General features: G+C 36.3%; 3 protein-coding genes across 3 annotated transcripts; 1 reads left to right on the top strand and 2 right to left on the bottom strand.

The window, feature by feature from the left end:
* Nucleotides 1-1237: 1237 nt before the first annotated feature.
* LOC103217370 (large ribosomal subunit protein eL21-like) lies at nucleotides 1238-1734 on the bottom strand. The gene has a single exon (XM_038000722.2). It carries the CDS (start codon nucleotides 1718-1720, stop codon nucleotides 1238-1240), a length of 483 nt encoding a protein of 160 aa, XP_037856650.1. The 5' UTR covers nucleotides 1721-1734.
* Nucleotides 1735-33259: 31525 nt separating this feature from the next.
* On the bottom strand, nucleotides 33260-33930 carry LOC103217369 (thymosin beta-4-like). Its single transcript, XM_073020269.1, is given in 2 exon segments — nucleotides 33260-33679; nucleotides 33681-33930. Coding segments are annotated over 2 exon segments (171 nt in total). The 5' UTR covers nucleotides 33722-33930; the 3' UTR covers nucleotides 33260-33549.
* Nucleotides 33931-48632: 14702 nt separating this feature from the next.
* On the top strand, nucleotides 48633-126598 carry LNPK (lunapark, ER junction formation factor). The gene is made up of 13 exons (XM_007965421.3): nucleotides 48633-48780; nucleotides 54949-55037; nucleotides 57382-57423; nucleotides 58180-58367; nucleotides 70039-70097; nucleotides 79095-79135; nucleotides 85455-85538; nucleotides 85621-85672; nucleotides 108024-108236; nucleotides 116058-116163; nucleotides 117349-117419; nucleotides 118148-118318; nucleotides 125508-126598. The coding sequence occupies exons 2-13, from the start codon at nucleotides 55011-55013 to the stop codon at nucleotides 125738-125740; spliced, it is 1287 nt and encodes a 428-aa protein (XP_007963612.3). The 5' UTR covers nucleotides 48633-48780; nucleotides 54949-55010; the 3' UTR covers nucleotides 125741-126598.
* The last annotated feature ends 17581 nt before the right edge of the window (nucleotides 126599-144179 follow it).

The following is a 144179-nucleotide window of genomic DNA, read 5'->3' as shown; positions in this document are numbered from 1 at the left end:
TTGGAAGTGTGAGACCAGCCTGACCAAAATGAAGCAACCCTGTCTCTACTAAAAATACAAAATTAGCCAGGCGTGGTGGCACTTGCCTGTAATCCCAGCTACTCGGGAGGTTGAGGCAGGAGAATTGCTTGAACCCAAGAGGTGGAGGCTGTGGTGAGCTGAGATCACGCCATTGCACTCCAGACTGGGCTCAAAAAAAAGAAAAGTAAAGAAAAAAAAAACTCAGTTGTTTGAATAGCAGTGACAACAATAATTAATGCTGCTACAACTTTGAATTAATAAGGCTTCTTTTCTCCTGTGGTATTAAAGTATTTTCATCTATAAAAGTCTTCACTATGGCATTTTTGCACATTTAAGAGATCCTTAATTCTCTCCTTCCATCCATCCTTCCTTCCTTCCTTCCTTCCTTCCTTCCTTCCTTCCTTCCTTCCTTCCTTCCTTCCTTCTTTCTCTTCTTTCTCTCTTTCTTTCTCTTTCTTTCTTTCTCTTCCTTTCTTTCTTTCTTTCTTTCTTTCTTTCTTTCTTTCTTTCTTTCTTTCTTTCTTTCTTTCTTTCTTTCTTTCTTTCTCTTTTTCTCTCTCTCTCTCTTTCTTTTCTTTTCTTTTCTTTTGAGACAGAGTTTTCCTCTTGTTGCCCAGGCTGGAGTTCAATGGCGCAATCTTGGCTCACTGCAATCTTCGCCTCCTGGGTTCAAGCAACTCTCCTGCCTCAGCCTTCTGAGTAGCTGGGATTACAGGTGCCCACCACCACGCCTGGCTAATTTTTTGTATTTTTAGTAGAGATAGGGTTTCACCATGTTGGTCAGGCTGGTCTTGAACTCCTGAACTCATGTGATCCACCTACCTCGGCCCCCCAAAGTGCTGGGATTACAGGCATGAGCCACTGCGCTCGGCCTTGTTATGTTTTTCTTTCTTTTTCTTTTTTCTGTTTTTAGAGATGGAGTCTTGCTCTGTCTCCTGGGCTGGAGTGCAGTAGCACAGTCATAGCCCACTGCAGGCTTGAACTACTGAGCTCTAGTGATACTCTCACCTTGGCCTCCCAAGTAGCTGGACTACAGGTGCATGCCACCATGTCTAGCTCAAGATCTCTAACTATGATATAGAGATGATTACTTGATTTTTAAAATCACTTAGCCAGTCCACTTTATAATGATGGGTTGAAGCAGGAACCCTGAGTTTCAATCTCTTTTTTTTTTTTTTTCAGCCCAGAGGTCTTTTATTATTATTGTTAACACCTATTATGCCATGAAGTCATAGGGAATAGGTTCCAGCAGCTCAGGCTCCTTCCCATTGGTTCTCACAAAGTGTGTTTCTCTGGGTGGAGCAGGCTGGCGCTTCAGTTGAACCCAGGTACCTTTCTCTTTGGCTTCTTTCTTTTTCTGATCATTTTCCTTCACGCGTTTCAGGAAGCTATCTCGGCTCTTAGAGTGCTTTATATGCTCAATACGCACATTAATTCTCTTGGCAAGAATCTTGCCCTTAACTTTTTTGTTTACAACAATGCCAACAGCATGCTGGGTAACATTGTAGACTCTTCCAGTTTTGCCATGGTAACACTTGTGGGGCATTCCTTTTTGAACAGTACCCATTCCCTTGATGTCTACGATATCACCTTTCTTATAGATTTGCATATACGTGGCCAAAGGAACAACTCCATGTTTTCTAAAAGGCCTAGAGAACATATATCGGGTGCCTCTCCTTTTTCCCTTTGTGTTCATCATTTTGGTGAATTACTGGAAGAGTGGTTCCGGCTGAAAGGGAGTTTCAGTCTTGGCTCTGCCATTAACTGGCTGAGTGGCTTTTCTTTGAGAATGGGCTAGATATCCTCTAACTTCTCTTTCAGCTCTGAAACTGTACAAAAAGATGATGAATTTGATTAAGCATTAGGATGTTATAAAAATGAGTACAGAGTGATTTGTTACCTAGAAATATTCCCATATGTCATTTATTCACTGGGACAGAGAAAGAACTTCAGTTTAATGGCAATTATTATAATGGGATTGAATAATAGCATCAGCAAACACACAGTTATTATGGGAGCTAAAGGAGTTCTGAAGAAATGTCTTAAGGAACATTGACACAGAAGGTAAGAAGGTGAGAAATAGAGCAGTTTACAGGTTTCCCAGGTGCAAAAGAACAAAAAATATGGTTTCTGGCTGAATAAATGTCTTATTCTAAGAGTGGTGTATATCAACGAGATCTGTAAACAGAGTCTAAAACCATAAACAAATTACGCAGCAATGAGGATAGTGCAGTGAGGGGAGTGGTGGTGATGGTGGTGAGGAGAGACAACTCCTACCATCGGCATTGTGTGCCTGTCATATACCAAGCACAGGGCCAATTGTTTTTCATAGTGAACTCATTTGCTTCTCACAGGGAGCCACACACTAGGTATTACTGTTTTCTTCTGTCTCATATATATATATATATATATATATATATATATATATATATATTTTTTTTTTTTTTTTTTTGAGACACAGTCTCGCTCAGTTGCCCAGGCTGGAGTGCAGTGTTGCAATCTCGACTCACTGCAACCAAGCTCCTAGGTTCAAGCTCTTCTTCTGAATCAGCCTCCCGAGTAGCTGAGATTAGAGGTGTACACCACCATGCTCAGCTAATTTTTTATATATTTAGTAGAGACGGCATCTCACCATGTTGGCCAGCCTGGTCTCGATCTCCTGACCTCAAGTGACCCACCTGCCTCGGCCTCCCAAAGTGTTGGGATTACAGGCGTGAGCCACCATGGCTGGCCCTTCCCTCTCATTTTAAAGATGGGGAAACTGATGCTCAACATTCTACTCATGGTCCCACAGCTAAAGGCTGGGGAGACATCAACGCTCATGTTTTTTTCCTACACAAGCAGGCTTCAATAAGCCAAGAAATCATATATATGGGAGAATAGTGTTTGAGAAGGATCCTTCTGAAACATTGATTATCTCAATCTTGCCTTATTGTTGTCATACAATTTATTTCTACATATGTTTTGACCCTTAAAGTACTATTTTTTCTTCAGATAGTCAGATAGTGCTATTTTTCCCTCAGGCAGCTGATTATGTTTTAAAGTGATTAAAAGTAAATTAAGGCCAGGCACAGGGGTTCACACCTGTAATTCTAGCACTTTTGGAGGCCGAGGCAGGTGGATTGCTTGAGCCCAGGAGTTTGAGACCAGCCTGGGCAACATGGTGAAACCTTACCTCTACCAAAAAATACATATCCATATGAAAATTAGCTGCATGTGGTGGCACACGCCTGTAGTCCCAGCTACTTGAGGGGCTGAGGTGGGAGGATCATCTGAGGCTGAGAGGCTGAAGCCTCAGGAAACTGTGATTGTGCCATTGCACTCCAGCCTGGGCAACAGGGTGAGATGCTGTCTCAAAAAAACAAAAGAAAAAAAGTAAAATTTTAAAAATTAGCTTTATTTTTATAATTTCTGGAGCTCTTTATTTCTTCATGTATGCAGATCTCTATCTAATATCATACTCCTGCCCATAGAAATTCTTTTAACATTTCTTTTAGTGCAGATCTGTTGGAAAATCCTCTCAGCCTTTTTTTTTTTTCCCCCAAAAGTCTATTATTTCATCTTCAGTTTTGCAAGATCTTTTGCAGGGTATAGAATTCTAGGATGACCGGTATTTTTTCTTTCAGTACTTTAAGATGTTGCTTCATTGTTTTGGCTTATGTAGTTTCCAATGAGAAGTATATTGTAAGAAATATGTTGTCTTTGTTTTTCTGTCTGCATTGTTTTTTCCTCTGCCTTCAAAATTTTCTCTTTATCTTACCTTTTCAGTAGTTTGACTTTCATGTCATTGATATTTATTTGATTTATTTTCCTCTTTGGGGCACTTAGAGTTTTTTTGGATGTGTGGTTTGTTTTCTTGTTTTCTTTCATGATGATGATGATTATTTTTTAAATGGAGTCTCACTCTGTCACCCAGGCTGGAGTGCAATGGCACAGTCTTGGCTCACTGCAACCTCTGCCTTCTGGATTCAAAAAATGCTCATGCCTCAGCCTCTTGAGCAGCGGGGATTACAGATGCGTGCCACCACACCTGGCTAATTTTTGTATTTTTTAGTAGAGACAGGGTTTCACCATGTCGGCCAGGCTGGTCTCAAGCTCCTGAGACCAGGAGCTCCTGGTCCAAGCTGCTGGGTAAAACCCTGTCTCTATTAAAAATACAAAAAAATTATCCAGGCATGGTGGTGCATGTCTGTAGTCCCAGCTACTCAGGGAGGCCAAGGCAGGAGAATTGCTTGAACCCAGGAGGTGGAGGCTGCAGTGAGCCAAGATCGCTCCAGTGCACTCCAGCCTGGGTGACACAGCCAGACTCTGTCTCAAAAAAATAAAATATTATACATAGTTATTTTAAAGTACCAGCCTAGTAATTCCAACACCTGAGTCATCTCTGAATTTAGATTTTAATTAATTATTGCTTTATCACTTGACAATATGTCTTTTTTCTTGCTTTCTTTGTTGTTTAATGTATTGGTCTGTTTTCATGCTGCTGCTAAACACATACCCGAGACTAGGCAATTTACCAAAGAAAGGGGTTTAATGGACTTACGGTTTCAGGTAGCTGGGGAGACCTCACAATATGGCAGAAGGTGAAAGGCACACCTCACGTGGCAGCAGACAAGAGAAGAGAGCTTGTGCAGTGAAACTCTCTTTTTTAAAACCATCAGATCTTGTGAGACTTATTCACTATCACAAGAACAGCCTGGGAAAGACCCACCCCCATGATTCAATTATCTCCTACCTGGTCCCTCCCACAACACACGGGAATTATGGGAGCTACAAGATGAGATTTGGTTGGGGACACAGAGCCAAACCATATCATTTAATTTTTGATTTAATGGCAGATATGTGTAGAACAGTAGAGACTGAGGCAAAGAGTATGTAAGTCCAGCGATAAGCACACTTCTTCTTTTTGTCAGCATGTTAGTGTGGTAGAATTAGTCAATTAAGTCAGCCATTGAGCTGGTTTTGCCATGTTGCTGCTATCTCTGTCTTCAGTGCACAACAGATTCAAATGCCTCTGGCAGGGGATGGCTATTTCCTTGTGTTTGATGTTAGGCCTGGGGTGCTGGAGAGATGCTCATGTTTGTGGTTCACTTTCAGTTGTCAACTGTTCCTGAATATCTGTACCACGGAGGGGAGGGCTCCCTCTGTGCTCTTGTCCCTCCCCTGCTAGTAGACAGCCATTTACACCAATTTAGTGCTAGGTTCATTGTAGGACCAGGGAGATCTTGGTTTTCCTGATCCATCTGCAGTCTTCAGCAGGGCCTGAGTGCCTGGGCCTGAGGGATGGAGCCTCTTCAGTATTCCTCCTGATGGATGCCCCTCTCAAAGAAGTCAGACATCTGTGCTGAGTCTTGGGCAGGGGAGAGTTTCCAGCTTCTCCCTATTTGGAGCAGACCCTTGCTTTGTATTACTGCAATATCCCAGGCCCAAGAGGTTTTTATACCTCTCCCAGGGCCAAGGGGCTTTTGTTTCTATTCTTTCCCTGGAAGTAGTTGATTTTTCTTTTCTTTTCTTCTTTGAGACAGGGTGTCACTCTGTCCACCAGGCTGGAGTGCAGTGGCATGCTTACAGCTCAATGAAGCCTTTACCTCCCCGGGCTCAGGTGATACTCCCACCTCAGCCTCCTGAGTAGCTGGGGCTACAGGCATGTACCTCCATGCCTGGCTGATTTTTATATTTTTTATAGATACACGGTTTTGCCATATTGCCCAGGCTGGTCTTGAAACCCTGGGATCAAGCAATCTGCAACCTTGGCCTCCCAAAGTACTGAGATTACAGGCATGAACTATGACACCTGGCCAGAAGCAGTGGATCTTTGCCTGGATTCTTGGTATGACAAGCTCTGCTACTGCTCTCCTCCCCTTAAGCTGCTGACAGCTTTTATATTGTTAAGAGAGAAGGTTCTGGGGAGGTGGACTCTGTTTCATACCACACCCCCCTGCAGCTGGTCTTACCTGTATGACTGAGTCTCCAAGGGGGCTCTGCCCTATCTCCAACTTTTCCTCCCAATCTATTTTGTGGTCACTGGGTGCATAAGAGCTTGGGAATAAATGCAAAGTTCCTTGTAGAGGCCCAGGGTTCCCATTTATTCTAAATTGATACACTAGCCCACATCTAGTCTTTAGGAATTTGTTAAAAATGTTGCTCCTTTTTTTCTAATCTACCTTAAATGGTAGTTACCTCTTCCTTCTGTGCTGTGACAAAGGTAAAAATTTAAGTGTTCCTTTTTTTCCTCAAAGAAGTTTGTCAGTCTTTGGAATTTAGTTCATACAGTTGCCTTTATCCTCAGGGTCTCTAATGGGTTAAAGAAAAATTATGATTTTGTAAATTATCCATTTTTTTCTTGTTAGGATGGGAGCGATGTTATCTTGAAACTTTCTAGATCCTAAATAGAAGCGGAGCTCTAGATGATATTTAAAAAATTTTTTTATTATAGAAATTTTCAAACTTTCAAAAAAGTAGAGAGAAAAGTAAGTACTCACCACGCAGCTTCTGCAAGAATTTATTATTGACATTCTTTCATGCCAATACATACAGATCCACTTCATTCTTTTTAGCAGAGGTATAGTATTGTACAGTCTCAAAATACTTCAGCTTATATAACCATTCCCATACTAATGGCTATTTAGGTTGTCTTCAACCAATAATAATATTGTACCAAACATTTTTTGTACATATTTCCTTGTGCTGTAGTGTGAGTTTTTATTCTGGATGGGTTACTAGAAGTGGACTTAATGGGTTATATATATTTTACATTTTGATAGATAATATCAAATTGTCCTTCCAAAAGTCTTTACCAAGTATATTCCCACTAACATTGTATGAATGGCACCAAAAATCTTAATGTAACCTAAAAAGCTGAAGCTGCCAACTCTAAAGAAAAACGATAAAGTAGTTAGGTTTCCAGTTTGATTCACTGAAAGATATTCTCATTACAAAAGTCTATTTGCCATTTCAAAAAAGCATTTCATAGAAGGAAGTAAACATTGGTTTTTGGTTCTTTCAGTCCCATATTTATAGCTGAAGCTATTTGCTCTCAAGTGCAATTCATCAATATTTAGGGCTTAACCACGTGAACAACATTTCTGGTTTCTATTAGCTGTATATTCTTGTACATCAGTGACTTTAGTAATGGCTCTGATGACTGGTGTCACAAGCAATGAGTGCCTTAGGCATTAAATAAAAAGTTGCTGAATGACAATCTATAGCTTCCAAGTTAAAAGAAAAAACCAGAAAAACATCAAACACATTTGCTTAAGTCCTCATTCTTCTGATTATTATAAATTCTAGCATCTCATAAGTATTTTTTCATTCAATATATACTTATATTTAGTTCCTACAACATACTCATGTATGCTGCTATTTACTACAGATTTTAAAAAGTACACATGGATCCTTTTCCATATAACTTAACTACATGCAAGTTGAGCGTTCCTAATTTGAAAATCTGAAATCCAAAATGCTCCAAAACCTGAAACTTTGTGAGCACCAACATGACACCACAAGAGGAAAATTCTACATCTGACCTTATCTGAGGGGTTGCAGTCAAAACACAGGCACACAACACACAATTTATTCCAGGTCCTCAAGGGAAAAATAAAATTACCTTTAGGCTATGTGTACAGGGTTCATATGAAACATAAATACATTTTGTGTTTAGACTTGGGTCCCATCCCCAAGATACCTCTTTATGTATATGCAAATATGCCAAAACCCCCACAAAAATTGAAATCCAAAACATTTCTGGTCCCAAGTATTTTAGATGAGGGATACTGAATTTGTATATACATATCTATATATCTATGTATAGCTATCTGTTCACCTATCTATTTAGAGGAATCTGTTTATTCATCTAACAATTAAACCATTTATTTGTTCAGTAAACATTTGTCTCTAATGTTTACTCTGTTGTAGTAATGCTGTGGGAACTCAAGTTGAATTAAAAATGGTTCCTGTCCTCAATAAAGGAAAAATCTAGTGAAGAAATAGATAATGTTCACATCCTACTGGGGGTTTAGCGAAGGCTTTCTAGGAGATGTGGCATTATAGATGTTTGAAGGGTATGTCAATAGATGCCCTAGAAGGAAGTTCATTCCAGGCTGAGAAAATGTGCTAGGCAAAGGCGTGGGAGTGCGGAAGTGCATTGGAGAACAGGTAGGGGGCATGTTGAGTCAGCATACAGCCGATGCTGAAATTGAAATTGGAAAAAAACTGGCTAGAGTCAGTAAGGAGAAGTGGGCATCTTATAGGGTAAAGGCTATTTGGGGAAGGGCTTGTAGAAAAGGAGGAAGTACTTAAATAGGATTTTGAAGGATGAGTAGGATTTGATAGGCAGGTTGGAGGTAGAAAAAAAATACCAGAGGCAGAGAGACCAACACGGAGCACAGTATTCTTAGGGGATCAAAGGAGTGAATTCATATGGAGGATAAGTGAGTGGTATCCAACATTGTGTTATATTCTTTCCTGTCTGGGGTTTTCACATAACCCATAATGTTTCACATAGCATTTCCTCTGCCTAGAATCCCCTTTGCCAGTAACAGTTAAAATACTTTGGTTGCTATTAACAGAAAAGCAAGCTGGAAAGATCACGGATGGTTCAGGCTTCTGTTCATAATGCCATCAGGATTCTGGTTCACTGTGGTGATCCTGATTCTGCCCTCCCTGCTGGCTTTATTTTCAAGCTGGCCTTTCTTCGGATAGAGAGATAGCTGCTGCTGGCTCCTGGGCTGCATGTCCTAGCTCACATTCAAGAAGGGGAGGCAACTTTTCCTCCATCTTCAGACAAAAGTCCTGAGTCTCAGTTTGATTATCCAAATTTGGGTCACACTCCCCTTCTTCCCCCCAAAAACCAACTACTGTGACTTGTGAAGACTGTCATGTGCTGATTGGCTCTGGCCAGTTCATCTTTGAACCAATCACCATGGCAAGGAGATTAGATTGGACCAGTCAGGGCCCAATGCTTGAATGAGGGCAGATCTATACCAAGTCAAACCTACCTATGTAAGGAAAGTCTATGGTGAGGGATAGGGAGGGAAGCAATCCCAGTCTACTCTGTTGATCCACTTGCGTGCCTAGTCAACTCATTCTTTCTTTAGTTTTCACCTTAGAGATCAGATATGCAGAATGGATTTCCCTGATCTCCCAAACTGAGTCAGAATCTTCCTGTTCTAGCTCTTGGCACGCTATAGTCTTCCTTCATAATACTTACTGCCTTTAAACTACGGTAGTTTTCCCTTATTCCAGGGAGATGTTTTCCAAGACCCTCAGTGGATGCCTGAACCAGGAGATAGTACTGAACCCTATATGTACTGTTTTTTCCTATACGTGCATACCTGTGATAAAGTTTAACTTATAAATTAGGCACAGGAAGAGATTAACAATAATTAACAATAAAATAAAGCAATTATAACCATATACTGTAATAAAAGTTATATGAATCTTTCTTTTCTCTTTCTCTGAAAATATTTTATTATCCTGTACTCATCTGTTTTCAGACCACGTCTTACCATGGGTAACAGAAACTGTGGAAAAGAAAGTGAAACCAGGGATCAAGAGGACTACTGTATACACTTATTTGTGTGATTATTTGTTAAAAGTCTGGTTCCTTCACTAGACTTTAAGCTACATGAAAGCAGGGACCATGACTTTTTCTCAGCACAGATCCCTAACTGGTACATAAAAGACACTCTATAAAAATGGGCTGGGTGCGGTGCTCATGCCTGTAATTCCAGTACTTTGGGAGGTCTAGGTGGGTGCATTGATTGAGCCCAGGAGTTCAAGACCAGCCTGGGCAAAATGGTGAAACTCAGTCTTTCCAAAAAAAAAAAAAAAAAAAAAAATTAGCCAGGGGTGGTGGTGCATGCCTGTGGTCCCAGGTACTTGTGAGGGAGGGGTGGGAGGATCACCTGAGTCTAGGAAGGTTGAGGCTGCAATGAGCCGTGATTGCACCATTGTACTCCCCCCGGGCTGCTGCCCAGTGAGACTTTTTTCTTCAAAAAAGAAAAAAATTTTGTGTGTGAAATGAATGAAAAAATTAGTGTCTTCTCTTCAATGATGAAAAATCTTATTTGATCAGCTTCAAAACTGGCATGGTACCGGAGAGGAAGAATATAAAAGTGAATACTAAGCACAAAGCTATATTGCAATGTGACCAAAAACTAAATATTATGCACAACAGAAAGATACTCCAGGAATTACATAGATTAAAAAACTCAGTTATTGTTAGTGACACTGTCAAATGCCAGTTCTGCATTCAAAAATCTTGTGATTTGTAATAATATTCATTCCCACTCTCTTTTGTTATCAAGGTTATGTTTCTTAGCAGTGCAAATCTTAAATGCACTTACATAGTCAGGACTGTTTTACTTTTCTTATAATAAACTGCATCAGAAATGTACAATCTCGGAACTAAGGCTATAAAGAGGTTTTTATCTGGGCTAAAGAAATGATTATAAGCCAGTGGAACTGCTGTCATTCAAAATATGCATTTTGACTCCTGCTGTTTTAAATTTTATTTTCATATTAATTTTTGGTAGTTTTCAAATAGAGGAGTCTAGGAAAAATCAAGTTTCAACATTCTGAAATATTTACATCATCAAATGTAGATTTACTCCCTCCCACCAAATCTTAGCATTCTGGTCAAAGATGTTTGGTAATTCCACGTATAGAGCATCAATTAAATTTCATCAAATTATTTGAATATCTGTACTGTAATTACTTTGTATTCTTTCAGTGGAAAAAAGTCTCATTTTTTGATTGGTTGTGAATAAACAATGAAGTGTTTTTGTGACCACTAATTACTGATTTTGTCACTTTTTCATAAAAGCATATTTTTGTGCTATTGTGCAGAAACAACCATATTATCATATGTTTAGATTTCAATTGAAATATGTGAAGAAGGCCGGGCACAGTGGCTCATACCCATAATCCCAGCACTTTGGTAGGCCACCTTTATCACCTGAGGTCAGGAGTTCAGGACCAGCATGGCCAACATGGTGAAACTCCATCTGTACTAAAAATACAAAATTAGCCAGGTGTGGTAGCACATGCCTGTAATTCCAGCAACTTGGAGGACTCAGGCAGGCAAATCGCTTGAACCTGGGAGGTGTTGGTTACAGTGAGCCAAGATCGCACCACTGCACTCCATCCTGGGCAAGAGAGTGAGACCCTGTCTTTAAAAAAAAAAAAAAAAAAAAAAGTGAAGAAATTTATATTTAGTTTGACATCATCTTATAGTCTTTTATGTGTTCTTATATTATTTTGTGTTTACAGAGACTGAAATTTTCAATTCAGTAGTAGTGATGTATAAAGATTGGAGTGATATGATATTTGTTCCATAGGGAATCCATTATCAGCTTTGGCATGGTAAATGTGGGCTAATGTGTTTAATATAGCTTCTCTGTTAGTCAGTCTTTGGGTATAGTCACTCATTAGAGAAAATAATCAATCCACAGGGACCCTTTCTCCTCCTGATCCTCACCCATTTTTTTGTCCTTAGTATTGATTGAAAATTATATAAATCCTATTATATGAAGACATAAAGACAATATATACAATTAAAGAAATAAAAGTCTTGGGCCCTACTTGACAACAAGACATTTTTTTTTCAGATTAAGCAAGACACAGGTAAAGCAGTGAGATGAATTTTTGGGTGACTTAAGGATTTGCTGGCCTTTCTTTTGGTGAGTCACATTTACATCTCAGTCTTATTTTGCTTTGCTCATGGAAGATATGTTTGCAAAAATATGTTTCTCATTGCAGATATGTTTGAAACCATTACCCCCTTCACAAAACCAAAGCAAAAAACTGGCTGTTTCTGAAAACTGAAGTTTCTGACTGTTTCTCAAACCTAAGGTGAATTTTTAATAACCCATTAAGAGAACCAACTTACCCTAGTGAGATAAACTGACATTAGGACATCTGTGTTCCAGTCCTACCTTAATAGTAACTTTGGATGCCTGTCCAACATTTCTGTGCCTCAGTTTCTTCATCCATAAGACGCTTTGTAGTAGGTGTTCAATGCTTGTTGAATGAATGAATGAAATAATAATAAGCAACATTTACTAAGTGCTAATCACATACTGGGCACTTTGCATGTATTATCTCATTTAAGCCTTATGAAGCAGATGCTGTTATTAACTCTAATTGATAGAGGAGAAAGTTGAGCTTAAATTAACATTCCCAAAGTCACCAGCCAGCAGTGTGTGAATTTTGAACCCAGACTGCCTAAATCCAGTGCCAGTCTTCTTATGCATGCTATGTCTAAGTCCTCCCTCTGGCTCCAGGAAGAGAAAGTCAGCTAAAGGCAACTATCAGCACTCCAGCTATCTTTTGCCCGGTGAATTTGTGTCTGTGTTTTGTCATGTCACACCATGTGAAAAAGTAACTCAGCGGGGCTGGAATCTCTTTCTATGCACTGTCGGTAATTTTGGATGCAGGAAAACTACTTTACCTTTCGTGTTTTGAAGAGTGCATAACTAACGTCCTTCTAAACCAAAGAGACAAAGTAATTGACTTCAAAATATGTCCTGCCCTTTGACCTCTGTGGGGGTAAATGAGGGGCATTGAACTATTACTGTCATCTTACTCAGAAATCTAAATATAACATGCTTAAAGAGAAATAACACCTGGTGAAACAAATGGCCAATGGATGCTTCATACTCAAATGGCAGTGGTTGGAGGTTTGAAGGAGGAGGCCCCAGTATAGTTTATTGAAGCCACAGACGGTATCCTAATTAATATTTGGAAAGTGTATGCCTGGGCAGTGAGGCTGAGTTCATATAACTCTGAAACCTTCATTTCATCTTGAAAACACTCAATGCCACATAGTGACCTAGTTGTGTGGAGTTTGAGATGAGATTCTACGTTCTTCCTTATGGTTTAGAAATACATTCCATATTTTGGAATCATATTGAAATGTGATTTATATAGTGAGCACATTTTAGGGCATAAACTGAATATTTCAGAAAGCTGAAGCTAACTGAGAGCGACTCTAGTTACATTGTGAGTGTCAAGGGTATGCAGAGACAGAGCTAACCTTGTGAATCTTGAACAAAATTGGAGATGCTACTGCACTTGTGAAAGGCCAAGGGGAGTGCCCAACCTATAAGGTCAGGCATGAACAGATAACATAACTGAACAAGTTTATACCTTCACCAATTTGTTTTTCAAATATCCTTTTTAAATGCAGTTGGGACAAGAGGAGGAGAACAGAGAAGCAACCCTGGAAAGTGGCTGGGATAGACAGAGGAAATGTGATTGCTGAGTGTTTTCCCACCCCAAACAACATATCTAAAAGTGATTAATGCCTAATAAACTCTCATAAGTACTTGTCAGGGCCTGGCATAGTGGCTTATGCCTATAATCCCAGCACTTTGGGAGGCCAAAGTGGGAGAATTGCTTGAGCTCAGGAATTCGAGACCAGCCTAGGCAACATAAGGAGACCCCATCTCTACCAAAAAAAAAAAAAAAAAAAAAAAATCAGTCAACTGTGATAGTGCATGCCTGCAGTCCCAGCTACTCAGGAGGCTGAGGTGGGAGGATCACCTGAGTCTGGGGAGGCTGAGGCTGCAGTGAGCCATGATCACACCACTGCACTCCAGCTTGGGCAACAGAGCAAGACCCTGTCTCAAAAAAAAAAAAAGGGAAGTACTTATCAAAACACATAAGAAATTGTTAACTCTTCTCCTACCCTTAAAAAAGCCATATTAAGACTGTGATGCATGCCAACAGGCAGTAAAATACCATCTCTGTTAATTTTGGAAACTTACCATGTGTCATAATAACACAATAGAATGCTATTTTAATGTCTGTCTTAACATGTCCTGTGGTGTTTGAGTGTGAATGACACAGTATCTTTTTGGTTTAACTCTGCATTTTTTTTTTTTTGCTTCCTTTGGTTTCTGTCAAAACAAAAATATTCTAATGTTGTTGCATAAAAATATAAATACATTAATAGTAAATAATAGAACAATTTAATATGCTTGAAATATTATTAAAACTCAAAGCAAAGCATCCTTAAAATATTTTTACAACTATCAATTAGAAGTTCTAAAAGTAGTTTTCTATGTAATAATTTATGTTCTAAATTACATTTAGGGAGAGAGGTTTTAACGTGGCTGTTCAAATCGTATACATCACTTATTTAAATAAGTAAATGTAAAAAATAGAGAGCAATAGTTCTGAAGAAATTAGTAAAATTAGTATTGTTAACTCAGAAAACTGAGTACCATAAATGTTCATTATACATTTATCATATCTTAGCATAATTACTTGTATTTCCTTGTATGAAATATCTAAATAACTACCCTTTAATCATTTGAAATACATTTATATGCATTTAAGATACTATGTTCATAGAATCAAAATCAATTAAATGTCTAAATATTTGATTATATATAATTTGTTTATTAGAAAAATTGAAAAAATGATAAAATTATTTAGTCCACATTAAGCCAATATTAATACTAATTCACTCAACAATGAGGACAAACAGAAGTCTTCCTTATAAAGCCACACGGGGAAAGATTGTCTTTCATTTTCCCATAGTCCGTTTTATACTTAAAGGAAACCCCTCTTTCTAAATAATTAAGGATAATAAAATATTATGATTACTTTGACATTCTGGGTAATGAAAAAATTGTCACACATAAGAAACTTTTAGATCTGGATCAAAAATTTCAAGGAAATACAATGTAACAAGATGGCTTTAAGACTAAATCAAACAATTGGACTGCTTTGTGGTTCAGAGGGCACTTTCAGCTTGCAGGTTCTTAGGACTATCAATAGGAACATAAATTATCCTTGTCTGTGACTACAAAACATTCTGTTATTTGGGTCTGGTAGACAGGAGCTTAGGTATTTGCTTCAGTTCTCCTCTTGACTCCATGTATGTGGTACTTTCAGTGATATGATTTTCAGAACTTCTCTTGACGGTCTTTTGTAGTACAGTAGACACCCCCTGTGTTAGATATTTTCTTCAGAACTAAAAATCATGGTAATGTGATATTTGTTAATTTACTTATTTAATATGTTATTAACTAATACTATATACATTAAATCAGAAGTAAAAGTTTCTGTGTATCTATCCATGTATCTATCTGTCTGTCTTGGTATCAGGTCAATCAATGTGAGATTACATTTATAAGATACATGACTGAATAGTGCTTCAGTGTTAGAAACCAAGTTTACTTGGAAGATCAGTGAGGGGCATACATCCTTTTAAACTTTTCAATTTTTGAAACTATGTACCCGTATTACTGTTCCAAAAAAGAAAACAAAATAACTAACATCTTACTAAGCTAGAATGGGGGCAATAATATTCTGTTAGTTTTACCACATACGGTAAGATGCCTTATTTTAAAATGTATCTTGAAGAGTCAGAATTATAATATTACCCAATTCTCTCTCATTGCCTTTTTCTGGTAATGCTATTTGACTTTCAGCTACTATAACTTGACTATTTGTTATAAATATAACAAATCACCCATCTTATAAGAACATTATGATTAAGGTTAGGGAATCCTGAAACACATTCTTTAATGTTTTGGGAAAACACATAACATGTTAGAAAAATCCTTATTATGTGGGACTTAAGAAAATGTACTTAGGGGCCAGTTTCACAGTGGTCCTCTTAAAGAAGTTGACATTTCCCATATTGGAATGTGTAGAAAACAGGTGCATGGCTGCAGGGAAGTTTATTTTCCCATCCAACCTAATAAAACCACATATATCCACTTATGTTTTATTCATGAGAAAGCACTGGAAATGTATATTATTGTTTATTTTAACTCAGAATAGTTTAAGACAAAATATAGAACCAATTATCCTGTGTTTCAGTGGAATTATAAAGGCAGAATGATATTAGCTACTTGATTTTTGTGCCAGAAGTTGAGATTTGTAAACTGGTGACATCTCAATTTTTTGAACTGGCTGCCAGGCAGCCTTAGTAATGGCAGTCACATAATTCTTATTTGGCTATGTCTTCAAATTTATTAGTGGTTTTTAATGAAAATGTTTTATTGACTTCACTGATGAGATGATTTTGTAAGATAACTTCCCTCATCCTCCTTAGAGAGTCTTGTTTGGGTCTGAATGTTTAGCCGAGTATATCATAGCAATGGTTTATTTTTATTTAATGCTTACCATGTGCAAAACATTTTACATGAGTTATGTCATTTGATCCTTACAAAATCCTTATAATGTAGGTATTAATATTATTTGTATTTTACCGGTAAGAAAACTGAGACTCAGAGAAGTGAAGAAACTTGCCCAAGGACCTGTTCATAAATGTCAGAAGTGGGATTGATTCAGGTCTGTCTGACTCGAAAATTTGACCTGTTTTTACCATGCCATTGTCAGACTGCAGACCTTACTTTTATAATTGATTAGTCAGACAATATTTTGTTAAAAATACAATAGGCCGGGCACGGTGGCTCATGCCTGTAATCCCAGCACTTTGGGAGGCCGAGATGGGCGGATCACGAGGTCAGGAGATCCCACCCTGGCTAACACGGTGAAACCTCATCTCTACTAAAAATACAAAAATTAGCTGGGCGTGGTGGTGGGCGCCTGTAGTCCCAGCTACACGGGAGGCTGAGGCAGGAGAATGGCATGAACCCAAGAGGCGGAGCTTGCAGTGAGTGGAGATCACGCCACTGCACTCCAGCCTGGGCGACAGAGCCAGACTCTGTCTCAAAAAAACAAAACAAAACAAAACAATAATTTATTACAAATTAAGCACCTCTAAAGGCTTTAACATATCACCCTTAATTCATAGCATTACCTAATAGATCACTTCTGGAGGTTAGTGTTGTTCCTGCTCATTATTAAGTTTTATTATCTATAGTTTTTATTTTTATTTATTTATTTATTTATTTATTTATTTATTTATTTATTTACTTTTTGAGATGGAGTCCTACTGTCACCTAGGCTGGAGTGCAGTGGCGTGATCTTGGCTCACTGCAGCCTCTGCCTCCCGGGTTCAAGCAATTCTCCTGCCTCAGCCTCCTGAGTAGCTAGGATTACAGGCATCTGCCACCACGCCTGGCTAATTTTTATATTTTTAGTTGAGATGGGGTTTCACTATGTTGATCAGGCTGGTCTTGAACTCCTGACCTCAGGTGACCCACCTGCCTCAGCCTCCCAAAGTGCTGGGATTACAGGCATGAGCCACTGCACCTGGCCTCTTTTTATATTTTTATAGTTTTATTATCTATAGTTCTTTTTCTATTTTTATAGATTGGACTGTAATCTGTACCTAAACTATATAGTGATATTCCAGATCTGTAAAAATGACTTACATGATAAAGTGTGTCTCATTTGTAGTTTCTTGCTGCATTTTGTGAGAGCCATTGTCTTTATATCTTTTTTTTTGTTTGTTTGGAGACAGGGTCTCACTCTGTCACCCAGGCTGGAGTGCAGTGGTGCAATCTTGGCTCACTGCAATCTCCACCTCTCAGGTTCAAGCGATTCTCCTGCCTCAGCCTCTGGATTAGCTGGGATTACAGGTGTGCGACACCACGCCCGGGTAATTTTTGTATTTTTAGTGGAGACAGGGTTTGTGCTATGTTGCCCAGGCTCACCTGGAACTCTTGACCTCAAGTGATCCGCCAACCTGGCCTCCCGAAGTGCTGGGATTACAGTTGTGAGCCACTGGGCCAGGCCCCCAATTTCATCTTTATGTTTTTCTGTGGGGACGGGGGGAATGGAATGCCAGGAAATGCTTCTGTCTATAAGATACTTCTCATTTGAGAAGAATTAAAATCTGAGTTTGTTTTCACAATAAAGTGATCAGCAATGTAGAGAAACTGCTTCCGCTGGAGGAAGTAAATGAAGACAGTAAAACACTAGCTAAGGTTTATGGCCATCATAATTTGCTCTATTCTACATGCCCTGGACACTTCCATTTACATTTTCTGCTGCTTTATTTTCTACTTATTCATCTGTTGCTTTGTCACTGCTGTGTAGTTTCATGTATTCCTTTTTGTCATCTCAACTGTTTTATAGTCCTTCCAGAGCAGGACGCCATCTTCAAGTTTCGTTTTGTTCAAATATGATCCTGAAGATTTCAGTATTATGAGGAAATCAGCACTCTATTAATGTTAACTGAAAGAATATTGAAATAATCATTCCTGTGCAAAGAGAAGAATTAACACAACTAATTAAAAAATAACATATTTTTAAGTCAAAGTAACAAGATAAAATACTTTTTAAATTCTAAAACCATGATGTGCTGTAAAATGTGTCCCTCCTCAAGAGAGAAAAAAAAAAACACAAAATAATTAAGCTATCAACAAACTCAGTGTTTCATGAATAAAATAATAAGAAATAAAAATATTTATTAAATTTTGTAAATATAAAGTCTCAGGCTGTGGGTAATAAGTATTTCATGAGCATCAGATTCATTTTTAGAGTGGAAATGAAGAGTACAGACATCTTATCGTCTTCGTCCTGTGGCACAGAGCATCACAGTGGCTTCCTGAGTTGTTAGAGTATTGGTTTGTGGGTGTGTTACTCGGGCTATTAGTCCTTCATTAGCAACCCAAGAACACTGATTTTACTATGCAGTTTGTTTGTACGTATTAGACTTATTTGTGATTATTTACAAACTATTTTTGAATCATTATTTGACTCTGAAAAATCCGGGCTAAACTTTTTTACTTGAGAGGAAACTAAGTCATTGAAAGAGTGAGTGAGGCCTGGTGCGGTGGCTCACGCCTGTAATTCCAGCACTTTGGGAGGCCGAGGCGGGTGGATCACTTGAACCCAGGAGTTAGAGACCAGCCTGACCAACATGACAAAACCCCGTCTCTACTAAAAGTACAAAAATTAGCCAAGCATGGTAGCTTGCCTCTGTAGTCCCAGCTACTTGGGAGACCAAGGTGAGAGGATTACTTGAGCCTGGGAGGTTGAGGTTGCAGTGAGCCGAGATTGTGCCACTACACTCCAGCCTGGACAACAGGACGAGACCCTGTCTAAAAGAAAAGAAAGAGTGGGTGACTTGCCTAAATCGTAGAACTGGGAGCAGAACTCTATCAGGTACAAGCTTATGTATCTCTTATTCTTTTATTATTTATATGCATTATGCTTGTAAAACATCTTCTAATATTAATTTACAATGACTGAAAATTATCCAAGTAAGGCAAGTGTGGTGGTGCATGCCTGTAGTCCCAGCTACTCAAGAGGCTGAGGCCAGAGCATTGCTTAAGCTGAGGAGTTCAAGGTCAGCCTAGGCAATATAGTGAGATCCCCATCTCTAAAACATAATTTTTAAAAAAAAATTTTCCAAGTAGGAAGAAATTTGGCATTAGTACTAGATAGAAACAATTCAGGATAGAATTTCCACATGGCAGACAGATTTAAAAAATATTAACAACTGAAGGGAATTATTGTAAACAATATTTAATGGTTACTCAATATTTCCTAAAGTACAGATATAGCCTACTCTGATTTTAACAGTGAAGCTTACAAAAGGAAGTGGTGATGAATTTCTCTATAGAGGAAAGAAGATTCTGAATAGGTTGGTATTCATTTTTTTCACTGAAGAAAGAAGACGAAGTAACCTGGTTGCAGGAATTTTACTTGCTCATTGAAAATATGGACATAATTATGATAATAAGATCATCATAAACATCCTTGGTCTCCTTTTTTTCCTGGAAGAGAAAATGATTCCTTACCTTAAACAATCTCTCTAGAACTTCCAGTAGCTCTTTTTCTCTGTTTAAATCTCACTGTTTCCCTCCCTGATCTTGGTTTTGGGATGCAAGATAAATTCCAGATGAAGCTAGCAATAACATACTTCTCAAGACCACAGAAAAGATGCATGGGTTCTATTGGTGGGTGTTTGATTTATAATTTAGATGTAGTTTTCTGTTTTGGAGGATGACTGAAGTATAGTCTTCCGAAAAGGGCCCAGAATATTCTTGGCTCTTAGAGTAGCCTCCCACCCCATACCCCACCAAAGTACTTGCTGAGTTTCCTGAAGCTGGGATAGCAATTAGGACCATAAAAATGAAGTTCATTAATGAAAACTAATTGAAAATTAATTCACCATGACTCCAGGGAAGAACTTGCATTTAAAATGTGTTGTTAGTGAGCGAGTCTCTAATCATCAGAGCATGGCAAAATACTTCAGAATGACACACAGGTTAATGAGGTGGTGAAGCATCAGAAGAACAAAGTCTTGTACTATTAAAATAGCCACCAGGCTTAAAACTGCTATCCTGCCCCTCCCTTCTGGCTTCCCTTTCTGCCTCATTCTACCTTCCTATTTTATTATCACTAGACAGAGCAGATGCCACTTTAGTATCCCTTCCCTCAGTAAATCCTTCCCAGAGAAGAAATTCTGCAATGAATCTCCAAGTTTTTATTCCTAAATAGAAAGGAACTTTGCAAATGCCAATTTATCTACTCTCCAAATCTTGAGGAATCTGTTTTTTTATCTTTTAAACTTTTTATTATGGAAAATTTTAAACATATGCAAAACAGAATGCTATAGTGAAACACTTTCACCTCACTTCAACAGTTACCTACCAGGAAAACCTATTTTAACTCATATTTTAGTAAGAACAAATATTTAGACTTGTAATATTTTCACAAGATAGATATTGTATCATGACCAGTTTGCTTTTCTTCTTTCTCATTCATCTAAAAAAATGTATTAAAGTTACTGTACATGCAAGATGGAATATAAGAGGGATGGGACCTTTATTTTTTTAAAGTTTCACCTGTATCCCTTCTGAGAAACCATCTAGGATCCTTTTGAAGCCTCATTATGTGCAGAGAGCTTCTAATAGTATGTTTAGATGAATGGATTTAAAAACTTTTATCATTATAATTTTATTGTGTCTTTGGTCATTTCAAGCATAATTATTCTCTATAGAAATATCCATTTTCATTTTGCTTGTCATACAATTCCTAGTTATATCTGATATTACAAATATTGGTAAGGTGGTATGTGAAAGAATCTAATGAATCTCTACTTTTCCTCTTTATAGTATTATTTAATAGTTTTGAAAATAAGGAATTAAGGGAACAATTTTGATGACAAATACTTTTTCTCCATTTGGTTTCTACCAGAATCAATTTATATTTCCTTTATCATCAGTTCTTTTAGCAAATCTCATCCTTCAATTCTTCCAAAATTCACTATTCAGGAATACCATCTTCAATCTCAACTGAAAGAAGATAGTGAATAGATTATCTTTATGATTATCTTTTAGAAAGTTTTTAAAAAGCTATTAAACATTATCAGGCTGTTCTGGAAATCTGTTCTACCTTCTTTCAAGGTGTAGAATTTAGACATACTTTCATTGTAGAGCAAGCCTCTTTGAAAATCCCTTCTCTCTTCATGTACTCCAATGTATATATGAGTTTCTCTCTCCAGTTCTTGTAAGTCATTTCAGAACAATTCTGCTTCAACATTTTTTAAAAAAAGTTCTCTTTTTAAGGAGTTTCTCACATATTACTCTGATTTTTTTTTTCAGCTGAATTGTTGTATAAATATATACTTAGGGTATTTCTGTAATCTTACAATGTTTTGAGACATTTTAAAATGAAAAAAGAAAACCTCACAGAGTAAAAAGTTAAACAGCTGAAGAAAACACCTAGCACTCTCAGGTGAGTGAGAGATTCGTGTTCAGTTCTAAGTGTATATTTAGAAAATTAAGTCGCTAAAAAATGTTTTTGTGTAATTCAATTTTTAAAATAAGATTTGATGTAATACTAGCATCCATAACCTTACCAGTACTGGAGCCAATTTCAGAGGAGTAATAGAGACACGAAAAAGACACATGAATTACTTTAATTTTGAGTATGTCTATTAAATTTACCTGACATATTTGGTCAGATTTTCCCTCCCTTGACTGAATTTCTTTTGCACGTACAGTTACTACTGATTTTAAGAAATATTACACAGTCTATTTTGTTTTCCTCCCTTGTCCTGCTCTGGGCTATACAAGTATACCATACTTAGTAAAAAGAACAACATGATGAGTTAACAGGAATTGGGAAACAGGAAAGGAGGTAGGCTGTTTAACTGAAGAGATCCATTATGAAAGAGAAGTTCAGAATTTAGTTCAAGCAGCAGCATATAAAGTTGTCTTCTCCTTTACAGATATACGAGCATACATGCAGCACGTGTGGCATCTGAGCATTACCGAATGAAATACATGGACACAACATTTCTTGAATCTCTGCATGAGTTTTTATTTTCTAGAAGTTACACTCATTTTCTGTGCATCAAAGTCTTTGGCATTTGCCATTACTGGACATTTTAGGACATGAGCAAAATACATGAATGACAGATTCAAAGAAAATATGACTGTTTTTCCTTTATTATTAACAACCATTCAATTAAATATCTCTAATTTTTATTTTTAGATAACTTACAATGGAACTTATAGTTGAGACTTGATCTTGTAAAACTTTTTTTAACTGTTAAAAAAAAAAAAGAATCCTTGGCTTAATTTAAGTTTGAGCATTTCAAAGCTGGTATTTGCAAACTCAGAAAAAAAGAGCTTTTCATTAATCCATGATTTTGGAAACAGTTACTTTAACCCGCAACCACATACAAATAGAAAAAATCCTAATGGGACTATTTTCTTACTAAGCCTGTAACAGTTTACATTCACCTAATGGCCTCGGGTTATGAGCAAACTACTCAATTAGAGAATTTAGGCTGGTTGCCCACATATTTTAGAGCAAATTATCCCTTCACAAATGCAGAACCCCCTATATAAAACGCCTAACCAGTATTTCCTGTAAAAAAATACTATTCCCTAAATTCCCACCTTGAACCTACTAAGAATTTCTCTTTTTGCTAGGGCAAAGATTTTATGGAAATATTTGTTTTTATATCACATACCTTACTGTTGGTCTTCCTGCTGGCTTGTGTTTTGACCTTCAAGCAGCTAAGAAATTATAACCAAAACACTTCTAATAAGATATTTCTTTTTAAAGTACTTTTGCTAAGTACTTAACCTGAGAACCTTAAGTTGGAAGGTGTAGAATCCTGCAAATTCTTTGATAACAGATCTTCTGCTTGGGGGGTTAAATGAATTTCATGGTTATCCTTAACACTTACTATTTCTTCTTAGGCCTCTTTCATTTAAAAGGGGGTCAGTGCTTCCAATCTATAAACACCCATTAAAAGTTCTCCACCCTTTTATACTTGGCTGCTGGTCTTAATTGTCTGCAGATGGGTGGATCACTGCATTTTTATTTCAAAGGTAGAGATTTGCAAAATGTAAACGAGCCTATTAAAAGTTCTAAATCAAGAGTCTCAACATCCATTAAAAGGATCCATGTGTAAATAAGGACAGAACTCAATTGAAAAGTGTCTTTTTGTAACAAAAAATTTTCACTAACATCTAAGAAAAGTGTATGTCATCATCTATGCATTACAAATGTATTCAACACAAACAGTGCTTTGCTAGAGGGCTATTTAAAAATTTCATGAAACTTTGAACTAAGAAAAAAATGTGTTTGCAAAACATTATTGTTTTATTTTATAACAGTCGATAGATAAGAGATGCAATGTAATTATCCTACATTATAAATTTTCATTGGGTTGAAAAGGAACAAAAGCTTTTGTTATATTTTACACAGCGGAATAAAAATTCAATACAATATAGACCTATAGTACTGACAAAAATATTTCATTGTATTTAACATAACATCTTACAATGTGATTATTTTCAGTTTACCTACTGAATTATTATTTTCTATGTTAGTCAAATTTCTTTTAAAAAAATGAACTGCAATTCACAGTATTGCTTGTGACTAAGAACTGAACCCCAGGCTAGCTGTTCTTGGCACTGTGGTGTTCTGGTTTATCTTGCCTAAGGCACTGACAGTTTATCTCAGATTCTACAGTTTCTTCCATTCTTCTTCCACTAGCTTTTCCCCTCAGTCTCGCTTTTCATTAGCCCACCCTGATGGTTGACCACTTCTAATCCATAAATTAAGCAGACAGAAAGCACACAAAGGTGTGCTTCTTTTATCTTTGAAAATCAAACCCATCACAAAATTTAATTTGATTTTCTTGGGTCTAAAATAAAATATTCCAAGGAGCAAAAAAATACTGCTAGAATCCCTGCTCTTAAAAACCAGCCTTATATACTCACCTTGCAGTGGAGGATACAAGGGAATTGCTTTGGCTTTATTCACTTTGGCTTTGAGCCCCATAATCTGTGCCCAGTAGTCAAATCAAGGTTTGAACATCTGACAGCTGTATTTCCCTCATCCTTTCTCTAAATGCAATGCAGAATTAATTTAATTTTAGGGGAATGGTGTTTCCCCCTACACTCCAGTTTTAATACACAGATTATAGTGACAATATTTAAAAGCTGTTTTGATCTTTGAGATTGTATTTTCTTTCATTTTTTACTTAACTTTTCTGAGTGTGACGAAAAGGGAAGCAGAAGTTGGAAATCTAAATAGAAACAAAAAAACAATTTCAGCTATTCTCCTTGAGCTTGCAAAAATGCATTTACAAGCTCTCAACAAAATTTTACTTTTAAAAGCCATTTTAATATTTGTTATCTTTTACCAAGTAAAATAAGCTGATGCTTTTACATGTGGATCTTATTATGTGAATAGCCGTCTAAGCCTGCTATTGAACATAATCATATGAATTACGAACTGTGACTTTATTTCTTTTATAATCTTTGTAGTTCTTGCCATTACTTTTACGTGTCTATGTCTGGCATTATGTAGCTTTGAAACTAGGCCAAAAATATTTATTGTCGTATATCTGGAGTTCTCATACTTTGTGGGTGAGTTTGGTTTCCAAGCTGGGCAAAACTTATTAGCAGATACAGTTTTTGGCATTCATTTGAAAAAAAATTTTAAGTAATTTTAGTACCCCCTGACGTATAACCTTTTGCACTCCTTGAAATGTGTATGGAGTTGAAATTTCAATGCTTGAGCTATCTCTTTTTCCAATTTTAAGTAATTCTTCATTTATAAAGTACAAAAAATGGAACAAAAAACAACAAAAAGAAAAAGAAAAAAATGAAATAAAAGAATGAATTTCACTGCAAACTGGAATATTTCGAAATATTCACATGGATGGTTTAGATAAAATATTTCTCTGACGTGCAAATCCCAGAGAACTGAGACAGGGTACCATTGATACAGTGCAGTGCTAGTAATTTGTGGTTGTATGAAGTAACAATAATGATGAAAAGCAAAATATGTATGCATAATTCTTTTACTAATCTCTTTGCAGCTTTACTATTTTTTTTTTTTTTTTTTTTTTTTTGACACAGTGTCTTGTTCTGTCTCCCAGGCTGGAGTGCAGGGGCACAAACATGGCTCACTGTAGCCTCAACCTCCAGGGCTCAAGCAATCCTCCTGCCTTAGCCTCTTGTTAGCTGGAACCACAGGCGTGTGCACGATGCTTGGCTAATTTTTTAATTTTTTGTATTTTGATTTTTTTGTAGAGACAGGATCTTACTTTGTTGCCCAGGCTGGTCTCAAACTCCTGGGCTCAAGTGATCCTCCCATCCTCCCACCTTAGCCTCCCAAAGTGCTGGGGTTATAGGTATGAGCCACCAAACCTGGCCTAAATTCTAGTAAGAAGAGTGATGAAGATATTCATTTCCTGCCATTGGTTTATATACCAGACTCCATCACTATATCGTTGTTCATTATGGTTCAGGCATAGCATAGTACTCTTCATGTAGTTCATTCCTAGTATACTTTTGTGTACATAGGGTAATAGGTTACATAGAGTAACCTATTAGCACTATTTAAGATGGTATTAAGGTATTGTTAAACTGTTAAATGTTATTTTCTAAAAGAAGGTAACATGACTGTCACACAAATATAAAACTAGGACATATCAAAAATCCTTTTTAATGCATAATTAATGAGGGAACCAGTAAGATGTTATAAGTAATTAAAAAAAGAATTCAAAGAACCACATACATAGGGACAATAAGGAATGCTGAAAATTGATGCAAAATTGATCTATCCAGATAGCAATAATCAATTGCATTATACTAGATAAAATCATTCGCATTTCTATGGACAAGAGTTATTTGTATTATCCATTTTCTATAATTTACAGAGTAGTAAGTAATAATACTTATACCACATACTTGGTAAAGATTATTTTGAGAATTAATATATTTTTTTATGTTTAGATATTCATTAATTTTTCTCAGCCAACAAATTCTTTCTGAATACCTACTATGTGTCAGGCACTGTATGTGCTGCTGGTGATCAAAAACAGCCCTCATAGATCTACAGTTTAGTGAGGGAGACAGACACTAATAAATGATCATAAAAATAAATGCACAATTTTAACTGTGATTGGAGCCACAAAAAAGTCTACAGAGCTCTGAGAGAGTAAAATTTGAAAAAGGCAATCTCAATGCAAGTTAATTTTACTTTGAGTAGCATACATATTTCCCGATGTGTGTGTTCATCAAAGGTGAGACTTTAAATTGGAAACCTATTTTAAAAAAATCTCTTACTGAATCAATTACTCATATAAACCAAATGATTCTGCAGCACAAAAATGAGTCTAATATTTACATATTTCAATCCTACTGTAAAAAATATGTAACATAAAACTCTACATTAATTTATTAGTTAGGATCATAGAAGGGAATCACAGTTGGTTAAAATTAGTAAAGTCAAAATTAAATCAGCTAATCTTTTGCCAATTACTCAACTCCCAGACTTCATTATGGTTATGCTGCCAATACCCTTGTGCAAAACAGTTATGCGGGATATATTTGCATCCTTCAGTGTTCTAGTTTTCAGAATCCATAATGTCGTGTGTGTGTGTGTGTGTGTGTGTTTTAAGAGAGGGCCTCTCTGTCACCCAGGCTGGAGTGCAGTGGCTCCATCTCAGCTCACTGCAACCTCCGTCTTCCAGGCTCAAGCAGTCCTCCCACCTCAGCCTCCCAAGTAGCTGGGACTACAGGCATGCACTACCATGCCCAGCTATTTTTTTGTATTTTTAGTAGAGAAGGGGTTTCACCATGCTGTGCAGGCTGGTCTTGAACTCCTGGACTCAAGCAGTCTGCCTGCCTCAGCCTCCCAAAGTGCTGGGATTACAGGCATGAGCCATCAAGCCTGATGTTCTGTGTTCTGTAGTGCTCTGAGTCCATGCTGGGTTATACTATGCAGAATATTACTGAGGACTTTTGTTGCCCATATACTCCATTCACTTAACTTCATTCTCATCATTGTCAAATATCCAATTGGAAGATACTACATTTATGAAGCCTAATTTGATAACATGAAAAGCAGTCACATTCACTTAAAAAAACAAAACAAAACAAAAAAAACCCACAACAGTACAAACCATAAATTTATCGTGTCTTCACGACACTACAATGAAAACTCCTATCCCAGAGAAGGGTCTTTCAGAGACCGGGAACCAAATGAGTCGTCCAGATGAGTTGCTCATTTGCCATTTTCCTAGGCAGCTGGGTTATTCTCGAATTTCTCAGGCTTCCAGTTCTCCTGTGTGTAGATGAGATAAAACACTGCAAATGGTGGCTTCACGCAAAGGAAAGGCACCTGAGTATTAATGCGCAGCCTGTTGGGGATGCCCTTGCTGAAGTAGTGTGGGGAGGCTGGTGCCTGAGGGCCACGAGCTGTAGGTAACTGCATCTTGCATCCGCCTCAGATTTCCAAACTCGTGGCCCATTGTTGCGGTGGTGCTCACTCTCCACAGCTGCAGATCCACTGCATTCACTTTTTGAGCAGGTTGTAGATAACCACATTGCAAAAGGTAAGTTTGTGTATGTGAATTGACCCTTGCAAAACAATTAAAACACATATTTTAGAGTTTTCTTTTTTCCATAGTAGTGGCAACACATATGAGCTAAGTTGTGGCAGGACGAGCTGTAGACAAAACCCCTCAGACACTAGGTTAAGAAGGAAGTGGTTTTATTTGGCCGGGAGCTTTGGCAGACTTGTGTCTCAAGAACCAAGCTCTCCAAATAAAGAGTTCCTGGCCTTTTTTAAGGGCTTACAACTCTAAGGGGTCCACATGACAGGGTCATGATAGATTGAGCAAGCATGGGGTACGTGACTAGGTGAGGGTGGTGAGCAAGGCAAGTATTTCTCCATACTATTGTCTATGATCTATAGGTAGCACAAGCGATTAGGGTAGGGGTTTATCTTTTTTTGTTTAGATGGAGTCTCACTCTGTCGCCCAGGCTGGAGTGCAGTGGCACCATCTTGGCTCACTGCAAGCTCCTCCTCCCGGGTTCACACCATTCTCCTGCCTCAGCCTCCCGAGTAGCTGGGACTATAGGTGCCCACCGGGTAGGGGTTAATCTTTAGCCTACAGGCCTGGCCAGTTGTGCCAATCAGTCTGTTATTTTTCAGTTTCTATTTCCTCCTTTCCTTTGGAGACAGGAGACAATAAGAGAAATGGCCTCCTTCCTTATAAGTCATTCAACTTGTCCAAATACTCCTTTTGATAATATGTGGGAAGCCACTAAAAATGATCCAGCACCTTCTATCACACTTTAACCCTTTATCCTGTGCCTTAGATTGGGTTTCCTAGAAGCAGACCCTTAGATGAGGATTCATGTGTGATTTATCAGGAAAGTACTCCTGGGAGAAACCAATAAGGGAATGTGGAAAGCAGGACAGGACAGAGAAGACAGTCAAGCAAGGATAGGTCTCAGGCTAACCCCCTAGAGGGCTGCTTCAGCCTGTGTCTGAAGGGGAGCTCCGAAAGGTAAGTTATGCCTATATTGTCCTGACTGGAGGGCAAGGGATCTGGTCTTTCATAGTTCTGTGCCAACCAGTCCACTTGGGGGCAATGTGGCATGGGGGAAAGTAAATTCCCAGGCATGTTCTGGTGTTGGCCAAGTGGGATCCAGTGTCTTCTGTAAAACAGTCTGGGGTTTGCTGTTGGAAACAGAAACATACAAATAGGTAAAAAGGGATCTTAAGATACTGGGGAGAAATATTGACAGTGTTTGCAACCCTCTGTCTGTTCCCCCTAAATACATTCTCTACTTCCTGGGCATGTGGTTAGATTACATGCATTTCCCAGCCTCCTTGCCAAGTGTGGCCATGAAATTGTGTTCTTTCTAGTGGAATGGGGTGGTAGTGATGTGTGCCACCTCTGAATCTAGGGTAGCCTCATCCATTCTTTCTCCTCCCTGCTGGCTAGAACTCGGGGTGAATCAGCTTATAGTATAGAGCTTATGATAATGATCTTAGGCATGGTAATGCAGCATAATAGAAGGACTGGAGTCCACAAATGACTCCATAGAGCAGTTTTTTGATGATCCAGAACATTTACCTTGGACTGTTAAGTAAGAAAAACAAACTTCTTTTTCAAACAACTGCATTATTTTTGGGTCTCTATCATAGCAGCCTAGCATTTTTCTAGTTAATACAAGATATTTTATTCTTATCAGAACATTATATGGTATTGTAGATCAAATTTTATAGTTTTTATTATTTCTCCTACTAGCATATATACTATGTGGGAGCAAGAGATTTGCCTATCCTTTTCAACATACTCAATAAGTACTTGTATTGTTCTACCTAACCCTATAATAATTAAAAATAAAACACATTACAATTTAAGAAGTTACTATAATGCCACATTAGAAGTGATATATAACAAATGGAAAGAGTTTAATTAAAATTAACCCAAACGATTAAGGAGATAATATACTGATGTGTTAAAAATGGAGAGGAGATAAATTATATATTCTTGAAAAAACAAGGCCGAAGGGCACCATGGTAACTGTTTTTGTGTATTGGCAAGGTGATTATAAAGAGGTTGCTGTTCAACCATTTTCCATGTCTGCAGAGGAAAAACTAGCAGGAAAGAGCTTAAACCAACCTGACAGTAATAGTGATTAAACATTAGAAAAGGCTCCAGAGTAATATTGTAGAATCTCTGTCCCTGGTGAATTTTAAGGACAAACCATCTGTCTTAGACATTTCAGGCAGATCCCTTGCAGGAAGAAAGAGGTCTGGATTAAATGACTCCTTAAGCTAGCTCCCTTTCAATTCCAGGAGCCTGTGCCACTATACAGGGCATCTGGCAGTGACATCTTTCACTCCATTAACTAGCCTGACTGTGGCATCTCTTATCAGTACCTTGAGAGAGTTATTTCTCTGGATGAGGCTGGTAGAGAGGAGAGTAGGGAGTAGGACTAACCTCCCAAAATAATGATATTAAAAAGTATATTTTGCACCTAGAACTCTAAGATACTATGTAATTTCTACACGCTCAACACACGTTAACTGGAAAAGTCTTAAGACTTTAGTGCATTTCAATTGCTATGTTTTATTTAGTAAGATTAACTGCTATAGCAATGATGAAAAGACAGTAATTTAATGTCAACAGTGAAATTCCACAGAACAAAAAAATTAGCATTGATATTCATTTATAGTATTTATTTACATTGGTGTTGCAATACTAGTAGCAATGTAATAATGCTATTTATGAATACTGTATTAAAATTTATACTATTACTATATTACTCAAAAATAATCATGTCCAAATATCCCTAAAGACAACCTTTTATTAGATGAATGATTTCCTAAGTCTTAGAAATTTATTTTTTTATTACTGAATACTATCACAGCTATTGTTTTAAAGGTCAACATTTTTTGATTGGTATATAACTATATATATATATTGCATTTTGACATGTTGTGAAAAACAATTATGGATTTACATATTTTGGGGAATTCCAACTTTATTTTATTATTTATTTATTTATTTTGAGACAGAGTCTTGCTATGTCACTTAGGTTGGAGAGCAGTGGCACAATCTTGGCTCACTGAACCTCTGCCACCTGGGTTCAAGAGATTCTCCTGCCCCAGCCTCCCAAGTAGCTGGGATTATAGGCATGTGCCACCATGCTCGGCTAATTTTTATACATTTTTAGTACAGACGGGGTTTTGCCATGCTGGCCAGACTGGTCTCAACCTCTTGACCTCAAATGATCTGCCCGCTTTGTCAACTTTATTAATAAATAACTTTAGTGATGCTTTACATGTTTGTTACCAGACCAAAGATAAATTTTTGAATTCTTCCAGAAAAGATAAAAAAAACTCTGCTTTTATATTCTAAGATGGTGCAGTGTTTTGTTTATCTATTTATTAATGATAGATTCTAAAAATTACAACTCAGTAGGAGGTTTTCTTTTTTATTGAGGGAGAATAATCTAGTCAGACTTAGAAGGAAATCACTGACTACTCTTTAAGTAATGAATCTTGATGGTAAATATTGCTCTAAAACATATAAAGTGATGATCAGCCTCATTCATAATTAGAAAAGTACAAGTTAAAACTATAATGAGACACTATTTTTTAAATCTATCAATTGTTAAAAATAAAAATTTTAATCATATACTGTGTCGTCCATGATAGGAAAAGACGTACATTCCTGGTGGGAATGTAATTTAGTACAACCTCTATGGAGGGCAATTTGGTGAGATCTACTAAAATTTTAATTGCATACATCCTTTAACCCAGAAATCTTCCTTCTAGAAATTCTTTGCTACAGATGTACATTGATACGCAAAGAAATGGCATGTGCACAGGTTATACACTGCTGCATTGTTTGTAATAGCAAAAGACCAGAAACAACCTAAATGTCTATCAACAGAGAACAGTTAAAGAATGCTACATCCTTTCAATTGAATATAATGTAGCCATTAAAGTGAATGAAAATAATTATTAAGATATATGGAGAATAGTGTATAGAATGAGCTACTCTCTGTGTTAACAAACAAAGAAATATATACATGTATGCAAAAAATATATCTGAAAGGCTACTCAAGAACTGGTAACACTGGTTGCCTCCAGGGAAGGGAATAATGAGTCTTGAGGATGAGGTGGGATAAAAACTTAATTTTCATTCTGTACCCTTTTGCAACTTTTGAATTTTGTGTCCTGCGTATATTACCCGTTCAGAAAAAAGCCAATTAAAGAAGGGAAATATTGTCAATTGAATAACAACTAATTTACTCTCGTTTGAGGATTATTTACATTTAATATAAAATTATCTTCAATTTCAAAGTATAGAATTAAGACAATTCTGAAATTTTAGACTCTGTTCACACTTTCCATGTGAGTTTATTGTGGGTTATAATTATTTAAAGTAAGAAAACACACTTCAAAACATTAAAATATTGCCCTACAGAAATATTGTAAATTACATTATTTTCTCCTTCACCTTTACAGTATGAGGTCCCTGAAGCCAGAAACCCTGTACCCTGTCACCCAGAAGGATAGAAGAGGAAAAAACTACTTTAAAAAGTATTATTTTGGGCTAGATCCGGTGACTCATGCCTGTAATCCCAGCACTTTGGGAGGCCGAGGTGGGCAGGTCACTTGAGGTCAGGAGTTCAAGACCAGCCTGACCAACATGGCCAAACCCCGTCTCTACTAAAAATAAAAAAATTAGCCGGGCGTGGTGGTAGGCACCTGTAATCCCAGCTACCTGGGAGGCTGAAGCAGGAGAATTCTTGAACTCCTGGGAGGTGGAAGTTGCAGTGAGCCGAGATCGTGCCACCGTACTCCAGCCTGGGTGACACAGTAATACTCTGTCTCAAAGAAATAAAAAATAATAAAACTAAAAATTAAAAATAAAAGTCAACATGCCCAGGATAAATCTAAAATTGACAAATAATGAATTAGAAAAATGTGACCATTTTTCAATGGAAAAGATAATCAACATGTGCTAACCTTGAGATGCCCCAGATGATGGAATTATCAACAACTTTAAAGCAGCTGGTATAACTGTGCTCCATGAAATAAAGGTAAACAACCTTGAAGTGAATGAAAAGTTCTCAACAGAAAAATAGAAAAATGTTTAAAGGGTTTATAACTGTTTTTTTATTTTTTATTTTTTTGTTTGTTTTTATTGAGATGGAGTCTCACTCTGTTGCCCAGGTTGGCATGCAGTAGTGTCATCTCAGCTCACTGCAACCTCTGCCTCCCGGGTTCAAGTGATTCTCCTCCTCAGCCTCCCGAGTAGCTGGGATTACAAGTGTGAGCCACCACGCCCAGCTAATTTTTATATTTTTAGTGGAGGTGGTGTTTCACCATGATGGCCAGGCTGGTCTCGAACTCCTGACCTCAAGTGATGCACCCGTTTCAGCCTCCCAAAGTGTTAGGATTACAGGCATGAACCACTACGTCCAGCCTAAAACTGTTTATTTTTAAATAAAATTTGTTTATTCTAATAAATAAAATCATTTGAACAAGAAAAATGGCACTCGAATTAAACTTCATTTAAACTGCATTTGAGAGCCTGCAAGACACTTTGGGGCAGCTTGGTTTTACTCTAGATTACCTGTCTTCCTACTCTTCTTCTTCCTTCACCAGCATGCAAGTTATCTTCTTTCCTTGCCAACCAGACAAGCAGATGGGAGAGGCAGGTGTGGCCTTCATTGTCAGCAGTTTTCTATTGTTTGATGTGAAAAGGCCAGCATAGTACTTTAAAGGTTGATCCAACCTCTTTGCATCTTACAAAATTAAACAGCTAAAATAAATAAAATAAGAAGGCAATTCTCATTGAATGTACAGTGCATATTGGTGGCACATGCCTCCACAAGATTTGTCTGCCTGCTTCTTCTGTTCTATCATTTCTTTGGAAGGCAGTGGATTTTTCTCTTACAATTCTGCCTTCTTCTATTTTGACATCAAATTTCTTGATCTCAGCCATGTCAGGTTTGTCAGACATGATATGTCTGACATATTATGTGTCATATGTATATCTGTCATGGAGGAAGTGGAGTGAGGCCCAGAGTGAGCAGAATCTAGTTTGTGCAGTGGCCACCACCTAGCTAGAAATTATTTTTAAAAAACCTGAATGAAAATTTTAGACCTAAAAAATAGCATACTCAAAAATTCACTGGATGGGCTCAATAGCAAACTGCAGATGACAGAGGAAGAGTTGGTGACCTTGAAGATAGATAATAGCATCTAATGTGAGAAACACATTATAGATTGAAAAATCAATAAGCAAATCCTCAGGGACCTGTGGGACAATATCAAAAGGCATATATAAACTATACCTCAATAAAACTGTAAAAAAGGGCCAGGCATGGTGGCTCATGCCTATAATCCCAGCACTTTGGGAGGCCAAGGCGGTTGGATCATGAGGTCAGGAGTTCGAGACCATCCTGGCTAACACGGTGAAACCCCATCTCTACTACAAATACAAAAAATTAGCCAGGCATGGTGGCGGGCGCCTGTAGTCACAGCTACTTGGGAGGCTGAGGCAGGAGAATGGGTGAACCTGGGAGGCCTGCAGTGCTTAGCTTGCAGTGAGCCGAGATTGTGCACTGCACTCCAGCCTGGGCAACAGAGCAAGACTCCATCTCAAAAAACAAAAACAAAAAGCAAAAACAAAAACAAAAAAACAGTAAAAAAGTACATATTATAAGACTGTATAAAAAAGGATGAACTAGATACTGTTTACAAGAAACCCACTTTAAGTATAAAGATATAGGATAGGTTTAAAGTAAAAGTATGAATAAAGATATACCATGCAATCACTAATCAAAACAAAGCTGGAGTAGCTATATTAATGTTAGGCAAAAGTCTTTACAATAAAGAATACTATCAGGAATATAAAGAAACGTCACATGATGATAAATAGTGAATTCACCAAGAAGATATAACAATAGTAAATGTGTTTATACCTAACAACAGAGCTTCAAAATACATAAAGCAAAACATGTTAGCAATAAATTTACAATTACACATGAAGACTTTAACATCCCCCTCCTAGTAACTGATAGAAGTTGACAGAATGTTACAAGGATATGAAAGACTGGAACAATACTTTTGAAATCAACTATATTTAATTTACATTTATAGAGTACTCCATCCAACAACATTAGTATACACATTCTTTTCAAATGTTGTATATGGAACATTTATCTAGAAAGACAATATTCTGGCCAATAAAACAAACTATAAATTTTTTTTTTTTTTTTGACACGGAGGCTTACCCTGTCGCCTAGGCTGGAGTACAGTGGCATGATCTCGGCTCACTGCAACCTCTGCCTCCCGGGTTCAAGTGATTTTCCTGCCTCAACCTCCTGAGTAGCTGGGATTACAGGTGTGTGCCACCACACCCAGCTAATTTTTGTGTTTTTAATAGAGACGGGGTTTGGCCAATGTTGGCCAGACTGGTCTCAAACTCCTGACCTCAGATGGTCTGCACCTCAGCTTCCCAAAGTGCTGGGATTACAGGCATGAGCCACCACACCAGGCCACAACAAATTTTTAAAAAATAAAATAATATAAAACGTGACCTCAGATCATAAAATAATTAAATTAGAAACAAATCACAAAAAGATATTTGGAAAATCACCATATATTTGGATAAAACACACACAACACAATTTCTAAATACAGCATGGGTAAAAGAGAAAGTCACAAGGGAAATTAGAAAACATTTTGATTGAAGGAAAATAAAAATATAACATCAAAATATGGGGATGGAGCTAAAACAGTGATTAGTAAGAAATCTGTAGCATTAATTGCTAAGATTAGAGAATAAGAATGTCTCACATCAGTGATCAAAATTTCCACTTAAAAAATGGAGAAGAGCAAGTTAAACCCAAAGCAAACAATTAGAAGGAAATGATGAAAAGCAAAAGTCAATGAAATTACAAGTAGAAAGCCGGGCGCGGTGGCTCAAGCCTGTAATCCCAGCACTTTGGGAGGCTGAGACGGGCGGATCACGAGGTCAGGAGATGGAGACCATCCTGGCTAACACGGTGAAACCCCGTCTCTACTAAAAAATACAAAAAACTAGCCGGGCGTGGTGGCGGGTGCCTGTAGTCCCAGCTACTCGGGAGGCTGAGGCAGGAGAATGGCGTAAACCCAGGAGGTGGAGCTTGCAGTGAGCTGAGATCCGGCCATTGCACTCCAGCCTGGGCGAAAGAGACTGAGACTCCACCTAAAAAAAAAAAAAAATTACAAGTAGAAAAATAATAGAGAAAAATCAATGAAATAAAAAGCTTGTTTTTTAAAAAAAGATACACCTTTAGCCAGACTGAGAAAAAGAGAGAGAGAAGATATAAATCACCAATATCAAACATGAAAGTAGAAGGGCTGGGAGTGGAGGCTCATGTCTGTAATCCCAGCACTTTGGGAGGCCGGGGCAGGCAGATCACCTGAGGTCAGGAGCTCGAGAGCAGCCTGGCCAAAATGGTGAAATCCCATTTCTACTAAAAATACAAAAATTAGCTGGGTATGGTGGCACGTGCCTGTAGTCACAGCTACTCGGGGAGCTGAGGCAGGAGAATCGTTTGAACCCAGGAGGCGGAGGTTGCAGTAAGCTGAGACTGCAAGATTGCACCACTGCCCTCCAGGAGACTCTTTCTCAAAAAAAAAAAAAAAAAAAAAAAGACAAAAAAAGAAAGTAGGAACATCATCACTGATCCTACTGACGCGACAGACATTAAAAATCTAATAAGGGGCCAGGTGCGGTGGCTCACGCCTGTAATCCCAGCACTTTGGGAGGCCGAGATGGGCGGATCACGAGGTCAGGAGATTGAGAGCATCCTGGTTAACACGGTGAAACCCCGTCTCTACTAAAAAATACAAAAAACTAGCCGGGCGTGGTGGCGGGTGCCTGTAGTCCCAGCTACTCGGGAGGCTGAGGCAGGAGAATGGCGTAAACCCGGGAGGCGAAGCTTGCAATGAGAGCTGAGATCCGGCCACTGCACTCCAGCCCAGGCAACAGAGCGAGACTCCGTCTCAATAAAAAAAACCTAATAAGGGGCCAGGCATGGTGGCTCATGCCTGTAATCTAGTACTTTGGGAGGCCGAGGTGGGCAGATCGCCTGAGGTAAGGAGTTCAAGACCAGTCTGGCCAACATGGCGAAACCCGTCTCTACTAAAAATACAAAAATTAGCTGGGCGTGGTGGCACACACCTGTAGTCCCAGCTACTCAGGAGGATGAGGCAGGAGGATCACTTGAACCTGGGAGGCGGAGGTTGCAGTGAGCTAAGATTGCCGTCACTGCACTCCAGCCTGGGCAACAGAGGGAGACCCTGTCTCAAGCAAAATAAAAAACAAAACAAAACAAACAAACAAAAGCTAATAAGGGAATATTGTGAACAACTCTATGCTAGTAAATTTGACAACTTAGATGAAAGAGATCAATTTCTTGAAATACATAAACTGTTAATGCTTACTCGAGAACTAACTCATCTGAATTGTTTTACAGTTATTGAATATTTTGAGTTTGCAGTTAAAAACTTTCTAACAATTAAACTGGTTTTGCTGGTAAGTTCTACCAAACACAAATACCAATACATCACACTGTCTCCCAGAAAATACGAGGAGAGAACACTTTCCAACTCATTTACCAAAGACATTCCATAATAGGAAACTAGAAAGCCATATTCCCATAAACATGGATGTGAAATCCTTAACAAAATACTAGTAAATTGAATCTAACAATATATAAAAAGTAGAGCACGTCATGACCACATAGAGTTTATTCCAGGAACACGAGGCTTGTTCAAGATTTGAAAGTCAATGTCATTCATTATAGCAACTTAGTAAATAAGAAAAACCATATGATCTTAGTTGCAGAGAGAGCATTTGACAAGATTCAAAATCTATTCATGATAAATATTTTCCACAAACTAGAAAACCTCCTTATCCTGATAAAAAGATCTACATCTAATGTATTACAAGTGAAAGATTCAATGTTTTCTCCCTAAGACTGAGTTTAAGGCAAGGATATCTGCTTTCACCACTCCTTCTCAACGTTATCCTGGAGATACTAGATAGTGCAGCAAAGCAAGAAATAAGATTTAAAAAAATACAGCTTGGAAAGGAAAAGATAAAACTCTCTGTTCAGACTATGTGATTTTAATATAAAAAACCCCAAGGAATCTATAAAAAGAGTCCTAGAATGAATTAATCATTTTAGAAAAGTAATAAAAGGTACAAAGACAAAAATAATTTTTATTTCTAAATATTGCCAATAAGTATTTGGGAATCAAAATTTAAAACAGTATAATTTATAATAGTACCAAAAATGAAATAATTAGTATAAATTTAAAATATAAAAATATGCAGGATCTATATGCTGGAAACTATAAAATAATGATAAAGGAAATCAAAGATCTAAATAAATGGAAATATTGTATCCATGGATAAGACAACTCAATGTTGCTAATAAGCCAATTTTTCTCAAAGTGATCAAGATCAATGCAACCCCAATAAAAATCCCAGCAAGATATTTTTCTAGAAATTGAGGTTTATTTAAAATTTCATATAGAACTAGGTAGGTTAGCCAAAACAATTTTTAACAAGAATAAAGTTGGAGGACTCATACTACTTCATTTCAAGACTTACTGCGAAGGTACAGTAGCCAAGATATTGTAGCAAAAGGCAGAAATAGAGAACATGGATCAATGGAAAGAAGAGTGAGTCTAGAAACAGACTCACGAATATACAGCTAATTGATTTTCTTCTTTTCCTGAGATGGAGTCTTGCTTTGTCTCCCAGGTTGGAGTGCAGTGGTGGCAATCTTGGCTCACTGCAACCTCCACTTCCTGGGTTCAAGCGATTCTCCTGTCTCAGCCTCCTTAGTAGCTGGGATTACAGGTGCATGACACCATGCTCGGCTAATTTTTTATTTTTTATTTTTTAATTTTTAATAGAGACAGGGTTTCCCCATGTTAGCCAAGCTGATCTCAACCTCTAGACCTCGTGATCTACCTGCCTCAGCCTCCCAAAGTGCTGGGGTTACAGGCATGAACCACCGAGCCCAGCCAGCCAATTGATTTTTCACAAAGATGCAAAGGCAATCCAATGGAAAAAGGATAGTCTTTTCAACAGATGGTCCTGAAATAGTTTGACATCCATATGCAAACAAAATGAATGTTAACCCATACCTCATACCTTTAAAAAACCAACTCAAAATAACTATAAGACCTAAAAGCAAAATATTAAGGAATAAAACCTATAGATTAAAACATAGGATAAAATATTTGTGATCTTGGGTTAGGTAAATATCTCTTAGATATGACACCAAAATTATAAATTTGCCTCATGAAAATTAAAAATTTTTACTGTTTGAAGACAATGTTAAATGAACAAATAGACAAACCATAGACCTGGAGAAATATCTGAAAATTACGTATCTAAAAATTAGTTAGTATTCAGAATATATAAAGAATGTTCAAAACCCTTTAATTAAGACAAATGATCCAGTTTTCTTTTTTTTAACTTATTTTTTAGAGACAGTGTCTTGTTCTGTTGCCCAGGCTAGACCACAGTAGTGATCATGGCTCACTGCAGCCTCAGCCTCTTGGGCTCCAGCAGTCCTCCCACTTTGGCCTCCCAAAATGTTAGGAGTACAAGCATGCACCACTGTGCCTAGCCAAATGATCCAATTAAAAATAGGCAAATTACTGGGACAGACAATTTTATGAATACAGCCTATTGGAGGAATAAAGAGAAGTCTGGTCCACAAAGGTGGAGTCTGGAGATGATACAGGCCTTGAATATACTGTACAGGAATTTGATCTTTATCTTGTAGGGAAATATTGGTTCTGATTTCAGTTTTGCTACAGCATTGGGCATTTTCTGTAACATACGTATGTATAAAGAAAACTAGTGCTTTTGAATATATCTTCTAAGGGGAAGTTACTTTCACACTATAACTCAAAAACATCAAACTTTTAAAGTTATTCACAATTCAGCAGTATACAGATCTACATGTGATTTTATTTGTATGTACATATGTTATAGACAGAATATAATACGGCTTGAACAAGAAGTTTGGTTTAGTGTCTATTATTTGAGAAAACTGTCTCTTAAGTTTTATAAGAAATGAGATGTATAGTTAGAATTTCCAGTTGTCTGTTTTCAGAGGTTTGTCAAATCAGTCCTACATTCTATAATTCATATATTGGTTCATGTCTCACAGTAGCCTGAGCCTTTTTCTCCACCTCTCCCTTCAGTTTTTCCTCTTTCATCATGCTTAGAACTCTCATTTCGCTCATGTCTTTTTCATTCTTTCTTCACGCTTTTGCAAGATCTTTTTCCCAAAACCAGACATTTTCCTATTGTTTTTATAAGGCATCTTCTTGTACTCGGTCTTCCATTGATGACCACTTTGTAAATCACCATGACTTAATATTTTTCCTGTTACCTACTGTCTGCACATGTTTTACTAAGCTCCTCAGGGCAGGAAATCTGTCTTCTGTATTTTATGCTTTGTGAAATACCATGCACTCTTATGACTCCTATTAACAATAAATCTCAGTCTGAATTAGCTAAAGCTGTATCTTCCTTATTTTATGTGTAAACCTTACATGCATACTAGGGAAGACTCAAGTTTCACCAGCTACCTGATTTGTCATGTGTATCGTTTATTTTTTAGGAAGCATTAGGATGTCACCTTTTGGAGTTACTGAGCACCAAGCCAAGAATGTATATTTTTAACCTACTTAGCTAATATATATATATTTCCAGAACGAGAACTTTTTCTAATTGTAAGAAGGAAACATTCCTCTCTTTTTTGATAACTAGATTGAGCCCACATGGGGTGCTAAGACAGGTATACATGCCAGGATACCTTGTGTTCTAATTTTAAATCATGCCCTTCAGACACAAACAGTCTCTGGAATTATGCATTATTTATGACAATAGAAACCTTTAAAGTTAGACTTGAAAAATGTCAGTATCAAAATACATTCAATATTTGCAGTTACTTCACAGAGATCTAGACTTTATTTTCTCACTTTTTAAGTGGAATATGTGAACCACATTTAGCACACATTTATTTCAGGAGAGTGTGATGGATGAGTCCAAATCAGAAGTGAGCAAACAGAGGCTGAGAAGCCATGCTGCTCATTCTGCTCTTACCCCATGCTCTTGGTTTTTGGTGTTATGTTTTTCCTCTATTTACTTCCTTCTTTTCCCAAGTACTATCTATCTTGTCTACCAAGCCCACTTTCAGGAGGTAGCTGATAGTAGCTCCAAGTGCCATCTGCCTTATATGTACAGCATATGCATTTTTAGTCAAAATTCTAAAAGGTGAAACAATGTCAGCCACAGGATTTGAGTAGTGTGACCTTCATGGACTCATTCTACTTAAAGGCCTACCTGATGAGCTACCCAAAATATTTTCGCCTAATAAGATATATATTCGTTTTCTTTTCCTCCCATAACATATTACTGTAATTTACCAGCTTAAAATCACACTCATTTATTATCTCACAGTTCTGTAGGTCAGAAATCCAGGCACAGAGTGACTCAGCTAGCTCTCTGTGCTAGGTTTCACAAGGCTGCAATCAAGGTATTACTGGGTTCCTTTTTGGAGGCTCTAAGGGAGAATCTGTTTCCTGCTCATTAGGTGGTTGACAGAATTTAGTTCCATGCGCTTGTAGGACTGAGCTCTCCATTGCTTGCTATCTGTCAGCCAGGAGCCAGGAGCCATTCTCAGCTTCTAGAAGCTACCTGCATTCCTTGGCCATTTTTTTCAAAGTCAGCAACGATGCACTAAGCCTTTCTTTTCTTTTCTCTTTTCTTTTCTTTTCTTTTTTTTGATGGAGTCTTGCTCTGTCACCCAGGCTGGAGTGCAGTGGTTCAGTCTCAGCTCACTGCAGCCTCTGCCTCCTGGGTTCAAGAGATCCTCCTGCCTCAACTTCCGAAGTTGAGACCACAGGCATGTGCCACTACGCCCGGCTGATTTTTGTATTTTTGGTGGAGACAGGGTTTCACCGTGTTACCCAGTGGAGACAGGGTTTCACCATGTTGCTGGTCTCGAACTCCTGAGCTCAAGCCATCTGCTCGCCTCAGCTTCCCAAAGTGCTGAGATTACAGGTGTGAGCCACCACGCGGTGGCATCGAGACATTTTTATGATTTGAATGTCTATGATCTTCCTGCCTTATCTTTTCTCAGCATTTCTTTTTTGTCACATCTGACTGACTCCAGTTGAAGAAATTTCTCTTTTTATGAGGGCTCAAGTGGTTAGATTGGGCCAACCAGATATTCACAATAATTTCTCTACTTTAAGATCTATAACTTAATCACATCTGTACATTCTTAGCAGTGCCTAGATTAGTGTTTTACTGACTAGGGGTGGAAAACTTAGAGGGACTTTAGAATTCTGCCTCCTATAAGATACACAACCTATATAATGAAAATGATAGAATTTTTGGAAAACATATATAAGGACACTTGAACAAATGCAGACTACTGAAAGGAAAGGCTCATATAGAATACTGTTTTCCCTCAAATTCATATACGAACAGAAATTTTAATAAAAATCCACATAGAGTTTTGGGGGTTCTTGACAACTTGATTCCAAAAACAAGAAGAATAAATGGCTAAAAAAGACAATTGAATAGGAAAAAGAAAGTGTATTCCCCAACTCATTTTATGAAGGTAGCTAGCAAAATTTGATACCAAATTCAGACATATTACCAAAAAGAAAAATTACAAGTCAGTCTTATTTGTGAGATCCCCTGAAATATTAAACAAAATGTTAGCATATTGAATCCAGCAATACACAAAAAAGATAATAGATCAATGAAAAGAATACCAAGGTCAGAAACAACTCCATACATATATGACTACTTGGTTCATGATCAAGATGGCACTGCAGGGTAGGGCAGAGAGGACCATCTTTCAACAAATGGTGGTAGTCTAATTTTCCACATGGAGGGGGTTAGGGATCTATATATGCCTCCCTTTCTCCATATGTAAGAACATTAATTTCAGGTCTGCCTAAACCAAAATTTAAAAAGCAAAGCAATAAAGTTTTAGAAGACAATATAAAAGTCTTAATGACCTTAGGGTTGGAAAAGATTTCTTAAATAGGATACAGATATCATTAATCATAAGGGAAGAGTGATGGATTTTACTCCATTGACAACTTGGTTTCATCAAAAGACATTAAGATGGTGAAAGTACAAACCACAAAGTGGGAACAACATTTGTAGCACATATAATCAATAAAACTTGTTTCAACATTATATAATGGATTAATAAAAAAACAAGAAAAATACAAACAACCCAATAGAAAAATAGGGAAAGACCTAAACAATTATACAATGCTCATATAAAAAGGGGCTATTCTTCATTAAAAATCAGGGCAACGCAAAATAGAGTCACAATAAAATGGCATTACACATTCATTAGAGTAATAAAAATTAAAATGTCTGACAATAGCAAGTGTTGGTGAGGATGTAGAGCAACAGAAACTTTTGTATTTGTTGTTGGTTATATAAATTGGTACAATCATTGTGGAAAATTTTGGCACGATCTTGTAAAACTGAATATATTAATATATACATTCTCTACAAACCATGAATTATATACCAAGGTAAAGGCTCCAGGGAAATCTGTGTTTATATGCTCCAGAATATATATAAATATATATATATTTACACACACACACACACACACGTACTTAAAGAGTACTTAAAGTGTACGTGTGTGTGTGTTTACACAAACTTTCAGAGCAGCATTGCTTATAATAGCCTAAAGCTGGAAGTAGCCTATATGTCCATCAGCAGTAGAATAAATTATGATACACCAATGCAATATAGTAACCTACAGCAATGAAAATCAATAAACTACAGCCATATCAACATGGGAAATCTTAAAGACATAGATTGATCAAAAAAGTTCAAGACATGTAAATGAAAAACTTACTCTGTGATTCCATTTACATAGAGATAAAAAATAATATTGCTTAAGGATAAGTAATTAGGCAGTAAAACTAGAAAGAAAAACAAGAAAGTAAATACGGTAATAATCACGATGTGGCCATCTCTAGGCACTTGAAGGTTGTAAGGGAAGGAGCACATTGGGGCCTTTTGGAGTGTTGAATGTTCTACTTTGGCCCATATGGGTTTACATAAGTGTTTGTGTTATTGTGCTAAATAGTATACTTTAGTTTTAGAAACTTTTCTGTATGCTTGCCATCACCAACAAATCATTCTAATAATTTTTTTCTTCATACATTCTGATTCTTCCTCTATTCAAAAACATCTACAGTGTCTCACAGAGACTTGTAATTGCTATAGCAAGACTACAAGGAGAACAAATAATTAAAGGGATTCAGAATAAGCTACCATGGCATGAAAGTTATTTTGAGCTGAAGGCACTTGAGTTCCCGAAATCCCTTATATGCCTAAAAGCAAAGTCTCCTCAAATAACTAAATTGTTATAAATCCCCTCCTGGGGAGCAACTCTTAATATTTTCTTCTCAGAGAGGAGACATCTGCACTACACCCAGACATTGCTACAAAACTATATCTTCCATCTATTCTCCTAAAAGTCCGTTTGTCTTTCCAAAAAGTGTTTTGTTTTCTCTCAATGCTTTCTCTCTCCCTCACTTCCTTTGAAGAAGTCATTTACTCTCCTAGAAAGGCCTCTCTGCCCTTCTTCGTCCCCTATTAAGATGATATATAAGCTCCAAATTCTAACCATCTAGGGTCACAGTTATTTGTGAATTTCTCTTTCTTTCTTGCTTGCTCTGTGTGTGTTTACATATGTAATTAAATGCTTTTTTTTTTCTCTTGCTATCTTTGTTGTTTTAATTTGTAGGCCCCCAAAGAGGAAACATAAGAGAGCAGAGGAAAAGTTTTTCCTCCCTGACACAGCTCAGTCTTTAAAAACACTTCCAAAGTTGGTTCTTAGGAACAAAAAAGCCTTGTCAAGACTGAAACATAGCATTTGACCCAATTCCTCTCCCAGCTCTGGCCACAGAGATTGGCTGAAAAACACCTGAACCAAGAGCAGAAAGACAGGGTGCTGGAAATAACATTGAAAAAGATTTGGGGGCCAGGAGGGAACAATGGGCCTTGATAGGGAAGGTGGAAAAAGAGACTATCTAAGTGAGCTGAGTCCCATTTCAGTGGACAGGGCAGGAGGCCTATTAGCTGTTATTATTGCAGCTTGTGAAGGCTGCCTGCTGTCTAAATATGCATCACCCAGCAAGAGACATCCACTTTCTTCTGGGCTGCCCAGTGGGAAGCTCAGAACACCTCTGTCAAAGATGAAAGGTGAGGTTTTGGACCACTTGACATGGTACCATATTCCTTTTTCCATTCCTCACAACCCTTCTATCCCTAGAGATTTAGTCTGCAGGACCCGAGAATCTATATTTCAATAAGCACTGTGGTGACTCTTATGCAGGTAGCCTCTGGCACTGGCATACCACTTCCCAGAGAAACTCAGCAATAAGAAGAATCTCCAGTGGCATTTGTTAAAAATTCACATTTCCAGGTCCCCTATACCAGACAAGTGAAATCAGAACCTCTAGGGGATGGGCCTGAGAATTTGAGTTTTTGATAAGGGACCCTGGTGACTCTCAGAGAAGTCTGGGAAACTGCTCTAGAGACTCACTTTTAAAATTTTGTTCTCAATATATTTATTTTTTTTTGAGACTGAGTTTTGCTCTTGTTGCCCAGGCTGGAGTGCAATGGTGCCATCTCGGCTCACTGCAACCGTCTGCCTCCCGGGTTCAAGTGCTTCTAAATATGTTTAAAAACAAAACATCTTATTTACAATAAAGATATCTGTATTTTGAAAAAATAAGTACCCTGCAGAAAATAACAAATTGCAAACGATAATATATATTTTTTTCTCCAGCCCAGTGCTGCAGACCTAAAGATCCAATGTTTACATCTTCCCTGGAAGTCACAAAAATATGTTAAACGCAACGTGTTCAAATTGAAATTACCCTCTTCCCCCAAACCTGGCTCTCTTCCAGTGTCCTCCATATCTCAATGATGGCATTATTATCCACCCACTGGGTCTGCTAGAAATTGAGTCATCTGACTCGTCCCTCTCCCTCAGTCCCCATCCCATCCCATGATATTTGAATCCATCACCAAGATGTCCCACTTTACTTCCTATTGTTCCATTTCCCCCACTTCTGTCCATCTCCTTGTTCCTACCCCAATCCACTTGGATGCCTACCAACACTAACACCATTCATAGATTTAATTAATCCAGTGTTGACTCTGCTTGTGTTCCCACACTGCAGCTGGAATGACCTTTTCAAAACACAGATCTGATCATGTCAAATACCCTCCCCCTCTCTTTTTAAGATTACAGTTCTTAATATGGCCAATAAGACTCTGCTTGGTCCGGTCTCCAGCTTCAAACTGGTGCACTTTCTCCCTGCAACCTAGGCTCTAGCCACAATAGCCTCCTTTCAGTCCCTCAGGCTTGCAGTGTTCCCTCCTGACAAAAAGGCTTTACACATGATATTCCCTCTGTGTCCCACTCTCCCTTTTTCAGTTTCTCATCTTTCATGCTAGTGTGACTTCCTCAAAGAAGCCTTACCTAACCTCTCTGACCAGACCAATGAATGCCACTTATGTAAGTTCTCATAGCACCTAGATAAATTCAACCTATTTGTTAAACTAGACCATTTAAAACTCCATTGGTTAGAGCAATTTGTTTCCTCTCTCCAAGTATTCTCTGCTGTTCTTCTCTGTTGTTCTTTGGATTTCACTTCTTTAAACCATATCCCAGAACAATTTCAGGGTTAGCAGGGGGTAACTCTTGACATTTGGACTCTGCTAAAGCAGCACCTTCACTGGCTTTCCCACATCCTCTCCGACTGCTGTTTTCTTATCATTTTCCAATACCGTGAACATTAGCCTCTATCACAGCACTTATATAGTCTTAGTCTGCATTGTATTTTTTTTTTTAAGGTTTCTCTCACTAGTGTCAGCTGCTTTAGGACAAATGGTTTATTTATCTCTGTATCCTCGACACTTAACATGGGGCCTTGTCAATAAATATTTGGAACCACGCTGTAGCCTGAAGTCCAGCCACAATACGTGTATGTTGATTTCTCTGCTTGTAATGTCTTTCCCTCACTTTATTTGCTTGATGAACTCTTCTATAAAGGATATAAAGGAGGCAATGGTTTAGTGTTACCTTCAACAGTGTACATAATCTTTCTACATTTGTTTCCTCATTTGAAAAATGATACTATACTTAAAAGGTTGTTGGGAGGATTAAAAGAGTTAATGATTAAATACTTATCTCCATTCTTTTGCCAGGTCAGATCTCTACTCTTGGTAGAGCAATTGCCTAGGGAATTTTATCTCAGGATTAGGTATTTGGAATTTCGTGCATCCAACTGGCTCTTCTCTGTCCCCTCGCTACCTTTTTTTTTTTTTTTTAGAGGTGGGGTATCGCTTGGTAGCCCAGGCTGGAGTACAGACATTGATGGCTCAGTTGAAACCAGAGGACACATTACTGGCAAGTGGAAAGCCATTCTTACCAGTCTTCTTAGGAAAGGAAATCTTTCTGAGGTGAGATGTATTTGTAAAACTGCACAGGACTTTAATACTTTGCAACAGCAAAAACTGAAAAACAAAATGGCTAAATTTCCATATCAAAACAAGTGAAATGTTTCTGTTCATTTTCTTCTACATTTGGAAAGTGCCTGATCCACAGTAACACACTAAACTGTAGTTCCCTTCCCCTCATCCTTTCAACTGTACAGAACTGTAACTAAATATTTAGGCAATTAGGGCAAGCAAATTCCACAGTGAATTACGTGGTAGCTTCTAGTATAAATTTTCTTACCAACCAGACAATGTTCAGCTTCTTCTCTTGACAACCTGTTTGCATTGTCAAAGTTTAAATGTAACATATTAAAATTATTATACTCTTTAAAAATCATCGAAACTTTTTTTGTGTATGTAAATACAAAAAAAACCATGAAAAATGTTTGCACACGGGGTAAAGCACATAAATGGGGTAAAGCATGATAAAAACCTTCGCTGAAGTTTCCCTGCTCACACATTACTGTGTGCACATCTAGTATTTTTCTCATTCGGGTATCATGTTATTTGTCTTTTCCAGTTGAGGAGGAAACTTAATACCGTTTAGGCAGCGTTTCAAATCCGAGTCAAATACAGCCTGGGTGGTTTTTTGTGGGTCCACTTATCAGGACCTGTCAAGAGTGTTCTTGGGGTTAAGAGTTCTAAGATAGAAAACTCAGCTTATGCTGTTACCCGCAGGTTTTAAAGCAACATGATATGGCGTTTGAAGCTTACCTCACACCGGTGAGGTAAGCATCCAGTCATCAAATGACCCTTTTTGACGTCCATGAGTGACAGAGACTCAAGCACTCCTGGGGGCCAGGCTGACTTTTCTCCACTGGCTTGGTTGGGAACTGGCTTCTTCGGAGCTGTGTACTCTTAACTTGCTCTGCTGCCGGCTGGCTGACAGCTGATGGGGGACTCCTCAGGACGGACTCCCTTCCAGATGCACCCATCTCCATCCTCAACTTCCCAACCTTTGTCCTCCCCACTCTTCGCTCGCGCGGCGGTCTGAGACCACCAGGACCAGTTTCAGTGGGTTTCCTTCTCCAGCGAGACGGCAGAACAGGCTTTAAAAGGAAAGCAGGCAGCGGAAGAGTAAGAAATAACTATATTCTAAGAGTAATAATAAATTGCAGTACATGACTGCCACACGACAACGAGCAGCCTACGCTGCCTGCGGAGGCCACAGACACAGGCTCCTAGCCTCCCGCCCGACCTGCCCCAACAACTGCCAGCCCCGGGTAGGGTCACGTGACAGGGGAGCGGCGCGCGCCGGCCGCGGCGCCAATTGGCGAGCGGCGGGAGCGCGGGGTTTGATGGGAAGGAGTTGGCTGGGCCTGTCTCTCTTGTCAGTGGCGGCTGCTGCTTGTTCTGGAGGCAGGCTGCGCGGTGGCGGCCGAGACTGGCGGGGGTGGACGCCTGGGCCGGGCTGCGCCCGCTACTTGCAGGTAAAACGCTCAAGGCGAGGGCAGTTGGGGGGGCTCTGCAGTGGGGAGGCATGCTGAGCTGTGCCCCTGGGAAATAAGCTGCGGGTTCCCCGCTTGCCTCTCCTTGGTGCCCCCGCCTCCTGCCAAGTGGCCTAGAGCTCTGCGGCGGCTGCTGGTCAGGCTGCGCGGTGGTGCGCGCTGACCCAGGCTCGCCGCCTTGTTCCCTGGATTTCCCAGCACACTGGCAGTGGTGGTGCTGGAGTCTCGAAAGCCTTTTTTCCCCTCTAGGGCTGGTAGTTTCTCCAGCTTGATTCTGGGAGATTCCAGGTAGTGACTGGCTTGAGCCCCAGCTCTTTGGCCCACCTGTGTCGAGCTTACCTCGACACAGGTGGGGCAAAGAGGTCAGAAGGTCCCAAACTAGCATTTCCTACGCTCAGCTATCCGCTTTGAGCGTTCTGTCCGCGTCTTCTTTTTCTGAGTTGTGTGAAGGCTCCAAGAGTTGGAAAGACCAGAACGGACTGAAAACTGTCAGTGTCATGCTGCCGGGCTCTAGCGTGTGGGCGTGGAGTACGTGCTACTTAGAGAAGAGGCTCTCCAACCATTGTCCTTATTCCAGGGATGGTGGGCTGTGGGGCGGACGGGAAGGGCGAAGATGCATAGTGTCAGAGGCGTGGCAGGAGGAGAAAAACAAATCTAAATTCCATCAGTTCATAGTTGCGGATTGAGAAAGAGTTGGAATTGGTCAACTCAGCCTTGCTGATGGTGCTCTCACAGTGCTAAGCAAGATCCGTGAGTCACTGAGTTTTCCATGTTCTGCTTTTCCCACTTGGCCTCCAGTGTGTGTTGCTTGGTGTCTACTGTTTTCTTGGGTGTCAGCATTGACAAAATGGACTCTATTCAACAACGGTTTGGTGGGTGTGAGTAAGCTTGGTTTCAGGAATATGTTCAAACTGGTAGGGAATGCTAATCTCTTTTCCTCAGCAGCCCCCAGAAGACCAAGTTGACTTTTAACACATTTTCTTAAACAGGAGTGGTGCGTTTAAAATTAGAATTTTAAGGTTTTCTGTTATCTATTGAGATCAGCTCAGTAATGCTGTTAATAAACTTATATAGTGTTTATATATTATAACATATAAACAAGAAAATACAAGAAAAGGAGGAGTTATATGGCTATTAAAAATATATGATTTCATATAGAAATATTTATAATCAAATAGTAATTTTTTGGTGGTATTTAGTTCAGATGAAAATTGACTTACCATGAAGGCAAGCACTTAATCATTATATATTAAGAGGGCTTAATATATAATAGAGATGTACTTCTTTTCATTAATTTTTTTTTTGAGGAGCAATAAATGTGGCTTGGGCTATTTCAGAATTGTCTTTTCAGTTAGGACATTTGAAAGTTAGAGTTCTAGAACAAATCACCTTTGCTCTTCAATTGTATAGTACAGTATGTTATGGAGGTACTGTTGATGGTGATTAAATAGCTTATATTTAACTTTGGAATTTGATAAACATAAAACTTCCTTTGCTGTTTTCTTCAAAGGCCTACAAGATTATTTAATGGCAGAGTCTACAGAATTTTTTGCTCTATTTCTTATACTAGAGAAAATGAGAGCAATCTATTTTAGTAAAAATACAAACTGTGATATAATTTTCCCATTTTAGAATTATGAAATAGGTGCTTTCTTTATAAGAAGTTGGAAAGAAATGTGTTCCATATAAATACTAGGTGTGTTTTCTGGTAATAATAATGGCTACAATTTATAAGCAGTTACTATGTGTTGTACATTGTGCCAAATGATACATAATTTCATTTAATTTATACAACAATTCTGTGAAGTGTAGATATTTTTACCATTTTGCAGATGCAATAACTGAGGCTTGGAAAGTTTAAGTAATCTGCCCAAGACTGCATAGCTAGTAAGTGATTGAGCCATATTTTGAATCCAGATCTATTTTATTACATTATTTTAATGTGTCTTGGAGTGAGGTGAAAATTTAAGAAAAACATTTCCCAAGATTTAAAATTCTGACACCCAAACCTGAGTGTAAATAGCCATTAGTAGAAAACATTCAAATAAGGTGGTTGACAGTATTGTTCATTGAAAAACACATTTAGGTCAGATGGGGTTGCTCACGCCTGTAATCTCAGCACTTTGGGAGGCCAAGGCAGGCGGATCACTTGAGGTCATGAGTTCGAGACCAGCCAGGGCAACATGGTGAAACCCTGTCTCTACTAAAAACACAAAAATTAGCCGAGAGTGGTGGCACACACCTGTAATCCCAGCTACATGGGAGGCTGAGGCAGGAGAATCACTTGAACCCAGGTGGCAGTGGTTGCAGTGAGCTGAGATTATGCCACTGCACTCCAGCCTGGGCAGCAGACAGAGTGAGACTCAGTCTCAACAAAAAGAAAAACACACTTAGATGCACCCATCTCTTAAGGTCATGACAGGTCCTGTTGTGGTATCAGACCAGAGTGGAAAGAAACGCTCTGTACATGTTCATGGGAGAGTTCTTGGAGAAAAGTCACTTGAGGTTGAACCATCTGTCCAATCCAGGACAAGTGAACTGATTTATGCCTCAGAAGGAAATGCAAGGGTTATTCGGTTCCCATATATTTTCCATGTATTTGAAAGAAAGGAGAGATGGATTAGAAAATAGCAACAACCACAGCAGTAAAAACAGTTTGTATTGAGCAATCACTGTGTGCCAAGCACTGTTGTAAATAGTTTAGAATACATTATGTCATTTAAGTCTTTCAACATTTAAGAGGGTCCTTAACTATCCCTCTTTTACAGATGAGGAAATTGAGTAGCAGATAGGTTAAGTAACTGATATGTCCAAAATTGCACAGTAAGTGGTGGGCCACAGGACTTGGAGTTAAGATATTTGCGTGGAAAGGAAAGAACCAGTGGTTGAATACAGAAGAGGTCTGAAATTAAAGCTATGGAGCAATATTTGATTTAATTGTTTAATTTTGTTATGTTTTCACGTCTGTTAGAAAGTACCACTTATTACATGTGCATCACAGTAAATCAGTTCCTTTAATATCGGAATTTGATAGAAAAATTGCTAGTGCAGGTTGACCGTTTCTTTGATTATGAACCTGAAAGCCTGGATATGGCATTTAATGACTGTCACTCTAATATTGTTTTAGAGTACAAATTTAACAGCATAATCCCTTGCTTCTGGGGTCTTAGAGGCTAAGATGTAGATTGTTTCATTAATACCAAAACAATTCTTTAAGCAAATAATTGTCAAAATTGGTATAGTGATATTATGCATGTATTTCATATTGTACTTACTTTAAAATTGATATGCAGTAAACAAGTAAAGGCTGTGCTTGCAGACTTCTAGTACCAGTTCTGTCCCTAGCTGGAGCTACATGATTTTGCAAATCATTTAACTTCTCTTTAATGCAGATTTAAACACTCAAATGTAATCAAATAAAGGAATTGGGTTACACGATACATTGTACTAATACTGTTTCGTGTGCTTATTACTCACTTTTCAAATCAGTAGATTTGTTTACCAACTATTTGATAATGTCAGAGGTGCTTTCATATATTTTACATATAAATATTCCAATCTAATCTATACAAAGCAGACTTTATTTCTGATTTTGTGTTATTGGTAATAGCTGGGTGCTTAAAAAATCAAAACTAAAATACTATGTTTGGCTCTGCTGCTTACTGTCTTTGGGATATTACTTAGCACACCACTTCTCTTAGATTTCTCATTTTTAAAATGGAGGGATAGTAGTATCTAAATGCTAAAATTAATATAAAGCATTTGGGCTGGGCGTGGTGGCTCACACCTATAATCCCCAGCACTTTGAGAGACCAAGGTGGGCAGATCACTTGAGGCCAGGAGTTCGAGACCAACCTGGCCAACAAGGTGAAATCCCTGTCTCTATCAAAAAAAAAAAAAAAAATTAGCCGGGTGTGGTGGTGAGTGCCTGTAGTCCCAGCTACGCCTTTGGAGACTGAGGTGGGAGAATTGCTTTAACCCTGGAGATGGAGGTTGTAGTGAGCCAAGATCTCACCACTGCACTCCAGCCTGGGTGTCAGTGAGACTCTGTCTCAAAAAAAAATGTACACACACACACACACACACACACAGAGCATTTGTTTTAGGGCCGCTAGAAATGAAGTACTTACTAAGTGTTTAACTGATACTGTTGTTTGATATTGTTGTTGTCATTAGTTTCAAATATTAAAAATTCTGATCATAGTCTCAGTGTGTGAAACTTGACATTGAAGGATGTAATGATGTAATTCTACTTGAAAATATGTAGGTTGGTTGTGTGCAGAACACTGCTAGACACCATACACTAGTTCCAGAATAGTGGAATGATGTGTATTTTGAGAATAACAAGTGATTCATATGAATCTACTCCCTCCATCCACCTTTTTGGTAATTATTTTTAGCATCTCAAGAGGGTTTTTAGATTTACTTACTGTCATGATTCAGATAGAAATTTATAGTGTAATTCATGAAAGTTCCTGGATTTTCTACAACCACATTTTAGAAAATACTAAATGATTAATAACATTTAGCTTGCAACTTAAATATGACTTGAAACATTCATTATAGTTATAAACTTTAGAGTTTTTCAGGACAGATTATAGGTGTTTCTGTCCTTAAAAATTACTTTGTGAGTAAAAGTATTTTACAGTTAAGCTCTTTGTTACTTTTCTAAGAAACTCCAAGATAGCTATGCCTTATGCTAGTTATGGTATATAAATAATTTTGCGGAGTGAGTGTTCTTACTTGATACTGGTATTATTTTGTGTTTACGTTTACAGTTAAAAAATGTGAGAAATAAGACATAGGTAACCTTTTTGGGGGTGGAAAAGAAGTAGTTTTATACATTGGCAAGTATCTAACTGTAACCTGGTTAAAATATGTCAGTTTGAAATTATACTTTTAACAATTCAACTTAAAAGAATAAAAATTTACATAATCATTGTCCAGTAAGTTGATTTAGAATATAATATTGTTGAGTCTGTTATAAAACATTTGAGTCATAGAAAAACAACTAAAAGAAGTGGTTATAGAGCTAGCTGAATTGAAGGTCAACTAGCTTCAGGGACTTGTACACAATGTTAGGGAGAAATGTGTATTTGGGCATTGAACAGTAGTGTTTAGTAATAGAGGCTAGAAATCTGAAGATAAAGGGACTCTAGGCCATATTTCTTCTGAGCTATTGGACAAATCACTAAACCTCTTTTCACTTAGTTTTCTTATCTGTGAGATGGTAATACTAAAGACTATCCTATGAGAAAGTGGTGGTATTATTAACTGTAATTTAGAGTAAATAAAATTAAGGCTCAGAATCATTAAGTGATTTGCTGAAGGTCACAGATAGCCTTGTAATCCTTATTTTCTTATTAATAACTTGGTTGCGGCTTTCTCTTATTACTTGTAAGGTTATATTCTAAACATTGTAAAACACTCCTACTCCAGATAACTACTTTAGTTGGGAGACAGCTGGATGGTAGAAATGATTTTATTTAAGTATATAGTATGAAAGTAGTATGGTAAAACTTTGTTCCCAGAACAACATAGAGAACATATTTTAAAGAATAGAAAATAGCAAAGTACATTTCTAAACAAAATACATTTCTAAACTTCATTATCATTTGAAAAGCTTTTCAAACTTAATTTTCACTTTTAAATCTGTTCTGGTTTTGAAGAATGGATTTTTAAATGGTGGACTTGGCAGTGTGCGATGACTCACGCCTGTAATCCCAGCACTTTGGGAGGCCGAGGTGGGCAGATCACTTGAGGCCAGGAGTTCAAGACCAGCCTGGCCAACATAGCAAAACTCTGTCTCTATCAAGAATATAAAATTAGCCAGGCGTAGTGGTGCACACCTGTAGTCCCAGCTACTCAGGAGGCTGAGGCACAAGAATCACTTAACCTGGGAGGCGGAAGTTGCAATGAGGTGAGATCTCGCCTCTGCACTCTAGCGTGGGCAACACAGACTCCATCTCAAAAAATAATAATAATAAAAAAAGATAGACTCTATCCCAATAACTGTCTGATATCAAATTCCATATATGTGGAGTCCAAAGAAATTAATATTTCATAACATTTTTTAGGCAGTATTGCAACATCTATAGTGGGTATGCTGTGTGTTTAACTTAACATTTTAAATATTTGCTTTATTTCTAGCTGTGAATTCCTTTGGACAATTGATGATATTTATCATTGTGCCCAGTTTCTACAAATAAAAGATGGGTGGATTATTTTCTCGATGGAGGGTAAGGTACTTTTCTTTACAGCTAGTTCTTGAGTCTAATATAAAAGTGTCACATAAAGCTATTTGTGAAAGTCTCCTTTCATTATAGCCCTGAATAGTAGTTTGCTGTTTTCCTTAACTTTTTTTCTTCTCTTTTGAATTACTTTTCTATTTTTTATTTTGATACTTCCACTTGTTCTGTAGGTGTCCAATGCCTCTGTGTAACAGAATCATTTCATTTGGATGTATGAATTATTTTTATTTCTGTATTTCTGTATTTGTGTGCAAATGGCTATCTTGTTTTCTTATACTTCCTAAGTTTCAAGCTTATTTGAAAGGTAGTTGAAAATAAGTACTCTAGGCCGGGTGCAGTGGCTCACGCCTGTAATCCCAGCACTTTGGGAGGCCGAGGTGGGCAGATCATGAGTTCAGGAGTTCGAGACCAGCCTGGCCAACATGGTGAAACCCTGTCTCCACTAAAAATACAAAAATTAGCTCGGCGTAGTGGTGTGAACCTATAATCTCAGCTACTCGGGAGGCTGAGGCAGGAGAATGAACCCAGGAGGCAGAGGTTGCAGTGAGCCGAGATTGTGCCACTGCACTCCAGCCTGGGTGACAGAGCAAGACTCTGTCTTAAAAAAAAGAAAAAAAAGTATTCTATACAATATTTGTTTCTTACACACTGTATCTTTTTACTTGAAGCTTATCATAAATATTGACTAAAGTCACACTGCATGTGCTTTTAGAATTTATAGGTTAAAAAAAATTAGAAATTCAGTTTGATTTTATTGGATAAGCTTTTAGAGGAAGTATCTCAAAGTTACAGCTCGAAAATATGAATTGTATAAATTATATAACCCTGTCTCTACTAAAAATACAGAAATTAGCTGGGCATGGTGGTGGGCGCCTGTAATCCCAGCTACTCGGGAGGCTGAGGCAGGATCGCTTGAACCCAGAAGATGAAGGTTGCAGTGAGCCGAGATTTTGCCACTGCACTCCAGCCTGGGCGACAGAGCTAGACTCTGTCTCAAATAAAAGAAAAAAAAAAATTATATAAATGCTCTTTTCAAATGTAAGAGGAGATAAGGTAGTCTAGGATAAACTACTTATTTTTTTTTTCTCCTTATTACCATAATAATAGAGTCTAACTATACTTGGTACATAACTTAGGTTTTGGGCTCTTGCTGGAACAGCCTTGTTTTGGATCAGCATTATATTGACCCTGTTATGACCTTTTAATAATCTGCCCAAGGATCAAATTTATCTCTTCTTGCTTTGTCTTTCATATTAGGTTGAACCATATGAAATTGCCACTATTCAACTGCTTGGACTTAGCAAAATGTCAATTTCATATGGTTAACTCTAATGTTAACAACTCTTATGGGAACTACAATGACCTGATATTCATTACCCTCTTGGATTGTTGAGTATGTAATTGGTAAATATTTTTTCAAGTGTTTTATGAGTGATTTTGGCTGATTTTTATTCTAGATGTATAAAAAATACCTTTGGCAAACAAGCTTTGCTATAATGAAGTATTCTTAGATGTCCTTTTAAAATCTGATCTTCAAAAAGTACTTTAGGAATTTAGAATGAAGATAGCCTGTTGATTTTGACCTCCAGAGTCTTAAGTGAACTTTTAGCAATAGCCAATCAGACTATTTTTAGTCTGTCAATTTTTTTAATGTGTTAATTCTTTTGAGTAATCATTCCTAAGAAATTTTTTTGGAGGAAAATGTGCGGGTTTTAAATTTTTTAATTTAATTAAAAAATTTTTTTGAGATGCAGTCTTGCTCTGTCACCCAGGCTAGAGTGCAGTGGTGTGATCTCAGCTCACTGCAATGTCTGGCTCCCGGGTTTAAGCAAATCTCGTGCCTGAGCCTCTTGAGTAGCTGGGATTACAAGCGCATGCCACCACGCCCAGCTAATTTTTGGATTTTTAGTAGAGATGGCGTTTAACCATGTTGACCAGGTTGGTCTCAAACTCCTGACCCTAAGTGATCCGCTCACCTTGGCCTCCCAAAGTGCAGGCGCGAGCCACCGTACCTGGCCAAAATTTGTTTCTTTCTATAACAGTGTGTTTTATTGAGGTTAAGAATGGTAAAAATTGAGCCATCAGAATTCAAAGTGTTTCTAGGATTATAAAAAGTTAAGTAGGGAAATGCTTATTTCTTTACTCTTACGTAGTTCTGTTTGCAATTATAATTTTTATTTAAGTAAATCTTAGTTATAAACAAGAATACATATTTACCTGATAACATTTGAGAAAATTCAATTTTGAAATAAATGTTTTTTAATGATTATATCAAAACGTAAAAGTTTGTGATATGTTTTAATGCTGTCTCTTGTTTCTGTTTCTATAACAGACAAAACCTTCAACTGTAGAAGTTCTAGAAAGTATAGATAAGGTATGTTCTTTGGCTGTAAGGTATTTTAATTCATTTTAGGTATTAAATATTATTGTAGTATATATTATTTTGGAGACCAAATCTGGTATGGGAATTGAGAAATGATATAGAGTGAGTCTGAGAACTTTAGTGTTATGTGACCTCAAAAAAATCTAAAGTCTATCAGTGACTTAAGAAGTCTGTTTCAAGTAATAGAGCCAGTTAGAATGAAATTAGATCTGTAGTGTGGTGTAAATAAATGTTACAGGTAGGACAAAATAGATGAGATACTGTATAATAGTTTTTATCAGTCTACAAAATTTTCACAGCTTTTTATATAGTTTAAAAAATGATTTTCTGGGAATATGGAGAGTGATAAATAGATGGGTTACTGTTTTAATTTTTATTAATTCTTTTTCTTATTGCCAGATTTTTAAAATGCCTTTTATAGGAGGAATTATTACTTATTTGACTCAACAAATATTATTGCTGATACCAATTTCATTCCCTGAATCTTTGCCAATTTGATAGTTTAAAAATAGTAATTAATTTTGCATTGTAAAATTGCTTTGTTAGAATAAGCATTATAAATTTTCAACTTCAGTTTTAGTTTTCTTTTCCATATTATGTTCTGTTTTAAAAGGTTAGAGTATTATGCTTTATTGAACTTTAAATAAGAGTTTTTTCTTAAATATCTTTCCTGTTAACATTTTTTAACATTTTAATTTCTTTATGAAGTTTGAAATTTACTAACAGGGAATAATTTTCTCTTAACAGGAAATTCAAGCATTGGAAGAATTTAGGGAAAAAAATCAGAGATTACAAAAATTATGGGTTGGAAGATTAATTCTGTATTCCTCAGTTCTCTATCTGTTTACATGCTTAATTGTATATTTGTGGTATCTTCCTGATGAATTTACAGCAAGACTTGCCATGACACTCCCATTTTTTGCTTTTCCATTGATGTAAGTAAATTATTCTTTTTGTTGATCTTTTCCTTTTCTGACTAGAGAGTCTTAATGTATATCTAGTATATATATTCAGTCTCTTTATTATTAAATGGTAATATCTGATTGAGTTTGAATTTCTTTCACAATTTGAAAAGATTTTTTAAAAATAGTAGAACAATTGTTTTAAACCTTCATTTGTAATCCAATATACCTGAGGAGTATTACCTGGTAATATGAGTAATAATTGCTCTATATGGCAATGTTTTATGATTTTCTAGTAGATGACCATGCTCCCCTAGGGGAGTAATGGCAAGTGGGGCAGGGTTTGTAAAACCAAAAGAATAACTGCTCAAATTATTCTGAATGTATTCCATTCACCCCAACTCTCTTTCCTTTTTACTGCTGTATAGTCACTGCTATAAAGCAATTGACCCTTATTTTATAAATATTTTATAATATAGCACTGTATAAGAAGTATATCATGACTGAGAATTTTGGGAGACAATTTGATAAAAAGTTTGTTTATTCAGTCAACAAGTATTTATGGGTACCAATTGTTTAGACTTTGGATTATAATGGTGTATGGTACATAAAAATACAAAACTCTCTGACTGTATATCTTAGACTGCAAACATTAAGTAATGAGTATGATGAATGTTATAAAAGAGAAGTGTAAAATGCGATGGGAGCATTTAATAGGGGCATTGCCTCAGTCTGGGTACTACTATAAAAAATGTGTTTGTTTAGTCTTTAGTGCAGGGCATATTTTCAAATTGGAACTCCTGAAGCTTGTAAAATTTTAAGTTTGTATGTAGCTACAAGAGCTGAAATTGAGTGCTTTCATAATATTGCAAAATAATTGTGTCTGCTAATTTCTTTGTTTTCACGTTTTGAAATCTTTTGGAATGCTTTTATCCCAGTAGTAGTGGATTTTATAATTGTGAGCCCCTTTTCCTTGTTTCCCTTATACTTTTTTCATAAGAGGAGAGAAAAGCAATTTACAAAGTAGAATGAGATGTTTAGTTGATTTAAGTACTTTTAAACACTCAGAAATGCACTTTACATCTATTTCCATATAAAGATTAATTTTTTTGATCATAAAAGACTTGTATCTAGTTGTAACGGAATGTCTGATAGGGAACTCTACTGTGTTAATTATAATGGCTATCCAAAAACTATGATTTAGATTTGCTATTATGATTCATAAAAGCTTTTTGGGAGGCAAATAAATTATATACTAATTGTTCTTTAGAAGCAGGAAAACTTTATTTCTTTAAAAAATGTAATTTCTTCAGTTCAATCTTTCTGATATTTTGGGTATGAAGCTTTCTAATCCTTACTGTGTCGCTCTGATTTTTCTGCATCACCTGCATCTAGTATATCTTGGCTTGTTTAGCTTCATAGCTGTTTTTCACTTTGTCTCATTGATATTTGTGACCTCGTTCTCAACTGTAGTAGCTTCTATTTTAGTGAGCTTTTCACTTTTTGAAGCAAAGACCGGTTATCCAACAAAGAATTACATTGTCCTTCTGATCGATGACAATCAAAAAAGCATGAAATAAAGCACAATTTGAAAGTGGATGTGGTAAAAAGAAAGAAGACTTAATACAGGACATTTTCTTATGTGTGTAACGTGAATTGTTGCCTTTTGTGTGCAATGTGAGCTTATCCCTGGACTTTTTTCTTTGGGAAACAGTGTCTTAGTTTGTTAGTGTTGCTATAAAGGAATACCTGAGGCTGGGTGGTTTATAAAGAAATGAGGTTTATTTGGCTCATGGTTCTGTAGACTGTGCAAGAAGTATGGCACCAGCATCTGCATCTGGTGAGGGCCTCAGGCTGCTTCACTCCTGGCGGAAGGTGACCGGGGGGACAGCATATGCAGAGATCACTTGGTGAGAGAGAAAGCAAGAGGTAGGGGAGGTGCCAGTTTCTTTTTAACAACCAGCTCTCTCAGGAACTAATAGAGGGCAAACTCTCACAATGCCCTAGGGAGGACATTCATCTGTTCATGAGATCCGCCCCCGTGACCCACACACCTCCCATTAGGCCCCACCTCCAACACTGGGGGACAAATTTCAATATGAGGTTTAGACGATCAGATATCTAAATTATAGCAAACAGTTTTGAGGTCTGGACTCGGATTTACTTAAAGACTTAGAGGCAAAAGGGACAATAAAGTATGTTGTTTTGCTCAACACTGTCTACATTGATTATATAGTTTAGAAATCTACCTGATATCTGTAAAAAGTGACTGCTGTCTACACATTCCCAGTTTCCCAAATGCTTTTACTGGAAAGGTCATGGATCAGGACTGAGCATATATTGTATAACTATTCCAAAATTATTCTTTATGGTAGAATATCAATACTCTATATAACATCCTTTGAAATTTATTATATTTTTACTTCAGAATGTAATATGGAGGAGTTTAATATAATTCCACTTGTTTTTCTGCCTTTCAGATTCAATAGTATATTTATCTCCCTCTGATCTTTTCAAGTATTACTGAAACTTAAATCATAAGTGCTGAATTTATTTTGTAGGAGTCATTAAGACTACACACCATATTGAGAGAAGGTTTGAGTTAGGTGAAGTTACAATTTTGTATTTCTGCATTATTCTGGCAAATATGCATTACCTTGGGAGTTGGTTCATTTTCTAAGTCAGCAACCATTAAGTTTTGTTTCTGTGTTAACTAATGCTACAAGCAATCTTGTAGACTTTTACTTCTGGATACCTTACTTTTATAAATTTTAACTTTCTAGACATGTCATTCTCTGTAATTTTAGAGACTGATCATCATCATGAGATATTGACCTTCCCAAAGGAGTTAGCCATAATTTTCATATTTGGTTTGTTTTTGCCTCTCAAAGTGGGGTTGTTGGGGAAGAAATTTAAGCAAGGGAATTGAGGAAGGTGATCATATTCCTATTTCTCTTCTTGTATCTCCACTTAAATTGAAAGCCATTTAAGGATAGGGATTTGTTCTTATATAATTTTCATGCCTCCTGTCTCTCCCCACAAGTAGCACATGTTAGGTATTTCCTCAATCCAGCTAGGTTGACAAACATAATTTGTAACCTTTTGAAGAAAGTTAAATGTTTGTTTCATGATACACTAATAAGAACACAAGTGTCTTTTAGCCAGGCGGGGTGGCTCACGCCTATAATCTCAGCACTTTGGGAGGCCGAGGTGGGTGGATCACGAGGTTAGGAGATCGGGACCATCCTGGCTAACACGGTAAAACCTTGTCTCTACTAAAAATACAAAAAATTAGCCCAGCATGGTGGTGGGGTCCTTAGTCCCAGCTACTTGGGAGGCTGAGGCAGGAGAATGGCATGAACCTCGGGAGGGAGAGCTTACAGTGAGCTGAGGTCAAGCCACTGCACTCCAACCTGGGCGACAGGCCCAGAAATAACCTCAAAAGGAATTTTTAGATAAGGCTTTTATATATAATAAAGAAGACATTTGTAAGGAAAAATGGTGTTGAGTTATATGCCCCCCCCCCCAAAAAAAACAAAACAAAAGCAAGAAGTACTCAATTCTTATTTTTTACATCAAAATAAATCATTGTTACTATTTTGCCTAAACATGAAGGTAATTTTTGCTGAAGTCTTTGGTGGTTAAATAAGCTGACAAAGAAGTCGACATAGTTATAAATATTAAGACCTGTATATCAATTCAACTTTAGCTTTTGTTTTTTTGTTTTGTTTTGTTTTGTTTTGAGACAGAGTTTTTACTCTGTTGCCCAGGCTGGAGTGAAATGGCGAAATCTTGACTCACTACATCCTCTGCCTCCCAGGCTCAGGCTCTCGTGCCTCAGCCTTCTAAGTAGTGGGAATTATAGGCATTCACTACATTCCTGTCTAATTTTTGTGTGTTTTTTTGTTTGTTTGTTTTAGTAGAGATGGGGTGTCAGCATGTTGACCAGGTTGGTCTTGAACTCTTAGCCTCAAGTGATCTGCCCATCTCGGCCTCACAAAGTGTTGGTATTACAGGCATGAGCCACCATGCCCGGCTCATCGTTAGATTTATATATTGCTAAATCTCATCTAAAAACATTTTTATAAATTGGATTCGGCTTATGATACGGTTGTTTGAAAAAGAACACAAGTTTGGCAGAAAGGGCGAAAGAGGTAACAAAATAATGTTGTATAATATGAAGGTTGGTGAAAAACCACCAGGTTTATAGAATGTTAATTCTTTACCCAAAGTAAGGAAGGTTTAGTTATATTGATTGAATTGAGATATTCTGCTATATTTCAACTTTTAGCATTTTTAGTTTGAGTACAGTGAAACACTGAATATTGAGGTTTTAAAATGTTGAGGCTGTCCTCTGTGTGATTCTATTATATTGAAGTTCCAAGTATTTGCTGCTAGGACACATATTTTTTTAGTTCAAGTCATTAGATATTATTGAACAAAAATACATGCTGTAGTCCAAGTAGCATTAATTTCATTCAGAAAAGAACAAATGCTTCGATGAATGTGAGTCAAAGAATTTTTATTTCTCAACTGATTGTATATATGAATGTAGTGATTTTCTATACCAATTTTATATTCAACTGCAATAATAGTCTTATTGTTTCTAATAATTTTTTTGGTTGATTCTTTGAGAGTTTCCAAGTATGCAGTCATATAATCTGTAAATAGCAATAATTTTACCACCTCCTTTTGTTTCTTTCATTTGGTATTTTTTCTTGTTAGATATTTTTGATTTTTTTTTCTCTTGGCTAATTATGTTAGCTTAACAGGACAGTGTTGTAGAGAAAATAGTGGACATACTTGATGTGTTTTTTTGGGAATTCTTCTGATGTTTCACCATTGGGCATTATTCTGACTTTTGGATTGAGACAGATACATTTGATCATGTTAAGGAATTTTCTACCTATTCTTACTGTATTTAGTTTGTTTTTTTTTTTTAAATCAAGAAAGGTTGTTGAATGTTGTTAAATACAATTCATTATCTATGGAGATTCCATATGACTTTTCATCTTCTCTTGATACGAAGGGATTATATTAAACATTGAATCATTCTTGAATTCCAGAAAAATTTCTGCTTTCAGTATTGTGATCATTTTATAAAAGCATCCAAAAACTTTTCTTTATTTTCATTCTTTATTTGTTGAAATAATAGCACTGTACATGTGTTTGAAACTATGATACTTTCTGACCACTGCTTTAGTTTTATGCCATGGGTCTTGATATATAGTGATTTATTTTGGTTATTTACAAGATGGGATTTTTTTAGAGGGAGTTATAATCTGTGAGTTATTTATGGATGGCAAATATATATTTATATTTTTATTTATTGTCTTAGTTATAATTTCTAGTTTTATTGTATTGCTTTCAGAGAATTTTAAATATTTCTGATTTAAATTTATTGAGTTTTTTGGTGGAATGTTATTTGGTCAATTTTTTAAGTGTTTCATGAACATTTGAAGATATATTCTCTTTTTTCAGTTACACAGAGTTTAATATTAGCAATGAGAACTACCTTATGCTATATAGATCTTCTATATCTTAATAAAAATGTATTTCTACTTTTCTCTGTATTTCTTTTAGTTTTGTTTTATGAATGTTGATGCTTTGCTTTTTGCATGAGTATTTCTGTTATATCTTCATTGTAAACACATCCTTTAAAAATAATTTTTAATTTTGAAAAAATTATAGGTTTACAGGAAGTTGCAGAAAAAAATGTACAGGCAGGTTGCAGGTACCTCACCTAACTTACCCCAGTGGTAACATCTATACAGTAGTTTTTCCTTCATCCACAGTTTTGCCTTTTGCAGTTTCAGTTAACTGTGGTCAGTTGCAGTCTGAAAATATTAGTTTTTCAAGAGAGACTACATTCATATAACTTTTATTGCAGTATAGTTATACTTGTTCTATTTTATTATTGGTTATTTTTGTTAATCTCTTACTTTGTCTAATTTATAAATTAAATCCCTATACCTACATGATATGTATGTATAGAAACAAACTTCGTATATGTTGGGTTTGGTACTGTTCATGGTTTCAGGCATCCACTGGGGATCTTGGAACATATCACTGAGTTTAAGGGAGAACTACTGTAGTAAACTTTCACACCCAGGAAATTGACATTGCTTCAATCCACGGAGCCTATTCAGATTTCATCAGTTTTATATGAATTCCTTTGAGTGGGTTTTATATTTCTATGCAATTTTATCACCTGTAGCTTTGTGTAACCACCCCACAATTCAGATCCAGAACTGTTCCATCACCACAAGGCTCCTTTTTGCTACTCCTTTATAGCCATACATGTCTTCCTCCACTTTCCCCATTCCTAACCCCTGCCGTCCGTTAATCTGTTTTCTATCTCCACAAATTTGTTATTTCCAGAATGTTACAAAGTGGAATCACATAGTATGTAACCTTTTGAAATTGGTGTTTTTTGCTCAGTATATTCTTGAGATTCATCCAAGTTGTTCGATGTATCAATAGTTCCTTTCTTTCTCTGAGTAGTATTCCCTGGTGTTAATGGACCATAGTTTAACCATTCACCTGCTGAAGACCATTTGCATTGTTTCCAGTTCTTGCTATTACAAGTAAGCCTGCAATGAATATTTTGTACAGGTTTTTATATGAACAGAAGTCATTTCTCTGGGGTGTATGCCCAAGGGTGCAAATGCTGGAGTATATAGTGAGTACATGTTAGTTCTATAAGAAATTGCTAAACTTTTTTTCAGAGTAAATATACCATTTTACATTGCCACTAGGTGGGTATGAGTGATCTAGTTTCTCTACATCCTTGCCAGCATTTGGTGTTAATCACTATTTTCTGTTTTGACTGTTTTGATAGGTATGTAGCAATATCTCATTGTGGTTTTAATTTTTATTTTCCTAATGGCTGAGGATGTTTCATGTGCTTATTTGCCATTAATATGTATCTTTTTCAGCAAAATGTTTATTCATGACTTGTCCAGTTTTCTAATTGGATTATTCGTTTTTGTTACTCTTGAATTTTGAGAATTCTTTATATATTATAGATAAAAGTTCTGTCTGGGCACAGCGGCTCACGCCTGTCATCCCAACACTTTGGGAGGCTGAGGCCGGTGGATCACGAAGTCAAGAGTTCAAGACCAGCCTGACCAACATATGTAAACCTCGTCTCTACAAAAAATACAAAAATTAGCCAGGCATAGTGGCGCGTGCCTGTAATCCCAGCCACTCAGGAGGCTGAGGCAGGAGAATCACTTGAACCCAGGAGGTGGAGGTTTCAGTGAATCGAGACCCCACTGCACTCCAGCCTGGGCAACAGAGCTACACTCCGTCTCAAACAAAACAAAACAAAAAAACAAAAAAAAACCAAAAAAGAGTTCTTTGTTGGATATATATGGTTTACAGCTTTTTTACCCCTAGTCTTTAGATTGTCTTTTCATTCTCCCAACAGGGTCTTCTGCAGAGCAAAAGTTTTTAATTTTGATGAGGTTCAAGTTATCAGTTTTTCCCTTTGTTAATTGTGTTTTTCTTGTCAATTCTGAGACCACTTTACCTTGCTACAGGTTGTGAAGGTTTTCTCTTACGTTTTTTTCTATGCCTTAATTTTTTTTTTTTTTTACATTTAAGTTCATAATCCATTTCGAGTTAATCAAGGTTCAGGTCGAGGTGGTTTAATTTTTGTTTTTTGTTTTTGCCTGTGGATGTGCTCAGTTGCTCTAGCAACGTTTTTTGGAAAGGAATGACTTTTTTTTTTTAAACTTTATAATGTGACCTTTTTTTAGTTTAAAGGTTTTTTAAAAAAATTTGACCTTTGGGGTTTTAAGATCACAACCCTTGTTTTGTTTGCATTTGCCTGCTATACCTTTGTCTATGGTTTTATTTTCAACCTTAAAAGACTCTTAGTTTTAGATGTATCCATTTACATTACAGAGTTGGGTTTTGTCTGGTGATACAGTGTGGAGGTCTTTTTCTTTTACCTTAGTGAGTTTAGCCCACTTAATGTTTGTTGATATGAAAGAAGTTGGTCTGTTTTGAAACCATTTTTTTTTTTGGCTTTTGGTTTTTATAATTAATTAAAACCTTTCACTATGTGATACATTTACTTTGGGTCAGTTATTTATAGGTTGTGTTGGTATGAAGGCATATCTTCCTGTGTTCCAGGCTAACTAGAATTTTCCTTATGATTCAGGATTTTGTGTGTGAATTTGTTTAGCTGTTATCTTTTCCCAGCCAGTGGGGCTAGGCAATTGTATTTCTTTCACAATACAAAACTTCCCCCCAACCCCCTTGCCATAGGAACAGAACATTCTTTGTAAATAGTGCACTTCTGAGTAATTTCTTTTTAATTTCTGCCTTCTCTCTTTTTTTTATTGGAACCAAACTGAGGAGCTTCTGCCTGTAGCTGTGCATCTTGTTCTCATTGTTACAAACGTGGGTTTTAAGTTTTACACTTGGAAAAGTTTACCTTGTTACCTCTTTGTGAAATAGGCAGTTTTCTTGTTTTGCTTCCACTTTTTGGAGCCCCTGTGTAATAATCTCCATTGCTTTTGAGAGTGCCTCCACATAATCTGATGGTTGAGTTTTAGTTATATCTCTATTTTACCAGAGAAGGAGTTTGTATTTTTATTTTTGTTCTCCTTGTTTGGATTATTTTTAAGAAGAGAAGGGGGAAGTGGAGCTTATGCCACTATTCTCTAACTAGAGGTTAGTAATAGTATCCATAATATCTTCAATGTCTTCACAAAGTATGTTGCTATATTTTAGTAAGTTATTTTTAATTATTGGGAGAGCAAAACCTTTGTTGGGATAACTAAAACAGAGTCCTGAAGTACTTTAGTTCTTTTTCTAAATTTTATTTAAAAATAGAAAAGGGCTAGGCATGATGTTTTATGCCTATAATCCCAGCACTTTGGGAGGCTGAGGCAGGAGTATCACTTGAGGCCAGGAGTCCAAGACCAGTCTGGGCAACATGGTGAGATCCTGTCTCTACAAAAATAACAAAAAATACCGAAGAACTTCATTTAATTTAGCCCTAAAGAATAATAAATTCTATGTGTTTTACCTTTTCAAGTCTTGAAGACTTGACATATGGAAATGTCTGTTGTTTGATAGCTCATGTTATCCAGGAGGAATTCTGATAAAAACCAGAGGAAGAGTTTATTGTCCACAGAGAGGATTTAGTGAGTTTTATTTTGAAGAGAGTATATTTCAATTTTTGTAGTAATCACATTGACAATTATATATGCTTTTTGAAAAGTATCTACTCATTTAAGAAAATTTATACATTTCCTACAGAATTCTAGCCACTATCTCTGCAATTCCATCTTTTTTTCCACCTGTTTTCTTTCTCTGAATGCTTTTTAAAAGTCTTCTCTTCCAGCCTGCTACTATTTCAGTGGGTTTGCACTGGAGAAGTGATATGAGACTTTTCTATTATTGTGGGATCCTTGAGGGTTATGGGCATTATGCTTAACCTATATTCTCTTATCTCCCTTCTCTTGGTAAGGACAAAGCCTGGTGTTTTTTGTACTTTTAGGTAATTAATCTGGTGCTAGTTATTTGGTGTTTTCATGTCACAAAAATAAGTCATCACAATATTAAAAAAAGTGTATTATCTATTCCTGTGTAACAAATTGCCCGAAAAGTTAGTAGCTTAAAACAACAAATGTTTATTATGTCTCAGCTCTTGAGGATCAGGAATGTTAAAAGCAGTTTAGCTGGGTAGTTCTGTCTCAGGATTTTTTGTTCTTAGGTAAATTGCAGTTAAGCTGTTGGTAGGGGCCACAGTCATCTCAAGGCTTAACTAAATCCACCCAATCACTGTAGATAAAGTCATTGCAGATCTTTACTCCCTCTGCTGTTATCAAATCTCCAGCTCACTGCTAGACATAGAAATAGACTGCTATTTCTTTTTGCTATCATCAGCAATGGCATTTTCAATCCCCCTGACTTCATTCTGTTCTTGTGTTCCTTTTGCTTTTCCCTTGAAGTCTTTTTCTTTCCATATAGGCTATTTTTTGGCAAGCTTATGTTTAGTTTCCTTTTTCTTTGTATAATCCAGGAATTTATAAATCATGCCAAAGCTAATTGTCTTGCCATCACCAAAATGGGTTCTGAATTCAAATCCCAAGATATCTGGTGTGGTCTTACTCATGTTGGCTGATTTTTCCCTAATCTACTTCTGAATTCACACAGGCAGCTATTAGCAGGTATCAGTTCTTTGCTGAGTGTTTACCACAGCTCTTTCTTCCTCACTGCGTGGACCTTTTCCTTGACTTCTTTGACTGTTCTCATATCATAACAGCTGTCTTCTCACAGAGCAATTAATCCAGGAGAGAGAAAGACAAGTGAAAGAGTAGGCCCAAAATGGAAATTGCAGTCCTTTATAACTTAATCTTGAAGTGATACACTATCACTTCTGCCATGCTGTTGGTCGCACAGACCAACATTGGTGAGAGAGGACTACACAATGGTGTGAATACCAAAGGACAGGGATCACTGGTGACTACTTGCAGGTTGACTCCCCAAAATAGCAATCTGTATTTCAGAGTGAAGAACTAATTTTCGTACTTATATTCTGAAGGTATTTCCAGTACAATCGATTTTTTTTTACAAGAGACACAATGTATATTTTAAGATGATGAATAATGTTTATATACTGCTTTCTTTTTTTTCCTTTTTTTTTTTGAGGCAGTCTTGCTCTGCCGCCCAGGCTGGAGTGCAGTGGCATGATCTTGGCTCACTGCAACCTCTGCCTCCTGGGTTCAAGTGATTCTCCTGCCTCAGCCTCCCAAGTAACTGGAACTACAGGCATGTGCCATCACGCCTGGCTAGTTTTTGTATGTTCAGTAGAGATGGGTTTTCACCATTTGGCCAGGCTGGTCTCAAACTCCTGACCTCAGGAGATCCACCTGCCTCAGCCTCCCAAAGTGCTGGAATTATAGGCATGAGCCACTGTGCCCAGCCTTATGTACTTATTTCTGCCAGGTTCTATGGAGAAGAGGTATTTTGCTACGTTTACATTGAATTTAGGAGATGACCCTGATAAGTTTGTGATGAGGATTATTCATTTAGTTTCTTTTAATTCTTTCAATTCATTTGATGTCTTACTAATGCAAGGCCTAAAGAATTATCCTTATAAAATCTTTGGAAGGAGATATTTAGCTAATTTTACTTATGAAGTATTTATTTGAAGGTAAGGTTTTTGTTTATTTTTCCCCCAGCTAGCTTAATCTCTTAGAGTAGAGACTGTCCCTCTATTGTTAAATAATAGGGAAGGAGTAGCAACTTATATGTGTGTAATGCTCTTACATTTGTGAAAGCATTTTTCCTTAATGTGTGGGAATAGACAAATTAAGTTTTTGGAATTAATGCTTACTTAGTAAGGGATTCTAATATTCTCAATCTTTTGAGGGGTGCATAGATTCCTTTCAGACTGATGAAAGCAATGATCTTTCCAGAGAAATGCACTTATGCACACAGAGGTAATTTTGCAATTTGAGGGGATCATCAGAAGGTCTGTGGACTTTAGGTTGAGAACTCCTCCTTTGAAAGCACAGGTTCTGATGTTCTCTGGCAGAAATTAAATGCTTTTTAGTTTTCTATATATAAAGGGAAACAATGTACCTAACTCTAATTGGAAAGGTATGTTTTCATTTTACATGGCTTCTAATTCGGTTTTTCTAATGATGTTTTTTGTTTTGGAATTTTGCTTCCCCTTTAGCATCTGGAGCATAAGAACAGTACTTATTTTCTTCTTTTCCAAGAGAACAGAAAGAAATAGTAAGTTTAATTCCAATTTTTAATAAATGTTTTTAAAAATACCTATCTTAGAGTGTGCTGGTAAGACAGGTTGTAAAATATGATCTTGGAATGATGATGTGGTAAGTATTGAAGAGTTGTTTATTATAAAGCATGACGAAGGTTATAAATAATCAAGATGGTTCTGTTTTTAATTTGTGTTATTTCTATCTTGTTCATTTAGATTTTTTTTACACAAAACAAACCCTTTTTTTTTTTTTTTTTTGAGACAGAGTCAGGGGGATAGGAAGAGCCTGTCGCTCAGACTGGAGTGCAATGGCATGATCTTGGCTCCTTGCAATCTCCGCCTCCCGGGTCAAGCGATTCTCATGCCTCAGCCTCCAGAGTAGGTGCATGCCACCACTTCCAGCTAATGTTTTGTATTTTTATAGAGACAGGGTTTTGCCATGTTGCCCAGGCTGGTCTCGAACTCCTGAGCTCAGGCAATCCACCTGCCTCGGCCTCCCAAAGTGCTAGGATTACAGGCTGGAGCAACGGTGCCCAACCAAAACAAACATTTTTAAATAAAGAGAATTTATATTTGTTAAATTAATCTTTATGGAAAACTTAGTTTGTTATAGAGTCTTGTTTCATTTTTACCTCAACCCATTTTTTCACCCCATATATTATTTTGAAGTATATCCCAAATGTATCTCTCCATTTTCATACCTAGAAAAGAATTCTTAATATCATAAAATATTAAATATAAAAATATTAACTTTTCAGTTATCTCATAAGTATCATTTGCTTTTAAAAAATTTTTATTTGTTTGACTAAGGATCCAAATAAAGTTTGTACAAATATTAATGTATGATTTTCAAATTGCCCTCCTCACTCACAACCTCTCTTCTCTTCTGCTCATTTTAGGTTGTATAATCTACCCCAATGACTACTTCCTTGCTGACGCTCTTGACCCTTTTGCTCCTCCTCCTCATCCTACTTATCTGTCAAAACCTACCCTCTTTAAATACAATTATATGCCTAATCAATGACTGGCAAAACAGTATTCTGATTAAATACATTTACAGGTTTAATCTCATCGAAGTAGCTAAACTAATTAGAGGAAAATCATACAACATACTCACCTGACCAAACTTATTTTAAATCTATGATTGCAGGTATCAAATATGTACTTAAAACTGCCTTATGGTCCTATTATAGTTCCCCAGTAAATTCACCTTTTTCTCTGTCAGCGTGATGTTTGTTACTGTATTTCTCCTCAAATCACTAATACCTGCCTCCTACCAAAAACCAACAATCAAATCTAACCAAACTGAAACCAGCCAACCAACTGACCAAATAAAAAAGCCAAAAGTCACAAACACACAAACCCTGCAACATCTACCTGGTCACTCTTAACCTATAGTCTTACTTTATACAGAAAATAGATGTAAACAGATGAGAGCTACCTATACCACCAAGTGAAGTTGTCCTTCAGTATCTGTGAGGGATTGGTGCCAATACCCCCAAGAATAAAAATGGTGTAGAATTTGGATGTAACTTACACGTCCTCCTGCATACTTTAAATCATTTGTAGATTACTTGTAATCTCTAATACAATGTAAATGCTGTATAAATAGTTGCTATATTGTATTTTAAATTTGTAATTTTTATTGTATTGTTATTTTAAATTTTTGTCTGAATATTTTTGATCCATGGTTGATTTAATTCCATGAGTGCTGAACTCATCCATATGGAGGGCTGAATGTATGTAAAGTTAGCTCTATCTATACTCAGTAGGGTCTCAACCTTCATTATATTTTGTAAGACTGGCCTTGATCTCATCTATGGCTAACCGTCATTTAAGCTCTGGATTTTAAATACTCTGGCCATCTCTAGAGCTTTGCTCTTATAGTTATCTCCTGTAGTTATCATCTCTTTTGCATCATTTTCTATTTTATTATTCCTATGGGCATATAATTCTGCCTCAGTATGACTATTTCGGGGGGCGGAAAACCTCTCCTGACCCTACATTTCCTTTAAGCTACCACCCATTTCTCTTTCTTGTTCAAAACAAAATTTAAAAAAAAAATTGTTTATAGTTGGTATCTCTTCTTTTCCCCCACCTACTCCTCCTCAGCATAATTTGTTTAGGTTTTGTTTCCACCATTTTTACTGCAGTGGCTCATTTCAAGGTCACTCATTATCTATGTGTTGTCAAAGCCAGTAATCAGCTCCTTTTTCTTATCCAGCTTGATCTCTTAATAGTATTTGAATTAATTTATTCACCCTTTTTCTGAAAACTTTTTATCTTTAAGCTTCATTGACAACACTTCACTGGTGGTTTCTTTTTAGTTTTATTTGCCTTCTACTAGAATTCTGTCTTTGGCTTTCTTTTTTTTCGGTAACTTGTTTGAGTCTGCGCTGTCTGATAGAACCTTCTATGATGATGAGAATAATCTGTATCTACTGTTCTATATGGTATCTGCTAGCCATTTGTGACTGTTGAGCACTTGAAATGAGGCTAGTGTAAATGAAGTACTGGATTTTAAATAGCTTAAATTTAAATAGCCCCATGTGGCTCCTGGCTATTATTTATACATTGGACAGTACATCTTTAGGTGATTTTATTCACTTCCACAGATTTAAATATTGCCTATTTGTTAATGATTCCCAAATCTAAGTCCTTAGTCCATACTCTTCCCTTCAGCTATAGACTTGTATATTTAACTGTGTAATTGACATTTCCACTTAGGAGTTTAGTAGGCATCTCATAAGTAACATGACCAAAAGAGAATTAATATTGCTCCTCCCCTTTATTCCCATTTGTTCATATCTGCTCTTCCCTTTGTCTTCTCCATCTCAGAAATGCTTACCCTATATGACTACTAGTTAAAACTTGTATTAGTTAGGGTTCTCCAGAGAAATAGAACCAATAGGAAATATTATGAGGAATTGGCTCAAGCAATTATGGAGACTGAGAAGTCCCAAGATCTGCAGTTAGCAAGCTGACAACCCAGGAGGGCTAATGGTTTAGTTCCAATCTATGTCCGAAGGCCTGAGAACCAAGAGAGCCAGTGAGTGTAAGTTCTTGTTTGAAAGCTAGCAGATTCAAGACCCAGAAGGAGCTGATGTTTCAGTTTGAGTCTGAAGGCAGGAAAAGATAGAGGTCCTAGCTCCAGGGAGTCAGGCATGGGGTGTTCTCACTCTCTGGAGGGAGGAGTAAACTTTTTGTTCTATTCAGGCCTTCAGCTGATTGGCTGAGGGCCACTTCATTAGGGAGAGCAATCTGCTTTACTCAGTCTACTGATTGAAATGCTAATCTTACCCCAAAGCAACCTCACAGACACCCAGAATAATGTTTGACCAATTATCTGGATACCTTGTGTGACCTAATCAAGTTAACACATACAATTAACCGTCATGAGACCAAAAACCTGGGAGCTATTTTTGATTCTTCTTTCATATTCATTCACATTACCAGCAAGTCATATAATCGTTACCTCCAAAATGATCTTGAATCTGACCAGTTCTCACCTTCTTTACTACTACAGTTTTAATTCATTATCATCTCTTGCTTGCACAATTGCTTCTTCACTAGTCTGTTTTTAAGGTATAAATCAGATCTTGTGTGTCTTTTGCTTAAAATTCTCTAATAGCTTCCCATTGCAACCAGAATGAAATCCGAATCCATATCCTGACTTTCTAGCTTATTCCTATTTCTCCAACCTCATCTTTCACTCTCCTTTGTTCACTTTTGCTCCAGCCACACTGGCCATCTTTTTGTACTACAAACAAGTTCCCTGAAACTTACAGTTTCTTTCTTTCTTTATTTTTTATTTTTTATTTTTTTTTGAGACGGAGTCTCACTCCATTTCCCAGGCTGGAGTGCAGTGGCATGATCTCAGCTCACTGCAATCTCCATCTCTTGGGTTAAAGCAATTCTCCTGCCTTAGTCTCCCAAGTAGCTGGGATTGCAGGCACCCACCACCGTGCCCAGCTAATTTTTTTGTATTTTTAGTAGAGACAGGGTTTCACCATTTTGGCCAAGTTGGTCTCGAACTTCTGGCCTCAAGTGATCCACCTGCCTCAGCCTCCCAAAGTGCTGGGATTACAGGCACGAGCTACTGTGCCCAGCTGAACCTTACAGTTTCTTAATTTATAAAATGAGAACAGAAAAAATGAGTAAGACCTAGTATTTGATAGCACAATAGGGTGACTATAGTCAATAATAACTGTACATTTTAAAATAAAGAGTATAACTGGATTATTTACAATTCAGTGGATAACTGCTTGAGGGGAAGGATACCGCATTCTTCATGATGTGCTTATTTCACATTGTATGCCTATATCAAAACATCTCATGCACCCCATAAATATATATGGCAACCATGTACCCAGAAAAAAATAAAATGAAAACAGAAGTATTTGTTTTGATAGGACAGTTAAAAGTAGTAAATGTTACTACATATGAAAGCATATAAAAATTGCAAAGTGTTATATAAACATGAGCTGATGGCGCTGATTCTTCTTTTCTGATTCTTATTTTATTTTTCTTAAATGAGTTAGGACTCAGTACAGTATTCATTTGAAGTGGGAATAGCAGGAGTCCTTGTCTAGTTCCTGATTTTAATAGAAAAGCTTTTAATATTTTGCCATTAAGTATGATGTTTGCTGTAGTTTTTAAAATGTTGATGCTTTTTATCAGATTAAGGAAATTTAGGCTTCTGATATTGTTTTTGGTGATATTTACTAATATAGCAGATGGTGGAAGAATAGGAAGAAGTTTAAAGCAAATATGCTTTCTGACTGCAAGGAATAGCAAGATAGCAAAAGAAATATAAGAAACCCTTTTCAAGAGTCCTTTGGAACAATTCTTTAAGGAAATCAAATGTATGAATATTTTTAACTTATGTAATAAATAGGCAGATCTGGACTTGATTATTAAAAGGATTTTCTTTTTGCTTTAAAATATATTTCAGAGGTTCTTTCTGTTTTTAAGTGTACTAATTCATTTGAATAGGTATTACATGTATGTTTAAAATCGACTTTGTAAAAGATTGTCTTGCAGTCACATAGTATTTTTTTAAGCCTGAAGCTATTGGTCCTGTCCTTGTTTTTTATTCTTGATTATTTTTAGTTGTTTTGTTTTACAAGTTGTACCCTATATAAATTAAAGCAGGGATTGGTGGCTGCAGCCTGTAGGCCAAGTCCTGCCCACTGCTTTGTACAGCTCATGATTGGCTTTTATATTTTTAAATTATTACAATATTAAAATGAATATTTTGACATGTAAAATGTATATGAAATTCAAATTTCAGTTTTTATTGGAACAGAGTCATGCTGTCTTTAACTGCGTTCATCCTACAATGGCAGAATTGAGTATCTGTGACCGACTGTATGTGGTGCGCTCATCACTTCAGGCACTTGTAGGACTAATCATTTCATCATTTCACATTGTTTTTCAACCGATGCAATTATAACTTGACGGCAGTTTTTAAGTGTCATGTGTATTGTTGTACTGTGACAACTTTATTTTATTTTTATTACCCATGCATACCCATCATGTAAAAACCAGAAAAGTGGACTTTGAATGTTGTACTTTTAGTACATAATGGAATGTGGACTATTTTGTTATTGAAATGCAAAGAATTGTATTTTTTATGCAATGATGTTATAGCTGTGCTAAAAGAGTACAATATGTATTTGACATTATGATACTAACTACTCATCATCATATTCCCAACTCACAGAAAGCAATGGTCATAAAAATTAGAAAATTTAAAATGGAATATATTATTGCAGAATTGCTTCATGAAACTGAAAGGGAAAAATGGAGCTTCAGCCAAAGAAAGTTTCTGAGTGGCTTGTTTGTGAAGAAAGGGAAGCTATTTACCAATGATGAGTTAATTAAATTGTGTTTGATTGCTGCAGCAGGAAAAATTTGTTCAGGGAAAATATACTTAAGACTAGTAACGTTTCAGCAAGAACAGTTGCCTAAAGAATTGAGAAAATTCAGAAAAACAAATATGAGTAGTCAATTAAAGAACAAGGCAAATTATTTCAAGTGATCTTCCTTGGCTGTGGTTGGGTTGACAGATGCTATCAATACCACTCAATTGTAGTTTGAGTTGTCAACGCTGAGCTTGAAGTGACTGAAGAATTAGTCTCTATAAAAAGTCTTTGCAGAACAACTTTAGGTGAGAATATTTTCAATGAAGTTTAGAAAACAGCAATTTCCTACCACCTGAAGTGGAATCTGCTAAGATGTACTGTAACTACTCGTGGTAAAAATATGTATGTAGCAGAAAAAGACTTAGTTGTACAAATTGTACAAAACTTTTGAAACTGTAAGGTGTTTAAATTCTATGATTATTCATTGTATTTTTCAAGAACAGGTACTTTGCAGAACATATTTGAATTTGTTATTGTGTAGTGCCAAAGGGAACATCATTGCTTTCAAGGACTTAACCATTGTTAGTTATGTGAATTTTAATTATGAATAGAAGCTATCTTGACTTGCCTCACAGCAGTTTGATGGCTTAGCAGTGGTAAAGTTTTATTGTCATATTTTGAGCTCAAAACCTAGATTGAAATACTTCCAAATGAGAAGAACCAACTTCAGCCACTGTGTTTGAATACTGACTGGCTTTGGAAATTAGCTTTTGCTACAGCCTTGATAATGGTTCTTAATTATTGCAACCTAAGATTGCAAGGCAAAACAATGTATATATGCAAAACCTATGATGTGGTAAAGTCATTTAGAAAACAACATTGTAATGACAAGTAATTTTTTTAAAAATGCTATAAAAATGAAAACAAGAAACAGAATTGCCATTCCCACACAAATTTGCAGCAGATGCATTACCCAAGCTGAAATTATAGTTCCAGTAGAATTTTTCAGACCTCAAGGCAAGTGCAAAGGAAATTTCCATGATTCTAAATCCATTTCACTGTATAATTGAAGAGCTTCAGTCTTTGGAGGTGATTAACTTCCAATGTAATAATACTCTAAAAGGCAAATGCCAAAGAAGAATCTAATAGAATTTTGTAAATGCCTTCCAAACTAGTGAATATGCTCAATTAAAATCATATGCTTGTGGATTGGTATCAATATTTGGCAGTAACTACCTGTGTGAAAAGATATTTTAAAAAATCAGATGTGTAAAATCTCATTACAGATCAGCATTAATGGATTATCATTTGCAATCAGTTTTGATGATAGAGAACACTTAGCTTTGAACCTCAATTAAGTGAAATATTATCCACCCCCAAAAGTATTCCATTCTTTTCACTGGTAGACTTATATTACAAAAAATTGAACTCAATTATTATATAGGTTGAATATCCCAAATCTGAAAATTCAAAATCTGAAATGCTCCTAAATCCAAAATTTTTTGAATGCCAACATGATACTCGAAATGGTCCTTGGAGCATTTTGGATTTTGGATTTTTGGATTTGGGATGCTCAGCGGGGGTATATTCTGCAGATATTCCAAAACTAAAAAAAAATTGAAATCTGAAACACATCTAGCACCAAGCATTTCAGATAAGAGATACTCAACCTGTATTTGAATTTAGTCCATAAAGTTTGTGGAAATTTTGTATTTCTTTAGTATTTCTTAGGCTGGGTGCAGTGGCTCATGCTGTAATCCAGCACTTTGGGAGGCCAAGGCAAGTGGATCACCTGAGTTCAGGAATTCAAGACCAGCCTGGCCAACATGGAGAAACCCTGTCTGTACTAAAAATACAAAAATTAGCTTGGTGTGGTGGTACACACCTGTAATTCCAGCTTGGGAGGCTGAGGCATGAGAATTGCTTGGACTCTGGAGGCAAAGGCTGCAGTGAGCTGAGATCATGCCACTGCACTCCAGCCTGGGTGACAGAGCAATACCCTGTCTCAAAAATCAAAAAGTGCATACTTGATTTTGCTTTTTGGTCCATAAAGCCCAAAATACTTAGTTTTTCCTTTACAGAATAAGTTTACTGACCCTTGGATTAAAGTACAGATGTTTGGCTTGGTCTTATCTAACAAAAAATTACTATTCTCTTTGAAGATGTTAGCAGATTTCTCCCCCTTTTAGTAATAAGTTAGCTAGCACATTAAAGACTGCTTAATCTATTTTGAAAAAATTTTTTATAGTAAAATCATCTTTTTATATGTTTGTGTTTCTTTGAATCTTTACATAAATGGTGTACTTTGAGTTGGGTATTCAGGTATTTGTTACCTAGAATTTCAGTGAAGAAGTAATAATTTTATTTATAAATTTAATTATTAAAAACAATTATTTACATTTCATTTGATAACATTTAAGCCATAAGTTCTTCTTTCCATATGAAATAGTGTGTCAATCTGTATTAAATATTTCTAGAGAAAAACTAGAAACTTAAATACATTTGTAAATCCAACATTGACATTCATAAAAGGTATCCTTTGAGATGATTCTTTCTGTTCCACCATGCCAACCTATATAAGCAGGCAAATCTTAGAAATGTTTAATTTTGAAAAGTTATTCATATTTTTTTCCATGTCCCTTCTCAGATTCAATAAGATAGATTTTCAAGGTTTTTTAAAAAAGTCATGCTTAATATCTTCAGTCTTGACTAAGTAAAATATGTACTTATTTCCTTATAAACAAAGAGAACATTTTTATTACCAGTGTATAAAAAGAGATTTGATACTAATTTTGTAAATTAATGTGGGTGAGGTGTTGAAAGGAAAAAGAAATAGTAGAAAGTAATGTTTCTGAACACATTAAAAAATATGTGTATATATTTCAATTTAGAAAGGTGCTTTATACTATGTAAAGTCAATTTCTCCCCTAAACGGCTTGTAATATATAACACAGGCAAAAATATGAACTATATGTAGGTAAAGATGGAGATAATTTTTGTCTCTACACATCAGTTAAATTTTGAGACATCCTAAAATGAGAAAGTTTTCTTGTGTTTGCTACCGTGTGTCATTTGGCATGATGTATTCTTATATCTAAATATCTTAATATTTGATTTAGCTTTGACTGAAATCTTGTTTTCTAGATGAAGCATTGGATGATTTAAAATCCCAGAGGAAAAAAATAGTAAGTTAACTTTTATTTAAAATTAATTTATATTAAACTAATAAGAACTGAATAAATAATGTTTGTGTGTTGGAAGTTAATAACTCTCCAAGGAAGAAATATGCTTTTAGATAGCATTTTAATGATGAAGTGAAATTGTGAATATTTTTGCTAGTTAAAAATGATTGATAGGAAAAAGTAGGTTAGAAGGACTTTTGAGATTCTGAGAGTCTATATCAGTTGGAAGCTGAGAAGTAAGTAAATGAGTCATATTTGAGGCCTAAATGAGGCAGAGAGGGTAAAAAGGTGGGTACCCAGATTGTTTATTAGAGCTAAATACAAAAGGACAAAATATCTCCACATGTCAGTTCTAGGTTTTCTTGACACCAAGAAAGAGAGGGAATCAAGAAGATTAGTTGTAAGAGAAATTCAACATGAAAGTACTGAAGAAGAGATGGGAGAGAGAGATATATAATTGTTTTCTTCAGAGTTTTCCACATTCTGTCAGTAACTCTGGTCACATGATATCTATTGTGGGGCTAGTTGATGCATCCCTTCAGATGTGTTGGAAAGAGGACCATGAGTAAGACAGAAGGAGCTCTAAATGTTGATAATATAGTAGTCTGTAATAAGTGAATTGAAGTTGGTGTTTGACATAGAGCTACTAATTTTTTAATGTTTATTTTTGAAGTGTGAAAATGATAACTGCTGATAGTATTATGTTGTATAGAAATGTATTTAATAAAATGTAATCAGGTGCAAATGATCAATTTGATACATTTTAGTCTAGTGTGTAACAAGTAATAATTAAGAAACCAATATTGTGAAGGTTAAGACTAACGTCAAAAATTATTCTGTGAATTGATGATATTAGATACTGATTTTAAGGGCTTTAAGTACCTGAAAAGTAAGAGGACTTTAATTTTGAAAGGATTCCTTCACTTTATTTGTTTGCTTCTTATTAGGTGTCCTATAAAGTATTTATCAAAATTGCATTGACAATTTTGGTGGTTCTAAATTGCCAAACACAGAATTATCTTATTATTATATTTCTGCTATTCTGCACATTATGGAACAGCCAGAAATTCAAAGTGAGAAAATAACTGATAGCGTCAGTGATTTAGAAGTTGTGATATGATTGGGTTGACTTGCTGATGAGATAAAAAGAAAAGCTGGTACTGGTGATCAGAGACAAGTCCTGCTTATACCAAAATGGAGAAATATTAGTTAAAGTAGAAAAGATGAAGAGGAAGACAAAGGAAAGCAGAAAAGAAAAGAATCCTAAGTGATAAGAAGCAGCCCAATGTCACTGGCATCACATGGCCAGAAAACAGGATCTTGAAGAATATATGATTTGGAAAATCTCTCAATAGAGTAACAGAGCCGACTTGGAAAATTGTGTGAAAGGATAAATCAAGCTATTTACTTTTAAATAGCCTTTAAAGGAATCGCAACATAAAAGATGTTCCATTTTAAGTCTGACAACAGTTGAAAAAGTTCAGAGTTCAATAGCTCTGTGTGTTTAAATGGTTCATTAGGCATCAGTATTAATAATTCAGTATGGCATTTCTCTTGCAGTATGACTAAAGAAAAATAAGTTGGCTCTAATTCACTTTATTAATTAAACACAATTTGCATTTACTTGATTATTATTGTTGGTTATAATACTGTTTGCTACTGGAACTAGTCTGTGGTCTTGACTGTTCAAGCCTTTAACAGAGCTGCTTTGTTTGAGTAGTTTTACACTTTGGTTTTTTTTTTTGAGACAGAATTTTGCTCTTGTTGCCCAGGCTGGAGTGCAATGGTGCAATTTTGACTCACTGCAACCTCTGCCTCCCAGGTTCAAGTGATTCTCCTGCCTCAGCTTCCCAGGTAGCTGGGATTACAGGCATGCGCCACCACACCTGACCAATTTTGTATTTTTAGTAGAGATAGGGCTTCACTATATTGGCCAGGCTGGTCACTACTTGATATTTTATTAAGAGTGGTTTCCTTGGGGATGCATCCCTTTAATCTGAATAGATTTGTAGTGTAATTTGAAATTTGTAAAATGGTAATTTGTAATGACAGATATGAATTATCAATTGATTAAAAAGTTAAATTAGGAAAAAGCATCTTAACAAGATTTTAGGAGCTTAATGTATTTACTTATTAATATAAAGTTAGGAAGTAATCTTTAGTTATCTAAAAAATTCCCAAGTCTAGATCTGCGTGCATTTTACCACTCATGTATTTTGTGGTCCTTTAACAAAACTTGAGTTTTTAATAATCACTGAGTAATCTGTGCAAGCAGATAATCCCTCTGCATCCATGAGCATTCCTTCAAAACAGTTCAGAAATCAAGCTCTACCAAAATACATGAGTCAAGATTACCTCTTTAAATGACTTCATGAAAATTTTGTGCTTTTTTCAGAATAGTAGTCCTATGTGGTAATTTCTAGTGTTCCTTGGGAAATCTGTGTTTTTCTGAATCCTGAGAAAAATCACTTGAGAAATTGGGAACATGAGGAAAAGTGTTATAGTTCCCTGAGAATTAAAGCTTAACAATCAACTACAGATGTTACTAGTTCAAAGGAATTCACTAATGTCAGCTGAAGGCAAGAGCAAGAAATTCTGACATGCTGAGTTACAGGTTAATGTTGACATTTCTGGGAGCAGTACAGAATCATACAGAAGTGGTACAATGTAATCATTTAGTCTTGTGGGCATTTATGGCACTCTCTTATTAATGGTGAGTCATTTTTGCAAATAAAAATGTTTATATACCTACTATAATTTATATAAATGTATAAAGTATACTTCGTACAAATCCTATGCATGATATTCCATGAAATAAGTTTTGGAAGCAAAAGAAGTCCTTAATTTGGCAAATTTAGCTTTTATTCTCTATAGAGTTCTTAACCTTATTGTAGCTTCAAATGTTACATTTTTATATTACTCAGTAATATTTTCTGGCTTTCCCCAGTGTTTGAATATTCACTTTAGGCTACACAGTAACAGAAAAAATGCAAAGAAGAAAGATGTGACTATTATTGTGGAATACTCTTATATGAAAGCAGAAAATGATATAACATCTGAATTAGTAAAAACATCATCAATTTCAACAGCAAACCCCAAATCAGGGATACCAGACAGTATTTTCAGCATGATAAAATGATGAGTTTATATGGTGTAACATGCTCCTTAATACTCTGAATTGCAAAATCAATGCAAAATGAAAGAAATGAAAGAAAGTTTTCTTACATCTGGAATATTTTTCACAAATAAATGTTGGTTAGGGAAATTAATGATTTGTGTGTTTAAAAATTCTGTTTTGAGAATAATTTTTGTATGAAATATTTGTAGAATTATCTTTCAAAACTTAAAAAATTTTTTTTGACATTTATTTTTGTGCTAGTATGCACAAAATAAGTTTTGTGCACTTTTTTGCTCTTGTTGCCTTTTATCTTTTAATGTTTTCTATGATGTAATGGTTGTATCAAGTAGAAATAATTTTTACATATCATAGGAATATACAGTCTCATCACAATGTTGACTTTTAATATAATCATGTATTTATTATTCTATATTTTAAAATAAAAAAGCCCCTAAAACTTTTAGTACAACTGTATTACAGAAAAATGATTCATTCTTTACACTAACACTAATGATAGCCGATAAGCTCAAAAATAAAAAATTGCAAAAAAATGTTATAGTGTTTTAAAGTTTACGAATTTGTGTTGGGCTGCGTTCAAAGCTGTCTTGGGCCACATGTGGCTAGTGGCTAAGGGTTGGACAAGCTTGATTTAGAGAATTCTCAAGAATTCTAGTTTCTTTTTCCTGAATCTTGAGGTTAATATGTTGAGTTTTTGGAAATAGTTTGTTTCAGTTCCATTCTGAGTAACTGAGGTGTCACTGAAAATTATGTTAATATTTTAGGCACTGTTGTGGACTCTTTCTCCTATATTATATATTTTTAAAATTGCACAGTAGTGCTATGAAGTATTAAAATATCTATGCGGAGGAGAAACTGAGGCTGACAGATGTGCTAACAGTCTTCCTAAGAATGGAAATGTGCATTGAACCCAGATCTTTTCTCACTTTGAAGTTTCAAGTTCATGTTCTTTCCACTGAACAGTGTATTTAAAACATGTTATTACTTAAATGTTGTATGGATGTGTGTTAATTAAGCTATTATGTGAAAATATTTTGTTAGAAATAAATGTAAAAAATGGGAGATAGATTTGCATCTTTTAGTACTTAAAAATGATTTTATTTAAGATAAATAAAAACATAGACACACTTCAATACTTGCTGAATAATCTACCAAGAATGCAATCATTCAATAAAGTAGCATTTTGATTTGGAGTTTTGTTTGTTGTTTTAAAGATCACAGTTTAATCTTTTTAAATCTAGTAGTAGTTTTAGAGTTATCTGTCCAAATCAGTATGGCTGTTTACATTTACATTATTTAAAATGAAATAAAACTACAGGCTGGGTGCAGTGGCTCACACCTGTAATCCCAGCACTTTGGGAGACTGAGGCAGGTGGATCACTTGAGGCCAAGAGTTCGAGACCAGCCTGGCCAATATGGCGAAACCTCATCTCTACTAAAAATACAAAAATTAGCCAGGTGTGGTGGCACGCATCTGTAATCCTAGCTACTTGGGAGGCTGAGGCAGAGAATCGCTTGAACCTGCGAGGTGGAGGCTGCAGTGAGCCGAAACCATATCACTGCACTCCAGCCTGGGTGACAGAGTGAGACTCCATCTAAGACAAAACGAAGCGAAACAAAACAAAAGTACAAATTCAGTTCCCCTGTTGCACAAGCAACATTTTAAGTGCTCATTTATCACATAGGGCTTAGTAACTACTATTATGCTGACATAGACCGTTTTCGTCATTGCCTAAAGTTTTACTGCACAACACTGCTAGAACATCAAAAGTCTACTGTGTAGTGATCAGGGATTTGTTTCTTTGATATTCCATGTAGATTATGTTGATTTGGGGATGTATTTTATTATGCCCTCTTTCTACCCCCGTTTCTAGTTTCTCTTTTTTTTCTAACCCTAAAGTGATACTATAAACATCTCTTTTACATCAGAAGAATCAGCTTGCTTATTTTGAGAATTTATCATAATTTTGAAATAGGAAAATATTTTAGTTTCATTAAACCAAGGTAAGGCTAATAAATCATTCATCTAAGTACCTACTTCTTAAATGTTGAATTGAGTGTTTAATGGAAAACCTCCACGTTTTCCATAAGTAGGATTTTGGTTCATAGAAATATTAACATTTTTTTTTTGTTTTGAAGCCTTCACTTTTGCAAAAAGTAGAAGTTAACTGCTATTGTGGCAGCATATTTTTAACTCAGTAAATGTGCTCTGGGTTGCATTTTAAAATAAATGTCCTTTGGAATGAATATGACATTTAATAAATTTAAGTGGTTATCAGTGGTCACTGAGAAATAAAAGGTTCTTTTCCAATTTTTGCAAAAGCATTTTATCCTACACATTAGGTAATTTGTCATAACTATGACTGTCTTGTACTAAAGTTCAACCTTTTTCTGATGTTGAACTAGCCATAACTGCTCGTGATACTTTACTAGCGATTATATTTTAAGTTAAACCCTTGTATTAAGTTATAAAGTGACTTGAGTGCATGGTAAATAAAATGCTACAATAATGAAGTGATTTAATTATAGTCCCTAGTGTGAACATAGAACTCAGTAAAATTTTTACTTAAATTCTGTGCTCAGTTTTTTCTCTAAAGTTGTTTGAGTCTAAGTAAAAAAGAGGTGAGGGTTATCTTTTAGTCATTTGAACAAATTCCATGGCTGTTCTCCCAGTTAGTGAGTTTTCACTGCATTTCCAGCAAGCTAATTGCTTCTGCTAATAAATAATCTAAAATCGATGCTGACAGCAGTTAATTGGCACAGAGATTTTATTTTGTAAAGCTCTTGGCTAACGACCTTCTTTAAATTAATAGCATTAAGTGCTATGAGGAAATAAATCTAAGGAATTGCCTGTCATTTGCTTGTCATGTCTAATAACTTCCAATAATGATGGCTGATAGATTTTTGCACATTCCATTATTGAAGTTGGTGCATGTAATTATTCTCCTCATTATATGTAAACAATTAGCAATATTTGGTATTTCCTCACAGTAAAGCTGTTAAGTACAAGTAACATATTAGAGGTTAGAAGCCATTTTAAAATCTGGATTTTAATTATTCGAATGTAGGAAGTCTTTCATTCTATTTGGATATGTTAAGGATATTTAAACCTTTTTGAATAGGACTTATAAAAATAAGTAGTGTGTGTTTTGAAATGTGACAATTTATGGAAATTTTTGTTCGTAGCTTGAAGAAGTCATGGAAAAAGAAACTTACAAGACGGCTAAATTAATACTTGAAAGATTTGATCCAGACTCAAAGAAAGCAAAGGTAAGACTGTGATATAACTACTATTTTATTATAAATTACACATTGTAATAGGTCACTGTAATAACATTATTATAATTGACAGGAGTGTGAGCCGCCATCTGCTGGAGCAGCTGTAACTGCAAGACCTGGACAAGGTAAATAGCTTTGTAGAAACTGCTGCTGCTGTTGGAAAGATCCATATTTACCCAAGTGAGTTCAAAAGTGTGTTGGAGGTGTGCAAATACTTATGTAGAATGCTTCTATGTAGATTTATATTTGGTAATTTGGGATATGACTTAGGGTGGATAGCAATAATTTTATTTCATTTTGATTTTATGGGAATATGTTGTTAGGATATCAAATATGTGTTGAGATTAAATATATGATTGGTTTTAATCTTCTAAAATTTAATTTCATCAATATTTTGTAAATATTTCCCACTTTCAAATAATAATCTCTTGGAATATCTGTTATGAAAATCCTTACATTTTATGTTTTATTTTTGAAAAATGTTACGATTTCTGTGAAATTTTAAGTTTCTTCTAAAATAACACTTAAGAATAGAATAAAATAATTTAGAAATAAGAAAAATGAAAATTGAATTATCGCTATATAATGTTAACTCTTTATTTTTGAGGTTGAATTACCATATTATTAATGAAGTCATTGCTATTACATCATTAAATGTTATATAAAATTTTAACAGTCATTCTATTAAGTGGTTACATAAAATATTCCCAAGACTGGCATGGGAAAAGATATTCTGAGTTTGCAATGACTTTTGTCTTTGTTCTTTTCTTTAATAATATAGTTTGTAAGGGTTTTGTTGCAATATAGAATGTTACTTTTAAAAATTTAACTTCAATTTTTGCAGCCCCCCAGAATTATAACCTACTTTGTAAAGGTAGGATGACATTTAGACCTTTGAATGGAAATCTTTTTATAAGTATTCACGAATATCATGGATATTAAATAAGTCATAATAATTTTAGGTTTTCCAGTTGGCAGGGCTATATGGGAAGAATTCCCTCCACCTCCACGTTTTCCATAAGTAGGATTTTGGTTCATAGACATATTAACATTTTTTTTTGTTTTGAAGCCTTCACTTTTGCAAAAAGTAGAAGTTCACATATGATTAAAATGAATTAGGCATATATACTTGCAATGAAACTCCTACTTTCATAACCAGTTTAAAGTTTTCTACAATGTATATACTTTCTAGTAAATACAAAAACATTTTTTGGCCTATAAGGCAGATTTCTATAATTTCTAAAGCATTTTGTATAACTGTAACTAATTTTTCAAGAATATCTATATCTATTTATCTATCAATCAATCAATCAATCAATCAAGAGACAAAGTCTCGCTCTGCCCCCTAGGCTGGAGTGCAGTGGCACAATGTCAGTTCACTGCAACCTTGGCTTTCCTGGTTTAAGTGGTCCTTCCACCTCAGCCTCCCAAGTAGCTGGGCTTACAAGCATGCGTCACCACACCTAGCTAATGTTTGTATTTTTAGTAGAGATGGGGTTTCACCACGTTGGCTCAGCTGGTCTTGAACTCCTGACCTCAAGTGATCTGCCCACCTTGGCCTCCCAAAGTGTTGGGATTACAGGCATGAGCCACCATATCCAGTCAAGAATATTTTTTAGTTAAACTCGTAGAAGCAGAGAGTAGAAATATTATTTCTAGGGGTGGAGAGCAGGGATGGGAGAAATGGAGGAAATGTTAGTCAAAGGATATAAAATTTCAGTTATTTAGGTGAATAACTTCAGGAGATTTAAGTACAGCATGGTGAGAATACTAATACTGTGTTGTATACCTGAAATTTGCTAAGAAAGTAGATCTTGTGTTCTCAGCACACATACACACACACACACACACACACACACACACACACATAAAGGTAACTGAGTTTTTGGATTTGTTAATTAGCTTGACTATAGTCATCTTTTCCCAATGTATAAAATACTTTAAAAATGACCTTAGTGAATGTATTTTTAAAATGTGATATTTTGTAGAAAGCCGTTGCTATTACTTTTTACTAATATATGTTCTGTCTTATTAAAGAACAAAATTATGATACCCTTTACTAACATTCTTCAGTATTTATTATATTTAGGCAACATAATTATTTTAAAAATCTGAATTTATCTTTTCTTAGTAAAGTTTGAAACCCAAATAATTTTTTTCCTTCTGATGTCATATTGAAATTATAGAAAAATGATTGCTGATCTCTCTAGCAATCATTTTTCTATAATCCATGCTTTGGATTCCTGTGACTTTGCTTTTCGATATTCTTTTAGGAAGAATTAACATTAAGGTATAATATTGAATAACTGTTATGTGCAGACAATATGGGAATAAAGAAATAAATAACATGGTTTTTGACCTTAAGCTTATGGCCTAATTATTTTATTTTAAAAAATACTTCTTCTGGGGTACACTGTTGTAGTGTTCATTGTTCTTCCAAGTATGTAGTAATTAATTGCTGTTTGGAATTTTTTCTTAACTTAAAAAAAATTCTAAATTATATCCCAGCTTTATTCTACTTTTTGAAAATTATACTTTAGTTTTGTGTTTAATTTACTTGTTTTGAATATCTCTTAGTTCCTATCATTTCTATAGGTGACTTAGTCATTAATTTTGTTTAATTTCCATATTTCTGTGAGTTTGAAGTCAGGTCTTTATTTTTTTGCCAAACCACTGTTCTCTCTTTTTCTTATTGTTTTTAGAATTTAGCGTGTTTCTAAACTTAAACAATAGAAAGTGGAAAACAAATACTAAAAGATACATGTATGTATCTATGTGCCCTTGAAAAGATCTTTCCAAAATGAATCTGATTGTGATATCCTTATCTTAGTAACTCTCCTGCATGATTACTGAACCAGAACTTTGAGTCATGTGTACTAGGCATCTTTCTTTTTATTTTTTGTTATTAAGTTGTTCATGATGGATATTATTGATTATAAATTTTGAGGATAGTATTCTTTGATTTGCTAAGGTTTAACACTAAAAGGAGTATCATGTTTACCAATTGCTCTAAACTAACCTAGTCCCTCCACTCTCACCCCTTAATAGATTTTATTTTTTAGAATAATTTTAGATGTATATAAAAATAGCAAAGATAATATAAATACTCCCATATACTCTTGTGCTGAGTTTCTCTTATATTAACATGTGGTACATTTGTTACAGTTTGATGCTTTATTGTTAACTAAAGTCCATAGTTTATTCATATTTCCTTAGTTTTTATCTGATGTCTTTTTCGTTCTAGGATCCCATCCAGATACAGCATTGCCTTCTGTTGTCTTGTCTTCTTAGGCTTCTTTTGGCTCTGACATTTCTCAGACTTTCCTTGTTTTTAATGACTTTGACAGTTTTGCCCCAACTCTTTTCTATAAGGAATTTTTATCTATGGGTGCTTAATCTTAGAAAATCAGGGCCATCACTTGATATGAAGGAATAACCAAACATAAAAGTAAATATATGTATATATTCACATTAAATGGCATTATTTTCTGCTTAGATGCTTAGTATTTTAGTTCTGTAGAAATTATAGACTGGGAGATGGAAAGACTTAATGTCTTTAGTAGATTAAAATGTAATAGTTTGGATGTAAATGAAAAATAGAATTTGCCACAGTATGAATTCCTGAATAGTTTCTATAGATTTCTAAAGAAATCTAGATATTTGGAGCTGGTAAAAATTAAACTTGTCTTTAAGGTTTTGATTGGTATACAGAACTAAATTTCATTTTTATGCACTAGTGTCTGATTTATTCTTTTTTTTTTTTTTTTTTCAATACATATTTACTGAGTGTCTGCTATCTGCCAGGTACATTTTAGGCCCTGGTGATACAGTAGTGAACAAAACAGGTAAAAACATTTCTCTCCCTTTGTTGGGAGTGAGGAGATAGCCAGTAAATTACTGTTAGGAGAAAATAAAGGATGGTGAATAGGGAGTACCTTGAGTGAGGGCAGGTTGAAATTTAAAATAGGATTGTCAGGGAACACCTCATTGATAAGGTGACATTTGATGAAAGAAATGAGAGTATGAACCTTTTAGATATCTGAGGGAAGCACATTCCAGATAGAGGAATCAGTAAGTGCAAAGACCCTGAGTGAAGAGCATGTCTGGAGTGCTGTAGAATAGCAGGGAGGCCTGTATGACTGGACTAGACTGAGCAAGGGGGAGATTAGGAAGAGTGGCAGTGAGAAAAGTAACAAGTAAAAGTAACATCTCATGTAGGGCCTTGTAGAATGTGGACCATTGCAAAAACTTCAGTTCTCAATTAGGTTTTTTTTTTTTTTTCTAAGAAATTTTGTTTTGTTTTGAGCAGAGTATTGACATGGTCTTAATTATGTCTTAAAAGGAAGTCTACTGTATTGAGAAGAGGCTACAGAGGGAGCAAAAGTGAAAGCAGGAAGATTAATTAGGAAGCTACCGCAGTAATGTAGGAAAGCATTTGATGATGGCTTAGACCAGGGATATCCAATCCCTAGGCTACACTGGAAGAATTGTCTTGGGCTACATATAAAATACACTAACACTAATGATAGCTGATGCTAAAAAGAAAAAGAAATCTCGTAGTGTTTTCAGAAAATTTACAAATTTGTGTTTGGTTACATTCAAAGCCATCCTGGGCCACAAGCGGCCTATGGGCCATGGGTTGGACAAGCTTGGTTTAGACTTTGGATAGTAATATTGGAAGTGGCTTTTAAAAATAATTAACTAGGCCAGGCATGGTGGCTCACGCCTGTAATCCCAGCACTTTGGGAGGCCAAGGTGGGTGTATGACTTGAGGTCAGGAGTTCAAGACCAGCCTGGCCAACATGGTGAAACCCCGTCTCTACTAAAAATATAAAAATTAGCCAAGCATGGTGGTGGCTACCTGTAATCCCAGCTACTCGGGAGGCTGAGGCAGGAGAATTGCTCGAACCCGGGAGGTGGAATTTGTAGTGAACCGAGATTGTGCCACTACACTCCATCTTGGGCAACAGAGCAAGACTCTGTCTCAAAAACAAATGATTTGTTTATATTTTTTAAAACTTAATTTCTTCTTACTTTCTCTTCACCCCAGGTTAAGGTGATTTATGAAATAGTCAGATTCTGTATATATTTTTAAAACAGAATCCAAAAGATTTATTGATGCATTGGATATGGAGTCCAAGAAGGAGTAGTCAAGGATGACCTTAAAGATTTTGGCCTGAGTAACTGGAAAGATGGAGTTGCCATTTACTGAAATGGTGGAAACTGCAAGAGAAACACTTTTTGGAAGACGTGAAATAATTTTTTTTTTTTTAATGAAGAAAAGAAGTTTAATTGACTCACAGTTCTGCAGGCTGTACAGGGAGCATGGTTGGGAAGCCTCAGGAAACCTACAATCATGGTGGAAGGGTGAAGGGGAAGCAAGTATGTCCTACATGGAGGAGTAGGAGAGACAGCACGAAAGGAGAAGTGCTACACACTTCTAAACCAACAGGTCTCATGAGAACTCACTCACCATCATGAGAACAGCAGGGAGGAAATCCATCCCCATGATCCAGTCACCTCTCACCAGGTCCCTCCCCAAACATTGGGAATTACAATTCGACTTGAGATTGGGGTGGGGACACAGAGCCAAGCCATATCAGGGTTTATGTTTCATTTTGTCTATCTGGCTTGATTGACCATTGTAGCAGGGATGGTATGTATATTGGAAAATGCATCAGGCAGGCGTAAGTAATTTCTATTTTCTTGGGATTTTAGTAAAGTTATTAAATAGAAGACATCATGCATCACTTTAGTCTGCAGTAGTATTTTTTTGCTATAATTCAATTTTTATTTATTTATTTTATTATACTTTAAGTTCTAGGGTACATGTGCACAACGTGCAGGTTTGTTGCATATGTATACATGTACTGTGTTGGTGTGCTGCACCCATTAACTCATCATTTACATTGGTTATTTCTCTTAATGCCATCCCTCCCCTCTCCCCAGACCCCACAACAGGCCCCAGTGTGTGATGTTCCCCAGCCTGTGTCCAAGTGTTCTCATTGTTCAATTCCTACCTATGAGTGAGAACATGCAATGTTTGGTTTTCTGTCCTTGTGACAGTTTGCTGAGAATGATGGTTTCTAGCTTTATTCATGTTCCTACAAAGGACATGAACTCATCCTTTTTTGCGGCTGCATAATATTCCATGGTGTATGTGTGCCACATTTTCTTAATCCAGTCTGTCATTGATGGACATTTGGGTTGGTTCCAAGTCTTTGCTATTGTGAATAGTGCTGCAATAAACATACATGTGCATGTGTCTTTATAGTAGCATGATTTATAGTCCTTTGGGTATATACCCAGTAATGGGATCACTGGGTCAAATGGTATTTCTAGTTCTAGATCCTTGAGGAATCGCCACACTGTCTTCCACAATGGTTGAACTAGTTTACAGTCCCACCAACAGTGTAAAAGTGTTCCTGTTTCTCCACATCCTCTCCAGCACCTGTTGTTTCCTGACATTTTAATGATCGCCATTCTAACTGGTGTGAGATGGTATCTCATTGTGATTTTGATTTGCATTTCTCTGATGGCCAGTGATGATGAGCATTTTTTCACGTGTCTGTTGGCTGCATAAATGTCTTCTTTTGAGAAATATCTGTTTATATCCTTTGCCCACTTTTTGATGGGGTTGTTTGTTTTTTTCTTGTAAATTTGTTTAAGTTCTTTGTAGATTCTGGATATTAGCCCTTTGTCAGATGGGTAGATTGCAAAAATTTTTCCCATTCTGTAGGTTGCCTATTCGCTCTGATGGTAGTTTCTTTTGCTGTGCAGCAGTTCTTTAGTTTAATTAGATCCCATTTGTCTATTGTGGCTTTTGTTGCCATTGCTTTTGGTGTTTTAGTCATGAAGTCCTTGCCCATGCCTATGTCCTGAATGGTATTGCCTAGGTTTTCTTCTAGGGTTTTTATGGTTTTAGGTCTAACATTTAAGTCTTTAATCCATCTTGATTTAATTTTTGTATAAGGTGTAAGGAAGGGATGCAGTTTCAGCTTCCTTCGTATGGCTAGCCAGTTTTCCCAGCACCATTTATTAAATAGGGAATCTTTTCCCTATTTCTTGTTGTTGTCAGGTTTGTCAAAGATCAGATGGTTGTAGATGTGTGGTGTTATTTCTGAGGCCTGTGTTCTGTTCCATTGGTCTATATATCTGTTATGGTACCAGTACCATGCTGTTTTGGTTACTGTACCCTTGTAGTGTAGTTTGAAGTCAGGAAGCATGATGCCTCCAGCTTTGTTCTTTTTGCTTAGGATTGTCTTGGCAATGCAGGCTCTTTTTTGGTTCCATGTAAACTTTAAAATAGTTTTTTCCAATTCTGTGAAGAAAGTCATTGGTTGCTTGATGGGGATGGCATTGAATCTATAAATTACCTTGTGCAGTATGGCCATTTTCACAGTATTGATTCTTCCTATTCATGAGCATGGAATGCTCTATTTGTTTGTGTCCTCTTTTATTTCGTTGAGTAGTGGTTTGTAGTTCTCCTTGAAGAGGTCCTTCACATCCCTTGTAAGTTGGATTCCCAGTTATTTTATTCTCTTTGAAGCAATTGTAATGGGAGTTCACTCATGACTTGGCTCTCTGTCTGTTAATGCTGTATAGGAATGCTTGTGATTTTTGCACATTGATTTTGTATCTTGAGACTTTGCTGAAGTTGCTTATCAGTTTAAGGAGATTTTGGGCTGAGACAATGGGGTTTTTGAAATACACAATCATGTCATCTGCAAACGGACAATTTGACTTCCTCTTTTCCTAACTGAATACCCTTTCTTTCTTTCTCCTGCCTGATTGCCCTGGCCAGAACTTCCAACACTATGTCGAATAGGAGTGGTGAGAGAGGACATCCCTGTCTTGTGCCAGTTTTCAAAGGGAATGCTTCCAGTTTTTGCCCATTCAGTATGATATTGGCTGTGGGTTTCTCATAAATAGCTCTTATTATTTTGAGACATGTCCCATCAATACCTAGTTTATTGAGAGTTTTTAGTATGAAGGGCTGTTGAATTTTGTCGAAGGCCTTTTGTGCATCTATTGAGATAATCATGTGGTTTTGTCTTTGGTTCTGCTTATGTGATGGATTACATTTATTGATTTTCGTATGTTGAACGAGCCTTGCATCCCAGGGGTGAAGCCAACCTGATCACGGTGGATAAGCTTTTTGATGTGCTGCTGGATATGGTTTGCCAGTATTTTATTGAGGAGTTTCGCATCAATGTTCATCAGGGATATTGGTCTAAAATTCTCTTTTTTTTGTTGTGTCTCTGTCAGGCTTTGGTATCAGGATGATGCTGGCCTCATAAAATGAGTTAGGGAGGATTCCCTCTTTTTCTATTGATGGGAATAGTTTCAGAAGGAATAATACCAGCTCCTCTTTGTACCTCTGGTAGAATTCGGCTGTGAATTCATCTAGTCCTGGGCTTTTTTTGGTTGGTAGGCTATTATTGCCTCAATTTCAGAGCCTGTTATTGGTCTATTTAGGGATTCAGCTTCTTCCTGGTTTAGTCCTGGGAGGGTGTATGTGTCCGGGAATTTATCCATTTTTTTTTAGATTTTCTAGTTTATTTGCGTAGAGGTGTTTATAGTATTCTCTGATGGTAGTTTGTATTTCTGTGGGGTCGGTGGTGATATCCCCTTTATCATTTTTTATTGCGTCTATTTGATTCTTCTCTCTTTTCTTCTTTAGTAGTCTTGCTAGCAGTCTGTCAATTTTGTTGATCTTTTCAAAAAACCAACTTCTGGATTCATTGATTTTTTGGAGGGTTTTTTGTGTCTCTATCTCCTTCAGTTCTGCTCTGATCTTAGTTATTTTTTGCCTTCTGCTAGCTTTTGAATGTGTTTGCTATTGCTTCTCTAGATCTTTTAATTGTGATGTTAGGGTGTCGATTTTAGATCTTTCCTGCTGTCCCTTGTGGGCATTTAATGCTATAAATTTCCTCTACACACTGCTTTAAATGTGTCCCAGAGATTCTGATATGTTATGTCTTTGTTCTCAGTGGTTGCAAAGAACATCTTCATTTCTGCCTTCATTTTGTTATTTACCTAGTAGTCATTCAGGAGCAGGTTGTTCAGTTTCCATGTAGTTGTGTGGTTTTGAGTGAGTTTCTTAATCCTGAGTTCTAATTTGATTGCACTGTGGTTTGAGAGACAGTTGATTGTGATTTCTGTTCTTTTACATTTGATGAGGAGTGCTTTACTTTCAACTATATGGTCCATTTTGGAATAAGTGCAATGTGGTGCTGAGAAGAATGTACATTCTGTTGATTTGTGGTGGAGAGTTCTGTAGATGTCTGTTAGGCCCTCTTGGTGCAGAGCTGAGTTCAAGTCCTGGATATATTTGTTAACCTTCTGTCTCGTTGATCTAATATTGACAGTGGGGTGTTAAAGCCTCCCATTATTGTGTGGGAGTCTAAGTCTCTTTGTAGGTCGCCAAGGACTTGCCTTATGAGTCTGGGTGCTCCTGTATTGTGTGCATGTGTATTTAGGATAGTTAGCTCTTCTTGTTGAATTGACCCCTTTACCATTAGGTAATGGCCTTCTTTGTCTCTTTTGATCTTTGTTGGTTTAAAGTCTGTTTTATCAGAGACTAGAATTGCAACCCCTGGTGTTTTTTTGTTTTGTTTTATTTTCCATTTGTTTGGTAGATCTTCTTCCATTCTTTTATTTTGAGCCTCTATGTGCCTCTGCACGTGAGATGGGTCTCCTGAATACAGCACACTGATGGGTGTTGACTGTATCCAATTTGCCTGTCTGTATCTTTTAATTGGCATATTTAACCCATTTACACTTAAGGTTAATATTGTTATGTGTGAATTTGATCCTGTCATTATGATGTTAGTTGGTTATTTTGCTCGTTAGTTGATGCAGTTTCTTCCTAGCATCAATGTGTTTTTGCAGTGGCTGGTACTGTTTGTTCCTTTCCATGTTTAGTGCTTCCTTCAGGAGCTCTTGTAAGGCAGGCCTGGTGGTGACAAAATCTCTCAACATTTGCTTGTCCGTAAAGGATTTTATTTCTCCTTCACTGATGAAGCTTAGTTTGGCTGGATATGAAATTCTGGGTTGAAAATTCTTTTCTTTAAGAATGTTGAATATTGGCCCCCACTCTCTTCTGGCTTGTAGAGTTTCTGCTGAGAGATCTGCTGTTAGTCCAATCGGCTTCCCTTTGTGGGTAACCTGACCTTTCTCTCTGGCTGCCCTTAACATTTTTTCCTTCATTTCAACCTTGGTGAATCTGACAATTATGTGTCTTGGGGTTCCTCTTGTCGAGGAGTATCTTTGTGATGTTCTCTGTATTTCCTGAATTTGAATGTTGGCCTGCTTGCTAGGTTGGAGAAGTTCTGCTGGATAATATCCGGAAGAGTGATTTCCAACTTGGTTCCATTCTCTCCGTCACTTTCAGTTACACCAGTCAAATGTAGATTTGGTCTTTTCACATAGTCCCATATTTCTTGGAGGCTTTGTTCATTTCTTTTTGCTCTTTTTTCTCTAAACTTCTCTTCTTGCTTCATTTCATTCATTTGATCTTCAATGATACCCTTTCTTCTACTTGATCAAATCAGCTACTGAAGCTTGTGCGTCCGTCACGTAGTTCTCGTGCCATGGTTTTCAGCTCCATCACGTCATTTAAGGTCTTCTCTATGCTGTTTATTCTAGTTAGCCATTTGTCTAATCTTTTTTCAAGGTTTTCAGCTTCCTTGCAATGGATTCGAACATCCTCCTTTAGCTTGGAGAAGTTTGTTATTACCGACCTTCTGAAGTCTACTTCTGCCAACTCATCAAAGTCATTCTCCATCCAGCTTTGTTCCATTGCTGACGAGGAGCTGCAATCCTTTGGAGGAGAAGAGGTTCTCTGCTTTTTAGAATTTTCAGCTTTTCTGCTCTGGTTTCTTCCCATCTTTGTGGTTTTATGTACCTTTGGTCTTTGATGATGGTGACCTACAAATGGGGTTTTGGTGTGGATTTCCTTTTTGTTGATATTGATGCTATTCCTTTCTGTTTGTTAGTTTTCCTTCTAACGGTCAGGACCTTCAGCTGCAGGTCTGCTGCAGTTTGTTGGAGGTCCACTCCAGACCCTGTTTGCCTGGGTATCACCAGTGGAGGCTGCAGAACAGCAAATATTGCTGCCTGATCCTTTCTCTGGATGCTTCGTCTCAGAGGGGCACCCGGCTGTACGAGGTGTCAGTCGGCCCCTACTGGCAGGTGTCTCCCAGTTAGGCTACACGGTGGTCAGGTACCCACTTGAGGAGGCAGTCTGTCTGTTCTCAGAGCTCAAACTCCATGCTGGGAGAACCACTGCTCTCTTCAGAGTTGTCAGACAGGGATGTCTAAGTCTGCAGAAGCTTCTGTTGCCTTTTGTTCAGCTATGCCCCGCCCCCAGAGGTGGAGTCTACAGAGGCAGGCAGGCCTCCTTGAGCTGCAGTGGGCTCCTCCCAGTTGGAGCTTCCTGGCTGCTTTGTTTTCCTACTCAAGCCTCAGTAATGGCGGATGCCCCTCCCCCACTCCAGGCTGCTGCCTCGAAATTCGATCTTGGACTGCTGTGCTAGCTGTGAGCAAGGGTCTGTGGGCTTAGAACCCGCCGAACCAGGCGTGGGATATAATCTCCTGGTGTGTGGTTTGCTAAGACAGTTGGAAAAGCACAGTATTAGGGTGAGAGTGTACCGATTTTCCAGGTAGCATCTGTGATGGCTTCCCTTGGCTTGGAAAGGGAAATCTCCCGACCCCTTGCGCTTCCCAGGTGAGGCGATGCCCCACCCTGCTTCGGCTCATCCTCTGTGGGCTGCACCCACTTTCCAACCAGTCCCAGTCAGATGAACCAGGTACCTCAGTTGGAAATCCAGAAATCACCCATCCTCTGTGTTGATCATGCTGGGAGCTGCAGACTGGAGCTGTTCCTATTTGACCATCTTGGAATGATTTGCAGTGGTATGGATGTGGAATAATTAATGATGGAGGAGAGAGTAGGGATAATTGATTTGGAACTGTCCATGAGTAGGCAAGAGGGGATGTGATCTAGTATACAAGTGGAGAAGTTGGCTTTTGACAAGTGTGTGATAGCTCATCTTTAGCAATGAGGAAAGTCTGAGAACATGGGCAGATATAGGTGGGTGGTCAGGTTCTATCTGTTTTCTTTTTCTGAGATGAAGTCTCACTGTGTCACCCAGGCTGGAGTGCAGTGGCGTGATCTCAGCTCACTGCAACCTCCACCTCCTAGGTTCTAGTGATTCTCCTGCCTCAGCTTCCTGAGTAGCTGGGATTATAGGTGCCTGCCATGACACTCAGCTAATTTTTGTATTTTTAGTAGATATGGGGTTTCACCATGTCAGCCAGGCTGGTCTCAAACTCTTGACCTCAAGTAATCTGCCCACCTCAGCCTCCCAAAGTTCTGGGATTACAGGCGTGAGCTACTGTGCCCAGCCAATTTTCTGATTGTATCTCTATTTTCTTAGTGAGGATGAGGTTGGGGGAGATAATGTTGGAGGCTTGAAGAAAGGTATGGAATAATGCCAGGGGACTCTAAAGGCTACTTAAAATGAGTAGTCATACATTTAATGGAGGATTCTGTATGCTTTTCCAGTTACGGTCACCTGTGTAGGTGCCAGCATGGAGTAGGCAAATGGTTGGTTTTAACCAGGGTTGGGGTTTTGCCTAATGTGTTGATAATTTGATAAGGGGGCCAGGAGCTGAAGTTGTTTGTAGGTGAGTCATTATAACAATGGATTATGGAATTTAAGATGATTGTAAGGGAAATAAAGGCATGAGTGGTAGTGATGGACAGTCAAAAGGTGTTGATAGCATTAATATAGGAATCCACAAACTGCAGCCTGCAAATGTGGGCCAAGACCTGTGTTTTATGGCTCTTTGGCGTAGAATGTTTTCACATTTTCAAAGCATTCTAAAAAATAGAGAATAAGAATATGTAACAGGACCTTGTGTGGTCTGCAAAGCCTAAAATGTTTACTAGGTGGCTCTTTCGAAAAATGTTCACTGACCTGTTAATAATTAATAATTAATGGGTTATAGATCTCAGAGTTGGAGGAGGTAAACTGAGAGGTTAGTGTGGTTGGAGAACAGGATGCTTAAACCTGAGAGGGGATCAGTTATTTCTGGTTGCGAAGTTATAGGAATAGGTATCACCATAGGAGTGAATGATTGAAATAGGGAGAATGACCACATTTTTGGAGTATACCCTAAAAAATGAGTCTTTTTGTTTTGAAGACATGGTCTCACTCTATCACCCAGGCTGGAGTGCAGGGGTGTCTTCATGGCTTACTGTGACCTCATCCTGGGCTCCAGCCTTCCTCCCACCTCAGCCTCCTAAGTAGCTGGGACTACAAGTATGTACCACTGTATCCAGCTAATTTTTTTACTTTTTGTAGAGATGGGGTTTCACTGTATTGCCCAGGCTGGTCTCGAACTCCTGGGCTTAAGCGATCCGCCAGCCCCGGCCTCCCAAAGTGCTAGGATTACTGGCCTCAATCACCACACCCAGCCTAAAAACAAATCCTTAACTGACACTCCTATTGTTTTCTAGGGGGAAACTACCTCACATTTTCTTTTGCCTTTTGTCCTCAACCCTGCACCTTTACTAATGAAATGTAACAAAAGAAAAGTCAATTGTATGTTGCCACAGCTAGATTCAGAATCAATTATTTTTGCAGAGACATTTAATGGTTTTTGGAAATAGACTACAACTTCTTATTTCAGTAGGTTTTAGAGTTTACTCACTTGTATTCCATAGCATGTATTGAAAATTAAAGTAGAAATTGCAGATTTTTTAAATCTTTATACCAAATGGAGCAATACTTTATGTTTTGCTGTTTTTTGGGGATGTGTTTGATTAAGAGAATCTGAAAATGCCTTATAAAATAATAAATTCACCTGAATAAATTTGCCTTATAAGAAATTTGAGTGTTCTTTATGTAAGTATCAAATTTGTACTGTTACAATTATTTAGTATATAACAAACCATCCTAAAATTTAGTGACTTAAAATAACATTCTTTTTTCGCTCATGAAATTTGCAATTTGGCTAGGGTTTGGTGGAAACAGCTTATCTGTGTCTCACATTAGTTAGAGGTACTTTACTGAGCTAGAGGATCTACTATCAAGGTGGTTTATGCAGCTGGAAGTTGGTGCTGGCTGTTGGTTCCTCTTCAGATGGACTTCTCTCTGGGGTCACTTGAGCTTACTCTTCCCTGGTGGCAGGTTCCAAGACCAAGGAGCACAGGAGACAGAAAGTCCTGGATTCTGGCACAACTTTGTTTTCTTTATCAAAGTCAGAGTACAGTTTCAAGGAGAGGGTACACAGACACCTTCCGCTCCCGTTTGTTGAAAGGAGAATCAGAGGATTTTGGAGTCTTATTTTAAAACTACCATATGTACTTTAATATGGATAACAAAGGCATTTCTATCCCAATCCAGTTTTCATTGTTTATCTCAAATGCCACCATCACTGTAAACCCTTTGTTCATCCCATCTAGATGACTAATTTGTCAGTCCTCACTTCACTCTATAGTACTTTGTTGGCTCCCATTATATGGCATTTAGCTTGTATTAGAATATTTAGTGAGTTTGTTTTTCTTGTCTTAAAGATAGCTTGCTACCTCTATATGCAACTCTGCATCCCCTTCAATGTGCTTCAGTGTGCTTAGTGGTTGCTTAATAAATGAGTTGAAGAAAATAAAAGTAAACATTTATTTTGGCATTCTTGTATTTTTTTTTTTTTTTGAGATGGAGTCTCGCTCTGTCAGGCTGGAGTGCAATGGTGCGACCTCGGCTCACTGCAAGCTCCGCCTCCCGGGTTCATGCCCTTCTCCTGTTCTCCTGCCTTAGCCTCCCAAGTAGCTGGGACTACAGGCACCTGCCACCACGCCCAGCTAATTTTTTCTATTTTTAGTAGAGATGGGGTTTCACTGTGTTAGCCAGGATGGTCTCGATCTCCTGACCTCATGATCCACCTGCCTTGGCCTCCCAAAGTACTGGGATTACAGACATGAGCCACCGCGCCCGGCGGCATTCCTGTATTTTGTTTAAATATTATAAAATAGTAATTTACCAAATAGGATGTTGGTGAACTGCAAGTTTCATGTGGTTTAATGTTCAGATTGCCAGAAGTTAGACCAGATCAAAAATAAATCATTAAGGTGATAAAAGAAATTAAATGTTAAGACAAAGAACTGTAAAACAAAATGTATTTTTAATTTGAAAAGTAGAACAAAAGAATAAACTCATCTAAAGGCTGGCAAGTGTTATGTATTATTATTGATAGCAAGCTTTCTGCTTAAAGATAGCTCTTTTGTGTGGACTCTTGAAGTTAAGCTGAGATTCTAAATGCAGCAGGCTGACTAGCAATCTTAATTCTATCTGCAATCTTTATCTGCCTTGCATGTAACATATTTACAGAATGGACATGAAGATGGGGACATTTTTGAGAGGCCATTTTCCTGTTTTTCACAGCAAATAAGTTGGGTAATAGGCAGTTGGAAATTTAACATTGAAATGCAAGAGGAAAGTAGATTCATTTCATAGGTGTTTATTAAGCTCATACTCTTTACCAGTTACCTTTCCCACATCATGTGTCTGCAGAGATGCAGTTTCTGCGTATTAGCTTTTGATTAAAAGGGGTATACACACGTAAATAAACAGTATGCTAAGGACCAAAATGAAGGTAGGCACGAATTACAATGCATTATAACTTTTAATAATAATTTGCTATGAGAATGGGATTGAAAACGTACTCTTCAGGTAAAGGATTTACTCCATGTGCAAGGACTGGAAGAGAGAAACAACTTGGCACCTGGAGGCACTACAAATATCGCCATATCCCTGAAAAAGGAAGGTAGGATTCATATGAAGGTGAGATCAAATTATGAAGGGCTTTGTCTGCATCATTATGTAGTATAGTTCTGGAGTTCAGGACTTTATCTTATACACAACATGTAAAGTAAATGGAGGCTTTAAATTTTACGTCAAGTTAGCATTTTACAAATAATACTTTTTGTTTTGGTAACATGGAGGTTGGATTGGAGAGAATATGACTGAGCCATAGAGATCAATTAGGAATATCATCTAATATAGTTACAAGATAAAGGACTGTACTAGATAAGGTTATAGCAATAGTGTTGAGGAAAAAGAAGAGATTTAAGAGATAATTCAAGAGTAGATTGATACAGGCAATTAGATTTGGAAAGTGGGGCGGGGTTTGGGGGTGGGAGGAAGAATTAAGATGTGACCTAGGTTTTTGGTTTGGACAACTGTTTAGGTGTTAGTATGTTATGCCAGATAAAGAACATAATTGGAATACTGGTTTCTGTAGAAGATAATAAATTTACTTTTGGATCTGTTGAATGGGAGTTATAGCAAGATGCTGAGGTTCATAGGTAGTTGATTATTTCATATGGAGCTCAGGAGAAAGGTTGAGGTTATGGATATACAGATTAGAAATAATTGGGAAGCATAGGTGATTATTATTGGAAATATGAGATTGAGTGAAATTGCCCAGAGAGAGAAAATAGAGTAAGAGCACCCAAGGCAGAACTACAGGGAACATTGACATTTAAGGGTAGATGAAGAAAAAGGAGCCCAGGAAAAAGAACGAATGATCAGAGTCAAAAGTAGAGCTAGACTGGTAGTAAGCAGAAGACTGAAATGAGGCCTTTGAATTTGACAGGTTGCATAACACAGAGAATATGGGCATTTTTGTCATAAAAACTAGAATTTGAATCCTGGCTCCATCTCTTATTTTACTGTGAGAATTTTAGCAAGTTACTTAGCCACTGAACTTTGGTTTCTCCTTTTGAAAACTGGGGATAGGAGTTACCCCAAAGGATTGATGTAAATAGTAGATGAAATTAGTAAATTCGTATATAGTGCCTAGTATGGTTCCTAGCAGAAAATAGGGATTTGATAAAGAGTAGCTATGATAACACAACATTAGTAGTGGTATTATAACATTGTTGGTGACCAAAGCAATGATACTTTCAGTGGTGGGTAATACTGTGGTAGCTAAAAAGGAGCAGAAAAACCAGATTGAGTTGGGTTAAGAAGTGAAATGCAGAGAAGTTTTTTTTTTTGTTTTGTTTTTCAAAAAGCTTTGCCTCTATAGGAAGGAAGAGGTTATAAAGTCATTTTTTAGCAATAAAAAGACATTGACCTATTGAGAGTACAATTTTGGTAGCGAAATAGAGTAGAAACTGAATTTGGAGCAGCTTAGTATGAGTGAATGTGAAGAGAAGATATAATGAATATGGACTTCAGAAAAATTTGGAAGTAGAAGGAAGAGATGTCTTTATTATTTTGACTATTTAAAGGAATTACATTCAAATAAATTAAAAATTACTGAACTGAAAACAATAGAAATTTACCTGAAAATATATCCCTGTGCCCTAACTATAGTACTATAGTATAAAATTATACTATAGTATAATTTTTTCACAAGTATAAAAAGCAGAATTCACCGTAAGTCTAAGAGTTTCCACATCTGCATATGTGAATAGGCTTAAAGATTCCCTCACCCCCATTACTAAAATCCAGTTTCTGAAATTTTCTCTTGTGAGTCTTAGAACTGGACACAGTACTTCAGAAAGCCTTTGACCACTGCTAGGGAAAATATGAATGTTGCCTTTATAGTTTTGCCAACACTCTCATGTTAAGGAATTTGGAACATAGTGGGGTTTTAGTTCACGTAAGGAGCCAGAAAAAAACAATCCTGTCTAAAAGTGGGCTAAGAACATGAATAGACAGTTCTCAAAAGAAAATATACAGTTGGCCAACAAACGTGAAAAAATACTCAATGTCACTAATGATCAGGAAAATCCAAATCAAAACCAAAATGCAATACCACCTTACTCCTGCAAGAATGGCCATAATTAAAAAAATAAAAAAATAGTAGATGTTGGTGTGAGTGTGATGAACAGGGAACACTTCTACACTGCTGGTGGGAATGTAAACTAGTACAACCATTCTGGAAAACAGTATGGAGATTTCCTTAAAAAATAAAAGTAGAACTACCATTTGATCCAGCAATCCCACTACGGGGTTTCTACCCAGAGGAAAACAAGTCATTATACGAAAAAGATACTGCACACACATGTTTATAGTAGCACAATTTACAATCACAAAAACGTGGAAGCAACCCAAATGCCGTCAACCAATGAGTAAATAAAGAAACTGTGATATATATATATGTGTATATATATAGTATTCATATATATTTTATTTTTGTATTCATATATATATATATATATATATATGAATGAATGATGGAATACTACTCAGCCATAAAAAGGAATGAATTAACAGCATTCGCAGTGACCTGGATGAGATTTGGAGACTATTATTCTAAGTGAAGTAACTCAGGAATGGAAAACCAAACATCGTATGTTCTCACTCATAAGTGAGAGCTAAGCTATGAGGGTGCAAAGGCATAAGAATGACACAGTGGACTTTGGGGACTCAGGGGAAAGAACGGGAAGGGGATGGGAATAAAAGACTACAAGTAGGGTGTAGTGTATACTGTTTGGGTGATGGGTGCACCAAAATCTTACAAATCACCACTAAAGAACTTACTTATATAACCGCCTGTTCCTCAATAACCTATGGAAATAATAAAGGAACTGGTACTATTAGCTAGATGAAAATCCAGGCCTCCTAATTATTGTATGGTGTTCTTCCTACTGCAGCTTGATAATAGAACAAAGACAAAACCTTCTAGCAGCATAAAAAAAGTATTTAAAAAATCTGATAATTAAGGGATGAGTATTATAAAACATCCCAATATTATTTAATAGCAAACTAGAGTTATACATTTAAGTTTTTATATAAATTGTGAATTTATACATTTAAACGACTTCACAGATAACTTTAGGGAAACATTTAATGTGTAAATTAGTATCTATATATTTTAAATAATTGCCTTAGAAATTCTAGGTTGTTTAGTTTTTGATTTATTATAATCGTTGGAACCTTTAGATGTGCACTATTTCTGCTAATAGTTATTGCCTGTTAAGTACTTCGCATGTGCTTTGGCTGAGTTCTTTGTCTTGATTTTCTCATTTAATCTTTACAACAACCATAAGAGGTAAGTATTCACATTATGAGAAAGCTGCACTGAGTGATGTCATCAACTTGGAAAAGGTGGCATACACATCTAATAAACAGGGTGGAGCTAAAATTACGATCATTTGATCCCAGAGTCTTTGCTTTGCACAGCTATGCTGTTTTATCATTAATTTAAGCTTCTGTTTAATATAGTAGTTTAAAAAATATATCATTTGGGTTCTATTTGCTTCATTTTTAATTGATATATAATTGTACATATTTTTGGGGTTACATACTTGCATACAATTTATAATGATTAAATCAAGGTAATTGGGATATCCATCACCTCTAGCATTTATCTTATGTTGAGAACATTCCAATTCTTCTCTTCTAGCTATTTTGAATGGCACATTATTGTTAATTGTAGTCACCCTACTGTACTATCAAACACTAGTTCTTATTCCTCCTATCTAACTATATTTTGTACCCACTAACCAAACTAACTTTATTCATAACTCTTAATAACCTCTTTGAAAAGAGGTTGGTAATGGGTCTGTTTACTTCATTTTGAATTTAAACCTAATATAGGCATGTCATCATCCTCAGTGACTGTGATTTTTGTTGGATCATTGATCATTGATGAGGGTGTTAAAACATACTCCAGTTGAGAATTAACCTTATGGCATGCTGCTTATGATTTTTTTGCCAGATTCATGTGGAATGCTTGGTGGCTCTTTTGGGGGCTTTGGGGGCTTTGTATCTTACAATTGAGGCAGGAAATGTGGAATATATCTAATATGACTATTTTGTTGAGTACTGGAAACTTTTTAGAGTAATTAATACAAAACTTTGTGAATCACAAGTAGTTAAAAGGAGATAAATCTGAGGTATTTTAAATTGAGACTACCAGAATATTTTATAATATTTTGCCAAATATAGATTTGGTACCTTGTTGTTATTTTAAACTATTGAAGATATTGTAACCTTTGTTACTTGCTTTTCCTTTGAAAATTATGAAACTACATTTTCTCCCTTTTGTGACTCTGCTGTACATTTTCCCCCTTTGCCTAAGTTTAGATTTATAATTATTAAGGGACGTCTCTTTTATGGAATGCTTGACATGGTGTTCTTTGTTAGCCAGTCACCTTTCAGTGGTGTACTAGTGACAGTAAAAGCATTCAGGTAATTTTCACTGGCTAAATGTACATTTAGAGGAAGTAGTCTCAAGTCTTCATGAAGAGGAAGGATAATAGCTGCTTTTATATAGTCTAATAAATGCTAAACTTTTATTTATCTGGGAAAAATGCCGCTTTTTGAGTTATGCTTTACCTGAAAGTTGGCTGAAAAATGATTTACAGTATTTGATACCTTATTTTCAAATGAGCAGTTTTTTTTTTTTTTTTGTTTTTTTTTTTTTTTTTTGAGGCGGAGTCTTGCTCTGTCGCCCAGGCTGGAGTGCAGTGGCACTATCTCGGCTCACTGCAAGCTCCGCCTCCTGGGTTCACGCCATTCTCCTGCCTCAGCCTCCCGAGTAGCTGGGACTACAGGCGCCTGCCACCACGCCTGGCTAATTTTTTTGTATTTTTAGTAGAGATGGGCTTTCACCGTGTTAGCCAGGATGGTCTCGATCTCCTGACCTCGTGATCCACCCATCTCGGCCTCCCAAAGTGCTGGGATTACAGGCTTGAGCCACCGCGCCCGGCCCAAATAAGCAGTTTAAATTATCAAATCCTAATATGATTTTATTGATCTCAGTACATTTTGCAGCATTTAACAGCTTTCCTAATGTGCAACCACCTATTAAGGTGCTCCTTGTGAGTAAAAAATAAAGTTAGCAGCTAATTTGCAGATATTAGGATATGATTTGTTCAGGTGAAAGCTGAAATTTTCTACATAATTTGCATGGAAAGTAGCAAAATATAAAGATGCTTCCATTTTTATAATGATACTATGCTTATAATTTATTATTGCCATGGCTTGGTTAAAGATTAAATTGTGAACCAATGGAAAATTAGTTGGTCCCAGTAATTTTAGCTAAAATCATTTGAAAATACTTAGTTGTGCACAAAAACTGTCATCTGAAGTAAGTATTCATTAAATGTGAGCTATCAGTTTACATACATTATCATATTTAATTCTCATAACAATTATATTACTTAATAATATTATCCTAATTTTACAGATAAAATAATGGGTTTGTCAAAGTTAAGTAACCCATCTGAAGTCATGTAGCCAGCGCCAGGATTCCAGCCAAATCTTTTTGACTTCAGGACCCCGGTTCTTAGCTAGTAGACTAGATTGGGATGAACTAAGATCTGATGCTAGACCTGTACTTTCAATTGCAATGAACTTTCATGAAAATCTTTAACTGTCAAGTAGAGTCCAAGTGTTTTGCTTCTGGACCTATGTATTTTTACTATTTATGCCAATTAAAAATAACTCATTTAGTTTCAGCTCACTAATTCAGGATTTGTGATAATTTAATGTGGTAGGTAGAATTGAAAAAGTATAAAGGCTTCTTTATGTGAAATCTTACCACTGACATTCAAGTAAAATATTGGTGGGAATGGAGAATAGTAGAATTTAATTTTATGTTACTGAGTACAAGTCATGAAACTTTTTTTGTAAAGAGCCAGATAGTAAATATAGTTAAATGGCCTTGAGAGCCATATGGTCTCTGTTGCAAGGACTCTACTCTTCTAAAGCAGTCATAGACAATATGTAAACAAAAGAACTGGCCTGTGTTCTAATAAAACTACAAAAGCAGGCAGCAGCCTGGATTTGGCATGTTTGCTGACCCCTGTTACAGAGAATCTTGTAATTTCTGTAACTATAAGCTTAAGATTTATTAATGATGAAACATTGTTTATATGGAGTAGGTCTGTTGAATGTTTTGGCCAAAACAAATTTGCCAAAAGGATAGCAATACCATAAAGGAGAATGGAAATGGTACCTCCTAATAGTAAAAATACTTTTTCAGCGTTTCTTTGACTACTTAGATTAATTACTTTGATAATTCCAGAATATACTTATTCACTTATCTCTTAGTTTTTAGTTTTTTAAATCTTGAAAAACAAATCTGCAATTTGGAGTTTTCACTAATTCTGATAAACTTTCTTTCCTTTATCATAATTAGGAAGATTACTGTAAAAAGACTTGACACATAATTAGGTTATTTTATTTTACTGAATTTGTTTTGAAAAGTGGTATCAGTAGCTACACTTAGATCACGGCTTGTTGTGTAAACATGTACAGTTGAACTGTAAGTTCAGAAATAGAGTACTTTGTTTTCATGTCACATATTATAGATTTCTTATTATAAGTAATTTTGACACTACAATGCCTTTTGGGGCTGTAACATTTTAATAAATATAAATTGTTTGTGATATTGGCTAATATGGTATATTGGAAATTAAGTCTAGTATGTACTTACTCTTCTCAGAGATTCGTCAGCGAACTGCAGCTCAAAGAAACCTTTCTCCAACACCAGCAAGCCCTAACCAGGGCCCTCCTCCACAAGTTCCAGTATCTCCTGGACCACCAAAGGACAGTTCTGCCCCTGGTGGACCCCCAGAAAGGACTGTTACTCCAGCCCTCCCATCAAATGTGTTACCAAGACATCTTGGATCCCCTGCTACTTCAGTGCCTGGAATGGGTAAACAGAGCACTTAATGTTATTTACAGTTTATATTGTTTTCTCTGGTTACCAATAAAATGGGCCATTTTCAGATGGTATGGAAATGGCATTTCATTTGGAAATAGCAGAGCAGTTATCTGATTAAGCAGGAGTTCCATATTCAATTAGCCATAACTCTTTACAGCTGGCACCTTGCGATACTGAAACCTATTTCTCGAGCTCATTTAACTGTTATGGCTTCTTTGTTTAAATGGCAATAAAACTTTGTATTATTCTGTAGCCAACAGTACAGCATATCTTTTTATATTCAACTTTAAAATGCCTCCAGATTTATATAAAATGGGGATAGAAGAAAACACTTTTGGAATGTAGTGATGTTTTTTGCTAAACTCCATACATATATTTTTAAACAAGACAACATATTTCAGGAATAATACTCCTGTATTATGGTATACTTTTGTTAATGTGGGCTAGTAGATTTTTTTTAAGGCATAGAACCTTAGTATTTTCTGATAGATATTTTATAAAGCTCTAAAATGAACATATTGTCTTTATTTTATTTCATAGATTATCTCTTTTCACTGTGGTGGATCTCTAGGGGAAGATCCCATTCTGAAGTGTAATAGACTATATAGTACCCTGCAGTTTCTTTTGGAGTGTGATTGGGGCATGGAAGTCCACTGCTTTAGCACAGATCACGTTGTTTTACATAGATTTCCATGTCATATTGTTGTATATGATAGTAAATTATTTGTTTTTAATTATTTAATTCTAATGTAGATTAATTTGTTATTTCATGACTAATTACTAATATATAATTAATAATGATTTTGAGGCTAGGCAGTAGCTGATATCAGGTAATCAGAGTATTTGTGTAGTAAAATCATTAAAAAATGGAAATGTTACATAGTACAGTAGATGTTTTTCCTGTTTTCCTTCACAAATGCAGCATGAGATTTTAGAAGACTAAAAAACTTCCTCATTTATTAACAAATTAAGAATACTGACTATAAATGAAATGTATACAAATCTTAAAAGTTTTAAAGTAGTTATGTAAAACAATACTTTTAAATTTGACATATAATGACAATACTTAAGGCAGCCATATATTTTATGCAATTGAGAAAAGTTAAATTGATTGAAAATTAATGTTTCTGTTGTTATCTGGTTGATTTGAGATACCCATGATTTGTAAATTAAAATTCCTGGTTGTTTAATGAAATAACATTTTTGGGTGCCAATGTATGGATTATATACCTTTGTATATCTAATTTATTTTAAGCAAAAAGTTTAGCAACATATATAGGAATAAAAACTGTATTGCACATGTAAGAATAGGGCTATAGAAGGAATAATAGCCTAGAGTTTATGATCATGTAAATATAACATGTTTTACTAAAGTTTTTAATTAGTTTCTGTGTGAAAGACTGTGTTTAAATTGTACATTGCCAAAAATGTGAATGAGTTAAATAATTTATTATAAAGAAGATTAATACTTAATTTTTTCTTTATGCCATATTTGTGGAAGAGAATCAATTTAATGTGTATTACCACAGAGCTCCCATATGTTTGAAAATTAATAACCAGCAGGTACTTGATAATTTGCCAAGCTGTGTAAAAATGACCAGTATTCCTACAATGATTGCTTTTGATGTTTGTATTAATTACCATTGTCTATAACAGCATGAATATAAAGATGCATGTGCAAGAGGTTTAAGACATTTTTATGAAATCTGTTATTTCATGTATCCAGATTCTTTTGTGGATATGTTCACTTTAAATATGTAGAAGTAAAATACTCTAGCAAAAGTTAAGTTGGCTTAAATGCTTTCCAAATCTAATTTGGCTTGCTTATTCAATCAAGCTGAAAATTTGATAATGAGGGATGACCATGTCTGGATTCAAGTTTATTTTCTGATGATAATAATTGAATGTTGTTAGCACAAGTAAACCAGTAACTTAGCTGATGGAATCTTTTTTTTTTTTTTGAGACGGAGTCTTGTTCTGTCGTCCAGATTGGAGTGCAGTGTCGTGGATCTTGGCTCACTGCAACCTCTGCCTCATGGGTTCAAGCAGTTCTCCTGCCTCAGCCTGCTGAGTAGCTGGGATTACAGGCGGGCGCCACCAGGCCTGGCTAATTTTTTAATTTTTAGTAGGAGTTTCGCCGTATTGGCCAGGCTGTTCTCAAACTCCTGACCTCAGGTGATCTGCCCACTTTGGCCTCCCAAAGTGCTGGGATTACAGGTGTGAGCCACTGCGCCCTGCCAGTGATGGAATCTTAAAAGTGTATTTGAAAGCTGGGTGCAGTGGCTCACGCCTGTAATCCCAGCACTTTGGGAGGCTGAGACGGGCCGATCACCTGAGGTCAGGAGTTCGAGACCAGCCTGACTAACACGGTGAAACTTCATCTCTACTAAAAATACAAAAATTATCCAGGCCTTGTGGCCGGTGCCTGTAATCCCAGCTACTTGGGAGGCTGAGGCAGGAGATTCGCTGGAACCCAGGAGGTGGAGGTTGCGGTGAGCTGAGATCATGCCACTGTACTCCAGCCTGGGCGACAGAGTGAGACTCCGTCTCAAAAAAAAAAAAAAAAAAAAAGTGTACTTGATTTCTAATACTAAGAACTTGGTCTGGAACCTGACTTTTATTTACTAATAGCTATAATTTTGACATCAGTTGCCCTTTTATAGATGGTAATAGCCTTTAAGTTTGTGATTATTTACAAATCAAATTTCCTTTTTATTCCTTTAAATTATAGGAATTTAGTATAATGTATTGCTATCCTAAAGCCATCTTGAATACTTGAAAGATTTTGTCACAGCCATTTTGAAACCTTTGTATCCCTATATTGCAGGGCGTCTTCCAATAGGGTTCCATTTTGTTTCAGAGTCTTCTATGAAGTCTCCATGTAAACCTCCATTGCTGCCCACCTTATGATGTTCATTCTGTCTTATTTTACAAAGGCAAACATCACATTTTGTCACTTTCTTCTCAGTGCCTTCTGTGTGTTGTTTCAATTCAGAGTATCTCCTGCAAATAGTTCTCTTTCAGTTTTCAGAGGTTATAGGGTTACAATTCATAACGTTTGAATGTGTAACTCTTTATTTTTATTATTTTTGTATAAAATAATTAAATTTTATGTGTTATTCCTCCACTCCCCACTCACTATTAGTCTCTTATGATATTGTCTAATTTATTACATGAACACAGTATATTTCAATTCACTTATTTAGGTCATTAATTTCTTTCAGCAATGTTTTGTACTGTTTGGTGTATAGATTTTGCACATTTTTTGGTTAAATTCACATCTAATTATTTCATATTTTTAATGCATTTGTAAATGGTATTGTTTTATTAACTATTTCCAATTGGTTATTGCTAGTATATAGAAATACAATTGATTTTTGTGTATTGCTCTTGTATCCTATAACCTTGATAAACTAATTTATTGGCTCTAGATAGTATAACGTTTTTGTAGATTATGTAGTATTTTCTACATAGCCACATTGTCTGAATAAAGATAATTCTACTTCTTCCTTTCCAATCTGGTTTTCTTTTATTTATTTTTCTTACCTTATTATATGAGCTATAACCTTCAGTACAGTGTTAATAGACGTGCTAGGAGTGGACATCCTTGCCTTTTTGTTGATCTTATGGGAAAAGTAATTATTCTTTCACAGTTTAGCATGATGTTAGCTCTAGGGTTTTTTGTTTTAATAAATACTCCTTATCGGCTTGAAGTGCCCATCTATTCTTAGTTAGCTGAAGGTTTTCTTTTAAATCAGTAATAGATTGTGGATTTTTTCAAATGCTGTTTCTGCAGCTATTGAGATGTTTTTATTGGACTTTGTTTCTTTGTTTTAATGCCTGTTCATATAGTGAATTACATTGATTTTTAAATGTTAAACTAACTTGCTTTCCTGGAATAAATCTCACTTGATCATGATGAATTATCTTATATGCATATTGTTGGCTTTGATTTGCTAATATTTTGTTAAAAATGTTTATATCAGTACTCATTAGGAATATTGGTCTGTGGGTTTTTTTTGTTTATTTTTTCCTTGTCATATCTTTTTCTGGTTTTGGTATCAGAGTTATGTCCGTTTCATTTCATAACATTATGAGTAAGTATTCCCTATTCAATTTTCTGGACAATTTGTGTAGAATTGGTATTATTTCTTCCTTAATTTAAATGTTTCCTTAATTTTAAAGATTTGACCAGTTGAAGCATCTGGGCCAGTTTTTTTTGTTTTGTTTTGTTTTTTTCCTGAGAGAAAAAGTTTGTTTTTTTTTTTTAACTAAAAATTCAATTTCTTTAAGAAAAACTATGACAAATATCACACATGAACATAGATGCAAAAATTCCTAACAAAATTTTAACAAATAATTATTTTTATCTTCTTGAGTGAACTTTAGTAGTTTGGTAGTCTTTCAAGGAATTTGTCCATTTTATCTAACCTGTAGAATTTATTGGCATTAAGTTGCTCATAATATTCCCTAATTATTCTTTTAATGTTTTTACAATCCAGAATTATGCTATTTTTCTCATTTCTGATGTTAATAGTTTGTATCTTTTTTTCCCTGATTAGTCTGGCTAGAGGTTAACAATTGATCTTTCCAAAGAACCAGCTTTTCTTTATTATTTTTGTATTTTCTATTGTATTAATTTCCTCTCTGATCTTTATTATTTCTTTTATTCTGTACTTTGGGTTTCATTTGCTCTTCTTTTATCGTTTCTTAATATGGAAGCTGAAATTATGGATTTTAGTCCTATCTTCTTTTGTAATATAGGTGTTTAATATTATAAATTTTCTTCTCAGTATTGCTTTAGCTGCGTATCATAAATTTTGATTTTTTTTCCATTTTCATTCAGTTCAAAATACTTTCTAATTTTCCTTTTTTCTTTGAATCCTGGGTTATTCAAATGTATGTTATTTAGTCACCAGATATTTGGAGATTTTTCAGATGTTTATCTGCTGCTGATTTCTAATTTAATTCTATTGTTAGAAAGCATACATTGTGTTATTTAAATCTTCTTATGTGTATTGATACTTGTTTTATGTCCGAGAATGCCATGTATTGGTAAATGTTTTATATTTACCTGAAAGAACATATATTCATGGGTGATTGGTCCCAGGATCACCCAGGGATACTGTAATGCATAGATGCTCAAATCTCTTAAAAGAAATGGCATGGTATTTGCATATAATCTATACATAACCTTCCATATACTTTAAATCATCTCTAGATTACATATAATGCATAATAGAGTGCAGTCAGTTATCTTTTAAGGTGATTTAAATAATAAAAAGTCATATATTTACCCACATGATAACTGTTTTAGATTCTTTATTCCTTTGTGTAGATCTTGCTTTCCATGTGCTATCACTTTCCTTCTGCCTGAAGGACTTCTTTTTAACATTTCTTGTATTGTTGTTCTTCTAGTGATGAATTCTTTCAGTTTTGTATATCTGAAAAAGTCTTCATTTAAAAAAGATGTTCATACTGGATATAGAATTTTTGACAGTTTTTTTTCTTTCAGAACTTTACACATACTGTTTCATCGTTTTCTGACTTGAGTCTTTTCTGATGAGAAGTCTGCTGTCATTGTTATCTTTTTCTCTGTACAGAATGTATTTTTTTTGGTTGTTTTTAAGATTTCTCTCTCTCTTTTTTTTTTTTTTTTTTTTTTTTTTTTGAGACAGAGTATTGCTCTGTTGCCCAGGCTGGAGTGTAGTGGCACAATCTCAGCCCACTGCAACCTCCACTTCCCAGGTTCAAGCAATTCTCCTGCCTCAGCCTCTTGAGTAGCTGGGACTACAGGCACGTGTCACCACGCCCAGCTAATTTTTGTATTAGTAGAGATGGGGTTTCACCATGTTGGCCAGGATGGTTTCTGTCTCTTGACCTTGTGATCTGTCCATCTTGGCCTCCCAAGGTGCTGGGATTACAGGCATGAACCACCGTATGCAGTCAAGATTTTTCTCTTTATTATTGGTTTTAAGCAATTTGTTCATGCACTGTGTTGGAGCAAAATTATGTTTCTTGTATTTGGGATTTGTTGATATTTTTGAATCTGTGGGTTTATAGCTTTAATCAAATTTGGAAAATATGCATTATTTAAATAGTTTTGTCTTTTTCTTCATTTCTCTCCTCTTCTTGATGGACTCCAGTTATATATATATATATATGTATTAGGCTGCTTGAGATTGTTCTGTGGTCTTGCTGTCACCCAGGCTGGAGTGCAGTGGTACGATCATGGCTTACTGCAGCCTCCACCTCGCGGGTTCAAGCAGTCCTTCTACCTCTGCCTCCTGAGTAGCTGGGACTACAGGTGCATGCCACCACACCTAGCTAATTTTTGTATTTTTTTTTTGTAGAAATGGGGCTTCCTCATATTGCCCAGACTGGTCTTGAACACCTGAGCTCAAGTGATCTGTCTACCTCGACCTCTCAAAGGCTGGTCTTGAACACCTGAGCTCAAGTGATCTGTCTACCTCGACCTCTCAAAGTGCTGGAATAACAGGCATGAGCCACTGCACCTGGGTATCATTTAGTATGGTTTCTATTGCTATGTCTTAAAGTTCACAAGTTTTTTTGTGTACAGTGTCTAAACTGTTGTACATATAATCTGGATTTTTTTATACTAGACATTGTAGTTTTTATCTGTAGAAGTTCAATTTTGTTTTAAGTTTTAAGTTTTTTTATGTCTACTTAGCATACCGAATCTTTAGATTCTCAAACATAGGAAATATAGTCATCAGAATTGTCTTAATATTTGTCTACTAATTAAGTCATTTTCATGATTTCTGGGTCAATTTTGATTGATTTTTCTTATTGGTGATATTTTCCTGCTTATTGGCATGTCTAGTAATTTTTAATCTGATGCCAGAGATTGTGAATTTTACCTTATTGAATGCTGGGTTTTAAAAATTCCTATACAGTACTCTTCTGAATACTTTACCTAATGGCCTGTGTGTTAGGAGGTTTGTCCACTCTGATTGGAAATGAGCAATATTCTTGGCCCTGTATAAACGCTGTTTCGTTTCACCTTTTTGAGTAGTCTTTTTCCTCCATCCTCAGATAGTTTTCTCACGTGCATACACCAGTCAGTACTCTGCTGAATTCTCCAGTAGACCCTCTGCAGATCTTTGTTGTTGTTTCTCTGTGCCTTCTCTCCTGCTTGGTACCCTTTCTTGTGAACTCGATATGCCTTGACCTCCTTAGAATTCTGGCTTTGTCTCCTCAACTATGAGAGCCTGCTACACTTCACCTGGGTTTACTTTCACTGCCAAGTGGAAACTATAGGCAATAAGCTGGGGCAGTTGTAGGGCATGTTTTGTTTTTAGTCTTCTCAGGGAACAATAACATACATTGCTTGATATCCAGTGTCTTTAAAACTGTTACTTCATATGTTTTGCACAGTATTTTAGTTGTTTTAGGTGGGATGTTAAATCTGACTCCTGTTACTCTATTATGGCCTGAAATGGAAGTCCCCTGATTTACTATTATGTAGGCTTTTAAGAGTTGGAGCACTTAAAAAAATCAGTTTGTACAGAACTAAGCATAATTTTATTTGCTAGTAGTTATGTAGGAATCTACTACAGAATCTACTAGCAAAGGTAGTTCTAATATAGCACATATTTAAATTTATTTTTGTAGTACTGTATTATTAATGAAAACTTGAATGTTCTTCAGAGATTTATAAGAATTAATATTTTGCTATTTTGTTAAAACCTTTTAAAAGTTCTAACAAGCATGGGTAGTTCTTGGTAATGGAATTAAACTTTATGTATATTTCATGTATATAAATTTTGTATGTATTTATTTATTTAATAGGTCTTCATCCTCCAGGTCCACCTTTAGCAAGACCTATTCTCCCCCGAGAACGAGGTGCTTTGGATAGAATTGTTGAATATCTGGTTGGTGATGGTCCACAAAACAGGTAATATTTACTGGGGTGGTAGATAAATGAAAGTGAAAACAGGATGTGTGTGTGTGCACACACTAGGTGTTCTACAGTTTTGTGGCACCTATTTTCTGACTTCATAGCATAATGGAATATTTTATAGCTCTGCAAAAGAGTACATATTCAATTATTTCACAGTAGAAGTTTTGACAACATAGTCTGGGTTAAATCCATTTTGAAAAAATATTAACTCTGCTATAACTTTTAGAGAAACTAGATTATTTCATTGAAACTTTTAAACTTAAAGAGCAAAAACATAATGCAACTCTGATAGGTTCTAAGAAATGGAGCTTTATAGGTATCAGTACTGGACTTGGTGATAGTAGTACTTTTAACGTTAAGAGCAATTTGCATGTATTTAGTACTTAGCAGTTCTCAAAATGCTTTTCCAATTCTTAAAATAACTCTAGAAGATCGTATGATATGTACAGAGCAATTGTCAAAGTATAGATTTTTAAAAAATTCATAGGGTAGTAGATGTTTGACAGCTCTCCTAATTAATATTATTTTAAAAAAGGAATCAGAATTTAATGTTTATGTAATGAATTGTATGTTATTCAAAATAGAATGACATTTGATATAGTGAAGTATTCGTTGAGTATATCCACAGAGGACTGAGAAAGTATATAAATAGAAAATGAGGAAGATGTTTAGTGTAACTGGGAAAGGTATAAGAATCATGTATAGAAATTAATCTTTGGGTTGTACTAAACAAAATTAAATATGTCTATTTGCTGCAAGACTTCTCAGGTTTTCATAATGTTCATTGTGAATCTCTAAGAGGGCTCCAACTTTTCCAGCCTTATCACAGATTTGGAGGCTTTCATCCCCAGCACTATACTTTGGGAAACACCAAAATTTAAGTGTTCAGTTGTCAAATATGTTTCTGCTAACTTAGTAAAGATGTATTCATTTAACTGTTGCTTAGTTTATTTTAAATTTGATGTATAAATTATATTTTTAAATGCTTGAAATTTGGGCTTTGGTTAATTTTGACTTTTGTTTAATGAATATTGTTTGTGGTTTACTAAGTCTCATATAATTTGTTATGGCATATTTAGCTGTGTTAAAATATAAATTAGTCATGATGGCTAAATTAGTCTCTGTCATGAGCTTTGTCTGCTTTTGTAATTGGTCTGTTCATTTTTCCTTACGGTGTAGGTATGCACTTATATGCCAGCAATGTTTTTCTCATAATGGCATGGCTTTGAAGGAAGAATTTGAATACACTGGTAAGAATTATTGGGCAATGAGATTTAAACAATTTACGCTTAAATATTTTATTCTATGCCATTTTCTATGCAGTGTCATTTTATTTTATATACTGTCTTTGTATACATTGGTTGGGCATATTATCCTTATTTTAGTACATAGAGCAAAGCAGGGAAGACAATTCAGGTTTTTTCCTGTATAATGTACAGCCTCTAGGCCAGTTGTTCTCAAACCCCACTGTGCATCACAATCACCCAAAGAGCTTAAAATAATTATGATACCCAGGACCCATTTACAAAGAGTTTCATTTAATGGACTGAGTATGGTGTCCAGGCATCAGTATATTTTTTAAAGCTCTGCAAATGATTCTCATGTGTAGCCACTGTTAAAAACTGTGGTAAATTGAAAATGCTTCTAAAATATTATGTACTACATTTTCATGAGTAAATGTGCAAGGTTCTGGATTTTAAAATACCTAATGATTTGTAACTTATTATATAGTTAGCCTGCTATGTAACCTACTATGCCTTTTCTGCCTTTAATTTTAAAAATAAAAATTCTAATAATTAGGAAGTATGCTTTAGTTCTGTTCAGAGCATCTACCATATTATTATTTAAATAACATGCACAGTAACTTTTAAAAGGTTCTTTTGAATATCTGCAAAAATAGTCTTAAGTGAGTTAACTAATTAGTCCTTGAACTTTGTTTGGTTTGTGGTTTTGCTTATTTTTAAAAAATTCTCTGCAGCTTTTCGATGTGCCTACTGTTTTTTCTTGAACCCTGCGAGAAAAACCAGACCTCAGGCTCCAAGACTTCCTGAGTTCAGTTTTGAGAAGAGGCAGATGGTGGAAGGTTCAAGTTCAGTTGGTCCCTTGCCATCAGGAAGTGTGCTTTCATCAGACAACCAGTTTACTGAAGGTATGAATATGTTAAACAGTTTTGCCTCTTAATAACATGTGTTGTTTAACATTAATAAAAGCATAATGCTTTTAGATAAAGATGGATTAATTTATCAGATTTTGCTGCATGCATATGTCAACTATTGCTCTGTTACTGTAGCCTTCTGTGTGATGTGTGATATGTTTTACTTTTAACATGCAGATTGTATTGTGATAAGCAGCATCTAGCATCAGCTAGTTAAATACTGTTTATGGAGTGACCTTTTCTAAAAAGTGTTGGGAGATTTGATTAGTAATATTTTCATGGGTTATTTTTTTCAATTTATCTGAGTGAAACAGGTTATTGAAATTATGAAACAACTATTCAAAGGATAAAATACAAAATTTGTGATTAACGTTGATAGAATAGGTTTGTATCTACCACATGAATTGGTAGAAATTACCAGAAAGCAGGAAACTTTGGAATTATAAAGTTATCCTTGCCTTTTTTTTGGATTACTGTATCAATAGGACTGGTATTTCATTGAAACAATTTATAAAGGTTCAGAAGATAAACATTGCCTTTGATGTAAAAATCAACCTTGTTTTAGAGAATTTATCAGAATTTATTGGATTTTGGAATTTATCTTACAATTCTGTTTTAGGAATTCTTGAGGAAGTTTCATGAAAAAAAATGGAAAAGATGAGGTGGAAGATTAGACTATTGCCAACTGTTTCTTGCTACAGTGTTAATATTTGGCCAGGAGCTCTTTGTTAATCAGCTCTGAATTATGAAGATTGCCAAAATTATGAAATAGGCCATAATATTTTGTTGCTATGTGTGATATGGAAAAAAATGCATATTAGAAGTTTAGTTCACATAATTTATTTACCAGTCAGGATTAATTATTTTAATTTCTAGGAATTACCATTTACATGTATTTGATATTTTCTTCATAAAAACATTGAGTACTGTATAAATTGCTTTAATTGAGAATATTATATGAAGCAGTGAATTTTCAGATATCAGAAATTTAGTATGGGGTTTGGGTATCTATATATTTTTTTTAACTTTGAAGAGTGAACCTAAAATGCATGTGTTGAATTGGGCTTGGCTTTTGGCTTACTAACAAATATGGAAGTGAATTTGAATACAGATAGCTATGATAGAGGCCTGTTTCTTCCAACACTGAATCAATGCATTCATCTTCTCCAAGTCTGCAGCATCAACTCCAAACAGAATGTCCATTTTTTTCTTTTGCTTAAGTTGTGCTCTGAGCTGCATGCTGTCACATGCAAACCATCTGCCTTGCCATTGCAGCCTCTTGGAACTGAAAATTAAAGGATTTCATACAGAAGATGCCTAGAGGAAAAATTGAAGTCTTTTCCATGACTAGCCCTGCTTATAGAAGCTAAAGTGAATGTCTGTAAGCTAATTGTTGGAACAAAAACAAACAAAAAAGACGAGACAAGAAAAAACAGCCAACACAGTGAAAATCTTGATAATGAGTCCCATGCTTTTTATCTTCTGCTAAAGTCAAGATAGATAGATAGCAAACAACACCTAGCTATACTTTTCCTTCTTATCTAATCTAGGAGAAGCAATACCCCAGATGTCTCATTTTCTGTCTGAAATTCCTGGAAAGAAGTCTTACTTGCTCAAACCCAACCCTAATAAGGTAATGTTATTACATGAAGACAAAACTGGAGGCAGAGTTTGATAACTCCATAATGCTAAAAACTGAAGCAACAATTCCATTTTGTTAAGATAGTTTCTAGAATAATAACTTTCATACTTCTCTTTGGATTCATCAAAGTGGCCATGAGCATCTTTTTCTTTGGCTTTCCAGAAGATTGAAACTTTTCTCAAGACTTCTAACTCAACACTGTGGCACACAGTTATCAATTCCAAGCTGGCTTCCTTTAGTAAACAACTAGAAGTATATCTGATGAACAAATGAAGCTGCATTTGTTTTGAACACCGGTGGCTTATGATTATATTGAACTATTAAGGTCATATCATCTCAATCATCTACTCTTTGCTAACAGCCAATGTTTTAGACTTCTGATTTCTAAATGATGTAGATACTTGAGGTCTGAAAAAAAAACTTTTCTGCTTTAATTCTTATATTATTAAAAGTATTGAAGTGGCTTATTCTTAGCAGCAGAAATTGTAGAGATGAAGTTATTGAAATTACAGATGGAGCCAAAAGGTAACTTTCTTCCATCCGAACTTTTCTTTAAACAAATATCAGTAATCATTTTTATGAGCAATCAAGAATTAACAGAAGAAATGTATTTTTTTCAATCTATGATGTAAGGATTTTGAAGTTAAGTTTTGACTGGATTCTGATTTTGGAAGATTTCTCATTTAGGATGAGGCACAAAGCTGTTAAAATTTCTGGACCACTCTTTAGAAAAACATACAGAATCTTGGAAAGTTTTCATCAAAGGAGGAGACCTAGAAGAAATTTCTCCCATTATTTTCTCACCTGAATACCTAGAGTATTTTTTTTCTGGAATTTTACATCCAGATGCTTTGGTAATAGATTATTAGAGAAATACAAGAAATTATGGATATAGATTGTCTTTTTATTTGAGGGCATACTAAATACGCCAAGGAATAAACTGCTTTTAGGCTCCTCAGTTTCTTTTATGGTTAAGTGGATAGTACCGTAACACTTGAATCTCTGCTAAGTTACATTACAGTGGTTTATCAGTTTTACCTTTTTTTAAAAAGCATTCTTTTAATGGTATGTGATAATCATTAGAGTACTAGGTTTCTACATTGTTGGTATTCTAATGCAGTGATTTTTTTGGCTAGCATGTTTAAAAAATGTTACTGTTAATATTTGTGTTTGTATTGCCCAGTTGTGTTTGTCTAGGTCTCATGCAATTATTTTAGTAGAATATAGTTTTTGTCCAATTGGAAATAACTTCCTAATAATAAAACTCATGGCATCTAATCAATACTATCAAAAATAGCAAGTGAAATTTATATAAGGTAAAATTTAACTTGATAATATGATTTTAAAAGTCCTTCCCTTTCTTTTATGCAAAATACTGTTACCATTAGGTTGTGCTGAATGAGGGAAAATTCTAAGTTTAGTATTTTTGTTATGATGCTCCAGGAAATTAAACTATTTGATAATGTAAATTTTGTTGAATTCCATGTATTTACCAGATCCATTAAATAATCTTTTTATAACTTTGTTTATATTTACTTATGTGCAGCCTTCTCAAGATATAAACTTGCTTGCAGTATGTTTTTGCATGTTTGTTTTAGATATAGAGATCTTTTGGCCTTCTCACTCCCTTTTCTAAAACACCTTCACTTAATAGTTTAGTTTTAGATCATTGCTTAATAATTAAACTCTTGGCCAGACACGGTGGCTCACGCCTGTAATCCCAGCACTTTGGGAGGCCGAGGCAGGTGGATCACGAGGTCAGTTTGAGACCAGCTTGGCCAATATTGTGAGACCTTGTCTCTACTGAAAAATACAAAAATGATCCAGGCGTGGTGATGCGTGCCTGTAGTCCCAGCTACATGGGAGGCTGAGGCAGGAGAATCACCTGAATCCGGGAGGCGGAGGTTGCAGTGAGCTGAGATTGCGCCACTGCACTCTAGCCTGGGCGACACAGTGAGACTCTGTCTCAAAAAAAAAAAAAAAAAAAAAAAAAAAAAATTAAACTCTTAACTTGTCTAATTGATTTGTTCAGAAGTGGTAAATAATTAAATGGTATTCTGTGTGTTGATGAATACTAGCTATTATGAGTGGTTATAATTTAATTGAATTTTATTTACTGAGTTATTGAGTTGGGGTGAAATTTATACCTTTGTTTCTTAAATATAAGTTAACCATTTTCCTTAAGGCAGGAAAATCTTGTAAAAAGTGCCTTGTTTAAAACTTGTGAGTTCAAAGACATGTCAATTTTAATTTAACACAGTTCCTTTGGGTAAGTTTGTAGCTTACATATTTAGTGGGCACTGATGTGTTAGCAAGGCAAAAATATATGAAGTTGTTTTGCTAGACTATTATTTAATTTTCTTAAAAAATTATTTTTTCAAGAACTAGAGTAAAAACGTAAACATGATATTCTTTATATGTTTTTGCATGTGTGTAGTTTATAGGTGAGGCAGTGATATTCATTATATAATTACACTGTTTTATGAGTTTCAGTTTTCTAGCTGAGTTGAGACTTTGTTCAAACAACCGGAAGCCAATTGTTACTATTTGGTAAAATAATAATAATAATAATAATAATAATAATAATAATCTCCCAAGAACATTGAGGTTGCGATGGGCTGATGGCAGGAGTGGGGAAAGAAATTGCATGGATCATTTTTTGTTTTATCACATTGTGGTATATTGTTTTCTTGGCATTATAGATGCCAGAGTCGAGTTTAAAATTTTTCTTACAGATGGAATTAGGTCATTCAGGTAATTGTTTCATATCTCAGTGGGCCATAAAGGGAAGAGTAGGGTTGTTTAATTAGTGTGAACACAAAGCCTGGTTTCTCTCATAGTATTTTACGCCCAAATATTAACATCTTCTGAAATATATTTTATTCCACCAGCTGTTTTAAACTACAAATTCACAGAAGAAATTTGCTGTTTTTGTTAGAATGGGCAAATGATGAACTTCCATAAAAATGAAAAAAGTATGTTTGTAACACATTAAGTAATCTTATAAAGCTGTGTGGCTATTAAATTTATATGTAATTCTCTGTTAATCATTTACACTTAATTATTTAGATCTTGTTTGATGACTTCTTACAAAATGGCATTGGCATCCAAACATCAATTACCTATCTTATTTAGACTACCTGATGTCTACATCGTAGGTGTCATATCACATACCAATTTTTTGTAGTGTTACTGCCGTTAAAAAATTGCTTTTCTGCAAATTAACCCAGGAGAAGAAGCTTAATCATTAATAGGCTCTTTGATTATTTTCAATTTCCACACATTTCACCAATTTTGTTGTCTTCCACGTATTCTCTGAAATACAATAGTGACTGGAAAACTTTGTGTATCTTGTTGTTTTCTGATTATGATAGCACATGGTATTTCTATGAATTCTTGTATTGCAGACATTTTAAAATTTCAGTATTGTAGTTCTCCTCCTTGTATTAACCACTTCTTTATGGCCTCGGAATTTGTACATTAAATTGGCTTTGACAAGTAAAGTCTATTTTTGAAAATAGTAACATCACAAAACTTTAATATGACAAGCCTTGAATTTTGATACCTCTCCTGTTTCAGTACAGTATTGAGGCAGTCTGTCAGATAGAATATGACAAACTATGTGGGCCTGTTTCCACTTAAACATGTTTATTGGTGAGTTACATCCTGGATTCTGAGCTTTTTGTTTTTTCATTTCTTGTGGCTTTATTGGTTTGTTTCAGAAGGCTTACTAAACTATAAGAAATTGTGAAGTTCTTGCCAAGTAAATACTGCTGTATGGCTAGAGAGTTGTGGAAAACCATGATGCTTAAAATTCTGTCTTGGATACATTCTGTGAGGGTAGAATTACAAATGATTGGTGACTCCTGAAGTTTTCCACGGATAACTTGTTTACCCTTGTAGTAGAAATGATTTGTACATGCCTGGAGTTTCATTTGCCCTTTCTGCTTTTCCTTTCTGCTATGGAGCATTGAAATAACAAAATTCGAGTGACTTACTGCTTTTCTAACTTGGATTTTTATAAGATTCCAAGTGTGTAGCAATGCTATTTTAAGTTCCATATTAAGATACAAATAAGATTTAAAAAAATGAAATTTGGCACAAATTAATTTATGGACATTCCTTACTTTTTGTGAGCGTAGGAAGTTTTCATATAGTAAAACTATAGAATTTGGGCCTTTATTCTACGTATCAAAAGGAGGAAGGTGGTTATAACTAATTATATAAGCCAGAGTCCAAGATATCTCTTTAAAGAAATAATTATTTTTAAGTATTTTAAAAGTCTTGGCATAGAGTATGTGAGCTATAGATAATTTGTGTTTGTTAAAACTGGTATGGTAAAACCATGGATTTCTAAGACTTCCATATTAACATGTGTGCATATAACACATAATTTCTTTGCAAAACAATTCTATTTATTTAGCAAAACTGACCTTTATTATACAGGGAACTTAATTAGAACTTTTTGCTAAGGCTGGCCTTCCCTCCAGAGTTTTTGAATTAGTAACATTTGTAGTATATCTTAAGGAATCATCTATAAGAGTAGAAATATCTGCTTTTTTCCTGAACTGATATGGTTTAGCCATATTTCTCCTAGCAAAAATGTTAATTGCTGTTTTTTACATAAACAAATAAATACCTTAAAGCTAGATTTTTATCTTTAACATAGAAATTGGGTGGCCCAAAAGTTGTCTGCTTCAGTCATTCCCTCCCCCATTCTGTTCTTTAAATGTTAAAGAATTAAAGGCAGTTTATTCAATACAATTGTTATATTATTATTAAGGGATTTGAATTAAGTAATACTTAAAAAGAGAGTTTAAAAGGAGTAAATTTTCAGTAGGGACTAGTACCCTTACTTAACTTCTGCTATGGAGATGGGATTAAAAGACCCTTCTCTTTCTCTCCCTCACATGCTAGGTATATAGTACATTGTGACCCAGAGGTTAAATACAGAGGACTTACCTTGCAGAGGGATGAGGAGAGACTAGTCATGCCTTTGGAAAAGATAGAAACCTGACTTCCCGGTTTTTGGATAATAGAGATATATATCAGTGTAGAAAAGCACCATCCACCCACACCCACCCACCCACAAAGTATACATTTACACATTGCTTACAGGGTTGCCTGGACACAAGGGAAACAGTTTCTTCAGGAAATGTAATCTGGACATTAATACATTTGCATTGTTTGCTGGACTATTGTATTATAGCACATAATTCTGTTGGGACTATGATTTTTGGACATTCAACTTTCAGATGTGTCTTTAGTAACTTATTTTGTATGAAAATATGGGACATTAGAAAAAGTATAATTATGGGTTTATTTCCTCTGAATTACTTTTTTTCTTCTACCATACTAACTGTAAAGGGAGTTATGTACTTATTTTAAAAGACTTTAAGGATAATGTTAGACAATTGTATGGTTTCTGTGCGTGTGTGTGTGTGTGCGTGTGTGTGTGTGTGTGTATTTATTTTTTGCTTGCCTTATTTAGCAGTTTTAACATTCGGGTATTCCTAAAGTTTTGAATCTTTATCTTTTCAGAATCTTTAGAACAAGATGTTCTTGATAATAGTACAGAGCAGACAGATGACAAAATGCCAGCTACAGAACAGACACACGAAGGGATTGAAAAAGCATCTGACTCAGAGGAACCAGAGGAGAAACAAGAGACTGAGAATGAGGAAGCCTCAGTGATTGAAGCCAACTCCACAGTTCCCGGAGCTGATTCTATTCCTGATCCTGAACTAAGTGGAGAATCTTTGACGGCAGAGTAGTAAATGCTTCCACGTGCCTTCAACTGCATATTTATAGTCTTGTTGATGTCAGTTATTGCTTTTTTGGTGGCACTTTCTTTTTTTGCCCCTCTAAGGGTATGCTTGTGTATCATTTGAATTCAGATTGCCTAGCTATTTGAACATCTCAAAGTTATATATACTGGGTATTAAAATTAAAAGCAAGTGATATCAGTGAAGTAAGATCCTTTTGAATGTACAAAGACCCGTGCTATTGAGACAGGTTTTAGATATTTTTTATACATTCTAAAAGTAAACAAACATGATTGCCTTCTTGTTTTCTGTATGTATAACCTGTAAATATCCATTTTGACATAGGAAGAACTTTGGTTAAGAGTAAGTTCTCTAATTGTGTTTGTTTTAAGGAATGAAACTTGGTTAAGATTTTGACTACTTCATTATTAAAAATTGATAGAATTTTAGCTCCTGAGATATTTACAACTGGGGGAAATGTCTATTTAGGCATTTACATTAAGTGGTATGAAACTTGTTATTGTTACTACATAGGCACTGGTACGAATTCTCAATAAGAATGCAATGGAACAGTTAGGTAGAACCATAACTACATAGGCACTGGTACGAATTCTTAGTGAGAATGCAATGAAACAGTGAAGTGCAGTGTTTCTTTTTGATGTCTTTTATTTTACAACTGGGCCAAAGGCACATGATGTATATAGTTAGTTTATATTTACACATTAGCATATAGGAAATATTTCTGCACTTGACTGTACTTGAATTCCGCACATTATTTATACATGTAAAATGATGATATATAAGTGAATTTTGTGCTCTTGTTTGTATTTTATTAAGGAAAATAAAAATAATCTGGCATCAGTTTCATTTTGCTAAATATCTAGTCTTCTTCAAACAGTATCTTGGTGGGTGACTTGGCTGCCTGAAAAATCTTAGGAGGAATAGCTAACAATACAATAAATCTGTAGATTCTTCTTAGAGCAAATTATGATACTTTTATTCAGACTTGTTTCCTTTCTAGTTAAGAGAAATAGTGACATTTAGAGGTTTTAATCAGAAGTTAGGTTTTTCTGATTCAGGAACGTCTTAGGCCAGGCATTTGTAATTTTTAACTTTGAGAAACAAGTTTTGTGAGAATAGGATGTGGGTTGCTGGTAGTTAATTGGATTTAATATTTGTATTAAGGATTAACTGGAAAAAATGTATCTCAGTGCTAATTCTTGGACCTTTAATAGAGTGTGCTTATCTGTTATGGCCTCCTTTTATCTCTCTTCTCCAGTATTAAAAAAAAAAATGGAAATCAAGTTATTATGCTGAAGGGAAAAATATACCTGTATAAGAATGGTGTGTCTGGCTAATGTTTCTAAGTTGCACACAGTTTATTAAAAACTGAACAAAACATTTTTATCATTTGAAAATCTATTTTTATGATTTAATATCTCATATGTGACAATTTTTTTTTTTTTTTTTAACTCAATCTGTTAACAGTCTGGGACATCTTGGTATAGTAACCAGAGTTTTTGAGCCTACCGTATTAGGCTTAAATTTCAGGTCTGTAGTCTTGGGCAAGTCACCTAAACTCACTGAGATTATTTTTTCACCTGTAAAATGGGAAGAATTATGTTTATTTTTGAAAGGTATTAGGATAATTAAAAATAATGTAATGTTCCTAGCACACTACCTGATAATGGTGGCGTTGGTTCTTATTAACGTCTTTAAAATATGCAAGGACCGTAAGTTTTTCCTCTTGCAGATAAGGAAATTTAAAAATAATATGAACATGTAATTCAGCTGCTCAGATTCAAGCCAATGTTTTTTGCATCAGCTTTTCTTTATTGTATGTATGTGTATAAATGCATAGATTAAGGAAATAGGAAACTGAAACTCTATAGAATATAATCTTTTTAAAAAATAATTGCATCAGGTTTTTTGTATGTTACTTACCCATATGTAGTTTAGTAACATCTTGCTTAGTCATGTTGTTACAAAACGTTCAAATTCTGATATACATTGCTTGAAAATGAGTGAGTACCTCAGAGAAATTTGATAGACTCAAACGGATAGTATGACAAATACCTTTGAAAGAAATATGGAGGAAGGTTAAAAGAGGATTAGTAAAATTAATGCAATAGGTAACATGTTTGTAACCATATAGTATCCTTTTAGACACAAAAGCTTATTTTCATTATTATAATAATAAACAGTTAATGGTTGGAACAGTAGTAAAATGTCCTATTTTGATTATTAAGACTAGTATAAATGAGGAAAGCCAAACTATTAAGTACCATTAGCTAGAGTGATCTTAGCTTCCTTGCTTACAATTGCTCAATGGGTCATCATCTAAACTCTTCTATGTCCTGAGCATGATCTACAAACATGGTCTAGCTTCTGTCTCTCCATCTTCCCTCCATCATTGTGCTGTAGCCATATGGAACTCCTTTCAGTTCTCTGACCATGCCCTTTCCTGCCTCAGATTTCAGCTTAAATTTTCCCTCCTCAGGAAGATGCCTTCCCAAACTCCCCATCTAAAGCTGGCCTCTGCCTTTTACTCTCTATCATGTCACTCTCTACTCACCATCCCTATCACAATGTGTATTTGATTTGTTTGCTAGTTTACTGTCTTCACAACATAGTGTCTGTTTGTGCAAGGGTCTTATTTTTCTTATTCACCTCTGAATCTCAAGGGTCTAGCACAATGCTTGATGCATATTGTGTGAATAAATACTTTGTTGCCAAATCCAGTGAAAACTCTCAGTTCTTGTTTCACTGCTTGGCAGTATTGACATTGTTGAATACTTTTTCTTTGAGATGCTTTTTTTCTTTTGGCTTTTCACATATCACACTACTATTCTCTTATTTCTCTGGCCTCTTGCTCTCAACCTCCTTTAAGTGTTGGTGTTCCTTAAGTTCTACCTAGTATCATTTCTTCATTCTGCATATTCTTTCTCTAGGCATTCTTCTCAACACCAATGGACTTACCATCTGTCTCTCTGAATCTCAGCTCTCCAGCTTTGATCTGTTTCCTTTACTTTAGAGCTATATATTTGCCTGCCTACTGGCCTGTCTCTCACAATCCATATATTCAAGAATGAATACTATACTTTGCTTCAAACCTTCAGAACATTCAAACCGTTTATGTTTCTCATCTAATCAAATAGTTACTCTCTAAGCCAGAAGCTGTAAACTCATCTCTTTTCCCTTTATTCAAACTCAATTTTTGTCTCCTAAACATCTTTTAGTTATATTCTCATTTCTCTATTCACATCGCATTAATAATGATGATAAACATTTGCATTCTTATTCTGTGCCAGGCAACATGCTAACTGCTGTATATATGTTATTTTATTTGTACTTTGGCAAGAATCCTGTGAAGATTTTTATCTTTGGACATAGAGAAAGCTCAGTTGTAGAGAGAATATGTATTTAAGTCCGTTTGAGCTACTATAACATAATACCACAGACTGGGTAACATGATGAAGAAAAATTTATTTGACTCACAGTTCTAGAAGCTGGGAAATCCAAAGGCATGATGCTATCATCTGGTGAGGGCCTTTGTGCTTTGTCATCCCATGCCAGAAGGCAGAAGGGTAAGAGAGGGCAAGAATGAGCAAGAGATAGAAGTTGCAACCTCAAGCTCTTTTATAATGAGCATTAATCCATTCAGGAGGGCTTCACCCTCATGACCTAAACATCTCCATTAGGCTCCAGCTTCCAATGCAACAGTTTAGCATAGGTTTTCAACACATGTTTTTGTAGCATTCAAACCATAGCAGGAAGCAACTTGTTTAAAGTTGTATACCTGGTAAGTGGAAAACAGGGATTTAAATGTAAGTAAATGACTTCAGAGGATTTACTCTTAATTTCTGTTGTACTGCCTTCTAATTTTGGCCTCCATCATTTCAGATCACCAAAGCTGTCTCTTAACTGGTTTCTTTGTCTCCCACCTTGTGCACTTGCTATATGTTCTGTGTGCTGCAGCCTGAGTTTTTAAAAAATGGAAAATGAGGGGCTGGGCGCAGTGGCTCAAGCCTGTAATCCCAGCACTTTGGGAGGCCGAGGTGGGCGGATCACCTGAGGTCAGGAGTTTGAGACCAGCCTGACCAACGTGGAGAAACACCGTCTCTACTAAAAATACAAAATTAGCCAGGCATAGTGGTGCATGCCTGTAATCGTAGCTACTCAGGAGTCTGAGGTAGGAGAATTCCTTGAACCCAGGAGGCGGAGGTTGCAGTGAGCAGAGATTGTGCCATTGCACTCCAGGCTGGGCAACAGGAGTGAAACTCCATCTCAAAAAAAAAAAAAACAAAAAAACAAAAAACGGAAAATGAATCATGCCACACCATTGCTTAGACCTTTTAATGACTCTTTAGTGTTCTTGGAATGAGGTCCAAATTTACTAATAACGCCTGCAAAGCCCTGTGTAATTTTGCTCCTAGTTATGGCTGGCATCTGCACCACAACCATGGCCACTGCCACCTCCCCCACCACACATTTTAAAAGTAACAATACTAGCGTTTTCTGTGCTTTGCATATGCAAAGTCTTCTGATCTCCCAGCCTTCTTGAGCTTTTCCTCAGCCTGAGATACGCTCCCACTCATATAGACATTGGGGGCACTAAATAAAAATAGCTGTTTAATTGAATTGGAATCGTTCCACTTGGAACCCAAGTTTGGAAATTTTGCTACTTGTTAAGCTAGGCCTTTTATTTTTAAAGTTGCTATTTCTCATACAAACTCATTTTATGCATTAGACACACACAGTCACTATTGTTATGGAGAACATAATTGTATCAGGAGAGCTATAGCTTTGGATGTGGATGTGTGTGTGTCAAGGGAGCGATATTCTGATTATATGATGATTTTCGTGAAATATAGTATGCTGAGTTTCTAAAAATCCTAAATGACTTAGAAATGGTGCTATATGTGGTTTGTTTGACCCCTGCAAATCTTATGTTGAAATTTGATCCCCATTGCTGGAGGTGTTTGAGTGATGGAGCGGATCTCTCATGAGTGTCTTGGTGTTGTCCTTGCAGTAATGAGTTCTTGCTCTATTTGTCCCCCTCTGGAAGCTGATGGTTTAAAAGAGCCTGGTATCCTCCCTCTCTTTGTTCTTTGCTTCCTCTCTCTTGCTGTGTGATCTCTGCACACACCATCTCCCGTTTGCTTTCAGCCATGAGTGGTCTGAGGCCCTCACCAGAAGCCAAGCAGAGGCTGGCACCATGCTTCTAGTACAGCCTGCACAACTGTGAGCCAAATAAACGTCTTTCCCCCCGCCCCCCCCCGGCCCCCCCACCCCCAATAAATTACCAGCCTCAGGTATTCCTTAGCAACACGAATGGGCTAAGACTCAGGGTCATAGGGATAGCAGGCACCTGAGCCAAGCCAGAATGCAAGCTGATTCGTATTGAACCACGAATTTTACACTGCCTCTCAATGTTGGTGTCAGCGTTTAAGGTTATTTAAAAAATATACCCTTAAGGTTATATAAAGTTTTATTTAAAAAATAAAACCTTATAAGTCTACTTTTATTTCCAGTGGATAGCAACTACTTAATTGTCTTAAAACTTTTTTCTTACAATATTACTTTACAATATTACCTGTTGGATTTAATATCTGTGTACAAATCAGTTAGTTGAAGGGCCAAGGAATAAAGATAGTTTATGAATTATGAATAGCTGTTTTGAAATGGTCATGGAGATTAGCTACTCTAGAAAATTGGGAGAAGATACTGTATTAAGTTACTATCTGGTATAACTTCAATTAATTGTGAAAATTATAGCAGAGATCTAGATATAGTTTATGAACTCCTAAAGAGACATTAAAAGGAATTCAAGTACTTATGTAAAGATGAACTAAGGCAGAGATGGTTGTGAATTGGTGATCTGCTGTATGTTACAGTTATGTAATTTGACTTGTTTCAAAATTATTAAAGTTTTAAGTGTATGCATTCTACTGGTCAATAAGTAAATATATTCAGGCTCTGAATGTAGACAGATGAATATATAAATAAAGAAAAGTACATTTGTTAGAATACAAATAAGAATAAAAATTAAAATGAGTACAGAATGAAAACCTTATTAAATTGTATCATTCCATATATTATTTGTCTCATTCTAATTTCTTTCCTCCTCAGAAACTAATCTACATTTTCTACTTTAATGCTATTTTAAATGACTAAAAATTACTAAATTTGTTGGGTAGTAGGTATCCTGCCCCAGTTGCCCGACTAAAAATTACTAAATTTATTGGGTAGTAGGTATCCTGCCCCAGTTGCCCTTTATCAGTTTGCCTGTGTATGAAACTTAGATTCCATTTAATTTTCCATTCTTGGTCCTCCAGAGCATCTATCATACTGGTTTAATTCATACTATTAATGTACTTTAGGAGAAGGAAACACCATCCAGTTATATAGTTCTATATTATTTGATGCTTTTTAAAACCTAGATTTTCTGCTTTATGCATTTTTCTCTATTTTTTTGAGTATTTATACTTTCCTTTTTTATTTGGCAGCAGAATTAATGGAAGTTGGAAGTACTCTGGAAGGATTGAAAAATGTTCTCAAAAATCTCCCTTGTAAATTAGACTTTTAAGTTTTTAGTCCAGGATTCTGTGAGAATAGGCCAGATTTTCAGCTGCCAAAGACTTTTACCAGATCCCTGGCACTTGATTTAGGACAACTGGAAAAAATCATTTATTTTCATGAAAATAGATATTTTGAAGGGTGAAGAATGTGGGAAATTAAATGTACATTGTTTGAATACCTTCTCTTGGTCAGGCACTGTATGCTAAGTACTTTCACACAGTTCTCACAACAACCGTGTGAGGAGATAGAATCCTGTCAAACAGATTAAATTCATTACCCAAGACTATTTAGTTTATGGGCATTGCAAATGGAATCTGAACCTAGGATCTTTAAGTCCATACTCTTTTTACTACCTGTGAATCCTCTCCTTTGGCAGATGTAAAAAATAGATTAATGCTCTTTTTGGTTTTTCATATTTTTATGATAATTGTTACTTCAGGGCAGTCTTAACCTGAGACTTGCCAGACATCCTATTCAACACCCTTCCTTGAAATTCCTTCTAATGTTATCTCCCATATCAAACTATGAACTCCTTGAAGGCAGGACCATATCTGTTGTTGCTCATCATTTTATTCCCAGCGTTCAACACACGGAAGACAGTATCTGTTGAATAGGTAGTATGCACAGACAGACCACACAGAATGGGAAATATACTCTTAGTGCAGATTTTGTAGTGTGGGGAATTTTGCAAATCTTAATTGTTTGAACTATTGAGTACGGAAAGGGCCAGATAACTTGTTCTTCACAATTTAGGCAAACTCCAGTTGGTTCCTCTGTCTTTTTTTGAACCATTGTCCACAATGCTCTTGGAGCTTTCTAAGACACACGTCTTTAAAAATATTCTACGGCTCATTTGTATATTGCAACTCCCTAGGCAACTTGCACGGAAGCCCTTCAGAATCAAATATCACGTTTTCAGCCTATTTCCCAGTACTCTTCTGTATACTCCGGCCATAGATAAATATTTCGTACATCTGAGAGATGCCATGCACTTTCATATGATCTATTCTTTTAAAATTCTTATTTCTTCAAGACCCAGCATTATCTGTAATCTTCTGAGTGACATCATCCTCAACTTTTCTAAGCAGTTACTTGCTTTTTTGTTCTGATTGCACTTTATACACTTTATGTAACTTGTAGTCTCCTGACCTCTTATTATTTGTTCTGTCTACCTCCCTCATTCGACCTAACACTGAAGATAGGCCATGTTCCTCAATTTTTATTTTCTCACCTTTGCTCTCCTCAAACAAAATAACAGGAAATAAAAACAAAACCTGGCATGGTGCCTGCTACAGGTATGTTGAGTGGATTCATATAACTGATAGATCTGACTTTCTCAGCATCAATGGTTGGTGTGCTGCTTCTCTTGAAACTCTTACAAATCCAGGAATTGGAGCTTGAAAGTGAGAAGGACTAGCTGAAGACCTAAGAATATGGAAAGTGAGCACATTGAGGGCGGGGGATTCACGTGTTTTGTACTCTCAAAGCCTGACATAGGAGAAGCTCTAATCATGAATGAATTGAACTGGAGATGAACTCACAGCACAGGTGTTCAGGGCGATTACAGTACAGGAGCTCATCCCTCATTCACATGAATCCATGATTTGGGTAAGGTTTCTAACTTGTACATAAAATATTTTGTGTTTGTTTAATGAGTTCCCATTGTTGAAGATCCCAATACCACTTACCCCCTGCTCCCATAAATATCTAGAGAATGAGGTATTTAAACATATTTTTTGTTTTTATATTAATTTTTATTATCTGATTTCTGGCTCAGTGTTAAAACTGACATTAAGTTAGAAGTGGTCTGGATAAAGTTGCTGCTTTTTTGACATCTGTATCTAGTGGAGCCTGGATACACTCACATGCATATACATCCAACATGCAAAATAATGTAAGAATATTTTCTCTTTCAGTATATAGACCATAGGAATTCAGATCTTAAAGTCAGACACATGCATCTAAAAAGTATTAAAAGGGGCTGGGTGCAGTGGCTCACACCCATAATCCCAGTACTTTGGGAAGCTGTGGTGGGCGCATAACCTGAGGTCAGGAGTTTGAGACTAGGCTGGCCAACATGGTGAAACCCCGTTTCTACTAAAAATACAAAAATTAGTCAGGGTGGGGAACCCTATAATCCCAGCTACTCCAGAGGCTGAGAGGAGAATTGCTTGAACCCTGGAGGCAGAGGTTGCAGTGAGCCGAGATTGCAACACTGCACTCCAGCCCAGGCGATAGAGCAAGACTCTGTCTCAAAAAAATAAAATAGGCCGGGCGCAGTGTCTCATGCCTGTAATCCTAGCACTTTCGGAGGCTGAAGCAGGTGGATTGCCTGAGCTCAGGAGTTTGAGACCAGCCTGGACAACATGGTGAAACCCTGACTCTACTAAAATACAAAAAATTAGCCAGGCGTGGCTGCATGTGCCTGTAGTCCCAGCTACTCAGGAGGCTGAGGCAGAAGAATTGCTTGAATCCTGGAGGCAGAGGTTGCAGTGAGCCGAGATCACACCACTGCATTCCGACCTGGGTGACAGAGTGAGACTCCATCTCAAAAATAAATAAATACATAAATAAATAGTATTTAAAGGAAATGTGTTACTGTACATGGCAAGCGTAATTGAAACTTGCTCTATTTGTGGTATAATTTATGAATTAAAGCCAACCAAGTTATTCATTGTTTTTTTTTTTTTTTTTGAGATGGAGTTTGGCTCTTGTTGCCCAGGCTGGAATGCAATGGTGTGATCTCGACTCACTGCAACCTCCGCCTCCTGGATTCAAGGGATTCTCCTGCCTCAGCCTCCTGAGTAGCTGGGACTACAGGCGCATGCCACCACGCCTGGCTAATTTTTGTATTTTTAGTAGAGATGGGGCTTTACCACGTTGGTCAGATTTGTCTTGAACTGCTGACCTCAGGTGATCCTCTCACCTCGGCCTCCCAAAGTGTTGGCATTACAGGCGTGAGCCACCACACCCAGCCTCATTGTGTTTTTTTGTTTTTTAAATTGTACTTTAAGTTCTAGGGTACATGTGCACAACATGCAGGTTTGTTACATATGTATACATGTGCCATGTTGGTGTGCTGCACCCGTTAACTCATCGTTTACATTAGGTACATCTCCTAATGCTATCTCTCCTGCCTCCTCCCACCCCATGACAGGCCCCAGTGTGTGATGTTGCCCACCCTGTGTCCAAAATGAAACTGGCTACTTGTGCCTTACTGTCTATAGCAAGAATTCTAAAGACTTTGCACAGCTGCCATGAGTTGGCTCTTGTTTTATTAAATTACAGTGGTTTTCTTTTTAAAAATATCTTTTTTAGCAGCAACAAAAATGAAAATATATTTGGAATGGACTTGTATTCTCAATTAAGAATATTCACATAGCTAAAGAATACATGAATTTTCAGAATGGGATGCTGTGAATTGTATGAAATAAAGTACAGACTGAAAGAAAATTGATATGCTTGAGACATGTGTTGGGTAGTTGTTACGGGTTCTTCCTGGTCCTTTTCAGCACAGTGTTTTCTGTTTTGAAGACCGGATTCTTTTTGTATGTTTGTATGATCTTCTCTTCAATAAGGCAGTCTTCTGTAGTTGGGCTTGATGAAATTAAATTATGTTTTATTTATTTCAAAATAACCACAATCATTACAGAAAAAGGAGGGAATTTTTTCTTTTCCACTGTTTCCCCCTGCACCTGAACCATCAAAGGAGAAAACCACAGCTGTTTATGTTTTAGTACATTCTGATAAGACCAATTTATCTACCTAGCAAACAATTGTAAGCAAAAATTTGAAGCCAGAGTGAATGTCCAACAATTCTTTCAGGTCGGGATGGCACAAGACTACTAAATTGTGTGTTGGCAAAGTAGTGCTGTGTATCTGGAGTTGGAAGAAGAGAATGGGAAGCAGATGCCTTGCTTTCTAATAAAGAAGCTGAATTTGGGGCAGCTGCATTCCAGATGAATAAGAAGAGATACGGCAGCTGATACCTTCTGTTTTTAACAGTGCCTCCAATGGACATGTAAACAACTCAATTTGTGTGTTATAGGTTTTATTATCTCTAAAGAGTGATTTATATCCTTATTTCTGCATTATTGTCCACGAGGTACTGCCCTCTGTCAGGGGGCCTGCACTAACTAATTTTTTAGACCTTTGTCTTCATTAGTACAGCAATTTTAGCTTGTGATCATGGTACTAGACCTCATTGATAAGCTAAGACAGTCTGAGATTCATAGTGCTGACATCTAACCTTGCCACTGGCTTCTTGACCCTTCTGCTTCCAAAACATGGGTTCATTTTTTTTTTCAACCCAAAGTAGAACTCTATCTATTTTTCACACACATTTTGGGTAGTTTAAAGGTTGTTCAGAATCAAATATTGTGCTTTCAAATTTGATAATGTATGAGTACAGAAGGATGACCTTTGATACATAGTCATACATCAACATTCCACCAGCAGTAAATGCACCAATTACCTTTGCTACATTGAAAGGGTGCTTTGGTTTTATCTTCAGAGCAATTATTGCAAAAACAAAAACAAAACAAAAATGCACTTACATTCTAGTTAGGAAATTAGCAAAATTAAGTATTTTTTAAAAGTAGTCCTAATTTATGTATTCATTTTCAATATAAGTTGGCTTTTATAAGATACACTAGTTGGTTAACAAAGGATGTTAATTATTCTGATAGTATTAGGCAGATTGATAGAAAGCTACTTTTTGTTTTATTAATAAGTTATTTTTCAAGAGGATTAAACACTGTTCTAGTACAAGAATTTTACCATATGTGTTTTAAAATATGTTAATGTCTGTGTCCAGTGGTCATCTAAAGGAATATTTAGTGATGACAAGGACCTTTATGTTGTGGCAACATACAGCTGCATATAGCTTCTGCCACTATCAGTGGGATTGTTGCCCCAGTGTTTTCATTTATTCACTCATTCCTCTTTTAAGGAATGCCTTCTATATGCCGTCTGTGTGCTGGAGATATAGAGGGAATGAGACATGGACCCCCCATCTCAGGGAGTTTACAGTAGATGCATTTAGTCTAATAGTTCAGTCTTGAGAAGTCCCAAGATGAAACCATAGTAAGTTCACTTTCTAAGTGCTAAGTGAGGTGTGCATCGGACTTAAAGTCAGAAGATCAGGTTTGTGTTTTGGCTCTGCCACTTTGCAGCAGTATGACCTTGTGGGAAAGCCACATAACCTCTCTGAACCTTAGTTTCCTTGACTATTAAAAAATATGTAGTGCACAGAGCTGCTGTGAAAAGTGAGAGGAAATATCTAGGCCACGTCTGGCCCAGAGTGGGAACTTCATTTTCTACTTCCCATCTTTTATTTCTTTCTCCAACTCTCAGTCTGCCAGTTTACAATTTCTCTGTAAATTCATCTTTTTCTGGTATAGAGGTTGTTAACAGGAATTCCGGGAGTCCAAGGGCCTTTGGAAATTGAAGAATTTTGTAGGTGTGCATGCACATTTCTTCAGGAAGAGAAGACACAGCCCTCAACTGATTTTCAGAGGGGACTGTGAGTCACTAGAGGAGAAACGTAGCTCTCTTTTTGGAGAATAGCTAACTATCAAAGATATTATCATTACCGTAATATTTGGATTGATTAGGTAAAAAAATTAATTGGATCTCTAGTACCCTTTCTTCAGGCATTAAAGAATTCTTCAAAATATTCCTATGGCCAGAAGCCATACCGTTAGGAAAAAAAGCAGCCATGCCACACTAGCGGCAAAATTAATATACAAATACATTCAGTGCATCAGTCTTGAATATTTTTAGACTTCTGATAGCTTTATCAAGGATCGCTTTCAAACATAAGAATAGCTTAAAGCTTGTCGGGTTAGTAACTTGTCACTTAGTAAAGGTGAATTTTGAAAGTAAGATGGGAGTATTATAAGGAATCATAAGATATCATACTGGGTTTGATATTGTAAAGATTGTATTTCTACCCTTCCCTACCCCAGCTTGTTCTTTAATTGTCCCCTTGTCTCCCCTTCCCAGGAAGCTCTTGCTTATGCAATGATGTCATAAAATTAGTTCTTTTTTTAAATGAAGGTCTGCCTATTTTTCTCTCTGTTTTGAATATTGGATATCTAAAGCACGATGATAAAAGTTTTAAAAAGCTATTTTACTGCAATCTATCATTGTAACACATTCATTGTTTTTCTTGGGTTTCCAGTGAGTCTTTAGTCCTTTTAGCTTACATGTTTATAAATGGATATGTACACAGCTGTATTCTTAAACTAAAACTGTCTGAGTGAGGTGCTTTGTGTGTGGGATCACAGTTGCTCCCTGTACCTCTGCTCATGTGAAATGCCATTATTAAACTTGGGGATCAAGTACAGACCACTTGGTATCATCTGAAGCCATGTGAACCTCTGGCCATCAGGAAGAGATTGGAACCCTTTAAGTTCCTTTTTACAGGCATCAGAGCAGCTGTCAAATGGTAATGTGTTTTTTTCCCTCATACTCAGGCAGACTGGGGGCTCGGATGCCTAGTCTCACTCCTTTCCCTAGTATCTCCTGTTTATAATTTCTTCCTCAGAATGTATTTTGAGTGTGAGCTTACATTCTGTAGGCCAAAGCCTGTTGCATGGTAAAATGAAGTTCATGACAGAATTATTAATGATAGTGGAAAAAAACAGGTGATCAGAATGTTCAGAAGTGGGAGAGGGTGTTTAAATAATGTATTTAAAATATTTTGAAGTTTTAGGCTGGGCACGGTGGCTCACGCCTGTAATCCCAGCCCTTTGGGAGGCCAAGGAGCATGGATCATGAGGTCAGGAGTTCGAAACCAGCCTGACCAACATGGTGAAACCCCATCTCTACTAAAAATACAAAAATTAGCTAGGCGTGGTGGCATGCGCCTATAATCCCAGCTACTCAGGAGGCTGAGGTGGGAGAATCGCTTGAATCTGGGAGGTGGAGGTTGTAGTGAGCCAAGATTGTGCCATTGCACTCTAGCCTGGGTGACAGAGTGAGACTCCATCTAAAAAAAAGTATATAGTTTGAAGTTTTAATAATGTGAGAAAATGCCCGTAATTTAATGTTAAGAGAAAAGTGGATATAAAGTTACACAGTATATATAGTCTGCTCTTACATGCAAGAATACATACACACATGTATATAAAAAGAATTGGAAAGAAATATAGTCATCTTTTAACTGATTATATTTTGGTTATAGGATGTGGGTTACTTTTTTTCCTTATCCTTTTCCCTGTATTTTCTAAATTTAATATCAAAGATGTATATTATTTTCAGAAATTCTAATTTTTAAGGTAAAAAAGTTTAAAATAATGATCTACAACAAATCATTTTGTTACAGAAAAATGTTTAAATTCATGTTAATAGTTATTTTCAAATTCAGAGCATTTTCATATGTGCAAAGTCTCTCAGGAAAGAGTTCGCTTACGTTCAGCTTCAAAAGGGAGACAGAATCAAAGCCTGAGAAGAAGAAAAAGTTTATTTGAGCAGTAAAAATACAGGGACCTCTTTACTCTGAAAGTAGAAAAGCAGAATGAACGCTTTATGAATGATACAGGTTTAAAAGTTGGGAAGGAAGGAATCTGAGAAGCTCAGATATTTTTTTCTTGCAGCAGCTTAAAGCACGCTCAGCTTGTAGAGTAGTATGAAAGCTCCCTGCATGCATTTACATATTTCCTCCCCTTCCCTTTATATGCACATATATAGATACACACACAGCTCATTAATTCCTTTAATTAAGAGAAATGAATTTTGTCTTCTAATAAGTACTTGCTGTGTCTTCTATTAAGTACTTGCTTTGTTATGCTCAATATGGCACCACAATCTTTGATCTTCCCTTAATATATTTCTTTGAAAATTTCACAACTAAGTTAATATTGAGACTGCTTCTTATGGATATCAAAATAATTTCTAAACCTAGGTTCTGACATACATTTTTAAGTGATCACAATACAGTGTGCTGTAATGCATGTCAGAGCAGTTTTGTCTAGAATTGTCTTATGACAGCGATTATAGCTAGATCTAATTCAAGCTCCACAAATCGAGAATTCTGATAATTTGTATTAATAATAGAGGTAAGAATGAATTTCAGTATTTAAAAGATTATAATTCAGGTAAATTTATAGCATATATAAGATTTTATAGAAATATTTACCTAAGGGGTAATTATTTTAACTATCTGATTATGTACAGCAGTGTAAGTGAAGGCCACTCTGATGTGCTGGTTTCTTATGGGAGAAACTATAATTAACTGAATGCATAATATATACCCAGCAAGACAGCTTATATACAGTGCCATTTGGTCCTTAGAAGAATTCTTTGAAACAGATTATTTTCATCTCCATCTTGTAGATACGGAAACTGAAGCTCTAAGTTCAGTAACTCATCTAAGGTCACTTAGTAAGCTGCAGAGGCAGGCTTTGAACACTGCCTGATCTGATTACTAAGCCCATAAACATTTCAAGTATCACACAATCTCCACTCTTGTCCATTTGTTAAAGTTGGCTTTTTATCCGCAACACTCCTCTTTACCTTATATACTTTAAAGTGATTAAAATATCCTGTAAAAATGTTCCATCGTGTTTTTTTTGTTGTTGTTGTTCAATATTTTGAAGAAATGAGGAATATCCTGAAAAATGCCTTTGGTAAAATGAGCACCGCTTAGGTTGGCTTGATTTTGCCAAGCACTATTAAAGATTTTACTATTATGAAGAACCAGGATTCCCAGGCAAGATGTCCGAATAGGAACAGCTCTGGTCTGCAGCTCCCAGTGAGAGCAATGCAGAAGGCAGGTGATTTCTGCATCTTCAACTGCAGTACCCTGTTCATCTCACTGGGACTGGCTAGACAGTGGGCGTAACCTATGGAGGGTGAGCAGAAGCAGGGTGGGGCGTTGCCTCACCCGGGAAGCACAAGGGGTCAGGGAACTCCCTCCCTTAGACAAGGGAAGCCGTGAGGGACCCTGCTGTGAGGGATGGTGTTATCTGGCCCAGATACTACGCTTTTCCCAGGGTCTTCGCAATCCGCAGACCAGGAGATTCCTTCAGGTGCCTATACCACCAGGGCCCTGGGTTTCAAGCACAAAACTGGGTGGCCATTTGGGCAGACACCGAGCTAGCTGCAAGAGTTTTTTTCATACCCCACTGGCACCTGGAACACCAGCGAGACAGAACCGTTTACTCCCCTGGAAATGGGGCCAAAGCCAGAGAACCAAGTTGTCTTGCTCAGTGGATCCCATCCACATGGAGCCCAGCAAGCTAAGATCCACTGACTTGAAATTTTCCCTGCCAGCACAGCAGTCTGAAGTCCATCTGGGACTCTCCAGCTTGGTGGGGAGAGGGGTGTCTACCATTACTGAGGCTTGAGTAGGTGGTTTTCCCTTCACAGTGTAAACAAAGTCACCAGGAAGTTCGGACTGGGCAAAGTCCACCACAGTACCTCAAAGCCACTGTAGCCAGATTGCCTTTCTAGATTCCTCTTCTCTGGGCAGGGCATCTCTGAAAGAAAGGTAGCAGCCTCAGTCAGGGGCTTACAGATAAAACCCCCATCTCCCTGAGACAGAGCACCTGGGGGAAGGGGTGGCCCTGCACGCAGCTTCAGCTGACTTAAATGTTCCTGCCTGCTGACTCTGAAGAGAGCAGCGGATCTCCCAGCACAGCACTTGAGCTCTGCGAAGGGACAGACTGCCTCCTCAAGTGGGTCCCTGACCCCTGTGCCTTCTGATGGGGAAACACCTCCCAGCAGGTGTTGACAGACACCTCATACAGGAGAGTTTTGGCTGGCATCTGGTGGGTGCCCCTCTGAGATGAAGCTTCCAGAGTAAGGAGCAGGCAGAATCTTTGCTGTTCTGCAGCTTCCACTGGTGATACCCAGGTAAACAGGGTCTGGATTGGACGTCCAGCAAATGCCAGCAGACCTGCAGAAGAGGGACCTGACTGTTAAACGGAAAACAGACAGACAAAAAGCAATAGCATCAACATCAACAAAAAGGACAACCACACACAAACTCCATCCAAAGGTCACTAACATCAAAGACCAAAGATAGATAAATCCATGAAGATGAGGAAAAACCAGCACAAAAAGACTGAAAATTCCAAAAACCAGAATGCCTCTTGTCTTCCAAAGGATCACAACTCCTCGCCAGCAAGGGAACAAAACTGGAAGGAGAATGAGTTTGACGAATTGGCAGAAGTAGCCTTCAGAAGGTGGGAAATAATAAACTCCTCTGAGCTAAAGGAGCATATTCTAATCCAATGCAAGGAATCTAAGAACCTTGATAAAAGGTTACAGGAACTGCTAACTGGAATAACCAGTTTAGAGAAGAACATAAATGACCTGATGGAGCTGAAAAACACAGCACAAGAACTTTGTAAAGCATAAAGTATCAACAGCCAAATTGATCAAACAGAAGAAAGGATGTCAGAGATTGAAGATCAACGTACTGAAATAAAGCATGGAGACAAGATTAGAGAAAAAAGAATGAAAAGGAATGAACAAAGCCTCCAAGAAATATGGGACTATGTGAAAAGACCAAATCTACGTTTGATTGGTGTACCTGAAAGTGACAGGGAGAATGGAACCAAGTTGGAAAACACTCTTCAGAATATTATCCAGGAGAACTTCCCCAACATAGCAAGACAGACCAACATTCAAATTCAGGAAACACAGAGAATACCACAAAGATACTCCTTAAGAAGAGCACCCCCAAAACACAATTGTCAGATTCACCAAGGTTGAAATGATGGAAAAAAATGTTAAGGGCAGCCAGAGAGAAAGGTTGGGTTACCCACAAAGGGAAGCTCATCAGACTAACAGAGGATCTCTCTGAAGAAACCCTACAAGCCAAAAGAGAGTGAGGGCTAACATTCAACATTCTTAAAGAAAAGAATTTTCAACCCAGAATTTCATATCCAGCCAGACTAACCTTCATAAGTGAAAGAGAAATAAAATCTTTTACAGCCAAGCAAATGCTGAGGGATTTTGTCACCACCAGGTCTACCTTACAAGAGCTCCTGAAGGAAGCACTAAATATGGAAAGGAAAAAACCAGTGCCAGCAACTGCAAAATGTAACAAAACGTGAAGACCACTGATACTATGAAGAAACTGCATCAACTAATGGGCAAAATAACCAACTGTAATCATAATGACAAGATCAAATTCACACATAACAATATTAACCTTAAATGTAAGTGGTCTAAATGCCCCAATTAAAGGACACAGACTGGCAAATTTGATAAAGAGTCAAGACCCATCGATGTGCTGTATTCAGGAGACCCATCTCACATGCAAAGACACACATAGGCTCAAAATAAAGGGATGGAGGAAGATTTACCCAGCAAATGGAAACCATCTTTCAGGTCTTAGCATAAAGAATAGTTGTGTGGGAAAATTGACTTGGTTTATACTTACAGATACCATGAATTTCATAGCTTATTAGGTTGTCCCTCTTTACACTAGCTGCAGGAAAGCTCAGAATCAAATCAGAAATATTGTATATTGCCTCTAGTAAATATTTAGACCTCTGTTGTAAGCACCTTGAAAGGAGCCTAATTCCTGGCTCCATTTTATTTTCCCTACTTTTTCTCACTGACTTAAAAAAATTACTTCTAGTGTTTGCTATCTTGATATATTTATGAACCAAATAATCTTATCTTACATCCTTTGTGGAACAAGGCAGCAGGATAGATAGATAGCTTGATTGATTGTTTGATTAACCAATGCATAAATGGTCTGGATAGAGGCAGCAACATCTTCCTGGAGGGTCTTAAGAACAAGACAATTTTCGTGACTCGGGAGTAGTTTAGCCAGAAAAACTAGAGCCACATTAATGGCCCAATACTCTCTAGGTCATGTGCCAGGTCTTCAGCGCTGCTCCTC

Source organism: Chlorocebus sabaeus, chromosome 10 (genome assembly GCF_047675955.1).
Source record: "Chlorocebus sabaeus isolate Y175 chromosome 10, mChlSab1.0.hap1, whole genome shotgun sequence".
NCBI lineage: Eukaryota > Metazoa > Chordata > Mammalia > Primates > Cercopithecidae > Chlorocebus > Chlorocebus sabaeus.
Note: the sequence above shows the minus strand (reverse complement) of the source record. Positions and strands in the feature narration are given on the sequence as shown.

Excerpts from the sequence above, each read along its gene's own strand:
- LOC103217370 (XM_038000722.2), bottom strand. The coding sequence starts at position 1,720 with ATGATGAACACAAAGGGAAAAAGGAGAGGCACCCGATATATGTTCTCT.
- LNPK (XM_007965421.3), top strand. The coding sequence starts at position 55,011 with ATGGGTGGATTATTTTCTCGATGGAGG. Across the intron at positions 79,136-85,454 it reads AATCCCAGAGGAAAAAAATA|CTTGAAGAAGTCATGGAAAA; the intron begins GTAAGTTAACTT and ends TTTTGTTCGTAG. Across the intron at positions 116,164-117,348 it reads GGTGATGGTCCACAAAACAG|GTATGCACTTATATGCCAGC; the intron begins GTAATATTTACT and ends CTTACGGTGTAG.